The 139,130-nt window shown below is 42.6% G+C and overlaps 7 protein-coding genes across 9 annotated transcripts in view; 1 reads left to right on the forward strand and 6 right to left on the reverse strand.

The window, feature by feature from the left end:
- Nucleotides 1-9,658: 9,658 nt before the first annotated feature.
- On the reverse strand, nt 9,659-11,266 carry LOC142891340 (ADP-ribosylation factor-like protein 4C). Its single transcript, XM_076030799.1, has one exon. It carries the CDS (start codon nt 10,877-10,879, stop codon nt 10,247-10,249), a length of 633 nt encoding a protein of 210 aa, XP_075886914.1. The 5' UTR covers nt 10,880-11,266; the 3' UTR covers nt 9,659-10,246.
- A 6,064-nt stretch (nt 11,267-17,330) lies between these two features.
- LOC142891341 (SH3 domain-binding protein 4) lies at nt 17,331-39,208 on the reverse strand. Its single transcript, XM_076030800.1, has 5 exons — nt 39,068-39,208; nt 30,483-30,710; nt 27,439-29,804; nt 19,647-19,835; nt 17,331-19,153 (listed from the first exon to the last, which is right to left on the reverse strand). The coding sequence occupies exons 2-5, from the start codon at nt 30,607-30,609 to the stop codon at nt 18,932-18,934; spliced, it is 2,904 nt and encodes a 967-aa protein (XP_075886915.1). The 5' UTR covers nt 30,610-30,710; nt 39,068-39,208; the 3' UTR covers nt 17,331-18,931.
- A 3,540-nt stretch (nt 39,209-42,748) lies between these two features.
- cd28 (CD28 molecule) lies at nt 42,749-46,560 on the reverse strand. Its single transcript, XM_076030693.1, has 5 exons — nt 46,377-46,560; nt 45,607-45,812; nt 43,978-44,128; nt 43,736-43,884; nt 42,749-43,482 (listed from the first exon to the last, which is right to left on the reverse strand). Exons 1-5 carry the CDS (start codon nt 46,441-46,443, stop codon nt 43,396-43,398), a joined length of 660 nt encoding a protein of 219 aa, XP_075886808.1. The 5' UTR covers nt 46,444-46,560; the 3' UTR covers nt 42,749-43,395.
- Nucleotides 46,561-52,067: 5,507 nt separating this feature from the next.
- Nucleotides 52,068-92,139, forward strand: raph1a (Ras association (RalGDS/AF-6) and pleckstrin homology domains 1a). Of its 3 annotated transcripts, XM_076030809.1 has the most exons (20): nt 52,069-52,258; nt 64,606-64,669; nt 70,603-70,737; nt 71,519-71,627; nt 71,826-71,965; nt 72,729-72,950; nt 73,667-73,819; nt 74,012-74,188; nt 74,412-74,486; nt 78,608-78,685; nt 80,755-80,829; nt 81,201-81,285; nt 82,771-82,892; nt 83,025-83,090; nt 83,792-83,935; nt 84,041-84,151; nt 84,458-84,556; nt 86,702-86,822; nt 86,930-87,060; nt 88,823-92,139. In XM_076030809.1, the coding sequence occupies exons 3-20, from the start codon at nt 70,603-70,605 to the stop codon at nt 91,190-91,192; spliced, it is 4,413 nt and encodes a 1,470-aa protein (XP_075886924.1). In that variant the 5' UTR covers nt 52,069-52,258; nt 64,606-64,669; the 3' UTR covers nt 91,193-92,139. The 3 variants fall into 3 exon arrangements, with proteins under 3 accessions (XP_075886926.1, XP_075886924.1, XP_075886925.1); XM_076030811.1 differs by lacking the exon at nt 73,667-73,819 and having other exon boundaries at nt 52,068-52,258; XM_076030810.1 differs by lacking the exon at nt 74,412-74,486.
- Nucleotides 92,140-93,546: 1,407 nt separating this feature from the next.
- rif1 (replication timing regulatory factor 1) lies at nt 93,547-112,645 on the reverse strand. The gene is made up of 34 exons (XM_076030813.1): nt 112,501-112,645; nt 111,920-111,998; nt 111,728-111,824; nt 111,490-111,620; nt 111,282-111,376; nt 110,160-110,349; nt 108,721-108,813; nt 108,462-108,600; nt 108,222-108,373; nt 107,827-107,926; nt 107,055-107,231; nt 106,689-106,799; nt 106,229-106,291; nt 105,708-105,811; nt 104,650-104,736; nt 104,476-104,549; nt 103,630-103,810; nt 102,706-102,813; nt 102,474-102,623; nt 101,990-102,089; nt 101,609-101,898; nt 101,290-101,492; nt 100,959-101,052; nt 100,759-100,887; nt 100,078-100,220; nt 99,893-99,979; nt 99,755-99,806; nt 95,945-99,280; nt 95,723-95,851; nt 95,554-95,640; nt 95,080-95,195; nt 94,831-94,981; nt 94,450-94,570; nt 93,547-94,349 (listed from the first exon to the last, which is right to left on the reverse strand). The coding sequence occupies exons 1-34, from the start codon at nt 112,614-112,616 to the stop codon at nt 94,087-94,089; spliced, it is 7,548 nt and encodes a 2,515-aa protein (XP_075886928.1). The 5' UTR covers nt 112,617-112,645; the 3' UTR covers nt 93,547-94,086.
- A 2,328-nt stretch (nt 112,646-114,973) lies between these two features.
- Nucleotides 114,974-120,543, reverse strand: tnfaip6 (tumor necrosis factor, alpha-induced protein 6). Its single transcript, XM_076030694.1, has 7 exons — nt 120,329-120,543; nt 118,803-118,940; nt 117,655-117,816; nt 116,191-116,419; nt 115,350-115,390; nt 115,077-115,258; nt 114,974-115,043 (listed from the first exon to the last, which is right to left on the reverse strand). The coding sequence occupies exons 1-6, from the start codon at nt 120,426-120,428 to the stop codon at nt 115,137-115,139; spliced, it is 792 nt and encodes a 263-aa protein (XP_075886809.1). The 5' UTR covers nt 120,429-120,543; the 3' UTR covers nt 114,974-115,043; nt 115,077-115,136.
- An 11,480-nt stretch (nt 120,544-132,023) lies between these two features.
- The window catches only part of itgb5 (integrin, beta 5), a 29,146-nt gene continuing 22,039 nt past the window's right edge, over nt 132,024-139,130 (reverse strand). The window contains exons 13-17 of the mRNA XM_076030812.1: nt 138,727-138,827; nt 135,013-135,132; nt 134,670-134,839; nt 132,690-132,860; nt 132,024-132,640 (exon numbers count right to left, since the gene is read on the reverse strand). Of these exons, the coding sequence (XP_075886927.1) occupies nt 132,765-132,860; nt 134,670-134,839; nt 135,013-135,132; nt 138,727-138,827 (487 nt within the window). The 3' untranslated portion in view covers nt 132,024-132,640; nt 132,690-132,764. The remainder of the gene's footprint in view (nt 132,641-132,689; nt 132,861-134,669; nt 134,840-135,012; nt 135,133-138,726; nt 138,828-139,130) is intronic.

A 139,130-nucleotide genomic window follows, 5' to 3' on the forward strand; every position in this document is an offset into this window, starting at 1 on the left:
CCTGAACTCTGCGCTAATTTTATAGCACTGTAATGATTTCCTTACACACAAAATGTTTAAAATAAAGAGTTTGTATTGCTTGCATTGTTATTCATGAGGGTGGATTAATGGTTAACGCCTCTGGCTTTGTGTCCGTGTGTCTGAAGTCGTGGGGTTGCTGCGTGGAGAACGGGGGTTGAATCGGCTTGATAGACGGTGTGGCGGCAAATCCTGTGCCTCTGGCTCCCAGAAACACCCTTGTCCCTAGGTAAGCCCCTCAATTAAAGAGGAAGAAAAAAGAGGGAAGTGGGGGAAATATGCCGTGTACACCTGGAGTGGCAGTTGCTTCACAGAAGAACGTGTAGGAACATGCTGGGCCTCTGAGAGAGCCAGGTGTTTGTGCCTGCAGAACACCTTCAAAGGTCTGACCGAAACCTCTGCATGCACGTGTGCACAGAGACGCTTAACTGTTTGTTTGCTCTGTTCTGGGAGCGGGGAACGCACTTCTTCTCCAGAAAATATCTTGAGTTTGTTGAGACATAATCCAGCAGCTTGCACATTCATTCATTCATTTTCCATACCCGCTTAGTCCCAAGCTCAGGGTCACGGGGGTCTGCTGGAGCCTATCCCAGCTGTCTTAGGGCGAAGGCAGGGGACACCCTGGACAAGTCGCCAGTTCATCGCAGGGCCACATAGAGACAGACAACCATTCACACTCACACCTAAGGACAATTTAGAATGTTCAATTGACCTAACATGCATGTTTTTGGAGTGTGGGAGGAAGCCGGAGTACCCGGAGAGAACCCACGCAGACACAGGGAGAACATGCAAACTCCACACAGTAAGGTCCCAGGTCCGGGCCCCGGAATCGAACCCACGACCTTCTTGCTGTGAGGCGGCAGCGCTAACCACGTCGCCACCGTGTCGCCCCAGCTTGCACATCAAAAGTAGAATTTCATGTTGAAATGAAAAACCTTTTTAATGCTGTTCAAGCGCTGAGGGAACGTTTTGCCTGTTGCTTGAGCCGAACGCCGTGCAAATATATACTTCAGTAATTTCAGATGAATTTATGAACTAGCTGAACGGAGATTACCAAGTATTTGGGTGAGGATGTCGTGGATTTGCGACATGGCAGAAATCTGTGCAGCTCCTGGTGTTGAACATGTGCCACCACCAGCCAAGTTGAGGGAATTTGCAACCCACTTCCAGCTCGGAAATCCTCCTCGCCCCCTCCAATTTCCTCGTGTCCCACCAGGCATGTCAATCGTATAATCCAAAGCGCTCACAAATATATCTGTTTACTTTGCGGCACCCACTGCACAACTGAGGCCCGTCTTCCAGCTTCAGGAAGGAGGTTGACCCTCTGTAGACACGCCAAGACTAACAGATACCTTTAACTGTTGGGTTATAGGTCATTTAGTCATTGACGTGCATATGCATGAGCTGCTATCCTTCGACCAGACTTCTGTCTCTCTACTTCCTGTCAATCTGTCTTGAAGGTGGAGCCATCCATACCCAAAGTGTGCTCTGACGTTGGTGGCGGTATCTCAGGATTGCATCTACTCACCACACTAGATCTGCTTTGTCATGGATGAAGGAGCAGGCATAGAATGCTGGTACGATGGCGGCATGATGATGGAAGAGGCCAAGATTTAACTTACCCCAGACTTATAAGGACGGACGCCATTATTTGTGTTTTGGCACCCCCTCATTCTGGTCTTGACACAACTTATTGAAATCATTGAAAACCTTTTATTGATTAAAATAAGTTTTGCAGTCTTTCCACATGACATTTTGAGAAGGCAAACGTGTGCTATTTTAGATAAACAGCTGAGGTGCATTGAGAAGAGATGTACAGCTATAAAGACATTTTATTTGGAAGCCATTAATGACCCTCAAAAGGTATAAAAGTATTGAATACATACATACATACTAAGCCTTGACTAAGTAAAAAAGTAAGTGAATTTTAGTTACAGAGCACTTTTCATAGATAAAATCACAAAGTGCTTTACAGCAGTGATAAAATACAACAAAATACAAAACTATTTACAATTTAGTATTCTTTGCTAAATTATTTTTATTTAGATTGTGGTTGTTGTTGTGAAACAAACTCCTTGCTCCAAGTGTCCTGGTGCCGCATTCTCGAAGACTCTACTTATGGCTTTAATCCTCCAAATGATTCTGAGGAACCAGGGCAGGTTAGTCCTGGATCTCGAATTGAATACCCGCCATTGTCCAGTTTGGGCTGGGCAGCGTTTCATCACAGCGAAGCCTGCCTGTGAAGCTGAGCAGGCCATTCAACGGAACAAGAAAATCCAACTGAGTCCGGGGCAAACTAATGAAAACTTGCTGCAGCATAAATAAACAGGAAGGATTGCCTTATAAAGTAGAGTTTCACTCTTAGCTTGTGGGTAGATCTTCCAGTAAACGGTGCAAACCGATGGCAGGAAATGATGAGCTGTACGTGTAGGCAGCAGAATTTTGCTTGCCAGGATCTAATCAGACATTACACCGAAGTATCTGACTCAGGCCTTTTTCCTTTTTTCTTTTTTCCTTTTTTTTTTTTTTTAAATAAAGATATTCAGAATAGCACATGTCCAAATTAGGGGGAGAAAAGTTCAGGCCAACTGGTGCGTCTACCTCCACAGTGACGTGACGGAACAAGCCAGGACTCGTGTGCGATTACACAAACGCGTGCATTGAGGTCCCAGCCGCGTCATTTCTGTGACGCGGCTGGGACCTCAGGTATCTCGTCCGTCCTTCGTCGGTTATTAGTGTTGTACAGCAGCCATACGTGTCACAACGGAACCTTCGCGTGGGTAAAACAACATGCGGGAAGGAAGGAGGGCAAATCCTGAGCTGTGTCTTGTCTGTTGTGCAAATTGCACTTCATCACGTGATGCACGTTTGAAGTGCTTTGAAGGTTTCGTGAATTCACAACAGATGTTGGATTCCATGAACTCGTGCTTTGTTACTATCCCATCTTCTATCATTCAGTCATTGCAAGCCTTCTTGGGTTGAAACAAACAAAAAAATACGTATGAAGTAAAGATTTCGATGAGTAGGTTGTCATGTTGTCTTTTAGCTCTTTGTCGTCATCCTATGTGTCTGTTGATCGACTGAAATACAAACTTCTTTGCTTTGACGCTCTGCAGCTACATGTTGGAGGAGCAGATTTACGTCCTCCAGCTGGAGACACGTCCCTTTAACTCCCCACCCACCACCTCTTGCTTTTCCTTCCCCCGCGCTCCTCTGACCTCCCCACTGACACACCACAATGACGGGGGCACTTTCTCATCTCAGACCTGAGCCTGCATAGTAATGTGTTCCTGGGAAACCTTCAGTGCTGTGTGAAAAGACAATAGATCCTTTGTGGAACTGCTTTATCCCCATTTAGTGCACTGACCACACCTCCTCCTTCTCGTGGTCCAGTCTTAAAATGATTTCATCCTCCACCGGTAGTAGGAACAGATCCGATAATTGATGGTATTGGTTAGAGGTTTGGGAGGGGTAAAAACACAACTTTTCATCTTGCCAAAGTGTTTATTTTTCATTCATTCATCCATCCATCTTCTATACCCGCTTCCTCCTGCACTCTGGGTCGCGGGGGTCTGCTGGAGCCTATCCCAGCTGTCATAGGGCGAAGGCAGGGTTCCACCCAGAACAAGTCGCCAGTTCATCGCAGCGCCACATGGAAAGGCAAACAAACATACGCCCAGTCATATGTTAATGTTTACTCTGTATACTAATTCAAAATGTCAATAAACATATGTTTAAAAAAAAAAAAAAACGTACGCCCAGTCACATTCTCACAGACATCTACGGAGAATTTAGAGTTCCCAATTTGCCTCGCATGCATGTTGGGAAGCTGGAGTACCCAGAGTGAACCCACGCAGATACAAGGAGAACAAATAAATATACCTAATAAAATAAAATAAAATAAAATGAGTTCTGAATTGGGATTCATTATCAGAATTTTGTTGTGTCACTAAGCTACTCTCCATCTCTTGTTCTTCAATCAAACAGAAACTAAGCTTTTGGTTAAATACAGGTACAAAGCACAAGTAAGTCCCCTTGCTTTGTGCAGGCTGCAGGGTCATCAGTTGAGAGCCACCCTTTTCAAATGCTTCACCCCATTATTCCTGGAACATCTCTGGGTTGGTGGGGCAGGGACGTCTCCCAACCACTCCCTGCGGCCTGCCGAGGATTCCCCCCCCGCAACACCTTATCCTTCCTCCGTAGCCAGAGCCAGTTGCCTTAACCAGGCCAGGCCCTGCATAGCCCTACTTCCCTTTGAGATCAATTACTTCAAGAGTTTCCAGGAGTCGCAGAGTGGATGCCCCAGTGAAACCCCTGCTCCCAACTTGTCAATTCGCCAAGTACCTGCCCTGGGACAATATCCAACTTGCGTCCCTTCAGGGTTGGATTTGGGATGTTGCTGAGCTGGCAGGGTTCCTCTGGGCCATACTAGATGGAAAGATTGCAGAGACAAGACAGTACATTTGTAATACATAAGTGGCCCTGATCCAGAACCTCAGTCTTACCTGGGTTGCCCTACACATATCAGCCCAAGTTATGGGCCTGTTGCTCACGGCCTCCCAAGTGGTCCACCAACCTTGATGGTTCTGGCTTTCGGCATGCAAACTCATAGCCTTCATCCATCCTGACAGCTGCAGCGATGACAACATCCTTCCTCTTCGTCTAGGTGGCATTGGACCATCCATTTGGCACTGCTCCCAATCCAGGACAAGCTATGCCCTGGTGTGTAAAACCAACAACTTCCTGATGTTTTAGCTGGTCGATGGCCTGGCTTGGGTTGCAATCGACACAGCTGTCGTGTTCAATCTTCTGGTGAGTCTCAAAGCTCAAATGACAGCCTTACGTTTTTCTTTTTGTGCCTCATGCTGATTGACTGCACTGGAAGCTGTAAGAGTGCTGTGGTGGAGAAGCGTCAAGCTAGGCCGAGCCATTTACAGATGAAGCTTATGGCTTTTTATCTCCAGCTTCAGGATGGTTGTCCATGTGATGTCCCTCAGGCCCTGTTTGCACTTGGTCATTTCAAGCGTTTTTCGTATTCCGATCGGCAAAACGGGGAGGTGGTTTCGACGCTTCGCTTCGCATAGCATTGCATTCGTCACGGACGTGTGAACAGAATGCGATCTCAGTCCACATTAACGACCGCCTACTCCACTCACCTCTCCCGTGTACGTACTTGGTCGGCGCCCCACCTCCCGGCGTCATTATAAAGTTACACACAAGAAGCGAAAACAAATCATTTTTGTTGGACTCTTTTATTAGGATGCTAATAAATTTCATTCCGGTCGCAGTTTCCCACATATGATTGTGCAACAGATTCAAGATGCGTACTTCGTGATACGATCCCCAAAAACAGTTGCAAGTGACCAAGTGTGCAAACAGGGCCTCAGTTTCAGAGGCCACTTGAGGCTTTGATACAGTGCAAACTGGTAACACCAGACTTTGAATTTCCCTGGCAGGACAGACTGGTTGATCGTACACTGGCTGCCTTGGAGTTGGGTCATGACAATTGGAGCTATGCTCTTGCCCGAGGGGTCAGTCGTCCCCTTCCAGATCTCAAGCTTGATCTTCACACGGGCCCTGCTAGAAGCTCCTCCAGTCGTTTGAGGGGTCTGGATGTACACGCTTTTGTTTGAAAGTAGATCATATCATCCACATAGACCCTGTAGGTCAAGAGCGAACCAGAAAAGCAGGCAATGCATTTAGAACATAGACTACTTCAGTTTCACTTCTGAAATGAACCTACAAATTATCTTTGTAGGTAGTAGTACTAGTACAGTAGTAGTACTTTATTATCAAGTAACAAGACATTCATTCGTTCAGGTTTTTTGATTGTTACTTTGTCCATAGACTTTCCACCCATTTCCACTGAGAGGCAGTCGCTGCAGTCTTCTAAAGGTTGAATGGTAGTGCTGCATGCATGCACTCAGCTGAGTCAAAGTGCAAAGGTTAAAAAGCACATATAGCAATTCACAAGTCGCGAGCAGCTGATTCAATTCTGTCTTTGCGGGAGAAGATATTTTTCAGCAGATTATTAAATTAATTCTTCTAGTTTTCTTACCGCTCAATAATTATCTTTAAAAATAAAAAGTTGAAAAGATGGACAACAGAGAAATGAAATGCGGAAGATGTGAGATCATTCATTTCTGAGGGATTTACTCATGTACTGTGTATATGTCAAAAGGTTTTATCTGGAATTGTTAATGGCATCAGGAATAGAATCACATCAGAAACCACACTTGCTTCTTCACCCTGTTCGGTATAAAACTGTAAAGTTGGCACAGGCTTAATGCATTGACAACTAGGGCTATTCTATTCTATTCTACCCTAAGGTTTGTGGTGTTGTGCAGAGAGCTGTCTGGGAGTGTGTTGTTTTGTGTAAACTATGTCTGAAAGAGCTTTTTTGACATGTGACCGTGATTGGGGGAGGGGAGGAGTGGCAAGCTGCCAAGCAGCCACTCTGTGGGGGTTGGGTTTGTTTGGAAAGGGTTAGGGGCCACCATGACATTCCAAAACAGCCCAACAGACAGCTGGATGGGAACCAGCTGACCAGTTGCTATGAGAAAGTGCTTCTCTGCTTTTATCCCCAAACAATTGACGGTGGCTGACCGGGTGGCCTTTTAATCCACTTTGCCTCTCGCTCACACAGCAGAGGCAGAGTTAAAGTCTTCACGCATGGCTCAGCCAAAGCTTGTTTCCCATCAGAGTTCTATCTGGTGCCAATCCATTAATCAATCATCTAACTTTCAGGTCCCCCCCCCCCCTTTCATATCCTAGATGCTGAACAGAGAGACATACAGGATGATGCGATAGAACGGCACAAAGGTTGTGTACTGGCCGTTAACGGACTGAGCTCACAAGTGGCACATGACACAGACTTTTACAAACAGCAAACTATACTTACAATTGATTCTTTTATAAGGATCAAAACATAGTCATATGAAAAAAGACACAAAGGGAAGATTGTTTTTTTATTTTTTTTATTTTATGGTAAGCGCCTGCTTACTGCTGATATTTCATTGAGCCAGTTTCAAGAAGTTTGAAGTTTTCTTAGAGGACTAATGAAAAACCACAAAACTAACTAAAAACTAGAGTATGAAAAAGGACTTGTCTGGTGTAGTAAAGTTCTTTGTGTGACCGCACTGTATACTGGGAACGCATCAAGACCTCCTAAAAACGCAAGTGGATGTGATAGTTGGCAGCTACACTGCATGTGTTTTACTCACGTTGCTGCTGTTTCTTTCAGATCCAGCCCATCCACCTGGCAGCTGGGTAGTCTGCAGGCTCTCACGGAAGCCTTAACAAAGGCCGACTTTGGAGCAGTTGGGTGGCGGCAGGACGGAGGAAGTGTGTGACAGAGATGTATCTTTCTTCCTTCTCTGTTCTAACAACACCAAAGTAGTTGAGTCGTCAGATAAAAGAGCTTCTTAAACACACCGCAAGCACTTGTGGTGAACCTGAGCACAGCTACCTTTCGAGTTGCTCTTTGTGTTCCAAAAACATTAAAGGGAAGACAACTAACCTCAAAGGCATGAGCCAGTCACCCTGCTTTTTAAAGGGAAGTTGGATGTAATTTTATTTTGCACTGCTATTTAGGAGGCTTTGAAACCGATTCTGGCGATTCTGTTTGTTTTGGTTTCAGACTGCAGAGACGTGCGGCATACAGCAATTCTAAAGAAACTAGATTGATTCCCCTCTTGTTCCGAGCAGCATCAAAGAGAAGAAGGAAACAGCTCAGCTCAGCAACCCAGTCAAGGATGAGTAACACTGGTTCCACTTCCACTCATCTCTCGTTACCTTGGAATTAGTCACATACAGAACACGAACAACTGTATGTTAGTGGAAGAGGTTCAACGCTTTCCTCTTGAGTCGTCTGTTTGATCAATATGATTGATGATGATTAATGTGGAAAGAGAGATAGAGAGGAGAGAAACAGTGCATCATGCTGAACTTGCTGTGGACAGTAGATCTATCATCGGTCTATTCATGGAGTTTAAAGCGTGTTACCACAGTTAGACACATTTTCACGTGCCTCAACCTTTTCAGAGCAACACAAACACACACAATACAACCATTATCACGGCTGAAGTCACACTGCAAAAGATGTGACACTGCATGTGTTTTTGCGGGTGGACATCAGCTGGTGGTCCTTCTTCTGTTTGATTGTTTGAAATGTGCCAGGCATCTTTCGGTAACTAAATTAAAAAAAAAAAAAAAAATGGTTCAAATCTATGCCAAAAACTAGTGAATCAATTCTATGTGATTGGCTGTGGCGACCCCTGAAGGGAGCAGCTGAATAGATGGGGAGGAATACTAAACTGTAACCACTATTTGAATCAACAGCAACCACCAGAGGCTCACTGGAGAACATTCACACTCTGTTCAGCTGGCCTCACAAACTTGCACCAGACAAATTTTCACTGAACTAATTTAACCGTAAACCAGTTTTGAGCCTTTATTGTGAATTAAACGCTGTTTCTTCTCAAATTCTTGGATGTTAGAAGTACTCAAAAATGATTTTCACACTGATGTACTTAACAGTAAATTACTTTATCATTATTATTGTTTTGTTTTTTTTGTAATAGCTAAAATCAAGGCCTCAAATAATTGAATAAAACAAACATCCATCCATCCATTTTCCATCACTGCTAATCTTGCATTCAGAGTAGTGGAGTTTGCCGCAGCCAATCCCAGCAGTCTTGAGGTGAAGGTGGTGTACAGCCTGCCCTGGATGCGCCACCAACCACCCACATTCCCACCCACCGCCCATTTAGACTTGCCAATTATTCTGATGTGCAATGTCTTTGAAATGTGTGTGTGTGTGTGTGTGTGTATGTGTGTGTGTGGGGGGGGGGGGGGCGAAGTACCTGAAGAAGAGCCGCAGGCAGAGGACACAAACTCCACACAGAAAGGCCCCAGGCGTCGAAGCTGCAACAGCGCTGACCTCAAATGATTCACCAGTGGGTTGAAAATTAATCTATACATGTTGAACTATCAAATAAATGAATCAGTCAAAACAACAAACCTTTGTTTAAAGCCAGTGAAGTATAAAACTGCTCTCGCTTGTTTACCCTCTCATGCTCAGTTGCACTCCGGAGTTTAGATCTGGGAAGGTATTTAAAATTAGTACAAGGTATTTATTTTCATTTTACTGCCAAATCATCAACTTAATTTGAATCATCTCTTGAATACAAATAATTAAATGATGCATAGACACGGAAACTAAATTAAGTTTACAAAACAAGCGTCACATTTAACGGTAAACGCAAAACAGACACCTTCCTTCGGCGTCCGGCATACTGAGTGCCTCGGAGTTGCTGCTGCAAACAGTTTTGGCGAGGCAGAACACAGAGCACCGCAATGCAGATCCATAAATTTCACAAACAAGACCCAGCCTGGTTTTGAAAAGGTTTGCTTTAGCGCGACACGAAAAGCCTTTGCCGGAGGCCTTTTGAACGTCGAAGGCTGAACAAAAGCCTCTTGTGACACTTGTGTTACCTTCTTTTTGTCTTTTTGCTTGAGTTAGTATATTGCAGTTTACAGCTCCTCACTGTGTCGCCCCACTGAGTGCCCCCCTGCGCTCAGTAAAACCTTCACATCACCGACGTTGCCGCATGGCAATGAAGAACAGGCTCGAAAATCATTTTATGGTTTCTCTGTTGTTGTTGTTTTTTTTTTTAACATTTTAATATTGAAAAAATACATCAACTTTTACTTTTAGGTACATAATCCACCCGAATCTACTTCCTCATCAGTACAGTGTTGTTCTGTTAGGAAAATAAAAGTGCTTGAAAGTGGACTATCTGCCCTCTGTCCACCCTGCGGACAAAAGGCTACTTCATCGTCCCATGAAACAGTAAGCAAGTCATCCATCATGAAAAAAAAACCAAAACTGGTGCTAAAGCTGTCCAAAAACAGGTGACTTGAGTCACGTGCAAAATCATACCAGTTTCTAGAAGATCTCACGTAATTATCGGTGTTACATTAATTTATCTCTTTATTCATTTCTTTTCTTTATCGTTTTGATTCGTCCTTTGGGTAAACCGCGTCTTGAACAGGCCACTCCGAGCCGAGGAGGCCTCCAGTGTGCAAAAGGCATCACTCACACCCTTCGATCCAGGCGGGATGAGAAAGCAAATCGCTTTCGGGGGGGTGGAGGGGGGGGTCGACCGACACCGGACCGACCTGGACTCATCCATCCGTCCGTCCGTTTCAACACGATCCACGGTTATTACCGCTGCTGCTGCTGCTGCTGCTGCTGCTGTTGATGATGCTGCTGCTGCTGCTGCTGCTTCTTCTTCTGCTTGAGGGATTTCCTCCTCCTCAGTATCATTTCGTACAGCTTGTCCATGCCCTCGTGGAGCCCCTCGCCGATGATCGCGCACGCCGGCTGGACGTGGTAGGAGGTGGACGGGCTGAGCTCGTGCAGCGCCAGCTGCTTCTCGATGTCCGCCACCGGCAGCGACCTGGGCAGGTCCTGCTTGTTGGCGATGACCAGCAGCGGCGTGCCCTGGTTCTCCGCGAACTTGGTGACTTTGTGCAGCTCCGTCTTGGCCTCCTCCAGCCGGTCCACGTCGACCGAGTCCACCACGTAGATGATGCCGTCGGTGCAGCGGCTGTACGACTTCCACAGGGGCCGCAGCTTCTCCTGGCCTCCGACGTCCCAGAAGTGGCAGCTGATGCCCTTGGCCGTGCCGTTGCTCAGCTTGATCTTCTCGGTGTTGAAGCCGATGGTGGGCACCGTGTTGACGAACTCGTTGAATTTCAGCCTGTAGAGCACCGTGGTCTTGCCGGCGGAGTCCAAGCCCAGCATGACGATGTGCAGAGACTGGAAGGCGGAGATGTTGGACAGACCGTTGCCCATGTTTCAGCGTCCTAAAAAAAAATAAAATAAAGAAACTGGTCGAGGGGCTGCGGTCACCCCCCCTCGGGTGAGGGTGGGAACAAAAAGCGACCCTCGAGTCCGCTGGATGTGTCCGTAATAAGCGGCGACTCCTCAGGTGGAGGAAGTTGGAGGCTGACCTCCCCCCCACACACACACACACCCGCCCCCTAAGGTGCGCGCCGGAGGATGAACTCGGCTGGACCGAGCGAGCAACGTGCGAGCTTCGTTAATATTCCCCTCGTGCTCCTGCGTCCATGTGGCGACTAGGGAGCCCCGTGCGCAACGGCCGCAGCGGCGGAAGGAGGCAACAACCTCGGCGAGTGCGGGGCTCTCAGTCGATCGCTCTGAAGAGCGCGCACGCAGAAACGAAAGCAAACGCCAAAAACAGCACAAGGACCCGTGTCATCCTCCGTTGCCGCGCGATCTCGCTTCCCTCGCATGCGCTCCGCCAGGCGCGCGGCCACCGACTGACTGCGTGCGTCGACGTCGTTCAAGCGAGCCACCCCCACCGTCCCCTCCCTCTCGGGCCGCCGACAAAAACAAGACCGCAAAACAAGGAGGCGTCGCTCCACCCCGCCGGGACATGTGCCAATGAGGCGGCGAGAAGCACCCGACTCGCAAGGTGAAACCCGCGCAGCCTATCTGGCGGTGGATGTTTGCCTGCAATTCAGACAACGTGCATCCGTGCAAGACTTTTTGCACGACGATTTCACCCGCACACAAAGGCTCACAAAGCCGCAGAGACGAGGCGCGTCAAAGAAATGCGTTTGTCGCTGTGCAGGAGCATCGTACGACGCGTTTTCCTGTCGCTGCAGGAAAGAAACAGAAACAAAAGCCCCCCCCGGTCGGCGTTTACGAAACGTGAACAGCGCCACCTGCCGTTTGCAAAGCGACTGGACAAGACACTTTTTTTTTTTTTTTTTTTTTTGCGCCATAATACAGAGACGATACATAGAATAGATAATGTATGTACAGAAAGTGCTGCAGAGGTAAAAAAAAAAAAAAAAGAAAGAAAGAAAAAAACAAAACAACAAAAATGGGCTCATTCAAGGAAACAACCCCAAAAATAAAGATAAAAAAATAACAAATAAAATAGAATACTCAACATCGAAACAACAACAACAATACAAATACCACATTATAAGACAAAAAAAATAAAATAAAAAATAAGAGTAAAAGTGAAAGTGAAATAATTAGGTTGAAGCTTTAGAGTCTATTGGATGACAGCAGCAAAAATAAGTATTTGGAAATAAATGCACAAAGCAGGGGGTTGAAAATCTACGACAGATACGTTTATTGTAATCCAGCCTGAAACCTCCCACAGACAACATATTAACCTTTCCTTACGCTGTATAAAATAAAGTATATATGATGGATCTACTTTATAGGAATGAAATTGGTCAGGCGAATAAGTGCTATTTTTATTACATGACGACGGTTTAACAAAGTAGTTTTACAGTCCTGAAAGTGTAGTTTAAAAAGTCCTTATTATAGACAAACAGACAAACAAATCTGTTAAAGAACAACAAAATTACATGAATAAATTAGATGCATTTTTACGGATATATATTTGTGAAAGGAAAAACAACCAGTTGTGCCGTTGATACAAACAAATGAGTTCGGCGTCACTTAAATGCAGTACCACTTAAGTCCACTAGATAGAAGAATTGTACAAAAGAACGACATCCGTTTAGCTTGCGTGGAAGAAGAAGAAAAAAAAAAAACAGAAGCAGAAGCAAGATGATGCTGTGACATGAATAGAAATAGACATTATACCTGGAGCTCAACCGCCCCATGAAGGGGGAACCTGGCCGGACTCGTTTCGAGGGACGCCATTTACCCGAGGTGCAGTGGAGGGTGTCCGTAAATAAGCTCCATTTAACCCCCTCCCACAAGCAGAAATAGCACGAGTTCCCCATCTTCTCTGCGGTGAACACAGAGGAGCTAGCAGAATACCAATGACACACACACACACACACACACACACACACACACACACACACACACACACGCACACACACACACACACGCACGCACGCCATCATATTATCATATACGTGATTGTGTGCTCGTTTAATTCAATGTTCCTATTAATAGGTAAATAACTGTTGTATCAATATAAGTTGTGCATTACAGCATGAACCATACTATTTATTATTATTATTATTATTATTATTATTATTATTATTATTATTATTATTATTATTATTATCATTATTATTATTATTATTATTATTATTATTATGACGATGGATGACAGTTCTTCACCCAGAACCTTGTTCTTATCAACACTTCAGCAATGCACTGATTGTCTGAAAAATAATTTAGTGTGTTGATTTTTGATGTTTGAAATGTACCCCTAAATCCATATCAATGCTACATGAAACTCAGGGTGATGCCTCTGCAGTCATGAGAGCGTTCCCAGCAGTCGGTAACAGAAAAACATGGATAATGCATCAGGAGATGGCGACTGAAACAGGAAGTCAGGGAGGAATGGTGATACGCACAGTTGGACATTTTTTTTCATTAAAACCAGCTACAAGGAAAATAGAGTGTATTCCTAAAGGGTTGCTTGATAGAAAAGGGGCAAGATGAGTCATGGAAGTTATTACAGCTGGTGCATTGTCATGCTTCAGTGCGTTTGAGCTAAAAACATGTTCAAAAACTTGGATATAAATTCCATTTAAAAGGAGACATCAACCAGTTTATGTCCAGAGATTTTGGAAAGTCTGGAAATCAACTCCAACGAGATTCTCATTTTGTTTTAGCAAGTCGTGCATTAGAGTTGACCCAATATATCGTAACGTGAACGTGCTTGAAAGTAGGCCACATCGGGACAAATGCCATTACAAATGGAACAATGTTTCTCACCTGCGGTGAAGTTCTGTTGTGTCGAGAGGAGCTCGGACAACACATTGTGATTCTAAATGTTCTGGAAAACAGAAAATACAGAAGGTCTACAGAATCCTATGATGCTAATATTTCATCCAGAAACTCCTCACAGCGATACTTAAAAGCTTACACACACTCGCTTGAATGTGGTGCTTTTACTCATGGGCCCTGTTTGCACTTGGTCACTTGCAACTGTTTTGGGGGATTGGATCATGAGAACGGATCTCGAAGCATCTGTTCGCACTTAGCATTAACATGCGTCTCGAGCGTGCCATTTGTGATCGCATTACCCCCCCTCCGCAGAACCTATGCAAATGCTACATGCGTCATTTCCGTTTGAAGAGGTAAGTGCTAGGTTTTTTTTTAACCACTTGGGGCAGTAAAGCGCAAAACCACGGCAAGTTTTGCCTGAAAGCGAATAAGAATCAACTTCCTGTTTGCGGACTATATCAAGTCACTCGTTTTAATTCTACCGCAGCTCGTGCGTATGGATCCGAACGAGGAGTAACGACTGGTGGGACAGAGTGGTGATGACTTGCCGATCGCAATACGAAAAACGCATGAAATGACCAAGTGCAAACAGGGCCGTGAAAAGACAGACTGTAAGACTCTCAACTACAGCAATTGGAAGACGCGAGGTGGTGATGCAACACGGGTCTTTGAATTGAAATAAGCCAAACACTGTGTGGTTTTGCATCTCGACGCACGGCTCCAAACCCCGATTTGGCAAGGCATACTCGAAAAAGATCAAGAAAACGATAATTTCATTCCGAAATTCATTCCGGAGCTCAAACAACAAAGACAAAAAGTCTAATATTTTTATATTTTGACTCAATTAATGCATTAATTGCTTCAGCGAGGTTCACTGAGGTAAGTAACACATTGGCTCGTGCTGCCAGTTTTAATTTCACTGTCTTCCCCCACGTCTCTCAACATAAGGTTGCTATGCTTTGCTCTCGAGGTCACCATGGCAACAACTGTCTCCTCTAGAGCAGAGTGCTCTGTTTTGATTGCTGCCCTGCCGACAACAGCGTTACGATTTTATTAAACATCTGACAGTTGCAAAGCCAAGAGCTGAAATGTTACCGACAGGTGTAATCATGCATCATAAGGACGGAGGAGATTTCGGACCAGGATGTGGGTGATAGTGGCACCGGGTGCCATCATTCAGTTAACAATTCAGTTTATTGTCACTTACATTGCACACCATCATCATGTAGAGGCCAAATCATGACGCTCCAGAGAGAAAATGCACAAAATATAAAATGTTAAAATACTTGTATGCATGAACCCTCTTATATATGAGACAATTCCTTTTTTGTTCTTATTCTGAATGTTTTCATTCCTGAAAAGTTTGGAACCGGTGCTGCAAATCTGGTGCCCCACTGCATAGATCTAGAAAAAGAGGAGACCTCAGAGAGTCCCACAGCAGGGGGCTTCTTCTCTCGAAGACAGGAAGGTAGCAGTGGGTGTAGATCACAACAGCAAGACAGAGATGAGTAATCAATACAATAAATGATATTGATATTAAGGAAGTGGTTTAATGATGAAAAGGCTGGCACTAAGTAGCTTGGTAGGCACCAGGGATGAAAAAAAAAAAATAATTACAAAACAAGCATCAAGCATGTGCTTTTTTCTCATCTCTTATTTTTTTTGGCACCAAATTAACATAAAATCCCCTCATTAGAAGACATTTCCTTCTGTGAAAAAACTTCAAATGCTATGTCTTCCTTTCCTCATTCTCTCTTTTTTAAACACTTTTCTTATTCCTATTCTGCCTCTTCTCATTCTTTTTATGAAGCAGATGGCCTTAATTAATTAAATAGATTAAAAGAGGATAAAAAAAAAAAGGAGCCAAAAGAAGTAGAATTAATTACAGCTGGAGCAGGCGAACAGAATCAAATTCCAGCTTCATGTGAGAGCTCAAGGACGACGGCGCCCACAGAACAACACACAACTCTACTTTGCAATACATCCAGGCACAATATATCCAAAGAGATGTCTTTGGTGCTTGTCATTAACCATGTTGATTTACCACGTCCACGTTTGCCTTCTGTGGCTCTTCCTCAAATGAAGGGAAAAAAACAACCTGCTAAATGAATTGAGAAATTCTTGTCATCTGTACCATTTTCTGCTCTTGCTCAGAATTGCTTTACTTAGCCCAACCATTGCTGCACAGCAGCTACAATTGTTGCTGACTTCCCACTCTTCAATTGAGACGCATGGTCTGCTCAAGTTTTGGGCCTTTTTAATAAGACAATTTCTGCTAATGTCGCCTCAATGCTTGCTCTCATTGGGAGCAGTAGGCTACAAGTGTTTGTGCTGGACCTCATCATCGTGGAAAGTGCCTTGAGTGTCTTGTCTCAGTGCCATCTGAGTATAAGGACATAAAAAAAAAAAAAGTGGATTGCACCTAAATAAATAATAAAAAAAAATAATAAAGATTGATTAAAAAAATAAAATAGGAAATAGGAGCTAAGACAAAAACGAAAAATGGAGGTATGTCAAACTCATTTGGTAAGGTGAAAGACATGACGAAAACCCGTTAACTTCCATTATTTGCCAAAGACAAGACCGCCTCCTTCTCTGTTGAAATGAGATGCTTGTCCGTCTCTTCCGACAACTCACGGACGACGGACTGCCCCTCACAGCAAGCTGGCTCAGAAGCGGCAGAGCGCACCGTGAGCAAAGAGCCCAATGGCGGACTGAGGTAGAAATAATACGAGCGGGAACGTTTAACTGTCTTGTCGTAACAAGACTTGATTCACTCAAGAGTACAAACTCTGGATGATGACGTCTTCACACTGTGTGTGAAATTGAAGCTAATCTCAATAGCAGGCATTCACAGATCCTAACGACCTAGAGGCCCTGGCCTCAAGCCTAAAGACACTTGAAGATATTCCGGAGAACCTGCTTATTCAAGGACATTGAAAATGAACTCTTGACACATTTGTAACGAAAAAAAATCTGAGAAGATCTAAAACGGTTTCTTTCTTTCATTTCTTCTGCAAGTATTTTTTGCATTGGACGCCGTGTGCTGCGATTGTTATTTTGTAATTATTATAGTGTAATAATTAGGGGCCGAAATGTAGTAGCAAGAATGTGTTTTCTCCTCTTGTCATTGTGTAGTTGGTGTCTGTGCGTAGGTGTGTCTCTGTGTGTGCGTGTGTGTGGGTGTGTCACTGCTCCAGAGTGCTTGACTGATTGATATCATCTGCACCTGCATGGGGATCTGTTTGTGCACTCTCCCTCTCAGTGTGACTAATTACAGGTTGATAGTCACGAGACAGTGATGACCATGTGTTCCCTACATTTACAGTGCTTGAAGTGAATTACGCTTCAAATGGTGGTGGAAATAATTCTGTGTTACATACTAAGTTGTGTTTGCAGCATACAGAAGCCCTGCATGTTTCTACAGCATTCCATCTTTATTTGATTAGACAGTCTTGGTAATTTAGGTTTAGAATGAATGACTTGGTTGGCTTGATTTGAAAAAAACAAACAAACATCACAATGCACTGCAGAAAGAGCAGCCACATTCTCAAGTATATACAGTATATACATTTTTTTTTATTCGCTTTTAGCAAAATGATGCATTCACAAGAAAATGTTAAGACACCACTTGGTGTGTTACTACACTTGAACAAACAAAACAGCACTGAGACATAACCCAACATAAAGCTTTGACAGCCAGTTTAAACAACAGTGGTCTCAACAGGGATTGGGTCATCACACCAGGGGTGATGAATAAGGTAATTAAGTAAATAACAACAAATGCTACGAAGACAATAACAGACAAATGGTTGTAAAAATAGTTATTTGTGGCAAGGGTATGGAAATTTCAATTGAAACACAAGTAGGACCGAGAAATGCATCGCAGCCACACAAATCACACTCTGGTGGTAACTGTCAAATATATAATATACAAGACTGACAGCAGTCATGCTAAGACGGAGGCGTCGTATGCACAGGAGCACATGCATTGGAGCAGAGTTTTCCTTTTTGAAATCAAAGAAACGGAAATTCTACAAAGGCACAAGTTGCCCGGATCATAACACAACCGACCGCACCCATATTCCTATCAAATGATCCAAAGGGGCGCAAATTGCAGCCAGGTTACCAGAATGTAATTTGTGCTCCTGGCTTTTCAGGTGCCGTATTTCTGGGCGTGCTTGCATATCATTATGGCAAAACCCTCTGTGGATAGGACGCTTAAGTGTCGCCGATCAGGGAGCCAAAGCATAATTGACCACTGCGCTCCATTCTTTGTGGATCTGGCCCACAGTCATTGCTTAGTGAACCATAGCATCAGCTTTAAGTATGCTTACTAAACTTTTCTACACCATCTACTCATATCACATGGTCACATTTGCACCTGCTTTAAGACTATATGGATAAAAAGGCGTCCTCAGACAGTCTGAAATCAACAAATTCAATAGACCAAACAACTCAATTTGAGAATTTTTTTGGGGGCTGGAATTGTAACTTATCTGTGATAAACTTTTATTTTTTTTTTTTTCCTGAATTCAGCAAACTAATAATATATTTTGGCACATACAGCTAAATTAAAGCCTCATAAATTAGATCATTCTTCAGTTACATGTCTTAAAAAAATAAACAAACTGACAAAAGAAATTTGGTGTGTCTGGTGGGGACCTGTAGAAGGAAAACACTTTTTTTTTTTTTAATGCGGGAATAAATAGAACAGCTTTGACACACATTTAAAAAGGCTAAGATAACAAGAGGGTCCTACTCTTAAAAAAAAAGTGTCTTATAGTGTTCATACCACAGTTTCTAACCAAAGGATTTTTAAGTGTTGTGTTACAAAATGCTGTGGCATAATAAGAGTACAAAAATACATAACTATGCAAGACAGGATCTATTTAAAGAGTCCTTGAGAATACTTTGTGCGCCAGAGAACAATATGCGATTTGGCTTGTAGTCACGCTGTTGGAGGGGCAGTTTTGCTGCTGAAGGCAGAGTTGCGCAAACAAAACACAAACTTAAAAAACGGCAGCTGAGAGGGAGTAAACAGCTCATATGCAGTATTTTAAGCGGACAGCTTGTGCTTTGGAAGAGCGACTTGAACTAACGCAGGGCTATTCTGGCAGGAGTAACAGCAAAAACATGGGGGAGAGTCTAGATAACACAGTCATCCTGAGCGGGGCTGAAGGCAGAGCTCCGCAGGGCGTCCAAGCAGTTCACCAGGATCAGGGTACCAGTCAGGTGCTTCCATCGTTTGGTTATTGGGTTCTTCATCTTGTCCAAACCCAAATGTAGCTCCTGGATCACATCTCTGTAACTGTCCCCAATCTGAGCCGCCCACGTCACCAGAAAGTCGTACGCCGGCTTCCACATGGCCTGTGGGCAGATAGAGACACGGACAATTAACATCCCACAATGCTCAACGGCAATTATCCACCTCGACGCTGACCAGCAGACTTTGTCTCTGGCCCATGAGCAATCCCCAACAGCGCAGCAGGTTAATTCTTCTTCTGATTTGACACCATAAACCGGTGAATCAGTATTTTTATGGTTAAGACAGACAATGGTATTGTGATGCGAGAAGCGAAATTCTTGAAACAAGCGACGATGACAGCTGAAGGTTCAAAGACAATCAAACACCGTCCTAGTTCCAACCATAAACATTGTCAAACCACCTGGGTAATGTCTATGAAACCAAAGACTTGAGGGTCTTGGCTCCGTATATATGAACATGTAGCCAAGAGTCCCAAGTCTTTGTTTTACTTGAAATGGTATGAGTCAGTAATTTGGGACGACTGAGTTGAAAAAATTTTTTTACGCCTCTCTTTGACTTCTCTCATACCGATACATATCGGAGAGCAGCACTTACCTCACTATCCACCATGCCATTCTTGTCGCGATGTGGCGCCTCATAAGCGTCCATCTGCAAGCGTGAAACCTTGGTGAGCCTCTCAGCGAGTTCCCTCCATCGTCCCGCAACTTCCACAGCCGTAGTCAGAAGAACAAAGTCCATGACCAGTCTGGCCACGAGACCCTGACAATCCATCTTCAACAGAGCCTGCAAAAGAGGACGCAAGGGCAACTTAGACTACAGAGAGTGCTGACGGTAGGTAGCAGCCTTGTAAATTCTACTTTGAGGTCCAGATACGTCTTTTTATGCTCATTTGACACACTTGCATCACCACTCTTCCCTTCTTCCGCTGTTGAGCTTGAATTCTGGAGGAACTCGACGAGGTGATTCAAACATGCTGCCACAGTTCAGCAGGTGCAAGTGTCACTGCTTCCCTATCACGTACGTATGCAATCTCTCTCTCAAGCTGCCAATTGTCCATCCAGGCTGGAAATCCGCGCTGATAAATCCCTCTCTTAAGGGTGACACCAGTTCTGACCCCAATTTCCCTTTTGCTCCTTCTTGGCCGAAATCCTGAGTGATTGTTCCACTTCCTTGTTTCAAACAATGTCCTCTCTGGTATCCAATCTGGGTTTCAAAAAGGCCTGAGCTGCGTCACACAGCCACCCTTGACAACAATGCTGTTGTGTTACACAATGAGTAGTTTTATTTTACTGCCTTTTTAGATTTGACTTTGGCTCAGTGGTATTAACCTCCAAGTGCACATGCTCATCGACGTAGGCCCAAATCATACCTTAAGCAAGGTATGATTTGGCCGCGCGCTTCAACTCAGTACGGTTCATGCATGAGCACAAGCACGTTCATGGACACAACACCTGAAGCAGAGTGCAGCACAACTATTTTGACAAATAATGCAAAGAACCCAACATAGTGATTAGAGTATGCCATGTTTTCTGAGTTGTACTCCATCTCACTCCTGCATCCACGTATGAACTGCTTCAGCAGCGCGTTGATTTTACTTTGACTGTGAAAGCACTTTGAAGCGCTGTCTATCTAAAAATAATGGTTTATTGATTGACTGGGAACGCCTCGGGGTCCCGCCGGATGAGCTTGAGGAGGTGACTGGGGCCAGGGAAGTCTGGACATCTCTGCTGAGATTGTTGCCCCCTGCAACCCAACTCCGGGTAAAGCGGTAGAAGATTGATGGATGGGTGGGTATGCCAGCATTAAACGTGATGCTTTACGTAGTGCAGGCTAACGCGCTTCTTCAGCACGGTTGGGTTGGGATAGCGTGAGTGCAGCAGGGGAGAAGAGAGGGAGACATTCGTCCTTCAGCGTGGTATGGAACGACTGGCCCCAGTGTGAGTGCAACCTGACGGGATCCAGCAAGTGAAGACAAACACGTCTCGCCTGATGAGCTTACTATTAGCCCTCCGGTCGTGTTCACCTCCCGCCCCTTACTTTAGTGTTCCTGGTCAAAATTGACCGGTCTGTTTTAACTGCTCTTAAATTAGCACAAAAACCATTTTTCACCACCAAATTTTTATCCAACATTCTTTAGCTGTGAACAATGTCTCAAAGTAGTGTTTAACATGAATTTATAGAATTATACATAAAATAACTGCAGTAAAAATACATACAGGCACTGAAAATGTATTACAAAATGAACATGTAATGTAACATAAATGGAAAACCAAAGACCATAAAGTTGTGCGTGTGTGTGTGTGTGTGTGTGTACATGAGTGGCATGTGACACTCAGGTCAGAGTGGGCCTTGCAAACATAGGCGTCACATTTGCAGCATCTCAGTCTTGTTTTGTTGTCTCTAGTGGCACAGAGCTCACAGCGCTTCCTTCTCTGCCCATGTCCTTGTTGGGGGAGAGCAGCCGGGGCAGCGGCTGGGGCTTGCACACTCCTAACCAGACTGGCAGAGGCTGATGTGCGGGGAATGTGCGGGCGACATTGAAGAAGAGGAGTCACCAAAGCAAGGCTGTCAGTCGCTTGCGGGTGTATGGTGGATGGGTTCACATAACAGACACTTGTCTAGTCTGTGTGAAGATATGATAAGAAGATTTGATGATAAGATACGACACGGTGGCACAGTGGTTAGCTCCGGCCTGGGGCCTTTCTGTGTGGAGTTTGCATGTTCTCCCTGTGTCTGCGTGGGTTCTCTCCAGGTTCTCTTGCTTCCTCCCACACTCCAAAAACATGCATGTGAGGTCAATTGAACACTCTAAATTGTCCGTAGGTCTGCATGTGAGTGTGAATGGTTGTTTGTCTCTATGTGGCCCTGCGATGAACTGGCGACTTGTCCAGGGTGTCACCCTGCCCTCGCCCTAAGACAGCTGGGAAAGGCTCCAGCAGACCCCCGTGACCCCAAGCTTGGGAAGAAGCAGGTACGGATGTTGAATGAACGATAAGATATGATTCATTGTCTCATCTGGAATTTGGTTCACGTGGGAGGGTCGGCACATAAGCGCGGGAAAGAGATGTGTTCAGTCTGAAATGTGTGTGTGAGTGAGTGAGTTGGGGTGGTGTGTATGGGGATGTTTTCTGTCTGATGGATGAATATAATCTGGATTCCCATTCATTTCCTATGGCGGTCTCTTATTACCGGGAACACCACAGGTGTAACAAGGTCGATTAAAACACTCAAAATTCAATGAAAGAGGTCATAATCAATTTTATATGTTCAAGTGCATAGTGTGGAGGATACCATTAGGCCTTGAGGCAATCAGATGTACAACACAATATTTATGAGTGTTTTAAGTTGTAAATCGGTCAGATTTGACCCGAACACGACAGGAAGGTTAGCAAGGGAGTTCCTCAAAGCTCCATCTTGGGCATAATGCTGTTCAAATCTCATTTACATTCACCTCAGCACTGTAGTCAAAGATCACTCTTTTTCTTACCAGCTCATGCTTTGATGGGATAGAATCACAATTTGTCACCATTCACAAATACCTTGAATGTGATTTGATTCACCCCCCTGTTTCACGACTCATTTCTGTCTTCCTTCAGAATAGTCAAAGCCATACCCTAATCACAATAGCCTTCCTACGCATATCTGGCTGCAGCAATATCATCTCAAGAATCACGTGTGCAAACTCAGCGATCCCAGTGCGCTTGCAGATTGTGCCACTGGCGCTCCCTTCAGAACTCACCACCAGACTTCATACTAGATGCTTGCACAACTGAATTCAGTTCCTCTACAAGTGCATACTTGTAAAGTGTCGTTATACCTCTCCTCCGTACTGCGCCCTGTAAACAGTGATTACAGCTTGCAGTCTGCCAAAGTTCTCCATCTTAACCCAAAGTCCACATTTATTTTTGGACCCGCTGCAGTGAAGCTGCAGCGCATGATCAGAACACTCTGCAAACTGTCAGATCTGAAGCCTATTGTTGATTGAAAGTCAACCGCTGCACATGTTATTGTTATATGTATTATTATTACCCCCCATTCACATTACATACATATATATATATATATATATATATATATATATACATATACTCTGTTCTCTAATTTTGGTCTTGTCTGCGTCTCTGTCCTATCTTATTTATTATTTGCTTCATTATTAATATTGGTAATGTTAACATAGTTGATTCAGTGACTGTTTCAAATCAATTGTACGTAGCTTGTTTATTTAGCACCTGACTGGCTGGTAAAATACAAGATAAATAAATAAATAAAAATGCGAAAGAAATCTTTAACAAGACCTGTGTGATGTGTTTTTTCTGGTTGTTTTTAAGAAAAAAAAAAAAAAAAAAAAAAAAAAAAAAGCTATCTCGCTGTCTCGTCGACTGAAACCACACGCTACAGGGTGACCAATAAAAGTGTAATGTTGCGCTACACTGCGCTGTTTAAACTCTAACTTGATCCTGTTATTTTCCACAGCCTACCGCCCAATCCCCTGCAAATCTCGGCTTTGAGCATTTTTTAGATGCTTTCTCATGAATATGGAAAGGAGACCCTCACGTTGCTTCAACGGCAGCGCTAAGGACTTCACACTTGAAAAGAGCGTGCGTGCCAACGACCTCCTAACCAATGCAGAGCGGTATGGAGCACCTCGTTGTTCAAGTGTTGCAGCTTGCAGATCTAAAGCAGATCACCCTTCTCTAGCACAATACTGATGAGCAGAAGTGATTCCGAAGCCCTTTATTTTGTATTGTACCAGACAGTTGTTTAGTGTCCAGTTATATTCCAGACAGCTTATTGCAACTTATTACAGTTTTCTTTTAAAGAGCCACCATTGCATAACTGTCCCAGGGTCATCCCAAATGTACACGCTGTGCGCTTTATCCTACCTTTAGGCCAGTTGTTCGGCCTAACAGTAGGATTTCACTGGTTACCTAAACTCTTCCCTTAGCTGCTTTGGCCGACATGATCCCTTCTGACACTCTTGTCTGCGGCACTTTTGCTGCTCTTCCCATTTGCCTTGTAATTACGGGTATCTACCACGGCTTCAGACTTCACTGACGGCTGTCTGACATGGTTTAAAGTATTAGCCCACACGTAAAAAAAAAAAAAATAGCAGTCTCACGCTAGCTGCTGTCAATTTGACAATAGCCGAATGTTTTCAAATAAATAGTGATTTGAATGATTAATAATTCCTTTGTCTGATTTCTATTTACCTTTTTACCTAAAAGAATGTGGAATGGAAATTTGGAAATCCTGTGCCCATTGTTAGCTTATCTAAAGCAGAGTAAAGTCTGTGTGTGTGTGTGTGTGTGTGTGTGTGTGTGTGTGCGCGCGCGTGCCTTGAAATTACGTTGATGTCGGTTAATGACATTAAAGATGCAGCAGCATAGGTGTTTGTTTTTCTCAATGCTGATTGATAATGGTTGCATGTGCAACGCGGGTGCGGGTCACAGACCATAGCGGGTAGGACATGGAAGTTGTATTGGCTGTAGGCGCCTACAAGTCCATAAATGGAGTATCTGTTTAATTTGTGAACAATGAGGCAGGAAACAGCTGCAGCCCTGAGATCCGAGACAGACAGCGTTTCCAGCGTCCACTGACAATACAGCCGTGCTACAAACAAGCAAGATGCGTGTTCTCACTCAGTTTGCGTTATCCAAACCAACTGAAGCGAACCTGCTTTCACGACTACATTGTCCAATCGCACTCAGCAGTCCCGTGTACTGGCGATTGATGATTTTATATTATGCAGCTAAAGCAAAAAGCAACGACAAAATGTTTGCTCTTTATTTCTCGTTTCCCGTTGCGACATGCATACACAGAATTTATACCGCTCTCCCACGTTGAATGGGGAGGACACACATCACAACGCTGCCCTGACAGGTAGGCTTGTGTTAATGAATGAATGTAGTGCAACATGGTAAAGCTCTACATAGGCCAGCAGGTGGAAAAGCTAACTGCTAGCAAAGATTGGCCTCACAAGCTGGTTTTAAATACACCGACTGCCACTTAAAAGATGATCATCAGTTTTAATGCTGTAAAAGTAAACTATTATTTAGCATGTGTTTTTTTTCCCATTACCAAAATGGTCAGTCAGCACAAGTAAAGCATGCAGAAAGACATGAAAAAAAAAAAGAAAATCAAAGGATGAAACTAAGTCATGAGCAAAACTGAAACCGCAGCTGCCTGTGTTCACACAGCCTTGCAGCCTGGCTTATGTTTAACAGCGTCTGAAAGACACGGCTTTGCAATCTCTGGAATACCGCGTTATCAATGTTGTCTTTTGAGCGCAATATTTCCGCAATAGTTTAAAAATAAAGACGTGCTCCTTTTGGCTTTGAGGCTCCGGATTAGGAGCCTGAGCGGCATGCCAAACTGCATCCGTTTTGGAATGTTCCAAGATCCACGTAGATCTAAAGTCTAAAGTCGGAACACAGCGGACATATTAGTCCACGCCGTTATCTACTTGGCAGTGGGACTCGCAGCACAATGCACAGCTGTACACAGCCCCATTGAGAAGAGTTGCTGACAGAAGATCGTTGAACAGAGTTGGAAGAGATAAGGCCTTCAAGGCTGTTTGGACCCTTCAGATTTGACAGCAACACTATACATTGTACACGTTTGAAGACATGTACACGTACATATTTGTTAATTTACTTGGCCATCAATCATCAAAGTCAAACGTCCCGGGGTGGTGAAGTTTAGTCCGTAAGCAAATCACAAAGCAGACGGACTACCAAAAATAATTCCGTGCTTTTGATTTGGTTCTCTCTCTCATTTAAACTGGTGTATGTCTCGACCCACAAGCAAATAACAGCTTTTCCTTTGTGGAAAAAGAGTGACGGATGCTGACTTAGTCTAATCCGCTTCATGCTTGCTTTTACGTTGAGGGAAAAAATAAAATACTTTTCATACGTTCACAAAATTGAACTTCAGGGACACAAATTGTTTATGATTTCTTTGTTTGTCTTTGTTCAGTTATTTCAATTGTCCCCACAATGTTAGTTTTATCCTGAGTGAAAAAACACAAAAACAGGCCCTTCTTTATAAATGTCCAGCACAATACACCATCAAAGGGTTTATTTTCAGCCACCACCTTTTATTATGTTCTTTTCCATACGGCAGCGTCTCCGTCTATAAATGGCTTTAACTAGTATTTACATCCTTGCTTAAATTACAGTGGCCCGGCTCTGTGTTACTTTGGTGGTAATATGTCTGTGACCTCTGACTACAAGTAAGAGAATGTGCAAACACGGTTGCACAGTCTAAAAGGAGTGTGTATTTATTGGGCTTTGAACATACTTGAATTGCTTAAATAAAATACTAAAATGTTGAACATTCAAATGGAGCATTATTCTGAAAGGGTTTGCCAAAATCCATCCATCCACCTTCTACACCTGCGTTCTCCTGCGAAAGCAGCACGTGCGAGTCAATCGCAGGACCACATTGAAAGACCAACAACCATTCACATGCGCGCACACACTCACACACATACACACACAACTACACCAGAACAAACTGCACACAGGCCTGGCCACTGAACCAATGTGTTGCCCTAGTTTGTCTTTTTTTTTTTTTTTCTTCCAATAACGCAACTTTTTTTTTTGAGAAACTCAAAGAGACTGAAGGAGAAACGGATTTAAAGCTGTGGAACTATGGATTGAAAAATCTTTCCCAAATGTACATTATGGATGTGTTTACACTACATATACTCAAAGGTACATTATCAATTCTTTATTTTAAACATTACAGTGTTCAGTACATTTTCATTCTCTTTGTAAATCCTTTGGGATTTCACAGTCTTAGGTTTTGCTAAAATAATTGTCCGTAAAATATCTTTTTGCAACACGATGTGATTTTATTTTATTTGATGTCCCTACATCTCATTTAATTTCAAATCGAAAATCAGCATGTATCCCCGATGTACACAAAAACTTAAACCAAAGCCTGGCAGATCATCCAACATCTCCAAAGACTCTACAGCCCAATAGGCAACAACAGCACTCCCAAAACATTGCGGTTCACACACACACACACACACGCACACACACACACACAAACACACACACACGCAATCATGAAATATGATTGGTCTGAGGTTGGTCGAAGTGTCGTCATGCTTATGCAATTTAAAGAGGAAGAACAGAAGGGGAATGAATAAAGAAGAAACCATGCAGCACAAGTACAAAACAACTTCCACCTTCCACTCCACTGGAAACGATGCTACTAATGGCATCGGGGCTAGGCAACATACATAACGATAATAAAAGAAATAGTAAGCAAACAATACGGCCTATGAAGACCTGCCTCTCTGGCCACTCTCTTCTTGTTACAGCCGTCTCGCTGGAAAGAAAATAGTAGCGTAATGTTGCAGAAGATTGTAACATACCATGAGGAGTTCTTTTTGAAAGGACTTCCGCTCTTTGCTCTCCGCGTTGTTGCAGTCCTCCTTCAACTTCTCCAGCACGGATGCAACTCGCTCCGGTTCGCTGTCCAACTCCGTGCGGCAAAAATGGGTGAGGGGCAGGTTGACGTATCCCAGGGCGTCGGAAAACGCTCGCCAGTTGCCAATGTTCTCCATCAGTATAGTTCTTACGGAGGCATAGATGTACGTGAGGAATTTGCTGGGCTTCAGGATCTGTTCCAGCAACGATGAAGTCATAAGGTCGGGCCCGGTGAAGTAAATAGGCTTCACTTTGCCAACCACCAGCACATTCTTGACATGAACGAATCCCATTTTGCCCTGGTAATATCCAATGTACCACTCTTTAGTCCATAGCTGGCCCTTCAGCCTGATCTTCTCTTCACTCAACAGAGCGACAAAGTCTCCTTTTTTGTACTCCAGCAAGTACTGATTTTTTGTTTGTCGGATGACAGTTTTGATTAATTTTCCAAACTTCAAATTTTTTATTTGCCTGTCCTGAAAAATAGGGTACTTGGTGACAATGGCGAGAGGCGAGAGGACGATCTTCCCCACTTCCTTCTTTTTTAGGAAGCGTCTCTGCATGGATGTCTTGGGGCCCGCTTTGGGTGGCGGAGTTGGTGTTTGGACACAAAATTGAGCCAGTATGCAGTCTTGGTCATCCTTGACCTGGATCCGAAGGGTAAAATCAGACAGATCTTCGGAGTTGCGTAAGGCGATGACATACAGGATCCTGCTGACCTTTCCGAGTTTTATCTGGAAACCCCGGATAACTTCAGCCTGTTCGCTGGACTTCACCTCATAGTTGGCCATGTTGGAGTACACTCCAACGCGGAGATCCTGGGGTTTGGATAGAACAAAATGGTGTTTACCCCAGAGTTGCAGCACTACTGATGGTGCAGCATGCACCTGTTTGCCAAACTCATTTACCAGTAATGTCTTGGGGACACAATCGTGGCCAAACATGGCAACGACTGTCTTGAAGGATGGGTGAATATGTTTGGGGCCATACACTCCTAAGGTAATCTTTTTGACGATATGTTCCCAAACTGTTGAACCGGTCAATAAAGACTGAGACTGAGCCACAATACACACGTACATACAAGGCTCTAGATTATCCAGGCACACTTGAACTGTGTCCCCATACAGGTAAGCATGAGGGATGGGAGTGTAAGGTCCTTCTTTACAGTCGCTTCTGACACACAATATCTTTGTGCTTTTTCTGCTCTCCATTTTTACCACAACAGACACTTTCATCTCCAGCGTTATCGTTGTTTTTGTCTCCATGTTGCTGAGTTTAATCTCAACCACAGGGCTAACGGTTGTGCAGCGGTCATTGTTAAGCTCCAGTGGAGGATCAAGCAGCGCTTTAATGGAAATCTGTTGGGTGTCCCCTGCCGCCACGTGGCCTTCCGGTATATGAATGCTTATGCTGGTATCTGGAAGCTGGACAGCCCCTCCAGAGCCGTCCAATCGACAGACAATACTAGTTTCCACTGGCTGCGTTTGGCCCCAACCTGGATTCTGACCCAGTGAGTCTAGGTCATGGCAGGATCTGGTTAGCTTGCGATGGTTCAGCCACGCTGTCCGGAAATCTTCCCTGCTTTGAAACTGTTCTGGCACCGGCGCTTTGAGGCCCCTGAAGAAATTGGCGGAAGATGGTGTGGCGTCATTCTGAGCCTGCAGGGTGGACAGCTCAGACAAACTGTAGGACCGTTTGCTTCTTAAAAACGGATTGTCCCGGCAAAACGTTTGTCCAATTCCTTCGGTGGGAGTGGTAGTGTCCAAGTTAAAAAATCCACTGCCATGACTGCCATTCATGTTGGTGGTGTTCTTGGCGGACCGGGCCTCTGATGGAGCCAATGTATCAAACAAAAGGAGGTCAACTGGTTTCTCATTACTGTTCTGATCCAGTGGGCCCTGAGAACTCCCGTTTAGGAAAGGGTTTGTTGACGTTCGTGTTCCCACAAAAGGATTTCCATTCTGGCAAGTGGTTGTTTTGAGAATTACTCCAGTCCACTCTTCAAGAAGATCAATTTCCTTCGCCGCCTCCTCACTCGCTTCTTCCACAGTATCTATCATCCCACTGTCACTGAAGGATGAGTCCCTGTAATTGACGGGCTGTACATAGGCTGCAGGTATGTAACCCATCTCTGTGTTGTTGTGGGCATACCACCACTCTCCTCCTGACGAGTCCAACACATAGAGGAGATCTCCTTTTGAGAACTTTAAGGTCCTGAAGCTAGATGGACAGTAGTCTTTAATGGCAATGACTTCCCTGGCAGTACCAAAGGAGGCAGTGGCATCTAGCCGCAAGGCACTAGGAGAAGGCACTGTAAAAAGCACAAGTGGAAAAAAAAAAACGGCTTAGCATCATTCCATTTCTCAGTAGTAGCTTTTGTATCAGATTTACTGTATGCTTTGGAATTATCCAATAAATGTATGCTGTGATCAAAAAGTGGACTGCACTTACAGCGCTTTTCTACACCTTCACAGAGCGCTGCACATTCCCCCACTGACACGCATATTAAAACACCAGTGGGTGTCAGCAATGCAACGCACTGCCAGGCCCATTGGGAACAATTCAAAATCAGTGTCTTGTGGACATGCAGACATCTTCACCCAGTATTCGAAAAAGCCGACCCTTCAGTCATTGGACGACTTGCTTTAATGCTCTACTCCTTGTTTGTATTTCCAATTTCAACTGGACATTTCTTAAAGTTGAATTCCCACCTTTCTTAAAATATGTAGATGACCAATGGTAGATGTGCAGGTGTAAGAGTTAGAAATGGCACAAAGCAGCCGGTCTTGGAAACGTTTTGCTCCTGCAACATTTATTCCAAGAACAATTTTAAGTCCTTCCTTACAACAAGGGATTCTCTCAACATAAAAGGAACTTTCATGTTGAATAAACTTTACAAAACCAACAATGTGGTCAGCTTGTTATAGAGGTAAGAAGTTGAATTGGTGAATACCATAAAACAACATGTCCAGGTTCTATTGAACCATACCTTTTACATCAGTGAGGCTTGCTTCTGAAACTGATTCACTCAGATCAATGAGCGTTCCCTCTGATTTGCAGCGTGGAAGAGAGGAGTTGTTGGTGGTGATGCTGGCTCTGATTCGATGGGACGCCATGTTCGGACTCGCTTGCTGTGCACCCGCTAGTGCATTCAGACTCCTCCGATGGGTGACTCTTGATCGTGGCTTCACCTGATGTCAACAGCCCCCCATTATTTCTGAAAGGCAAACATATATAAATATTATACATTATACATTATACATTACTATTACAACATATGTCAATAGGAACATTTCATCTCACTACTTCATTCTAAAGCAGATGTTCACATAAGCTCACGTTCTAAATAATACAAGCTGGATTTATAGCCTTATGTTGAAGTTCAGAACGCTGCGATTTCCACCTCATGTTAACTTCTGTGTTTGCTTGATCTAATAACTGTTATCTGCGGATGCATCATCTGGCTGAGTAACGCAAATTCAAGCCTTGACTTTGTTGGCCCACAATTTTCAGGAACAGAGTTGGGCGTCAGGTACAACTCAGGGCAAGTTACAGATGAAGGAAGAGACTAAGACACACTAAATAACTCTGCTACTCTGTTGCATGACCAAAGCAGGAGAGGGGAGCTGGCCAGACTCAAGAAGTTAAAATAAGACAGATCTGTTATACATGATCACCGTCATTATATGTTGTTTGGGCCCAAAGAGGAGCTACAACCTATCTCTGCTAGTTTATTATAAAAGATCGTATGAAGGAGACAGTTGACTCCAAGCAACTTCTCCTGTTGAAGGTCAGAGGAGAAGCCGTGGTAGCGAAGCAGAGAGATTTTCAGACATCTTCTGTTCTTGCTGACCAGCCAGTTAGCCCACGCACTTTTATTTTGCAGTTAGCAGAATAGCATAGCGTTGCACTTTTATTTCATTGTCATGAGTATTGACATTGCAGTTTCTCACCGAAGGCATCAAAACTATGCATCAACACATTATCAGAATTATGTCGGAAACGTAAAAGTGTAAAACAACTCAAACACGTTTTATATTTCAATTTTTCAAAATAGCCACCTTTCATAAAAAGCATATAGTTATTTAACTTATTTTTCTGTACTGCATAATCACATATATCTTGCTCAAATATTTGATGTCTCGGGTGTCTATCGACAGTGTAAAATGTTGCAAAGAAAAACAAAAAGCATGAGAAGGTGAGTCCAAACTTTTGACTGGTAGTGTATGTGCCCTTCTAAGCTGCTTGACACCTAAAATAAAAATGAAAAAAAAAATAAATAGAATTATAGCTGTGCAACAATATTTGAGGTCGGGAAAAGTTGGACGATTCTGAGCAACAAATGACGAGAGACATGGATCAGGTGAAAGTGGAGCTTAGGAGAAATTACAGTTTCCATTTTTAGTCCTGTGATTTTAAATTGTAAAAAAAAATGTCTAAGCCTTCTCTGAAGGCCTAGAACGCCCTGAGGGTTCGCCACAGATTGAATTGAATTACAGGAAGTAACCGATGGAGTAATCGATTACGAAAATAACGGAGAGCTGCGGCTCGACTACCGCTACCGCTAACTCGTCTGCTTGCAGCCTATCTCAGCTGTCACGGGGCGGAGGCAGGGGGCACGCTGGACCAGTCGCCAGTTCATGGCAGGGCCGCGTAGAAAGACAAACAAACATACGCCCATTCACATTCTCCCACGCATCTACAGACAATTTAGAGTTCGCAGTTCACCTCACATGTATGTTTTTGCACTGCGGGAGGAAGTCGGAGTACAAAGAGAACCCACGCAGACACGGGGAGAACATGCAAACTCCGCGCAGTAACGCACCAGCTCACCACCTTTCTGTGAGGCGGCAGCGCTAACCGCTGCACCAGCCTGTCCACCCGCTCATATGTACTTCACTATTGCCACCACTGGCGAGAAGAGCATTCTGATTGCCAAGCAATAAACTTAATCCAGCTCCTTGCTGCCGGCTCGGTCCCTGCCGTGGGTCTAAGGATGAGTGCTCCTGAGCAGGAAGTGGTTGAGGAGGAAATGCCTTTGTGATGAGAGGCAGCCAGATCTCGGCAGACTCTCCCCGCCTGCTACACTTCCTTCAAAGCACAGCTAGCTCCCACTTCATTGTTCCCGTCTGTTACAGCCCTCAAGAACCCGGAGCCTGAGAGCGCGATGTAACAACTTGTCGGATGGTGTGGAGTGAAAACAAATGTTTTTTTTATGCTATCGCGCTGCAGTACAAAGTCCCTCACACTTGAATTTGTTAGTTGTGTGTACAGTAAATGTTTTGGTAAACAGGGAGGTGGGTTTATCGGAATTAACAAAACAGCTAAATTACATTTGACGATCTGGTTATTTAAAAAGATTTAATTCGATTAGAAAACAGTGTGTTGTGTCGGACACACAATCGAATTTTTAGGTGACAACATTAAAGGGTTGTTTTCTGTATGAGACAAATATCAATGTCAATGTCTTGTGTTTAATACTTGTCCACTATTTGGCACTACCTATCAATATCAACTCTTATCAATGACCAGTAATAATTTCATCATGTTAAGAGCAGTCTTCTAAGTCTTGTAGCTCAGCGCGTTAGCAGAGATAGGCGTCGACAATGGGAAAGGCGCAATATAAATATTATGCAAAGCGTTACTCAAATCTAAGCAAATAGTGAAAAGCAGCCCCTAATGCACCTTGTCAAAGGTCACCTCCACAAAGAGGTTCTGTATTAGACACATAACAACAAAAAGCTCGCCCAATAATAGAAGGTCTATCGCCACGCCAGGTCATTACTCACGGCAAAGCGACAATCTGGGTTCAACATTTTTTCAGACGTGCGACGGCGAAGGCATCGACCTCTCCGAGAGACGTCTGCTCTTCCATCAACTTTTACCGTCCCTGGAAATGACCGGTTGACGTTATCCTCGACTGGCGTGGGAGGGGACAGGGGTGGGGGGGGGCTCTTTAATCTCGCCGTCTCCCCAGATCACCGTGATTTCTCCCTTCGCTTGCAGCCGAGAAGCTGCCATCTCCTCTTTCCAGGTTTAAATCCCACGCAGTTCGGTTTCAGAGGCCTCGCACGTTTGCTCCGAGTCCAGTAATGTGGTTTACTTTCCATAAAGTCTGCATTATTCATCGGGATCAAGGCTTTTAGATTGAGTCTTGATTGTGTTGTGATGGCTTCTAAACCATCCCTTGGATAACTGATAACTGTCAAGACACCACTCAGATGGAAGTTCATGCTGAGCAGTTCGAGCAAAATCATTTTGTGAAATCTTGAGACATCATGGAGAAAAGGTAAACATCAAGAATACATTAGTAAAAAAAAAAAATACTACTACAAATAGTGATATACATTATTACACTTACTATAGGATTGGTAAAAATACAGTGTTCAGCACCATAAGTGCATACACACTAACTAATCCCAGTAATCTCAATTAAAATCTAAGTAATCTAAGTAATCTCAATCGCTGATGGAGGGTTTTTTTTGTCTTATTGTTTGTGATGGCCAAAATGCATGGGCAATGTTGTGCGATTATGTTTACACAAAACATGAAAAGCGCCACGTAATCGCAAACGAGATACTGTAGATACTGTAGATAGATACTCGTACTGGGAACGCTCCAGTCAGCCAGAATGTTTGTGGCCCATTTAACATCTTGTAACAATTACAAGAAATAATAAATATGATTTTTTTTTTTTTTTTTTTTTTTGGTTTACAAAAAGATGCCAGATGCCTGTAATTGGAGTTTAGTTTGTTATACTTTCTTAATCTGTCTTTGAATGCGAACTAATTGTTTTAATCATCTCTGGTTCAAAGACAGCTAAAACAGTCAAATTACTCGGCCAATGCAGTTTATTCTGGTTCGAAAGAGGAAAACGACAATAAAAGTCACTTTTAGGAAGCAACGTCAACAGGAGGTTCAGTTCCTTGTATGTTTCGCATAACTGGCAATCCATGAAAACAGACAACGTTCAACTCAATTCATTTACGTGAGCCATTTCCTTGAATATCACTGCCAAGACATCTCGGGTGCTATTTCCAAAACCAAACAGCATCTATAGAAACAAAAATATATTTAGGTATTCGCACTTGTTCGCACAATACCAGAGGCACAATATGCAGATTAACAGTTCACTTTCTTTGTCAGGGTTTTCATAACTGGTTTCATAATAGTTCCCAAACTAAGTTCAAAAGAGAGAAGCACTCTCAAGCTCCTCCTCATTGTGGTGTGACCGTTGACTCTGCCCAGTCTCTGTGTACCTCCAGCCTCATGCTGTTTGCTAATATCGCCCCATCATGCTCCACCTTAAGCCTACTATTCTAGATGCCTTTTTTTTCCCCCACTTTCAATCAAAATGAATTTTACCAGGAAAGGCAGAACAGCTCTGACTTTAAAAATCCCCGAGCTGCGTGCTGCACATTTATAAGACTGCGACCTGAAAATGCTGATTGTGTACAAGTAGTCTGGTTCATTTTTTTTAAAGGGCCCATACTGAGTGACTACTGCTGAGGGCTGCAGGAACAAAGCTTCACTATTTACTGTCCTTGAACCAGGCAGAGCCACATTGCAGACTGCGCGTGCTGTGTTGCAGCGTGTCACGTGCACAACATCTCTGTATCAAGACAATAGAGTCTCAGCTCATCTTTTAGTGAGCAGTCATCATGCATAAAATAAGATAAGACAATAACAATAAGATCTTTCAATAAGACCTAATACATTTACGGAAACAGCAGAATTCGAAGCAACTTCAGCAGCAGTAAAGTTTGTACGCAGCCTCGTGTCTTTCTTAATCTGCTTGAATGTACGACATGTTTAATGGAAATGAAGCCACAATTCGCTGCTGTTTTCACAGATTTCTGTACTAACAAGTCTAATCCAAAAAAACAGCTAGTCCAGCTTCCACGGTGTCTCCGGGCAAAGGCAAGGGTGGAGCGCCGAGCTATTTCTGCTGTTAAAGCTAAGGGCAGCGACAGCGTTCATCATGGCGGCTGATCGCTGACCTTCAAGAGTTACAACTTAATGAATCAACTCCTCTCTGCAATGTCTGTGGTGATTGTGTTTACCTCGACTTCTCCTGGTAGTTGCCAACTGACTTCAGGAGGCCTTATTAATTCACATCAAATCACTGTGTCACTTTGCAGACAGGTAATAATAAGAATTTTATAAATAATGAATGTACAACATATACAACAAGCGTAACCACAATATTGAGCTAACGACACTATAAGAAGAAAAACTATAAAAAACAATTGGAAAATTATAATTTAACATCCAATAATAATTATTCTGTGATCATTTAAGCTTTAGTTTACAGGTTGGAGATCTGCGTGCAGAACTATGCCGAGAGTTTTCCTGCACTGAGTTTGTTATTCATCTCTCTACTGTATCAAATCAAATTTCAGAGATGAAGCAATGGAAGTCAGTCATACGCAAGATGTTCTGCTAGACAAGTGAATATTGCACAGGGAGGGAGGGTTATGAAATAGAAAATTACCAGTTAATTGCCCAACATTACAGAAGTCGAAACTATTCAAATGCTTTTCCACTAAGTAGGAACCCAAACAAACATGCCGAGACTGCTCCGTGAACCTAGCAGACGGCAAAAAAAAAGAAAAAAAAAAAGCTGTCAACAGTCCTGAGCCGCTTCGGATGAAATGAGATTAAGCAAACATCTGATCTGCAACAAATATGCAAAGCCGTATTTTTAAAACTAAGAGAGAGAGATTCCTTTGATGCATTGTTGTGAAAGTCCCCAAGTCTTCAAGAGTGAGAGACTTGTTTTTTTCCTCCAGGAAATGCACACGTTCGCACATCCTGAGTAGAGTCAGAGACCAGTTGCGTTAGATTTCGTTTTGGAGAATCCGATATAGACACGTGAGATTTCTTTTCTTTCATGGTGCACCGACATCGCAGCCGTCATTCATTCCTTTACTTCGCTATATAAACATTCCATCGTGAAATGGCTGCAGGGATAACATGGGAAGGAATGTGAGGAATGTCGAGTTCAAAATTAAACGCGTTATTCAAGAGAGGAAGTCGGAGGAGGAGACACGACTTCTCCTTTCGGAACAAAAACCAGCCAAAGGTCCTCCTCACCTGTCATTTGAAGCCTTTATGAGGAAGTGCAGGTGGTTGCTGCTTCCCTTCTTTACACCGTCTGAAAACAATCCCATTTCATTCACAGCCATCACCCTTTAAATGGTGCCAAGCCTGGCCTCTGGTCTATATCCACTAAGACTGGGTTCTTATTCAAACCTAAACCAGATGTAAAAATATTCATTTCTATGTCTGACCACGTGGGGAAACAACTTCCCTGCAAGTGAAGACAAGATATGTGCACAGTATAGCAGTGGATGTGGGGAGGAGGGGTCGCGTCAAACTCAGTGCAAAGATGACTCAAGCATGATGGGATCATCGCCGGCTTCTGTCCCTGACAAAGACGGCTGACAATGGCAGAGCCTCAGCTGCAGGCTGGAGCCGCGGGGACGGGGAGTACCAGCTACCTGCTGCCAGATACCAGCTGCAAGTGATGCCATCGTGCAGCAGCCACTGTGGTCAGTGCACGTTGACCCGGAGGTCAAGGCTGAGTGGTGGTTTTCTACATTACGGTCACTCGTTGCAGCAAGCGCACTTGCAAATACACGGCAATTTGCAGCAGAGACGAGATGGAGCGCAAGCTATATTGCATATTCACAATATATGGATGCATTGGAAGCTTACAGTTTAATAAGTTCCTCACAGCAGGTTACTACGGGCAGACTGAAAGCTGTTGTGTACACTGGAGAGACATTTGTCTTGGACCTTTCTGTTGGACCTTATGCCAAGATGAACAACAAACAGTAATCTTGTGACAAGGCTCAGTGCTGACGTGGCAATTACTTCCCTTTATAAAAGTACATAAAAGTGTACTTGCTTTTATATGTTGAAAATATGAAAATAAATAAATCATGGGCAACATACACTCAATTAAGCTTCATGGATATTTGCTCACTGCTAATGTCTGACAACTTTCAACGTAAAAAACTGTAAACGTATTACGTCACTCAAAAACTGCATTGGACATAAATGAAGGATTGTGGTTGTAAAAACAAAATCAAGTGAATTGGAATCTGTAAATAACTTGAGAGTTGTTGTTTATCATGGAGTTAAAATCTCTTTCAGGTCAGTGCAACAGCACTGTATTCTTCTTCACTGATTTTACGCTTGTGCAAAATAATTACATGGTACTAAATGCCTGGACAATCTATGTAACGTGAACAAATAACTAAGTATTATACTTAAGTATGTGTTAAGATAAGCGAGACATAAAAAATTTAAGCACTGCTTAAGATTAAGATCAAATCTGATTTTGAATGTAACAATTGATGATTGTGAAGACACACACATACACACACACATACTTCATTGGTCATGTGACACTGATGCAGGAAGATTGTAATACTTTTTGCCCTTGTTGCATCTTTTCAAACTTGAACATTTCTAGATTAAACTTTCAAGACCTAGAGTTTGGATTTTGTAGCTGTGGAAATAGGAAGTTGAAGATAAAATGTTTCCAACACAATAACTGTCTTTTTTTATATTTAAAATAAGATAGATAAGTACTTCTATGCCTGAATAGCAGCACAAAGATAGAAACAATTGGAAAAAAAAGATGTTAGTCTAAAAATTCAAAAAGACTTTGGTTTTGTTAAAACGTCTTTAAAAAAAAAAAGTTAATTAACAATATCATGAAAACTCAGATTCCATGGGAGACGCCTTTCTGAGAGCACAAAACAGTGCGAGGTCGATCAAATCGCCAAACTTTTTTTTATTTTTTTTTAACACGTTGGTTTTTGCCTTGATTTATTCCCTCCTCGCCTCCATTATGCAGTGAATAATCCAGCAGCGTGGAGACGTGTCGTGTGCTTCACTGGCGTGGAGATGATAAGGTGATCGTGTCAAAGTGAAATCAGTGAAGTTGTGTTTTTATCGCCATGGCAACCACTGTTCCCCTGCCGTCGCCACTTGGTTCGAGGCTCCCGGTTCATTAACATGACTGTCTGTGCCACTGCACGGACCTGTGGGTTACGGCCTGTAACGCTGCCGTTATTTCAGCGTTAGCGTTACATGGCAGCGTGTCTCCTTCCGAATAAAGCTTCAAAACTTAAGACTGACACTCGCCGTTCCCAGCAGCCGGAGCAACGAGCTCCAGCGCGGTTTAAAAACGCTGCTGTGGTGTTTCTGAAGAGTTAAAACGCTGCATAAACGAAGAGACGACACGACATAAAACACAAAAAATATCGCGTAACCGTTCAGTGTCTGTGTATGTATGTAAAGGGTGGCCGGGAATCCAAATTGGCGAAGCTTCACAGTCGTTGTTTCTTCTTCTATGGTAGGATAAGATTTTTTTGCTTCTTAAACCCGATTTCCTGACATGGAAAGTTGGGAATTCTGGATTTTTTTCTCTCTCTCTCTCCCCCCCCAGGTGGAGCGAAACATTTTCTCCAGCCGAAAGACTTTTTCTACGGCGTAGGATAACGCGTTTTTCATCACCGAGAGGCTAAAAACAAACGCCGCAACGTAACGGTAGCTTACCTTGCGCGAAGTAAGGCTTTTTTTTCGTTCTAGCGAAAGAAGTGGAGGAAAGAATAGGCGAGGAGAAGCGGTAGTTTCCGTCCACTTGTGCAGCTGGCGCTACGTGCGGGGATCACCGCGGTATCCTGGAGGAAAGCAGCAGCAGCTCCGGCTGTTGTCACGGGGACAGGGCGGGGCCTCGGTGGGATACATGATGTCACTTCACTACTCACGCGTACCATGCACCCCGTTACTGAGGTTCAGAATGAAATTGGCCAATTAGATGAAAAGGTAATAACCGCACAATTAAGGAAATGCCTGCCCATACGTGATTTATTTTGTTTTTGTTTTTTGTAGAAAACCCTAAAGGAAGGTTGCAAATTGAAGGAGGATGGGAAAGGTCTCAGTGTTCGCAAGTAATCGATTACTAAGTAATCCACTACTGTAATTAAACTACTTTTTTTTAGTAACGGAGTAATGTAACTGGCTTACAGTGACAAAACTGTTAATTATATCATAATTACTTTAACAAGTAACGATTCTACTACTTTTCTGAAGTATTTTGCCAGCTAAAAAATATCTTGTATATATATTTTGTGGATAAATATATTAGAAAAGAAAAAAACAGCGATTGCGTTCGTAGCTGGAAATACAAACATTATTTTGAGTTCATCACATCTAAATCAAAGAATATTGTGGTTCATTGTACATTATGTGCAGTAAACAAGACATTCTCAACTGTTACTTTATCTTTTTTTTTAACCTAAGTAATTAGTAGTTAGTAATTGATTACTTATGAAACAAAGTACAGTTGAAGAAGTAATTAGATTACTTTTTAAAGGAGTAATCCCAACAACACTGCTCAGACTACGTATGTTTAGAGAAACTTTCTTTGAAATACAATAGTCTCGTCTGTTTGCAGTTTCTTACTAAGACAAAGAAAATGTATGCAAGTTATGCTGTGATAGAGACTGCTGGTCTAACACAGACAATGTATGTGCCAAATTATCTGTGGTAAGTACACAAGTCAAATATAGAAATAAACACTGATTTGACAAAGGACAGGAAGTACTTGCTGGGTCTCTTGCATTTCGGTCCATGCAAACTGGCGCACAGCAAAGGGAAATGCAGACTACAGTAAACACACAAGCTAAAGGGGAACAGGAGAAACACACAAGCGCTGTCACCTCACTGCAGGAAGGTTGCAGGCTCAATCACCAGGCCTCAGTCACAATCACAAGAGGCACCTTGGAAACTCCGTATTGGCCAAAGGTGTGAGAACAAATCATTCTGCATGGCCCTGCAATGACCTGGCAACTTGTCCTGGGTTCAACCCGGCCTGGCTCCACGGACAGCTGGAATAGGCTCCCGCAACACCTGCGACGCCCAGTGATGGAAAATGGATGGATGGTTTATAGGCAAATTAATAAAAACCTAACGCGATCTCCTTGGCGCGACGAGTCTCAGCCGCCTCAAGATCTAATCACGCCAGTGAACAAACAGCCTGGTGCAGGCTGGGGCCTGTGCGCTCGAGTAACGTGACGAACCTGTGAACCTTTTGGACTGAGGGAGAAACAGTGTGTGTCGTTGTGCTCTCGACTTCCTCCCGGCAATCCACTGAACCAGAGTAAATGCCACTGTTGGCTCAAAACCTGAGCACCACCGCCGACCCCGCCACCCCTCCACCTGTCCCCGCAGACACCCATTCGACTTCACTCTTCTCTTAGACCCACTTCTAAAAGACGTCAATTCATCGCCTGGTAGAAAATTAATCGGTACAAAAATGTCAATGCAGCTTATCTGTGGATACACTGTAGCCATTGGCTGCTAAAGGAGACTTTGTCGCTTATCAGTGAAACTAAACAAGTCATTCATCACCTGGACAAAACCTTAATCTGGCTGGTGTGTGTTCAGCTAAATCCTGGAACACAGGTTTGCCAGAGCTTCTTTTTTATTCACTTCCACATTACAGTCTTTGTTTTCAGTGGTTAGGTCCACTAAGGTGGTTTATTTTGAGTGCACAGACATTTATATCCATCATGTACTGTGTTTAGTATCCTGTCTTTTATTATGTTTATTTTGCTGTACAAACACTTTGGTAACCTTTGTGTTTATTTAAATTGTGCTTTACAAATAAAGTGGATTGGATTGGATTGGTTTTAAACCAGATACCAGTCAGTTTTCCCTAATGTAAGCACCAGCCCTCTGTCAGCAGTGACCTTGAAAATTACGACAGGTCGAAGAGTGGTTATATTCTTCACCCTTCTTTCTCTCCCCCATATCAACTTCGATCTGATTGCTTTCTGTGAACCTAATCCTGTCTGACTATAAAATCCATCAGGATTTTTATATACAAAATATGATCATAAGACCTTGACGTATAACAGGAGTAGTGAGTTTGCTTGTATTTCATTTTTACACATGACAAATTATTACAACAACTATCTGCACTGTCAGAAATTATTCTATAATTAAAAAAAAAAAAAAAACCTCAGCAAATAAGTCAGTAAAGGTTCTTGGCCCTTGTCTCAGTCTTCAAGCCTCAGCAAATAAGAACTTCAAATATCTATCAAAAAAGCCATTAGTAGACAGTCACATGGTTAAGTAAGTGATCATAAGTCAAGCAGTTTTGAAGAACAAATATGTAAGAATCACGTTAAAATCCTGGAGGGCTAATGATCCTGAACATCTACAATAAAGAAGCATTTCAAAAGTGGTTTAGGGATTCAAACACACTTTTCTCACATGTAATACCTTGTGACAAAGGTGTAAATTATCAACATTTTAAGCCTTTTTTGTTTAGTTTTTCTCATCAAAATCAGCAGGTTTTTACTTCATTGAATCCATGCTGAAATGCTAATATAATATTTGTGTATTTAGAGGGACATTTCCCTGATCTGTACAATTACACACAACTTAAAAATGACTACAGCACCCTTTTGACATCAGTTATATCCATAGACACCCAGCATTTAACCCTCAGACGAGCACTTTGTGACAAAGATGTACAACAGATGTGCTAAACCATAAAGCAGGCCCTGCTTCCAAGTGTTAGTGTATAAATGCTCGCATTGTTTAGTTTCCACTGGGCTCTGGAAAGCAGCTTTTATTATTCCTGGCCTTGTGGTTTAGGAAGTGCAGCAGGACATCATATGATTCGCCAGACACACCCAACAAAAATGCGTGGAGCCGAGACAAAAGGCTTTCATCAAAACTGTAACTTAACGTAAGTAGTTAAAGTTTGTTCACTAACTGTTTTTTTTTTGTTTTTTGTTTTTTCTCAACTCTTCTTTTTATCACATTAACTCCAAATTTCTATCCGGCTGCACTTCACTCTGCTGAAAATAAGAATTTGGTGACGCAAGAAGATGACGTATTATATGATATTTGTCTCCATCTGCTGTTCGTTTTAAGTAATTTTTCAGTTCTCCGCCACAGTCACCTACATCAAAAAAGAAAAGAAATTAAGAAAATAAAATGAGGATCATATCCGAGGCATTAAAAAAACATTTATGAATCTCTGTAGGTCATCCATTGGAGCTATATTAGGTAATAAGGTAATAAGGTGCACTCTTATATTCATATGCAAGCACTGGTGAGAGAATATGAAACCAGCCGACACAGGAAATTCTTCCACACACAGAAACTTGAGTCATTCAGATACCGTCAAATAAAGAACCACGCGACAAAAACACAGCAACCGACTTGTGACAAGGTGCTTTATTGGTATCTGGTGTGTGTGTGTGTGTGTGTGTGTGTGTGTGTGTGTGTGTGTGTGTGTTGAACACTGTAAAAAGCTTTCATTTACACTGAAGAATAATGACAAAATTTACCAGCATCTTAAAATAAAAATAAAAACAAGTTCTGCTGCTAAATGGCTGTTGCCATATGAGAACATATACATTCAGATTAACTGAGGGGTGAGCTGTACTTTCACAGCGCTATGAAATAATAAGGTGACGTCATGAGGCAGAGTTGTTTTCATGGCAAACAAACGGACAAGCAAAATAAACTTTAAACTGCTGCGATGACGACAAAAGAGGAATTTGCCGAAATGTTGTGCTAGCCTTTTAAGCAAAGCTAGCCACAGGAAGCCATAGACGTTTTCACAAAAACTATACAAGAATTCTGAGCTGCAGTAAAGATGGGCAGCATCTTAAAAGTGCCCCATTATTAGGAGAACTAAAACAACGCATTTTCAATCGTAATCATTCAACTCTTAAAAAAAAAAAAAAAACTCTTTGTGACTCAGCAATCATGAAACAGGAATGTAGCAAGGTGTTGACATAACCTTGGATGATATGAGACACAAAAGTTCATTTGGATGTTCTCGGTTGCTTTGGAGTTTTTCATGCAACATCACATGAAACGGCAGAAATTCGCTTCTGGGCCATAGCAGACAGTACATGGACTGTCTCACGCCTCCCTTTTCTGACCTGCAAATGGAAAGCAGTCAGTGAGAAAGAGAGCTGAACTTGTATGGAAGGAAGTGCCTGAAGGCGTAATGATGCTTGTTGCAGATAAAGGATAAAGTCATTAAAACACGACTTTTACTCACTAGACTATATGATTTTCAATTTGATGGCCTGTTGTAATAACGCCATTGATGTGTAATAGCATAGAAATAACATAATAATAATGATGATGATAATATATAATAAAATACAAGTGATAAAATAAAGCTCTGACCTGCAAAATGATGATTGTGAAGAGAACCAGTAGGACCAGGACCGCCAGTATGCCCACGGGAGCACTGATTGCTGGCGTATTTTCTTTTTCTTGATCATCTGACTGTGCCATCTGCACGTGAGGCGGCTCGACAAAACACTCGGACTTCTCTGTGGGGAAAGTGGAAGGCCGCGGATTATAGAACTTGGCGGCAGCGGCACACATGCAAATGCGCATATCGTGACGTTTGTTTTTTTTTTTACCTATGACATGAACGAGTGTGGCATTGGCACGGAAGCGAAGGTAGGGCGGTGGGAAGAGGATCTCGGCCACACAGCGGTAGACGTCCGTGTCTGCGGCTGCCAGTCCAGACATGGTGACTTCCAGAACGTCCACGTTCACCTGAGCTGTGCACTGCAGCGCAAACACAAGTAACGGCGGAATTTGTTGAACGCGTGCAGCCGTGTCTAAAGTGTTTTTGCAACAGTCTGGGAAAGAGTTATTCACATTTATCCACATCAGTATAAAAGAAACGAATGCCTTTCGTTCAAACAGAAAACAAAAATGATTTTCTTGTTGTTTGAGCCTCTTTGCAAAACATTAAATTCATTCATTTTCCATACCCGCTTCTTCCCGAGCTCAGGGTCACGGGGGTCTGCTGGAGCCTATCCCAGCTGTTTTAGGGCGAAGGCAGGGTGACACCCCGGACAAGCCGCCAGTTCATCACAGGGCCACATAGACACAAACAACCATTCACACTCACATGCAAACCTACGGGCAATTTAGAGTCTTCAATTGACCTCACATGCATGTTTTTGGGGTGTGGGAGGAAGCCGGAGAACCTGGAGAGAACCCACGCAGACACAGGGAGAACATGCAAACTCCACACAGAAAGGTCCCAGGCCCGGAATGGAACCGACGACCTTCTTGCTGTGAAACTTCCAAGTATTTTCATTCAAGGCGTTGCAAAGGGCAGATTTGAATCCACTTTCACTAATATATGTGCATCATGTATCATGTCCACCTGATGAACTTAATAAGTATCCATTATATATCTATACTGTATATATGGAGACATAACTATACGTTCTACATACATATATATATACACATACATACATATGTATATATATATATATATACATATATATGTATATGTATATATATATATATATATATATATATATATATATATATATATACGTATATATATATATATATATATATACATATATGTATATATATATATATATATATATATATATATATATATATATATATATATATATACATATATATATATATATATATATATATATATATATATATTAGCCTTAAAAAGATGAATATATTTGAGGCCAGGGGTAGGACTAGATAAGTTTGTACTTCTTCCTACCCCCCCCCCCCTTTCTAACATGAGAAGGGTGGCTGTTTCTTTCGTTGCATGCTTGACTTTGTTTTTGTTTTTAACTATTATTGTTTACATGTTCAAAATAAATAAATAAATGTCACTGTCCAATGTTACTCTGTGAGTATTCTCTATTCCAGGGCTGGCCAAAGCAGGAGTAGACGGATGGGATATTTTGGTGACCCACCTCATAGGACAGGCCCCACCATATTTAGCTCTTTATTGAAATGACTCTTAAAACACTTAAAAACTGTATCAGTGCTGCTATATTATGACTTACTTACATATAATTTCTTCATGTTCTGAGGGCCGCGTACGGCCCCAGGGCCGTAGTTTACCCACGCCTGCTCTTTAGTCAGTGCTATCATGCTTGTTTGGCAACAATTTGAGCAATTGTCTTTTATGTCAAGTGAATACAAAACTAAACGTCCTGTTCTTGCAGCAACCACAAGAACAGGACGTGGAAACATTTCAAACGGCTTACATTTCCACCTTCCGGATTGATGACGCTTTTCTCTTTTTTCTCGGTGAGGTTGAGGATGGACGAGCAGATCTTCTGGGGGGAGTGGAAGCCCTTCAGCACAGTCACACGGATCTCCTCTGGGAAAGGGGAGGACGCCGTGATGTGGCACGGGACTGTCGCCGTGCCATCCATGCTCAGCACTTTATAGGAGTGACTTGGTGTCACAGCTGTGAGAGGGAGAAGAACAGCTTGAGTTGACAAAGCTTGTTTAGAGGGAAGGAGAAAGAAGATTTTTTTAAAATCTATTTTATTTTCTAATTGGGATGCTGTACTGTGTCTGTACTATAAATTAGAATAGGAGCAATACAAAATAAATCAATTAATAAATCCATTAATTAATTAATTGATTGATTGATTATATTTATATGAGCATACATTTCCCCCAAATGTTTGAGTATGTGGGTATATTTGAGTATAACGGGTTCCAACATGTAATCTTCAACTATCACTTTTAACTATCAGTTACAAGTTCACTGCAAGTGATAAGGCATCTCTGTGTGATTTGATCAGATGGACAGATGATGGACAGAGGAAGCTCCGAACAAATGAGACCGAGGTTCAGTTCAGCAATTATCCACATTAAGTTGAAAGGCAATTTGACAGGGTACCCTAATTCTTTTTATTTATTTATTTTTTTACAAAAGCCATCAAAGGTTTAAGGCACTTGTCACCGGTTTGCCAATATGGACCCTTGTCTTGTAAATTCCTTGGCATAAAGGAGCCTTGCTTACCATTGCATACGGGCAGGAGGACAAGTGTCAGGATAATCCATCTCGTCATACAGTCAGCCAGGGGCATCTTGAAAAGTCTTTTGGTGCAACAAAAACAGGAGAGACGCACAAGGCTTCAAATTCAGCAGCAACCAGTGAAGATCCACACACACAGAGAATCCCTTTTTCGGTTAAAAAACGCACCAAAGCGGCAGAACTCACCTTTATAGTGGTGTTTCCTCCACGGCTGTCATGGAAACTTGACAGGAAATGATGCAGTGGATGTGTCTACTGTTTGCCAGTAAAGAGTAAGTGCGGGTTAAAGTGGCTCGGAGAAAATAGAGGAGGGGAAAATATACGGTTCAAAATCTGCTTTTCTCGGCCTTTGGATTGCTGCTAGATTTGATTTGTCCTGATTTTGACTGTTGTGTGTGATAGTTGTGGATGCGTGACCTGTCTTAGTCCCTTTTCACGAGAATTTCCTACTACTCATTTCTAACAAGGCGATTGCGTTTAATTTTGTTGCGCACTTCTTGAATGACACAGTGATGGAAGTTGATACAATTTAATTTGTTCTAAATGAGTGCACAAAATTCTACCGTCTTGTCTGTCGCTACTGAAAAAGCTGACACAGTGAAATTAAGTGACATCCTGACGTCAACTCTGTTTTGCATGGAAACATCTTGTCGGGTATAACCCCTTTGTTCTTGCAGCGCTGGCTCTCTGAGGCTGCTGAGAACACCTTCTTTCAGTGGTTTCTACAAACTGCTGTCAGTGTTTCCGTATGTTCGGAAGCTGCAGTGCGAAACAGCATCACAGAAACTCAAGTCAATTCAACAGAACGATTAAGAAACAAAACCGCGAAAAGAAAGAATTCAAAGTCGTACAAGAAATTAAATCATGCTTGTAAAAAAATAAAGGTCAAAAATGTCATTGGTTGATGTTGATAGTTCATCGTTCTACCTTAATTGGGGCAAAATCACATTTCTAAAGGTAAGCACAAAAATCCAAATCAATCAAAGTTTCTTTCTTTTTCTTTTTTTTTCTTTTTTTTTTTTTACAAAAGCACAAGGTAAGCACAAGCGGCTTTCAGCATTTCAAATCTTAAACCAGGAACTACACCAGGTGTTTTCTTGCTCACGCTTACATGAGGAGAATTAATTCCCTTCGCTAACCTGGCTCCATGCAGCGACTTCCTGAAGTTGTTTGTGCCCTGTATAATTTACTGTTTGACTCAAGAGAAGTTACTCATAATGAATGTTCCAGGGTGCAAAATGAAAAAAAGAAAAATTCTTAAAATTTGATTTTTAGAATTTTGTCATCTTATCATCTATTTAGAAGAGAAAAAACTCTTAGATGGGAGAGGAGCTGTGAATGGAAACTCTCATTTAGCCTGAGTGAACAATTTCTAAAAATCACTGATTAAAAAAAAAAAAAATCTTCTTTTAATTCCTACTAACACTGTAGAAGTTATATTTTAGTGTATGTGATTGTTTTATTGAGGTTAGAGGGTTAATGGCAAATATGTGAGTAGTCACTCTTCTGACTAAATGTGTGTTCTTATGTCTAAATGGGATATTTATTTATTTCAGTTTTTTCCAGGACTGGAAAAAAAAATATGACCACATTTTTAGTCTGCACTGTTTTCCAATTTCTTATATTATGTAATTTGGAAGGTTTATCTGCTGTCTGACATGACGACAATGTGACAATGACGAATGCAGTAGATTGTGGTCCTGAATCAACTTGTTTTTATTTATTTATTTTTTTTTAACCCTTTTTGTATCTGATGGCAGTTAAAATAGCATGAACAACAACCCTTTGTTGTTGCCGTTCGTTTGTTTATTATGGTGTCTTGGTGATTTTACTGTTTTGTTCGAGACCAAATGAGTAGCTGTAATAAACAGTGATATCTGGCATGTTGCTCGGTCACTTGATCATCTTCAGAGGCAGAAGAACAAGTTGACTTCTGCTTTAAGCAGAATTTGTTGCACACCATGGCTATTATTATTTTTGCTTGTATGACTTCTTCTTGTCAAAGGTCAGGGAGGCTTTGAACAAGGTTCTATTGAGAGTTTATGCTTAAAGTATTCTTTGTTTGAAGATAAGCCAGCTTTGTAGATCATTTTTCCATTTAGCTATGCAAATTTGCCAATTTTTAGTATTTTATTTTATTTATTTTATTAATATTATTATTATTATTATTATTTTTACTAAATACAACATACATTGCACAAAGAAAACCTTACAAAGTGTAGAGCAGTCTGGTTTTGGGGGGGGGGGCTTAGCACCATCAACCCACTGCAATATAGTTACAGGTTGCCCCAAAACCCTTTCCCAAAATTTTGTTGAGGCAGCACTAACACCCCTCTGGGACAAAGGCCAATCGTCCAACCTACCTGGATGATCGGAGCCTGGTGATGAGCACGACGGAACAAGCAGAAACACACCCATCACACGTTCGAGCAGCGGTGTGACTTTTTACGCAAATTCACCGAAAGGCCAAGCTCGTCTTTTAACACATATTGTCAGCATTTCGCTGGCACTTTGCTACTTTTTGTGGTTGTTAGACATGACGGTATCTGTAATTGCTGTGTGAAAATCATCTTTTGTACTGGAAGTTTGTGGTAAGCACATGTCAGCATTTCTACTATGAGTCACCAACGGTGCGCCACTACATAACCCTCTGCCAGTCGTGCAAGGCTCTCCGTCTCTGATTCTACTTGTCCCGCCGCTGGAATACACTTGGGTACCGACCCCGTCTGAACCTCATCTCGAACCTGTCTTGCCCTTTGGTGGCGGAAGACCAGGATTTGATCGTATGCAACCGGAACGGTTTGCTCTCAGTCAGCCAGAATTCCTGTGTCCAAGAAAAACCTCTGGAACAAATTGTTTATCTTCAATTGATTGATTGATTGATTCTTTAGTAACCACCCAGACAAGCTGGTGGAATTTGTTGACAGTACAGCTGGTAGGGGTTCCAATTTTTAAACACAAAACGGAGATAGACAAACACATTCAGTGTTTAGAATATTATTAGCAACTGGGATGAACCTGTTTTTGAAGGCTGTAGTTTTGGGGGCATTTGACCTGTAGCGCCTCCCAGTGGGCAGTAGCTGAAAGGCACACTGTTGGAGAAGCCCCAGTTGCTTTTGGGTCTTCCCCCCTGCGGCAGATCAAGACACGCCAAGCCCCTGTTCGAGCTGTGGCAGCTGCTTGGCCCTGTTTGATTTCCAAGGGTCTACCCTGAAGTGTTGTGGTAACGGTCCAAAGTGCAAGAGTATCATCTACCAATTAAAATTTGACGATCGTTTGCGCAATGGTGTAAGGTTTGGAAAGTACCAAATCGTATAATTTCCCAATTGTGGATATTTTTGCATTCCTTCGGGGAGGGAGGCAGGGAAACTGGTAGATGCCAAAGAAGACTTGGCAACGGAATCTGCCTGTCGTGTTGGCTTGGGTTACAGTATGTGGCCTCGGGAGATCACTCTCTGCCATTTGTTTCCCAAAGGCTTTAACATCAATCCGTTTTTTATTTGTATTGCAGAAGTTTGCAAAAACAAATGGCCTCAAATGGTTTTACTTTCTTACAGATGCAACTTGCTCGACCCTTAGATCCTCAAACTGGGTGAGGAACAACTTATAATAGAACAAAGAAACTTCAGAGAGGCGCAGAGGATGGCTAGCAGTGCAGTGGGTGTCACTTATAAAGGTTCTGCAGGTTAGAAACCAGTGGTTAACCCAATAGGATCTTCTTCTTTTTTTGAGCCAATTGAGTTTAAGCTTCATTCATACAAAATTACAAATTTCCTCCATTCTGCAAAGCAGGTGAGCGGACCTCCAAGCTCTATCTGTGCATCCCTCTTGCACCCAGTTTGCTTTTGCGCTTTTCTAGCACTGTTATATTGCATCCTCATGCTCTTATTTGTAAATAAGTACATCTTAATGTCTTCTCTTTATCATTTGAATGCTTGAGCTTCTGCTATGCTCCTTACAGTTCGTTAATCCAGGCAGTGGAACCACTCTTGTCTGGGCAGATTTTGGATTTTGGAGGAAGGCTCATCCTGGTTCTGGTTATCTACAGCAGATGTCTTCATTCAACTGAAGGCAAAAAAAAAATACATTAAACCAGGGGCAAGCCAACCTCATAAGATTGCGTCAGTTAGTAATATCTGTGCTGCAGCCAGTGAGCCTTCACTGCACACTTGCCTTTTGGCATTTCCATTGGTCAGATCTGACAGGCATTTTGATACCTCTCAGCTTGGTCTTTCAAGACTGCTTCAATGGTTTTAGATGTACAAGCAGGATGTTCATCAAGATTGCTTTTAGATTTGACACGTCATTTGTTCAGGGATCGTGTATACCTTGGGTGTAGCCAGTGGTCATTTGAGTTACTTTTCCCTTCCTATGGTCTCCACCCAGTCTTCCCTTTTGTCCTCTGACTAAATCTATTGAGCTGTTGACAAATAATTGACTGATTAACTATTTGTTAACAAGTAATTAATCTGCTAAAATGAATAACTAATAAACTAAAAACTAAACTAAAACTAAACTTTAAACTTAAAACTTAAACTGCTGAAATGACTGATGCATTTATGTATGGATGTATATATTCACCTCCCAGCTTGTGGTATGGTGATTGATGTTGGGTACTTGTATGTGTGGGTTGGCCACACACACAAATACCTGATGGGAGAGGGAGTCGGCCTTAATAACCATTGATTACATGTGTTTATCAAACTCATGGATATGTACATTTATATATTGTGCTATAAAAGGTCATCTGCAGGTCATCTGCTTTGTGCTTTGACTTTAATACTAATTGTATAACTAGAGATTATATAAAAACTGTAGTTTCTATCTGCTAAATTAAAGAATAGTAAAATAATTGAGGATATAGGGACTCATTACTAGATAATACTTAATATACTTAACCAATGATATTTAAAAAAAAAAAAGAAAAAAGAAAAAAAAAAGGATTCTTATCATGCCTGTTTCCTGTTTTTGCAGTGTTAGAGGGGAACTGAAACAGTCAATATTAAGAAAAAAGAAGGGGGCAACTCCTAGTTAGAGCAAAAATAGCAGGTAGTATTTAGCTCGTATAAATGACCTTATAAATGAAGACTGACAGGGTACAAACTAACACAAGCGCTTCAAAATGTATACACAGCCATTGCACGCAAACAAACAGAGAGACAAACAGACGGCACCCGGGATGTTGTCCGTCTGTTTGTTTGCGTCCGCGTTTCAGTGAATGACAGGCAGTGAGAATTACCTAGAATTACCGGAAAATTTTCTGTTTCAGAATAAACATTTTACAACAACATACATCAAGTTTCTATTATCACCACTTTTCCTGCATGGTCATCACGGTGCAAAGTCACATCACCAGTTTAACGCAGGCCACAGATGACAAACAAATATCCACATTCACACCTGTGAGTAATTCAGATCTATGATAATTTTTGAAAATCAAAAATAAAATAAAATAATAATAATAATAAATACAAGCTCGGAGTTCAATCAAACTGTGGAGTGCTTGTCACATACATTTGTGTGTCACGGTTTCCGGTATAAATATTTAAAATTTCCTTTTTCCTGGTCGGTTTTCCCGACGCAACTCGGCGGTCTTATTGTGAAAGTCATTCCCGGATGCCTGCTGCCCCCCCTCCCTACTCTTTACTTGACGTCGTTGGTAGCGGTGCTGGGATCCAGTGCGGCAGGAAGGGAAATAGGGGGAAATTTTCGAGAACTGGCGAAGGGGAGTCGGCGAGAAGCGGGACCTGACGGGCTCGAACCCGAAGACGCTCCGAACCGTTGCAGGGGGACCGGGACACACCTTGCCTCCGTCTCCCGGCTCTTTTATTGCGGCTCCTCTCCACCAATCTCCCCGGATTCAAATAGTAAGTCGCCCATTCTCCTTCCCATAAATGCGTCTCTGTGTGGTCATTTTTCTCCCCTTCTCTTTCCTCTCTCATATTGTGCGCGAGCCTCTCCCCCTGCTTTTAAAATACCGTCTTCGGACCTCGCTTAGTGCGTTTAAGCGTGTCACCGTGTTTATAACATCCGCTGGAATGAAGCCAATTAATCCCGGCAGCGGATTCATGTGTATGCAGATAAAGGCGAGAAGGGGTGGGGGGTGGCCCAGAACACGACCAGCTTCACAGGGGAGACGAGGAGGAGGAGGAGGAGGAGGAGGAGAGGAGGGGGTGCCTGATTCATTTTTTTAGGGCTGCTTAAATGTACAATGTGCAATGATGAGGCGACACACGTAGGAACACGTGCGGATGATGGGTGTCCCCCGCCCGAGACGCACACACAACGCCATACGTGCCGTTTGACCGCTGCGTTGAAGCGTCGCAGGGGCCTTGCGGGAGCGCAGACTGCCGAGCGAGCGAGCGAGCGACCGGCTGGCCTCGATTCGCAGCTCCGGCGGCGGCGGGGTGGTGGTGTTGGTGTTGGTGGTGGTGGTGGGGGATCTCGCGTCGGATCCTGCAGCCGGCTGACAGCGCCTCCCCAGCCCTTGGATACTGCAGCTTCGCTAGGGCTAGGCATGGTTAGCTGACACAAGCAAGGCGTGGCATTCATATAGCATTACACAGCCATGGGCGTGTTCCCCCCGCAGCTGCCGCACATCTGACTTCTGAAATGTTCACTTGACTTTATTAGCGCCGTTTGATGCGGCCTGACCGTCCTGATGCGTCACTGCGCGCTGCTGCGACTACGATTGTTGTTGTTGTTGTTGTTTTTTTGTTGTTCGTATTTTATTTTTATTTTATTGTTTGGATCGATAATTCAGATATTTTGCAGCCATAATTGGCCCCCCTCCCCATTTCCACCACCAATTCACCCCCATTTGATAGTCAGACTGTATTTATGAAGAAATCGATCATGATATTTGAAAATAGTGCTTCAAAACTGTTTAAAAATATATATATATATATATTCCAGTGAGCCTATTATTTAGAGGATAAACCCATCGGACAACCCGTCTCAAACTGAACTTGGGGTGAATCTAGTCATGCAGACAGTAGGGTTAACAATAAAACTACAGGTCACAGAACACGGTATCTATTTGTCATAGATATTTAGAATTTACTCATGAAACGACACATCTGTCTTTTTTTTCTTTCTTTTTTTTTTAAATCAGTATGGGCTTAAACCTTGAAATTGAGTTTATATATTTGTGTCACGGAGTACAGAAGTCCCTGTGTGAGCGCAGTCAGCAGAGAAGCTCTCTGTCTGGGAGCAGCGTTGCATGTGCTGAGACATGACAAACCCAGAAGTGCCATTTCAAGTTTGTCTTCATGTTTTATAGAAACACAAAGTCAAGAGTGCTTTTCGCTGTCTGAGGCTCATTACAGTGATGTTTGTTGTTTTTTTAAATCTGGTCCAACTTAATGCAAAATTTGCATTAGTATGACACATGCAATATATTCTTAATTGTCTTAAAATACAAAAACTCTCTTTAAAACTGTACTTTATATCATATTGTACATATCAGTCACATGTACCTCCTGTGACAGACATGTTTATTTGAGAGTGCATAGACTTGGCATCTCGCCATCAGTTGTTACTATAAGCTGATGCTTAGTTTAGTGGTTCGTTGGTTTAACTAACCAGCTTTCATCAGACATGATTTTATTTCAAAATGTAACTCCGTTCTCTTCGGTCGTTGTTGTGCAAAGAAAAGAAAAGTTTAAATGTGGCGCCCAAAATATGATTCTTGTTGTCGCTCTGTGTTTTCGATGGGATCGTCTGCTCACAACTGTATATTTAAACAGACTTGAAAATAGCAAAAATATAGCACCGAGTTTTCTTATTCGAGGACAACGGTTGAGTTTTTAGAATTGCAACGAATCAAAACGAAAATTTGAATAATGAAAAAATAAAACAGTGCCCTCATTGATTATCCCCACAGTCCAATTCTTGTCAATGTCCCGCGTCCAGGTGCTTGAACAATAAAAAGGGCTATGTTCCAATAGCCATACTGCCGTACTATTTAGTATGCCAGAGCCACAATCCTCTGCAGTGGTGACCATGTGACATGGGCTTACATCACAGTTTACCTTCCTTCTGAATCACATACCTTTGTTTCGTACTGCATGTTGTGCCTGCCACAACTATAAAAACGTTCAAGGTGCAACATCATGGACAGGAGAAGTGCGTCCAAATCGTCTGAGTGCTGCGAGCATTAAGTGTGCACTTATAAGTGCGTGATTTGGACGTGCTGTCAAAGTAGTTGGGAGTGACTTGTTCATCATTGAGAGACGACTAGATTGTGCTGTGGACACGGAGCGCCTGCAAAAGCCTTCTCTCATCCACGCAGAATAAAATGGAAGGACTTGTTATCAGGATTGATGAAAATAAAAGCAAATGATGTCATACTGGTGAGAAGTGGCTCTCAACACCCATCCAATATTAAAAAAAAAAAAGAAAAAAAAAAAGAGAAAATCACAAGGTGTAGGTGGACTACATTATTTTGAACGTGCCTTTTTTTTTTTGCGTTACAACAGTGTGAATATTCTAACTGCCGTTTCAGTCACAGTTTCGAAGCTTCTCCAGATATCTCCTCCAGCTTTGGTACCACAATCCCAAGTGCTGGGACGCACTGCCTCTGGACTGCCGTCTGAAACGAGGCCCGTCAGAGTCGAAACATAATTATCCAGTCAGCTGTGAGACGTCCTACCTTTCTGACACTCTCGCGTGTAGCAAAGTAGGCCACAACTTGGTCTCCCCGGGTATGTCGAGGGTTAACTGGAGTATAAAAATCCCTGCTGCCCTACTTCAACTCGTTGCTGCACTTGCTGGCTTGAAGCAGCCAGTCAGCCCGGGTCATGCATCCGCACAGGATCCTTACTCCTCTTATCTTGCATAGTATCTGCTACTGCTGGGTCGCCTCATGATGTCTTGCTATGATTATGATGTCTTATTGTTTCCTGCATCCAGAGACTCATCTGCCGTCACTCAAAGCTGCGTCGTGGACTAAATCCCCTCCTCGCGAGGTGGTGATTATAAGACGGGAAAGGGAATCCGCTGGGAAACACGATGCACACTTTTAAATGCATTGCCTCAAAATATAATAATGTGGCAACGAGACGATGAACTTAATACAATTTGATTTCAGCACCAATAATTTCATGACTTTCTAATCGAATTCCAATGAAAACGACTGAAGGCCACCAATCAAAGTCATGCTCTCTGGCTTTGCTAACTAATAACTGAGGCGCTGCTGTGAACACAACATCCCATGATAAACTGTTATCTCCAAAGTTGACTTGTTTCATAAAAAAAAAAATCCTGTTAAAGATAGGAATGGGAACTACTTTGGATGAAGAAGAGCGTTCAAAGAGAGCGTCACTGATGCATGAGATGTATCAAACTAGCTCAATGCTTGGTCTCCATTTGTGCACAGGGGTATCGTTGGTATCTGCAGTTATTGGTAGTTTTCAGCGGGTAGTCATTCTGCATTTCCTGTTTACCAGGGGAGAAATAGAAACTTGAAGACAGACAAACAGACAATACAATACATCTAAATATTATTATTGCTATTTTTAAGACCAATTTCTTTATGTCAACATACGAAAATTGACAGCATGCAACCAAAGAATTTTCATTTGATTATGGCATCTAATGTTATCCATGTTTATCCAATAAGTTATTTTTTTTCACGTTTTTGCAATTAGACTCAAAAACAAACAAAAAAAAAAGCAAAATGCACAAAAGTTCCTGTCTTGGTTATTATACTGAACACCTGTCATGTTCAATTTCTCCCTCCCCCCCAAAAAAAAACTCCAAATCTTGTTGTGCTTCCTCTGGAAGCCGTGTGGGACACAGTGCATCGCTTACATCTGTATCAGCAGCCCGACTGCAGATTGTAAAAACATTCTCGGCTGGTGGCTGCAGGAGGTCGACCCCGGATCAGCTGCAGAAGCTTGCTGAATCCCCTCCTCCTCCTACTCCTCCGCCCCCAAAGAAGAGAAGAAAAAAAAATCTGCGATGTTTTAACGCCAAGTTTATGGAAAAGTCATTGCTGCTCTTCTCAGGAAATGCTTCCTGTCTCAGAGGAGAGGCTGACAGCATCAGGGCAGATCGGCTGCAGCGAGCACTGCTGGCGTGAGTAGTTCACAGTCTTGGGGCGCTTATTTTGGCACTGTGGAAACGTGCAGTACCTCTTGATTTAGTTTACTTCACTTGCGGGCTAGCGTCATGCTAGTTCTGTGTAGATGAAATGTGTCGGTAGCTTGGCTGCGCGCATTGTTTGCAGTCATAACAGTGAGGTTTTTTTTCCTGCTGTTTGTTATCGAAACAGGCAGCTGAATGCTGTGACCGTCACACACACACACACACACACACACACACACACTCTAGCTCCCATATGTGGCAACAAATGTATTTGTAATGGAGTATCGGAATTATGTAATCATACTTAACTGTCGCAATTCAAATGTCCAGGACACAGCGGAAAGTTTGTTGAAGGAGCACTTTCAAATTAAAAGTCTTGCTGGCTGTGAGTGATGATGATGATGATGATGCTGCTGCTGATTCAGAAAAAAAAAAGGAAAGAAAAGTATTCTGCAAATGTGCGAGGAGAGTGAGTAGGACATATTTCTAAAAGAACTTTAACCAAAACCATGAAGCATCTCATCCAATATTTAAAATGAGTGCCTCTAAAGTTACAGCTTTTGGACTCATACTGTTTTGCTATTTTTCAGCTGGACCTGACTTGAGGTGTACGTGTGGGCTCATGTAATAATAATACTGTAATAATAATGTAATAATAGTTAAATTAGTAATAATGTAGTAATAAATTAATAATAACAAGATCATTTTATATAATGCTGAATATCTTAGTGTTGTGGCTATTGTGTTACATGCATTTGTGGAGACCCCTTCATCTGCAGCTTTCTTCCAAAGGTTCAGTCTGAGTGTTTGACCAGCAGCAGAAGTCTGTGTTTTTAATTCTCCACAGATGGAGAGTTGTCCTGGCTGCCACTGCTACTGCCGTGGCAGCTCACAGCCCTCCTTGGAAAATCCAGCCTCACTTCTTCTCCGCTGTTTTTATTTCTCTTCTTTTATTTTTTTTTCCACTTGTGTGTTTTTCTCCGGCTACGCTACTCTCACTGAATATTTTCCCCATTCCTCCTTTTATTGGACTCTGTCTGTACTCTGCCTCTTGATATTCAGTCTGGGGTGAGCTGCGCAGCGCGAAATCACCATTGATTTCCCTCTTTTTAACTGTTCATTAAATTGAGTCCATATACAGAGTCGTAGATGAAGCATAAATTTCCTGTGCGATTAAATGGGAGAGAGCTTTGTCCATGAGATTGTGGTTCAGCTATTTATTTAGTAGCTTTCTCAGGTTCTTATGAAAAGTTGAAAGCTTTTGCTCTCTGACTTTGCATCTTGCATAAAGTCAGCTGTTTGACTACGTGCATACTATCGTATGACTACGATGCATTGGGCTGAAATAACTAATGCATCTCCAAATAACACTACCTGTCAACAGCTAAATCAAAGCCACTCAGCATTTTTTTTTTTTTGATAAAGCAAAAATAACAACAGGGCAATAACTTTTCTCTGGTCTTGCAATTGATTGGCTTCAGGTTGTCATATTGCAACCATTTTTGTAGATCATTTTGAAGTAAAACAAACTTCCTTAAACGGCGACCAATCGGCTTTGATTTTATCACAAAAGTTTCCATCTGGTGTGGACACAGACTCTCAAACAAGGGCGACGCCAGTGTGAAAATGAGTTTGAATTTGTTTGAAATTGCTATGACCTGGTCCTGTTTGAACACGCACCAGTTTAATACCGAGTTAATAATTACACGGCGCTGATCCGAAAAAGGAAAGGAAGCACAACCAGCAGTCAGCAAAGTGCGGATGATTTCATAATATGACATGACAGTTTTATCCACTCATTTTTTCTGTGCTTAAAAGGGAAGTTTCGAAGGCTTCAGGAAGTATATGTTGCTCCATATGCCTTCTAGAGTTGGAAATGATGTCTCACATCCTCCGTGCGTGTCCCTCTCCAGCTTCTTGTTTACTGGCCTGGCCTGGGTGGCTTCATATTCAAGAATGTGAATCTTCTGAATCCCCTCAAAATTGTCACGCATCAGTAAACGTCACAGACAGGACTAATGAAGAAATGATTACATAGCCTATTAAAAATGGCAACCAAAACAATTTATAAACAAAAATTGCATAGAGACGCATCCTCTTGCTCAGAATAGAATAGAATAGAATAGAATAGAAGAGAATATAGGCCGATGGTTGGTGAGAGTGAGTGACAGACCAGGAACCAGTTTGTGCGGTGCGCATCCAGTGCAAACTGCAAAGCGATGACATCTAGTGGTAACCTCATTTTTTATACGGCTCCTTTAAAGTGTAGTTCATATCCACCGGTGACTCCCATAGTGTTGCACACTGTTAAATAATACAAAATACTCTTTGTTAGTCTGTTCGTTTGGTATTCTGCAAGAACAAGGAGAGGTACAGACATCGAGCCCTCACGTCTGCGTGAGTTTGTGAAGAAAAGGCTCTGCTTCTCCGTCAGTATTTTTTTTTTTTTTTTTTTTGCTGACTCTTTCAACTAAAACATACTCCGTACTCCATCCAAAACCACAACCATCCTCTGTATGGAAGCGCGCTAGGCCCGAGCGAAGGAAAGAATGCAAGTCCTCATTCTGTCTGCCGGCTTCTGTATCAGCGCAAACCATAATGATGGAGATGTGGATGGCTTCTTGTGAGACGCTCCTCTTTCCGTGAACGGGGGAATAATTTATGACTTTCCCAATTCCCCACTGGAACACTTGGAAAACAATAACTGCAACAAAATGTGTGAATCGTCAGCTTTTTTTAAAACTATCAATTTCAAATGAAAAAAAAAACCAAACAAACAGAAAAACGTACCAGAATGTGTGGGTGAATCCCACTCTGCTATTTTCTCCATGAGATACATTCTCATTTCTGCTGGAGATGAATTATTCAAAAAGTCGGGGCAACGTAGTGTTTGCTACCCGTTACATGTTCATGTGAGAAGAGCAGTGAATGAAAAAGCAGCAGTAAAGTCCAAGTTACGTCCTCTGTGATAAAATTAAAGGACCATCTTATTTTGTTTTTTTAGGTAAACTTCTCCTCATTGATAGTCTTCCTGTATTTTGCTCTTTTTCGAATAGTCCACTAAACTAAAAGATGATTTAGCGCTGTACAAATAAAAGTTGATTGATTGACGTGATTTCAATTTTATGAGCAGTGTGCAAGAACAACATGCTGTCATGAAATTGCGTGCGCCAGTCAGTGAGAAATACTGCAACAGACCTCAAAACCAGGAGCCAAATTTTGAAGGTGAATTAGACTGAAATTCTCTATGAGAACTTTAATTGTAAGTAAGATGTAGTAATAATAATAATAATGATAATACTAATAATGATAATATGATGTAACACAGTGGTAAAAATGTCCTGTTATTTTTGTTATAACTTTGGGATTCCAATTAATCTAAAAAAATTCCTAAACAATGGTTGAATTAGAGATATTATATGTTTGACTATACTAAACTATATTTATTATTTAAAAAGAAAATCCACTATATTTATATATTTAATTTTGTGTTGTACTCACTGCACCACCAAGTGTCTTCATTTGCAATTGGAAAGTTGTGGAAAGGTGTGGTTGGCTTGCGCCTCGGAAAAAAAGTGTTCATAGAAAAATGGAGAATATAAGCACCCTTTTGACCGTTTTGACTTCCCAGGTGGGACTTGGAAAGCAACAGTCTGTCCACAAACCTCTTTACCATTAACAAAACCTATATAAATAGTCCACCTTCTGTGTAAAGTTGAACCTCCAAGTGTCAACATGAAAGAACTAGCAAAGATTTTTGTTGAGTCAGCCTCATTACTGTATCCGTCATCCCGCGGTAAGCTCCTGCCCTCCACATAAGTGTGTTGTGGATCTGTGTATGTGTCAGAGCAGGTTTTAATGTAGCCCAGGGCTATTGTTTGTTCAACTTTGTCCTCCTTTACGCAGCAGAGAGTTCCAAGGCAACCCTTGACATTCAGCCATCACATTGAAAACACACTGACGGCACACTCTGCACCCCCCGACCGCCCTCCCTTGTGTTCAAAATGTTGTAATTTGTTCCCTCCACAAATGTTTCTGGTCAGAGCCATTGCAAGCAGTCAGAAAAAGTGGAAAGTTTGGCACGTTTCGGAACCATGAGAGGCTTTTAGTTTCAGTGTTTCTATGTCCGTAGTGAAGGAAAACCCTTGAAATAAGTCGGTTTGAAAGTGGGCTTTCAGCGAATCTATTTATTTATTTTTCTGTCTAGCCATTTCGCTGGCTATACTGGCAGCGCCTCTCTGTGAATTGTAGGTTATAATGTACAGCAAAACTGCCATTATGAAGGGGGAAAAAAACTGCCATTGCTTATTTTGTAGTATTTTATAGTGTCGTAAAGTTAAGTCAAGAGACAATTGCAGGTGCATACTGTACGGTCTTCATGTTTCACAATTCCTGGACCTTTTGATTCATGTAGTTTGGGAAGGAAATACTGGCTTAGACATTTTTATTTTCATTATAGCTCAGAAACCAACACAACTTTTGTGGGTTTTTGGAAAGAGCTTAAAATAAAACGAAAGCACATAATCAAAACTTGCACGATTAAATGACGGAGAAATAAATTTGACGGATGCCATATCATTTGATGCAAAATAAAGTGATCATCCTGTGCAAGGGTGAAATCAAAGACACCCCCCCCCCCCCAAAAAAAAAATAGAAGCGTAAAAAAAATGATGCAGCAGACTTGTTCATTTTGTCAAATTTTCATTGTAGCAACTCAAACTGATATTCCGTGGGTTTGCCCCCGCATGCTTGTATTTCTGCATGACAACATCAGGGCATGCTCCTAATGAGAGGACAGATGGTGTTCTGGGTTATCTCCTCCCAGATCTGGACCAGGACATCACTGCAGCTTTTGGACAGTCTGACATAATGTCCCAGAGGATCTCTATTGGGTTTAGGTCGGGTGAATGTGAGGGCCAGTCAGTGGTATCAGTTCCTTCATCCTCCAGGAACTGCCCGCATGCTCGAGCCACGTCAGGTCGGGTATTGTTGTGCAACCCAGAACCCAGATCTCCCTGCATCACCACAAGTGTTTTCATCTTTGAAGAGCTCAAGGCCCCAGTGGCACTCTTGCCAATTGTGGTGGTCTTTGGCAAATGCAAATCGAGTTCATGGTGCCACCCTTGTGGAGTCTGTTTCCGATTGTTTGGTCGGAAACCTTCACACCAACTGGCCGACTGGAGGTACAAGGCCTTGCACAAAAGAGCAGATACCGATTCTTCCCATACGCCTGCGATTCCGGCGGCGGCATTTTCATCCATAAATCCTTTTTGGCTTTTGTGAATATACACGTTGCATCCTCACAGGAAGCTCAGACACTCGGCCAAAAAATCACTGATCTAGTTGTGAGCGATGTCCCAAAAAAACAAAACAAAACCTCGCTTTCTAAAATCACAACCAGAATTTTTTTTTTGTTAGCCTGTTGATCGTGTGCAGAACCTTTATCCCCCGCCAATATGAACGCTACGATCATAGGACGTCACCTCCCATTATGCGTTTGGAACAATGCCGTTTTCCTGCGACCACGTTGAGGGGGATTTCGGGGGATTTAACTGGGAGAAGGTGGCTTGTTTGTCAATCTGCGCTATGTGTGCTGTTCTCCTCTTGGATTACTATTGGGGTTTTCAATATAATTACAGTCACATAAGCTTGATTCCACGAACTTTGACCCTTACAGAGACGTATGGGTCAAATTGACCCACATTAAACGGAGCTCTCGTCCTGCGTTCAGGGGGAAATGTTGACTTATAAAAACAGTATTAGACCCGAGAGGAGGCTTTGGCAATGAATATGGAGGACAATGGGGTTGGTGTTATGTGATGTTAAATAGATCTCAAATACCTCTGCTGGCATACAGCATTGGGTAGCATTATGGTCTAGTTGGCACCATGGATGGTCTCCGCACTGATACAAGAACGGCAGTGGCTCAGCAAAGTGACCAATGTAGCGTCTAGGTTGAGCACCAAGCTATCCATAGAGATGTTGACCCAAGCCAAATGAAAAATCACAGCCGTAAAAAGTCAGCCAAAAGAGATGAATAAAGGTTAAAGCCCCAGTGATTGTCATATCCCGAAGGATGTGAAATTTGAGTGTCGAGGAGTGAGGCGATGGGTACCATTTTTACAGTGTTTGGTTTGAGGGATTAAATCCACAACCTACCAGTCTCGGGGCAGACACTCTACCACTAGACCACTGAGCTGGTAATAAGGGAAACAAACGTCTGTGGTCCCAACCGGAACAACTTTTCCTGTTTTGCTGGCTTGCACCTGTTGTTTATTTCATGAACAAGAAAGCAGTTGAAACTGATAAACAACTCCCTCCGCTACTTAACTGACCAGATCAATATCCCACAAGTTTGACTCGTAGGTTGCTACACTCTGATCAAAAAGTGTTCCTCTATTTTTATTTTTTTTAGCAGTGTATAATATTTGTAGTTGACTTTTGCATTGTGTATTGTGCTCACAACATTCTATTCTCATCAACCACTCTTGGGTTGCATGTATTTAGGGTTTGCTTTAACCATCTGTGAAGGGAACAAGCTCTGGTGGAGCTTCAGTCGGTCTTCTTTATTGTTTTGATTTTTCAAATAAATCCTTTGGACTTGTTAAAAGCAAAAGTAAAGTTTATAGTAGCCTAAGTCTGTCAACCCCATGCACCATCTCTGAAAATATAATTTGTCACTGAAAAAGTTGACATTAAGAAAGTTTCCTACCAGAGCAAAATATCCAAAACACTAAGCGGATGTGGATGTGCATTGCTTCAGAGTTATGCAGAGAAAGCCTCTGCTTGACCCGTGAGTTATTTTGGAACAATACTACGAGCTAATTCCTCCTAATACTTTCCTGTTAAGTAATCAGTTGAAACTGAATGGGGAACTTTTTTTCATGGAACAAAAAAATGATATATATATATATATATATAGACACATAAAGCTGTATGTCACAATCGTTAACGTCTTGTTGACTTTAAAAAGCAAATCTAGCATATTTAGCAAATGTAAGTGTATAGCAAGTAGTGTATAATGGAGAAGATATGTTAGGTAGGTATGTTAGAGGCTAATGGTCTCCTGCTAGTTTTATTTCTGCTTCAACAATTATTGCCATTATTAGGCTTTTTAAAGAAACTTTGGACAACTTTGTTGCTGGAGCATAGATAAAAACATCAAGACATCAAGACAAGACTTGTCATTCGTCCGTCTATTTGTTATTTATTTTTACAATTACCGCTCTATATCTCACTGCTGCTTGGGTGCAAAAGTTGTTGTGGTGAAGGCGAGGTGTACCCTGGACAAGTAGACTCTAAATAGAAACACCTGCAAACCAAGTGGGCACGGGTGTGAATCAAAATTTGTCAGACATGATGAGTAGCCTGGTGCAGCCAGAGTAATTAACAATTCTTAGAACTTAGAATTAGCCTGGTGTCTTTGAGTAGTAACAGGCATTTTATTTCTGGAACTCATGCCAAACAGCATCAGCCAAAACTCCTCTGAATGCACTTGGATAAACATGCAACCAATCAGGAACGAAGGTGCGCTCGTTGGTTTTCCGTGGTTGCTGCTGCTCAATGAGGTGTCGACTAAAGCCTGTGTATCCGTCTGTGGGATGTCGTTTTCGTCTGATTCGGTGTATTCGGTCTGCTCCTGGCCAACACGACGTACAGCTGCTGCACAGAACGTCTGTGAAGAACAGCAGTGGGTGGAAGGAGACGGAGACAAAACAGTATTTAAAAAATTATGGCCTGTCAGTTTCTTTTAGGTCACACGCGTTCGACTCAGCATTGTGAACAGCCTCACTCACAGCACCACCTGCTGACGCTACATTTTGCATATAGACAGCTGTTAGGTTGCACCAGTCTGCGTGTGTTGTGATTTTTCCACCATGATTTATTGTCTCCAGGCTCTACTTTCAGTGCTGTAACGCACCCGTGAACATTTAGTTTACATGTGAACCTATTTGAACCAGTTTGAATCTCTACATACAAATATATATATAAATATATAAATTCCAAAGTGGTTTCTTAGAGTGCCCCCTAACCCTAAACCTAAAATGGGAAGAAGAAAAATGTGTCTGTCATCCAAAGCAAGGATGCTGATGTGTCATATTTTCCTTTTCTGTGTCTCCTCAAGGACATTGAATTGATTTGCTGTGTGCTGTTTGGAGGAGGAACCAATCAGCGTCAATATACCAAAGGTAAAGAGCTTAAAGGCACCGTTACTGCTCCAAGATATCATGGTTGCATGGAAAATGCATTACAGTCAATCCAAAAGTAATCTCAGTGGGTTTTCTGTGCATGTCAAACAGCGTGTGGACACTCCACTCTGGTCTGAGGGAGTCTTAACGGGACACATTTCAACCTAAGAGTGTTGGTAATTAACGCTTTTAGTATCGGCGGATATTTACCTGCTAGTCGGTTATCTATCGAACCTATCTAATAATATTTTTAGGTCTAGAAATGAAAGTTTATATACGTAGCAAAACCTCAACGTGATAATGAGCTTTACCTTGTTGCACAGTCATTGTGGATTCTTGTGGATCATTATATAATATAATATAATAAAAAATATTATAATATAAGAAAGCTGTTAGCAACAATTTCAACCACTCAGGTTTTTCGGAGGTTATAAAAAGATACTGGCTTTTTAGAGCTTGGTGAGTTAACTGTTGTGCAGTCTTTTGGCATGCAGCCCTCCCAGAACATCTGAGATGAACTATTAAATACACGGCTTTGTCAAACTGTTTTCTCCAAGCCGAGTAAACAATTTCCCTGACATACAGCTTCCCCCTTAACAACTTGTTTTTGAATCTGCCGTGGAGAAAAAAATACATACATCCATTCGGAGTTCCAAACACCATAAAAAAAATCCACTTCCTGCTGCCTTCATTTCCACTCGAAGCGAAAATAGAACTCATTTGTTCCGTCGCTAAATCTAAACTACACCATTGTGTGTGTGTGTGTGTGTGTGTGTGTGTGTGTGTGCGTGTGTGTGTGCGTGTGTGTGTGCGTGTGTGTGTGTGTGTGTGTGTGTGTGTGTCATCTGACACCGTGACAGCTGAATCCCCCTGGGGTTTGCCGGGTTCACCCGTAAAGATCAGACCGGCAATGGAGGTGCAGCAGGTAGCAGCAGCAGATTAAAGCTCCACGCAGCAGTCGCGCGGGGGGGAAAAGTGAGGCGCGGAGTCGCTCTCTGCCTGCCCGCCCGCCTCCCACACTCGCTCTGTGTTTGTCTTCCTCGCCGTTATTTGGAGGCCTGGACAGATGTTGACGGGAGGCAGGAAGCCGAAAAGAAAGTGACGTAATGCTCTGGGGAAGTGACATTGTTGCTGGATCAGCAGGCAGCTTCTCCCTGGTCCCAAGCTTCCTCCACCTCGCTCTTCTCCCCTTCCTGTGTGCCGGAGCTGAAACATTTTGTTCCGTTAGCTGGAACAAGAACATTAACCAGTTGGCCGTCCCACGGCTCTTTTTTTTTCGTTTTGTTTTTCGATTCCCTAGTGTTTGGTGAAATGGGATTCGTCCAAATTGTTTTCAGTCACTCAATTAAGATTCTAGTAAACGGTAAATCCTGTGGCACACCACCAAACCACAATGTTGCAAGATGACGCTCCGTCGCCCAGTTCAGTCTATTTAATGACAATGCAGTATCTCCATTTATTTATACTCACTCAGAGTGAAACGTGGTCCTGTTGGGATGAACTGAAGCCAACATCCTGGTGCTAACTGAAGAAAGGACAAGTTTAACCTGTTTATTCTGTCATGTTCGTAAGATCACATGTACATAGACCCTGAGCCGCCTTGGTTGACTGGATCACCTCTTCACCTATAATTATATTTCACTGTTGCACCATATGTTCAACACTCACAGACAAATTATGTGGAAGATAAATGAAACTACTGCACAATTCGCAGTCTGTCTCCCTGCAAGGATGCGCTGTTATGAATTTTGGTGACAATGACCTTTCAGCCTTCGGAACAAAAGAAGAATTCTAGGGCAGGTCTTTTTGCCAGGAGTTAAACAAGAAGCAGGTCTTCTGTAGCATCTTGCAACTGTTTTCAATTCTTAGAGCAGCGAGGCATATTTGAAGGCATCATGAAGAGAGATTGAGGTAACTTGCTTGTTGAAAAATGTTTGTAATGTGGATGTCCTTCCAAAAAGTTGCTTAAAGGAGAATGGATGAGCTTCATGTCTGTCATTCAAAGCAGGTTAGTCAGATGTCTCCTCAGTAAGAGGTTTTGGGCAGTTGTTAACATCTCTCATTGTTGAAACGGACCACCTCTGACTCGCAACACCATCTGGTGGCCAGATGAAATGTGTGAGGAAAGACTTTGCCTTTCGACGCTGGTCCTGTAATGCGGTTACAAGTGAAACTGCTGCCATTACAGTGTCCTTGTTGCCGTTGTTTTCAAGCTTGTGGTCACTGTGGCGCAGTTAGCAGAGCTGGGCGGAACAATGATGGAAGAGTCCGAGTGGTTCGAGTCCTGACTCTGACTGTCCCAAGTGTCTTTGGGCAAGTCCCCGTACCTCTACATTGCTCCCATTGGTCCTGGCAGCACCTGGGCATGGCAAGTTTGGCAACCGCTGCCCATCAGTATGTGTATGAGAGGGTTATCGAGAGACTTTGGTCTTTATGCTAAAAACCCAACCCTGGTCGTGTGCTTCTCACAGAATCATGATGGTAGGATTGAAATGATTCAGATTCCAAATACATTATTCCATTTTTTTTGTTTGTTTGTTTTAAAGGGGCCCTCTTATGGCCATTTCCAGGTTTAAGAAATTCATTTTTCGTGGATCTAACCATGAATCATGTTTGTTTGGTAAAAAAACAAAAAAAATAAAAAATAAAAATCTTAATTTGAGCCGTCAGGCCTTACAAAACAAGCATGTCTCTTGCCCAGCCCCGCTGCCAAATGATGCCTTGCCCACATTAAACATTTTTAAAGAAAAAGGAGTCTGTAGAGGTGTTACTATCAGCTACCAGCTCAACGCGTAGGTGTAGATGTTGATGTAGGAAGTTGTGCAAAAAATGGCTAATTTCAGCACAGTAACACAGATAAAGCCTTCCCAGCTAGAAATGCGCAAGTACTGGTAGTTATTTTTTGTGCTTGGTGTTTTATTTGGCATGTCAGTAACGCAAAAAGGCTTGAAAACGTTTTTCATAATAAAAAATCTTTTCAGCGGACAAAATAATTCTCCAGATTTATGTTTTCCGATTGTACAAAGGCCTCAAAGAATTTGTTCTTTCTGCGCTATATGAACTGCACTGCATTCAGAGATGGTAAGGAGCGTAATGCGGGGAACACAAGACAAAATGTGGTGCTACTCGAAAATGTAGGAAGAATGAGTGACGGGAGGATGATTACATGGTTCCAGCCCAACAGATGGGAGGAGTGTGGCTGCAGCGTAATTACTGTTTACTTTGGGCACACATTCATCTTTACGTCTTACGTTTCGACTCTGTCTGAGACTGCAGCTTTGCAAGTTTAAGTTCCATGGGGTCATGCAAAAACAGCGCAGCGTATATTAAACCATTCCCGTGCATGCACGAACCTTCAAAAACCTCACGGGAGTCCCGTTTCTGTAGCCTCTGTCAGTTTTTGTAATTATCTGTACTCCCAATCTTTGTTGTCCTGTTTTGGACTCTCTGTTTACAGTGTGCCGGTTGGAATGAAAAATCAGATGTTCCTTCAAAGCTTGTTCGTTTTCAGATTATTTTTTTTGTTGTTGTCATTTTCGAATACTAAAACATCCTCTAGTTAAAGAGATAATTCAGGGTAAATCATGCTATGAAATGATAGTTGTTGTTTTGTTTTGTTCTCAAGGAAAATGCATAGCTGGAACTACATTTCACACAGACCATGGTCAACTTTGTAGTGGATAGCAATGATATATATATATATATATGTGTATATATTTTTTTACTACCCATGACCCAGAACCTTATTTATGTAAAGATTAAGTGTGTAATATTTGGAGATTAAGGAAGAAACAGCGACATCAAGTGGTGACATCTTAGATTGCTGCGTCTTTCATTCTCTCTCCCCCTCCTGACCTTGCCAGCGAGCTACGGTGGCCTGTGCCCACAAACCTGGATATCTTGCACATCTTCTTCTTCGCTGGTTTATTTGAGGACTCCAGCGTTCACCCTGATTATAAAACGCGCTGCCATGCAGCTGGATTGTCCACACCAGGCTTCCTTAGAAATATGGTGGTGCAAGATGGCAGCTAACTGAGAGCAAGACTCTTCTTCTATGTATATCCTTCTATATATATATGTATATATATATATATTTATATATATATATATACATATATGTATATATATATATATATATATGTATATATATATATATATATATATGTATATATATATATATATATATATATATATATATATATGAGAGCCGTCCTTAGAGTAGGAAAACCAAATTACTTTTATTGTACTGTGATTATACACTTTTATTAATGTATCTACGGCCAGTATATTAGGTTTCTACCAATATTAAAATCATAAATTAGGCCAAATATTACACACTGGACTACTGTAAGCCTGCACCCCATTGGTTTCCTCAAGAAAGTAGTTTTCAGTATTTGCTTCATGTGGTGTAATGTTACATGATTATTGAGCTAAACAAATGTTTGCCTTTAGACATGAGCCTTTATTTCAATTAAAAAAAATGCATGATGCATGATCTCATCCCCCCCACACTCAATTATATATGCGCACGTCGCTGTCGACTTGTTTGAAGATTCAGTACATTTAGTTTAGGTCGTTTGGATGGATCCTTCATTTGCCGATAGATTGTTGTAGTCCAGTGCAGCTGTGTTGTTTTTAGACCAGTCCTCTGGTCCCTTTGCAGTCCGACAACACACAAACACACACGCACGCACACACACACACACACACACACACACACACACACACAATCCTACAATTAGATCTCAGTGGTTAGCAATGTCTATCATTTAGAAGAGTGAGCGTGTATGTGTGTGTGTGTGTGTGAGAGAGAGAGAGAGAGAGAGAGAGAGAGAGAGAGAGAGAGAGAGAGAGAGAGAGAGAGAGAGAGTTTCCAACGTGTTTGAATGTAGGCATGTGGCGCGCTGCTCTCTAATCTTTCTTGGATGTCGGCTGGCTGTTTCTCCCCAGAGATTTGCCAAAGGGCTTGGCAACAAAACAGCCAAAACCCAGGAATAGCACTCTGCACCCTGGACAAATGTCTTTGATCAATGTTTGAGAGGAAGAAAGTTAACGCAGATAAAACAAGCCACCAAAATAGTGCTGGAGTAAAAAGGGGAGGCCAGGGTTCCCTCTGGGAGGATTATTGATATTTTACTATTTTCAGATTATCAATGAGATTATTTTCACTTGGAAGTTGTTTATCATGTGTGTATTGCTTACGCGCGAGTGTGCGTGCGTGTGTGTGATGCGATGTGTTCCTATTATAGCCATTTCAAAGTGTAATTAATCCATTAATAGTGGTTTACTTCCAACAACAAACAAGGTTTGTCCTAGTTTGAGATGTACAGGCCTCACAAAACAAGTGTTTCTCTCAGCCAGCCTGAAGAGGCTGTTTTGGCTCCTCTCCCCCTCTCCTACCTGCTCTGCCTTGGAACAGCTCACTCCCTTGTGACTGGCCTGCCATTCATTGCTGGTGCTAGCTAGCAGGAAAGATGGCTACTAGCGCTCATTCAGCGTCTATTTGTCTGGTTTTCTCACTCTGTTCTGATCTCCTAAAATGTCTCAAACTGATTTTTATTTTGTATGTTGACCTTTTGAAAGGAAAAAAATGACTCGAGATGAAAGTGTGACGCAGGCTGCTTCACTGCTAGTGCTAGCTAGCTGGAAAGATGGCTACTTGCTCTCATGCAGTGTCTATTTATCTGTTTTTTATTGCGTCCTTATCTCCTAAATTGTCTCAAACTGATCTTTTTTGTATGTTGACCTTTTAAAAGGAAAAATGACTGGAGATGAAGGTGTGACGCAGGCTTTTGGTCACTTGCTAGAACTGTGAAATCACTCCTTGCTCCTAAACCGCGAGGTGTGAAGTCATATTTCTGTCTGTGTCTCTCTTTGTGTGTCTCACTTTCAATTTTACTCTTCTCTCCTTTTTCCTCCTGGGTATCCTTCAGATGGAACAGCTTTCAGATGAAGAGGTGGAAGTCAGGGAGGAAGAGGAGGAGGAAGAGGATGACAGTGATAAGGAGGACCAAGACCTGGATAAAATGTTTGGAGCGTGGTTGGGAGAACTGGACAAACTCACACAGGTACACAGAGCAGTGAAGCTCATTATCTGTATAGATACTGAAGACATGCATGCTTTTATCAAATAAAAAAATAAAAAAATAATAAATCTCTAAATGTGTTGAACGTTACATTAAAAGTTAAGTGTGTAATATTTGCATATTTTTAATAAGAAACGGCGACATCAAGTGGTTATATTTTAGATTGCTGCATCTTTCACTCTCCCTCCCTCTCCTGAGTTTGCCAGTGAACTACGGTGGCCTGTGCACCCAAACTTGGATACCTCGTCCGCCTTCTCCTTTGCTGATTTATTTGAAGTCGCGAGTGTTCACCCTAACGACCAAACACACTGTCAGGCAGCTGGATTGTCCACATTGGGCTTCCTTAGAAATATGGCAATGTGTAATGGCAGCTAACTGGGAGCAAGGCTCTTGATCTATGTACATTATATATAAATTTGAGAAATATTCTAAGGTTAGCAAATCCAAATTACCCATATTGTACTGTGAATATACACTTTTATTAATGTATTTATGCGCAGTATATTAAGCTTTCACCAATATGAAAATCATAAATCAGTCCAAATTTTACACACTGGACCTTTAATGTAATCTACAAACTCTCAGATGTTGCATATTGATGGGGTTTTCCAATAGAGCCCGTTACTTTTCAGCAGCAAATATGACATCTATGACATGCTCAGTGTAAAACCACGCTCTTTCTGCTCATCTTCACTGTTCTTACAAGGAAAGGTTTAGCACCAATTAAAAACGAACCTGTTCTTCTTTCTGCTTACACATACAGAGTCTAGATGATGGACGTCCAGCACAGCCGCCTCAGCAGAAAGCTCCGCTCAGACAGGATACAAACATGGCCAACTTCTCCTACAGATTTTCCATCTACAACATCAACGGTCAGACACCAAGTCAAAGTTTGGCTTTGTTTCGATAGTTTTTTTTTTTTTTTTTTTTCATAGTGAGCAACAAGATGTCCTTTTTGATATTCCTTCTGTATTTTATTATTTTTTTTCTGTAAACTGCTGTTTTAGGCCAATATTTTATCAGGCCATGTTCAGGGTCAGCATCTCATGCTGATGTCTGTGTTTGTACAGAGGCACTGAACCAGGGGGAGAACGTGGACCTCGATGCTCTCATGGCCGACCTCTGCTCCATTGAACAGGAACTTGGCAGCGTTAACGCCAAACCCAACAGCGCCGGCTGCATGGCCCGACTGGGGCTGACTGACACCAAGGTGCACACTTGCATACTAAACACAGTTTGTCACCTTTTATTTCCCCCTTCTGTCAACACCTGACATTGTGAATGGCAATTGATGAAAAGAGTGAAGAATTTTGCAAGAGATCGGAGAAGCTCAGGTGGCTTATTTGATCCATTACAGCCATGATTTATATGTAAGAGGGTAAACCACAAAATTCATGTGGACTGGAAAAAATAGGAATTATGAATAAATAGCATAAATAGAAAATAAACAATTTGAAGACTAGACATTAATAAGATGCGTAGTATTTATCAGGGATGTAACAATAATCTGTATTGTTTATTAAAACGTTCAGTTCGCCTTGTTCGGTTCAATACACAGTTTGAACAACAGTATTTCTGGTACGTTTCAATTTGCATGTGCAAGTTTAAATTATTTTTACAAGACAATTTTGTTAGTCAGAGTAGTTTTATATTGAGATATCGAAACCGTACCGTTACCATGGCCCAAAAATTGTGATGCATACCGAACTGTGAGAAAACTGTACTGTTGCAATTGAATTGTTTCAATAGTGTTTGATACATGAAAAGAAAAAAAAATAAAATAAAAGTAAGTTTTATCTCAGATACTCATGTTTGAGTGGAAATTGATGTTACGTCTTCAATGAGATATTACATTGATATATCAAACTTTGAGGTGTAATGTCACCGTTATTCTGTCATGACCCTACCTAACAGTTTTTTCCACTCTTCCTCACATCACGCAGACTTACTTCTTTTTTTCTGTTAATTTCCAGGTCCGCCAGAAGCCTCCGGCAGGCCGCAGTAGCAGGCAGCAGCCAGCAGGGAGCAGCAGTGGTGCTGCTGCCGGTGGTGGTGGCAGTAGCGGCGCAAGCAGCAACAGCAGCAGCGCCAGAGCGTCACCGGCCGGCACTATGAGAGCCCCCTCTGGCCAACACGGGAGACCACCGCTGGCCTCCAACTTCAGTCTTGATGACATCACTGCCCAGATGGAGAAGGTGAAATATTTGATTGAAATAAAAAAAAAAAGTCAGTGGTTATAATGAGACGTTACATGTGGCTCTGTTCATGTGCTTGCAAAAAAGTTTTTGAAACAAAGCGTGTGAAATTCAGCCTTTCATATTATATATTGAATACTCACATTAAAATTAAGGTTGAGTCTTACTTTAGGATTTCCATCGTTAGTTACTGTAAACATGTACTCAAAGACGCTCAAAGTTATTTTTTTCCTCATTTCAATACATGCGTCTTCTATGTGGAAGATGCTCTTACTGATATTGTGACTGTGAAGCAACCTGTAAAGCTAAATTATGACCCTCTGTCCTCTCTGCCAGTAAAGCTGATTCATAGCAGATCACATATGGCTGCCATTTCTTTTCTCTCGCACCGTTGCAATGTCAATATGACTGCAGACTTGCAGGATGTGACCCAGCTAGCGATTTACCCCCACAGACTTAATATAAGACACTGTAGTATCGTCTCATCAGCCCCTGAAGAATGAGGAGGGATCAATTTGCGAGAACCTTCACAGTCTTCATTGAAATGCCCTCAGTCTGTGGTGAACACAGAGTCCCTCCACCGCACCTTTCAACACACAGTTCACCGTGTGCACATCTGCTGCGTCGCTTGCTCAACCGTGATCCTTTTGTCTTTCGACCGGTCGCCTCACCTGATCACCTCCTGCTGCCGCGCGCTCCCCTCCTCTCTCGCAAAGGCCTCGCTCAGTATGGACGAAGCTGCGCGCCAGACCTCCTCCCACTCTCTCTGCTCCGCCGCCTCGTCCTCTTCGGCCGCAGTTCGCCGACCCGGCTCGTCCCAGCGTCAGCACCGGCGTACCGGATCGGTGGGCACCGTCAGTGAGCACGAGGTAACAGAAGCTCTCGGGCTGGCTCAGAGTACGTGTGACTTGTGCAGCTCGTTAAGTGTTGCATATTATTGTCTGCATTTTCTGTTCGCTGCGATTGTGAGCCGAAAGCTTTGGAGCCACAATGCGTCTTACAGTTTTTATTAAAGCCCACGTATTTTCTGAGCTTTGTTTTTTGTTTCTTTCCCACGTCAGGTGCGCTCGGTCGTTCACTCCTCTCGCTCCTCCATCACGTCCGCTTCTGGGATTTCTGTCAACTCTGCTTCCTCCATGGACTCGCTGGACAGTGTCTCCAACCCAAGTGAATCAGATGCTCCGCAGCCCTCAGCCATCCAATCAGCTGGAGCCAGTCACTCTCATCACAGCACAGAGGTACGTGGAATGAATTCCAAGCTGGATGCGTCTTTTTAGTCCGTCTTGTTTATCCAGTCGCTGCTTCACAGGTTTGTTTCTCTGCCACTGGGCCCTGCATCACCGCACAGCTTCCTGCTGAAAAACAAAACAAAAAAACTGCCACTTTCACCTAATCAAAAGCAGAAGATTCACCAGACTTGCTGTTTCTCTCTATCTTTCTCTCTCTTCGCCGTCTGTGAAGCACTCCTACCTGGACAGAGAAACCTCTCTGATTCTGAAAAACATAGCAGGGAAACCCGTCCACCTGCTGACCAAGGTGACACACTGTTTATTCTCTCCTCCTTTCTCCTGCCTCTTCTCCCTGCATGAAATTCTCCTTTTTTTTCTCCATTGAATCGCAAAGCATGATTATTAAGTGGTTATTTTAGTAGTTCTTTTTTTTTTTCCGTTTGCGCTGCGCTTCATATAAATTCTTCTCAGGAGTGACTGAGTTTCCATGTGTGACAGTGAAGTGGAGCTCGTGTGCTACATACAGAAGAGCCTGTGTCGGGACTCAAAGCTATCTTTGAATCTTAGCTCTGCAGTTTAAAATCAATTCAGCTACGTTGTTTTGACACTGGGGTTGTGATGATATGGTAGTAAATTGGAAAAGCTCTGCAGGGCATTGCAGAAGTTTTTAATAATGATGCGATGTGACCGTGCCTGAGCTCGGCCCTGCCCACTTATTGCATGAAGTGCACCACCGAGGATGCTGCTCTCTACGAATGCATCCTCATGTAGTGACGCAACTCTGTTTTTCTGCTGCACTCTACCATGCAAGCGGGCTTTGAACTTGATATTTGCTCAAACACAATTGACGTTGTTTTTCAAAATTTGCAACGCGCGGCGTCTGAAAGCACGGTAACCAAAGAGTGCCAAACAACTTCCAAAGAGATTAGAGGTGAACTCCGAGGCACCTCAGGATCAGATTGCACCAGCCGCCGCTGCTTGAGCTAAAGTGGACTTAATAAAATAGAACACCACAGTTGAAAGCAAATTGGAAAAACATGAGACTGGGATTTACCAGATTGACAAGCCGCAAGGCTTCTGGGAGGATGTCCTTTGGACAGATGAGAAAACACTGGAGCGTTTTGGAAATCAGCTCAAATCAGCTCTGTGTTCACAGGTGCAAAAAATTAAGCATGTGTTCACTGTACACACTGTGAAACATGAAGGATTTATAATGCACAGGGTGTCTGGAATCTGTGCTGGGTACCATGAAATTTCAAAACCATCAAGGCATTCTGCAGCGAAATGTGCTGCCCAGTGTCAGGAAGCTTGGTCTCAGTCACAGGTCATTGGTCCTCCAACTGTGATAATGAGCCAAAACACTCAGGAAAGGCTAAGAGCAAAACATTGGACAACTTATGGTGCCATGATCTAAATCCTATTGAACATTTGGAAGGAGCTGAAGTATGCGGTGTGGAGAAGACGTCCTTCAAACCTGAGGCACCAGGAGCAGTTTGCTCATGAGGAGGACTGGGCCAAAATGGCTGTGGACAGGTGTAGAAATGGCCTGATTGCAGCAATTGCCTCAAAAGGTTGTGCAGCAAAATATTAAGTTAAAAGTACCGTCAATTTTTGTCCAAGCCAGTTTCATTATAATTACATTATTATCATTATTATATTTTTTTATGATTCTGTTGAACCACAATTCAAAAGCCATGTTCGATTTCAATAGGGTTAATTAATTGTAATTCATATATATATATGTATATATATGTATATGTATATGTATATATACGTGTGTGTGTATACATATGTATGTACAGTATATATGTGTATATATAATATTATATATTTACATATATATACATATATAATAGAAATATATATTTAGATATTTACTTATAGAAAGATATATATGTATGTATGTATATGTGTGTATATATATATATATATATATATATATATATGTATATATATATATATATATATATATATATACATATATATATATATATATATATATATATATATATATATATATATATATACGTGTGTGTGTATATATATGTATATATATACACTGAATACATACTCATACTCATACACACGCGCGCGCGCACACACACACATACACACACACACACACACATATGTCCCATCCATTGGCTGTCAGTGCAGTGTTGTCTGTTGGCGGTGCACGTGACATGCCTCTCAGTATGTTAGTGTGACACTGGCTCAGCAGTAACCGCATTCCGCCGCCCTCACGCTTCACTTTACACACTGCTGGCCTACTTCTGCTGCCTCTCTCTTCATTTATGGCTCGGCTCTGCTTTGAGCCCGCGCTCATCAGGGACGCGCCGGTTAAGAACTTCAAAGGCAGCGCAGTCTCTTCATTGACAGAAACTAATTTTAGTGGCTTTAGAATGTGGGTCATCTGGAAATCTGTGCAATAAGGAGAGTGCGTTGCGCTGCAAGCTTAAACGCACGGTGCCCGTAGCGAAAGGATGGGGGGGGGGGGCACAACCTGCTCCCTGTGCTTAATGCTGCATTCGAGTCGTGTTCAACAGGGGCAAATTTAGAATGAACAGATCAGAGAATTTTACAGGTTCTCAACTGCAATACAAGTGTCATGTGACCTGAGCCCTATTGCTGTTCATTTTTTCCTTCTAGTATTTAGTCCAACTAGTGTGGGATGTCAATGGAATTTTTCTGATCCAGCTTTACTGTAGACAGTTTCCCTTTTCCTTTGTTACTGGGATTGCTAGCCAGTATAGCCGGGCTAAAACTATGTCCAGGTGTCCTCATCCTTTCTGTTCTTGTTCGATTTGTGCATTGTGGTTGGCATCAGCGAATAGCAAAATGATAGCTTGGCCACGGGTCGTGCTTTATACGTTGACATTAATGCCCACACGCGTAATGAAGTGGTATCTCCTCAGTGCGCGACCAAAAATAAAGGCTCGTCTCACCTTATTTTACCTCATTCACAGTTTTGCCCACCAACATTTTCATATGCTATCGAGTACCAACAAGCTCACTATCCCTTGAGGACGGTGTCTCTTGAGTTTTTGACCAGATTCAACGTCAGAGGGACGTGAAAGAGTCCCTAAACATATGAGTCGTTGTAATAACAGGTGAGAGATGTGTAGCATTGATCGTAAAAAGGGGGAAAAAAAAGAGGGAGAGTGTGGAGGAGACATTAGTGCCTGGATAAAGAGATCAGCGCTCTGAAAAAAAAAAAAAAAAAAAAGGCACAGCAGCAGCAGCAGCGATGCCCCTCCCCCACACTGTCCATTTGTGCCTCCCTGGCTTTCGCTCTTACTCCCTCTGCTTGGCTCAGCCAGGAAGGATGTGAAGAGACAAGGTAGTGTTTTTCTCTGATGTTTTTGCCAGCTCGCAGGGCTTCCTCTGGGGGTGCTTTATGGGAGGTAGCCTCTTTTTTTCTGAATTGTCACGAGATAACGCACTGTTAAAATTGGTCGGCGAGTATCGCTGCCTGGCAGTGGCTTTGGAACGAGATTAATGAGAGCTCAGCCGGCGGGTTGGACTATCAGTGATGCACAATTTTGCACTGCAGGTTTTCCTTTCATTTCATTTCATGCTTGTGTCCTGTTCCTCCCTTTATTTTTTTGCTTGCAGATTTTGTGCTTGGCTATTCCGCCGCGTTCCCCTCTGCTGGAATTTAACCTGACCCAACTCAGGCAGCTTCTTCTTCTTCTTCTTCACCCGGCGTCTCATCCATTTGCTCTGCATAATTTGCTCAGTTTGGGTCCTGCGGGGATTATGTTGGAGGATACACTGGACCCTTGTGCTTTTTCGCATCCTGTTTTGTCCTTATATTTTTATTTCCAGTGTTGCTCAGCTGACTGTCTGTTTCCTGCGAAATAATCCCCCCCCCCCTCTGGAGAGACAATAACTACTATCCACTTCCATGTAGCATTTCAGCATCGGTGCAATCTCACCCACCATCTGTCACAGAGATTGATGGTCATGACGATAATGAAAAGACGGAAGAAGGGAAGTCAGCACAGCGAGGCGCATAGATCCCCGCTGTAACCGTGTGGTTTTGGACAAAGCTCCTTTCCGACTGCATCGATGAAATCATCAGTCTGCAGGGAATATTTGCATGATAAAACCCATGTGAACGAAGCGGAGAGAGGGGGAGGAATCTTTAAGGACAACGGCTGAACAGTCAGCTGGCAAAATCGAGAGCTCAGGGACGTTTTGCATCTTCGGAATTCTGTTGTTTTTCCTCGTGTGCGGAGCAGACAGCAGGGCTGCGCGTTGTTTTCCTTTAAAGAGGCTTCAGCTGAAAATAAACAATGAATTTGTGTTGGAGGAATCAGGTAGGTGACTGCTCATTGGGAACTTCAGCGGAGTCAGTCAGTGCTGTATTGATGTGTGCTGACAGTGTGTGTATGTGTGCGTGTGCGTGTGTGTTCTCGTGTGCAGGAGGAGCAGGCTGCTAAGCTGAAGGCAGACAATATCCGAGTTGCCCTGGAGAAGATCAAGGAGGCTCAGGTTAAAAAGGTGAGTGATGAAATGAAGAAGGAAGCTGCACAAACATTTGCTCTCCGTGAGGGCTGTCAGTCGATTCAAATTTTTAATCGCGATTAATCGCATACTGTCCCGAGATTAACTTGCGATTAGTCGCAAAATAACTGCTTTTTTTTTTTTTAAACCCTGCTCTATATGTAACTCAACAAGATGTTTATTGTGTTTCTTATACTCGAGGAAAAACTGGAGAGAACAATAATAATTCCTTTGTGGAAATTTTTTTTCATTGGAACATTCCAAAATGATTACATTGTTATACCATCCGAATACTCTCCAAAAAGAAATCTCAAACCTTGAAGTATTCTCAAGCCATGATCGCATTCGTCAACCGCGATATTTTATTTTGTAAATTAACCGGCTTTTCTCGTGTTTCTTTGAGTGACTTCCTGTCCAGCTTGACGCGGATCGCTCGCGGATCGCGCACAGAGTAGACCAGGCGCCGAAACGATCGCTGCACGGCGCGAGCCGGCCGCGGAGGCGCACGCTGCTTTGAGTTTGGCGTGAACGACGCCACAACAACAACAACAACAAGGTTAACACGGGCGCCAAAAGGAAGCGGGCTCCGTCCCGCGGCTATTCGCTGCGCTTCCGCGGCCGGTGTGAACCCGGCCTGAACAGGAGGGCTGCGGCTCGCGCTCCATCTTCGCGGTGCTTCCGTGTACGGTGTGAACCAGGCGTTAATCGCGCGTTAAAAATAAATTAGTGCCGTTTAAAGGAGTTTAGTTAACGCGTTAATAACGCGTTAACTAAACTCCTTAACTTTGACAGCCCTACTCTGCACACAGTATATCTTCACTTTTCAAGTATTATGATTTTATTTTATTTATTTTTTTCACTATGTGCACTTACTATTTCACGTGGCTGTCTGTGTGTCACGTTTCCGCCAGACTTAGTTTTCTGGGTCAGGTCAGTGTAACTCCACATTGAAAGCTCTGGTCAATAACAGCTGGGGTCATCATTATCACCGAGCACTCAACATAATGACCACTGCAAGTTAAATCCCTATTCCGCACAGGGACTGGATTAGCGGCCTGGATTTATCAAACACACACACACACACACACACACACACACACACACACACAGGGCACACACAGGGCACACGGGGCACACAGAGAGACGGACGGTACTCTAGCTACCTGCTTGCCCCTGGTCTAATCTCATTGTTAAGCCTGAGATTATAGACATTAGACCTAAACTGGTGTTCCCAATTGTTTCCTTGGCTACAGTCACTTGTTGACTGCAGCACGCACAGTAGTGCAGATGAGCTCTACAGGAACCAGGGGGCCAGGTCACACAGCAACTGACTAGCCATCAGGACCAACATAAGACTCTGGAACATGCGGAGGCAGGAAACAGCCGGGCCACGTTCCAGCTAGTGGCTGGTTTTAAAGCATTGTTCATTAGATTAGTGAAAGTGAAAAGCACTTTTATTTTAAAATTTGAAGAATGAAAAGGCCATAATTATCACTAGCATGTGGTTCCCTGGGCATGTTCCTGGATAAACTGAATACTCTTTCTGGTCTGCTCCTGGACTTAAGGACTAATGGACTCCTGCAGCATCAGCCATTTTCATCAGTCCTTGTCTGTATATGTAACACTTATTGCATGTCTACCGATTATTATATTGTTTTTCCACACCTAGCACACCTAGTTTGACTTGTGTGTATATGTGTGTGTGTGTGTGTGTGTGTGTGTGTGTGTGTGTGTGTGTGTGTGTGTGTGTGTGTGTATGTGTGTGTGTATGCGTATGTATATACTGTATGTGTACGTACATAAAAATATATACATTATATATACACACATTTTATGCTGGTCTGTTGCTCAGTCAGAAATTTCAAATTCAGGTCAGGTGAACTCCGTAATGTAATCCATGTTGCTCCAGTTGTTCTTCAGTAGTTCTTCTTTTGTGGTGCACATGGTTTTTTGCATTTCCACGGAAATACATAAACCATAGTGGTCTCAAGGTGACTCAGGAAAAGAGGCTACATTATAAATGGTCATTACCTCGTAATCATAATCCCGACTCTTTCTCCTCCTAGCTGGTGATTCGCGTCCATTTGTCAGATGAGAGCTCCAAAACCATGATGGTGGATGAGAGGCAGACTGTCAGACAGGTAGGTGAAATGTACATGTTATTCATAGAACGTAGAACATTACTTTTAGGAGCAGCAGTGGTAGGAATTTAAATAATGAAGCTAGCAGCTGTGTGACATAATTACCTGGAATCACTTTTACTGTCTATAGCTGGTCCATTAGACTGGGGAAACGCAATATATTATGCAATTGTTTTTCATCAGAATTTATCTGCAATTAATAGTTGGACCTAGTCTGCTCTAGTTAGTGTAAAAGAAAAGACACAGTAGCTCTAGCTGTACTACTGTCACAGCTAATCAAACATGTTGACATGCTAGCTATTGAAGCAGTCGGGTTTGTGTGTAACGCTCACCGGCTGATGTTGTGCTAACGGCATTTCCTGTTCTGCCAGGTCCTGGACAGCCTACTGGAAAAATCCCACAGTGGTTACTGCCCAGACTGGTCGCTGGTCGAAACCATCAGTGAGCTGCAGATGGGTGAGCAGAAAACACACACATAGACATACACACTGAGAATGAAGCTTTCATTAGCTGATACCCTGTGTTTGGTGGCCGATTAAGGGGAACTGGTATGTTCAGCTCAGCAGAGCGCTTACATTAAAACTGCTTAAGTTGAAAAATATTAATGCTTTGGCAATCATTTGGAACATCAGACAAAACTCATCTTGCTGAAAAATCTGGAGAAAAAAAAAAAATCACTTAATAATATCCGCTACCATAAAACCTGCGACAAATGACCGAAAATCAGAGAAACCTCAACAGAAGGTGGATTCACGGACAATTCAAGTTCCCCACTAGAAAGCCCCCATCTTGATTTTTTTTTTTATGTAGACGCTGGTTTGCTTTGGAGTCGGCATAACATGGTGCCCAGCAGCAGCTAACGCACACACGCAGACAATCAGCCACAAAGAGGTCACGCACAAATACACCTGCCTTGGGGATGAAAATATGTGTACCGGCAACCGCTGGACGAGCTTCATCTCCCCATAACAGTCTTTGACAACAGTGTGTGCGCACGCACACACACACACACACACACACACACACACACACACACACACTGTGTTTATGTAGGTCTAGTGCACTGATGCGTGTGATATAACCTACATCTTCAGGCCCCCTCTTGGAAACTGTGGTTATAAAAGAGGGGGAAGGAGGGGGAGGAGGGGAAGTGAGGCTTGCTGAACTGCTCAGGCATTTATTTAATTCAGAAAACCGAACCTTTATAAAAAGGATCGAGTTTAATTAGCCTGCGTTTTGAAGGCGATGCGTTGTTTTCCGTTTTTTTTATTACAATATAAATATGCTAATATTTAATGAGTATATGTTATATGTTGTGATTAGGTCGCTAATATAATTGTCTTCATCAAGAGCAAATGCATCATGGCCAACCCAGAACTCAGACTCAGTAAAGAACCTTATTAAAAATGGTTTCTTTCTTTGAGTGGAAGAATCAGGTTGTTTAATTATAGAAGTTGTTGATTGCGCTACGTACTACTTATACACTTTCAGACACTTTTTACAATACATATATATGTGTATATATGTATGTATGTATATACTGTATATATTTGTATATACTATATATATACACATACATACATATATATGTGTATATATGTATGTATGTGTATATATGTCTACATATATGTGTATATATGTGTGTGTGTATATGTATGTATGTATATGTGTATATATGTCTACATATATGTGTATATATGTGTGTGTGTGTATATGTATGTATGTATGTATGTATATGTGTATATATGTATGTATATATGAACATATATATACATATGTATTCATATATGTATGTACACACGCACATATGATGTGTATAATTGATTATACAGGAATGTATTTATATGCTGGCCAGGATGGCCTTGCTGACTTGCATACAATTTAAAAGTAACAAACAGGGCTTATCGCCAAAACACTGAAGAGAATATTGTCTGTGGACAGAGCGCATCTTTGAGGACCACGAGAACCTGGTGGAGAACCTGCTCAACTGGACGAGGGACAGTCAGAACCGCCTGATGTTCACAGAACGCATTGAAAAGTACGCGCTGTTCAAAAATCCACAGGTGAGACGAACGCGCTCGCACTTTGAGAGGCTCGGCAGGGGCACGGCTTGAACGTGTCACACAGTGTAGTCGACGTATCCAAGTTGCTGACCAAATGTCTGTCTTTGACTCGCGGCCTGCACGCCGAGACAGAACTACTTGCTGGGGCGAAAGGAGACATCGGAGATGAACGAAAGAAACAAAGAGGCTCTGTTGGAGGTGAGTTTGCTTCTCTCGCACAGCTGCTGCCTTCAATACAAGTCTGTGACATTCTGAAAGGTGTCGACAGCATCAGCGTCTCTGTGGTCCGGACACTGCTGGCTGTCTTTGCAGCGTCTGTGTGTTCACTTTCTCCTCTTTAAACGTTCAGTGCGTAAAATTGGGCACAGTTTATTGGCGAAGGCTTAATTCACTACCTGCAAATGTGTTTGTGTAAGTGTGAAATAAAATGACGGTAAAATAATAGCAGTGGGTACAGATAATGCAGTCTGAGACATTGTAGCAACCAGTGCTATAACAAATTATGATTCGTTGTCACTGAAATGTTTTTTTTTGTACAAATTGGCCATAACACTGTATTGACTAAAAATAATAAATATACTGTATATCAGACAGTCATATCAGAGATATGGTTCAGTTTAACTCAACTATACAAGGCTGGTGTGAACCCTGAAGCTCACTCTGCTTACTGTCATCGGGGAAAAATACAGTCAGGCTTAGCCTCTTTCAACTACTTTACAACGTCTGTGACATTTCAGCGCACATCAGCACTTATATTAGTCATTTCAATTAGACCAAGGCACTTTCAGACATTTAAAATATGAAAAAAGAATATATATAATATATATATATATAATAAAAAAATATTTGTTTGTTTGTGATTTTGTATCGAATTTTGTTTGTGTTTCCGTCTGTGGCAGGAATGTTTCGGCGGCAACTCGGTGTCTGTCCCGGAGATGGAGGGAGTGCTGTGGCTGAAAGAGGATGGGAAGAAGTCTTGGAAGAAACGCTACTTTCTGTTAAGGGCCTCTGGCATCTACTATGTCCCTAAAGGAAAGGCCAAGGTGTGTGTTCGAAAAGGGAATCCAGTGAGACAAATTTAATTGGCTATGAGACCTAAATGTTATTTAAAAAAAAAAAAAAAAAAATCCCTTTTTGTGTTTGTTCAGGCATCCAGAGACCTGGTGTGTTTTCTCCAGTTGGATCATGCTAATGTCTACTATGGTCAGGACTACAAAAGCAAGTACAAGGCTCCGACTGACTACTGCATGGTGCTGAAGGTACATTCATATACATACACTATTTACCTGTACATTTAGGCTGCAATGTTCATTTATTTTTACTTTTACGTGCGTGCCAATGAGTTATAATGAGTTGAAACTGCTGTGTCGTTTGGTTCGACGTACTGAACTCATAACGTCTGACAGTGGTGAAGAAAGGGAAGGCCTGTTAAAATTAAGACCAATAATCTATCAAATATTCTCAAATTGCCATCATTTTGAAGACTGCTGTCAAAATTGAGCGGTAGTGTCGAGAATTTCATTGTCATTGACTGTGTGTGTGTGTGTGTGTGTGTGTCTTTGTAGCATCCTCAGATCCAGAAAAAGTCCCAGTACATCAAGTATCTTTGCTGTGACGATATCAGAACCCTCCAACGATGGGTCAACAGTATTCGCATCGCCAAGGTAGTGTCTTATCCTGCGCTTCAGACAGCCAAACTCTTGCTATTACGCTATTATTAATGTTTATTATTCATTTTCTCCGTTTGCAGCTTTGACTCCCAATGTGACCCTCTTAACATGCTCCAAAACGCACCACATTTTCCACAAACGTCAACACAGCTAAAAGTAGAAATCTGGTGAAAAAAAAAAAAAAATCATCCCTCTGCTCTGTAGCGCCCCTAGAAACACAGAAACGCTGAACAGCTCTCGTGGCCACTAGGAGGCTCGTGGAGACGGACGTGTGTAGTTTGAACAATAGGCATAATCATCCTCTCCTAGTACACACTTGACCCACCAAACTTGCTCCAAATCTTACCAAATTTGACACACATGAATTCAGGTTCTTAACTTCCTTTGCGATTATGAAAAATGAACTCGATAGGCCCAACAGTGCCACCTATCGAAATAAAAGCAAACTGCTGTGTGCAAACCTTTTTCAGAGCAATGTTTTAATCCCTCTCACTCCAAAGCTCTTTACTCAATCTCAGTCAACTAACTTGCAGTGTATGACAGAAAACTCTTAGATCAGGGGTGGCCAAAACTTTATTTGCAATGGGCCAGATGACAGAACGACAGAACTGCATTGTGTCGGTGGGCCACAACAGTTTTGTTGGGGGGTGTTGGTTGGAAGTAGCGCGAACATCCTGGCATTTTTTTTATCATTGACGGGGGGGGGGGGTTCTGACTGCCTTCACGCGGGCCGGACAGAGACACGCCGCGGGCCGGATGTGGCCTGTGGGCCGTAGATTGGACATGCCTGTCTGAGATGAACAAAACTCGCATGTGGGTCATTTCCTGAAAAAACTCACCGTTTTCATTTTACACCTCTTCAGAGACCGGAAAGACAAATCTGAGGCCTTTTAAAAGAAAGATCTCTGCATTACTAGCTGCGTTTCCATTGCCCCTAGAATGGCGCAAAAACTAAATATCGCAATAAAAGAAACGGTGAAGGAAACACCTAAACTTCGAAAAAACTTCTAAAATATGGCTGAAAGGTTTTTACGCTCTCGTGAGGTGGATTTTCAAGCGTATCGATGTAGAGATACAGCGCAAAAGTGTCATGGCAACACTTTCGCATTGACACGTCGCCAGACGTATGGGCTGTATGGGGTCACGTGACCCGTTCGCTTCAAGTGAAAATGGAGCGTTCTGTTTGGACAGAGGAGGAGACGGAATATATATTTTTTTTTACGAGTAATCAAAGAGAAAAATAGAACAACCATCTTGACAGCAAATAAACATAAACAAGCAAAAGCAAAGGTAATTCTCTTTATTTACGAGAATTAGGTCCCGCAGGACGGGTTTTCACGAGAATTATGGCTGATGCGCTTCACACCAATCAATGGAAACACCATTGATTGTATTGTATACACCAAACACAATTGTATTCTGTGGAAATTTTAGAAATATCGCTTTTATTTTGTGGAAAAACCGTCATGGAAACGCAGCAAGAGTCCCTTGATTTGTGCACCCGCCGTGCCTACACCATTATTCTGTGAAAATGTTACATCGTTCGATTCCCCCGCAACCTCAAATAAGAGACAATGTCGATATGATTCGTTTTGACCCAGAAATGGCCGTGTTAGAAGCGTTTGTTTCCCAGGTTTCAAAACGAAACCGGAAAGCCGCAGCTATTGATCCGGGGGCGGGGGGGGGGGCGGCAAAGCAGCTGCAGGTCCTGCCTGCAGCATGCACATTAAACGGCTGGTATTTTCCATGAGGAAGGTCCGAGAGCGGGGGTGGGCAGACTTTTTGACTGGTGAGGCCACAATGGGTTGTAGAATGTGACGGAGGGGCTGGAGCAGCAGCAGATGGATGAAGTGCTTTGGTGACCCACCTCATAGGAGGAAAAAACACATCATGGGATGTGCAGAAAACATGTGCTCTATTGTCAATTGAAAATGAGAAAAGTGTGACAACTAAATATGTGTCTTTGAAGCCCCACGGGATTTAGCTCTTTATTGAAAAAACACTGAAAAAAATGGATGAAATACAGCCATTTTATTACCTTTTATTAATAGATTTTTTTTTTTGATGTATTATTTACTGGACTTGATTACTTAAATTCAATTTCTTTCATGTCATTTTCCTGTTTTGTCTGTTTCTCAGTATGGCAAGCAGCTGTACATCAACTTTCAGGAGGCGATGAGAAGAACAGAGGCTTCGTATGATTGGTCTTCGCTCTCTTCTTCCTCCATGAAGTCAGGGTCCAGTTCCTCCAGCCTTCCAGGTCTGTCCAGCTACTTTTACGTATTTTTGTAAAATAAATAAATAAATAAATAGAAAACAACAAAGGAAAAATGAATGCTTTTTGGGCCTTGTTTAACCATCACCCAGAGTCGCAGTCCAATCACTCCAGCCAATCAGACAGTGGCGTCTCGGAAATGGCCACGTCAGGCCACGCCCGCTCCCAGAGCATCGTCAGCTCCGTCTTCTCTGATGCCTGGAGGAGAGGGACACAAGGAGAGGTGCAACCAACCACACTCTTGACACGCTTGACACTCAATTTAAAGTTGTGGACAGCATCTGCCATAATGCCACCTGATTTTTCTGACAGAGGTCAAAGGTAAAGCGGCGCGTGCCCGTTCCTCTCTGTGCGGGAGGAGGAGGAGGTAGTGAAGGTCACACAGAGTGCAGTGGAATGGGCATGATTACAGTGCAAGAGTATTAACCAGTTTGTGTTCACTCGCTGTTTAAGACGTTTGCCTGACATGGCAGTAACTGAGTGATGAATATGGGCACAAAAAAAACTGTTCAATTGATCGTTCATAATTACACGTCTACAGGCATAAATACAGGTAAACACATTTTTACAACTTATTTTTACCACAGACTTGCATCCAATAGAGACAACTTTTGTAATTACAATAGCTCATTATTCCTACAATTATGCCAAATTTTACATTCATGGGTGTACAGGAGGTTAATCTAGTTAGCAGACATTGGAATTATTTATGTTTTCCTTCAATACAACATTACACTGTATTTAAGCCATAGCCTTGTATATCAAGTCTATAAAATGTGAATATATGTTTCATTCAATTTATTTTATTTTATTATTTTCAAACTTCATAATACAGATTGATTATTTGTAATTACTTTAACCTGAAATTAATACAATGAAGGCGGCAAAATGTTGAATTAGCTTAGCGTAGCAATTTGGAGAAAAGAAAACCAGAACTTTTTATTTATTTTCTTCCAGATGGTAATCAGCTGAGCTATTGATTGACTTGACTTGAGTGATGAGCTGATAAGAGTCATCCAGTATTTTCTTTTTGAATCAATCAATCAATCGGCTTTTATTTGTACAGCGCTAAATCGCATCCAAAGTCGTCTAAAAGCGCTTTGCACGATCAGAGAGAAAAAAACAACTGGGCCCCCAGGGCAAGCAAAGTGCGACAGTGGCCAGGAAAAAAACTTACCTGTGGGAAGAAACCTAGAGCAGATCCAACCTCCAGGGTGCCGTCATCTGCCTATGACCAGTTGGGGTGTAAAGGAAATATAAAAAATGGAGGGAGGGAGGGAGAGAGAGACAGAGAGACAGAGAAGTATAGAAGAATGTGTCCCGCTAAGACATATTCTTAGCGGGAAAGATAACAACAAAGTCTCCATGTTTGAGGTTTCTGCTAACTCTGTGTTTTGTTCTAACCTCAGGGTGTGGTGGTGATGAAGTGTTTTGTCTTTACCCAATACAAAATAATATAAACTCAATTGTGCATCTTTTATATGGCCGATTTGCAACCCTATTACAACCTGATTAAAGCTGGCAAACACCTGGTTTTAAAGGTCTTATATGAAATGATTGCCATATTTTTTTGTATTCATGTTGCATAACGTGGGAATCTTGAACATTTTTGGTTAGAGGTCGGAGAGTTTAGTAATAATTGTGTCACCGGGGCTGTTGTATTGGAACTTCGGTCAAAGTAACCCACCATACTTTCTTGTTCCACAGCCAACAGATCCGTTTTTTTTTTTGTTCACAAGCAGAGTGTTTGAATTGATTCTCGTGAGTGAGCAGAATACTGTCAGGTTTTATCAGGTTGGGAAAAGGGTTCGGATTGCTATTGAAAGTGTATGTCGATGATCATAATGGCCCCCAGACACATGGACGGGATGAAGCTGTTTTTCAGCTCACCTGCTCCTGGTTCTCTCCCTAATTCTATACTCTTCTGTCTTTCTCTTCCTCATTCTCCTCCTTTCCTCCATCTCGTCGTGTCTCCGCCCCCTCAGATGATGAAGATCGACCCTATCAGTAGGCCTATACCCCTCCAGATCCCCTCTGTCCCCTCCCAAGCCATCCATCTGTCTCAGTCCCACAACAACCCGCCCTCCCGCAACAGCTACACCGACGGCCTGGTCCCGTCCGAGGAGCTCTGCCACCCGCTGCCTTCCCCTCCTCTGTCTCCCTCTTCGGCGAGCGTGGCCCACCAGACAGCACCTACCTCCTCATACATCAAGTACAGCACGCTGGCACGCCTGCAGAGCCAGAACCAGTCCAGGCCGCCGCTGGGAGCAGCCCTCGCGCCCGCGCCTCCCGCGGCCCAGACGAACAAGTCCAACTACAACACCCTTCCGGCTTCCTACTGCACCTCGGATCTCTTACCGCCGTCTCCGCCGCCGCCGCCTCCGCCCGCCGAGCCGGCCCCCGGCTCCGCGATGGCCGCGCTAAAATTTGGCGCGCTGAGCCCCTCGGCTCTCCTGCCGCCGCCGCCCCCCCCAGCAGAGGAGGACACGCAGGAGTCCTACTACCCGCCTCCCCCTCCCCCAGAGAACTTAGAGTCCAACGGCTTGCCCCTGCCCCCACCGCCCGAACCCTCGTCCAACTCTTGCTCTCAGCTCTCCAACGCCAGCCTCCATCAGTTCCTCACGCAGAAGTTCCCCAATATGGTTTATGACTTTGGCCACCACGCGGACGAGGACGGCTCCCCGCCGCCGCCGCCGCCTCCAGCCGATGTTTCTCCTCCTGCCTCCCTTCAGTCTCTTCAACCCGTGTCTCCCAACGCTCCCCCACCCGCGCCTCCCAAGACCTTCACTGGTGGTTTCCCTCCCCAGACCGCCCCCAAACCTTCAGGTCCTTCCTCGCTCCCGATTGCGCTCTCCCCTGTGTCCCCAACGCAGCCCACTGGCGGCCACATGCCGGTGAAGAAGCAGCAGAGTTTCTCGACGGGACACTCCCCCAACCAGCCGCCGCCGACCTTGCCAAAGCAGCACAGTCTCTCGTCCAGGAGTCTCGCCCTGTCGCCCTCTCCTTCCTCCTCTTCAAGTTCTCTCGCAGCAGCTACCTCCTCTCTGGTCAAACAAATTGTGAATCAGTTCCCGGGAAATGCTACGCCACCTTCTCTGCCCACCTCCAGCTCCATGGAAGGATCTAAATTCAGCACCCCTCAGTCGCCTCCGGCGGTCAAAGCCAAGCCCAAGTGGCAGCCGGGAGTCGCAGTGGCCCCACAGTCGCCCGAATTTCCGCCGCCTCCTCCGGACGGCTCCGAGGGAGACTTCCCTCCCCCGCCCTCGTCGTCCTCGGCCAAGCCGGGTTCCCCCATCAAGAAATCGCCCTCCACCTCGTCCACTGGATCCAACAAGCGGGGGCCTCCGCCGGCCCCGCAGAGAGCCTCGTCCATCCGCAGCGGCTCGTCCACTGAGTCGGACGAGAAGCCCAAGAAGGTGGAGAGCTTGGTCAGCAAGTTTGGCCAAGTTCCGCCAACCTCCTCCAGCTCCTCGTCGGTGACCGGCTCTCCATCCAAGGATTCGTCCGCGCTTCCTGCTCCACTGCCCAAGCCAGGGAAGCTGAACCTGGCAAACCTCCCGCTGGCACTCCAGGGGCTGCAAACAGGCCAACAGCATCAGCCTGAGTTCCCCTCCCCTCCCCCACCACCGCCCTCCCAGCAGTCTCACCTCGACTCCTTGCCAGACTACTTCCCTCCTCCGCCCAGCGACTTGGAACTGTTTCCCCCTCCCCCGCACATGTCGGAGTTCCATCATCCTCCAAAGGTTGCAGTGGTGAACCCCCAGCCGCAGTTGCAACAGTCGCACCCGTCGTCCGTGTCCTCGTCATGGAAGCAAGGTTCAATGAAGAAGGGGGCCGTCCCTCCTCCGGCACTGAACCGACGGAGTAGCAACACAGCCAAGTACGACAACACGACTTCCAAGCCCCTCTCGCCTCCGCCACTGTCGCAGACCCCGCCTCCCTCGCTGTCCTCCTACTCCTCCTCCTCCTCCTCCTCCTCTCCTGTGCCGCCCACCTCCCCAAAAGCAGTTGGGGCGGGCTCGCTGGCACTGAAGCCTCTCTTCCTGGAAGATCTCAACCGCACCCTGAAGAGGAAGTCGGTGTCGCGCCACGGTTCGCTCATCTCGTCCCACCTCATTCCCACCTCCAAAATGGAACCGGTGGGCACCATGGACGACATGGCCATCCTCCCGCCTCCTCCCCCTGAACTCCTGCAGCAGGGCGTTCGAGGACACTCCCAAACTTTGTCGCGCCACCACGGACACTCCCAGTCTACCAAACACGCCAACATCTCAGGCTATGCAACGCTGCGCCGGGGGCCACCTCCCGCTCCCCCAAAGAGGGACCAAAGCACCAAACTGACGAGCGAGTGGTAGAGCCAATACCACAAGGTGGAACCTATAAACTGTAAAGACTTCTTTAGGTTTATCATTCTTAATCAAAAGCCTACTCCGTGTCCAGTTTGACTTTGACCGTCTTTCCTCATCCTTTACCGCCAGTCCTTGGATTCCGAGCTAATAGCAAGCCATCTTTAATGATTGTTCCTATTATTCTCATATTATCATTATCCTAATCCTGATCATTACCAAGTCATGTTTAATCCAATGAAATGAGTAAAGTGTGTGTGTATGCATGTGTGTGTGTGTGTACACGCATTTTATATGTTACATATATATGTCACATATATATGTATATATATGTGTGTGTATAAATATACAGTACATATACAAGTATAAATATACACATACATATATATATGATCTGTATACAAGCAAGCCAGAAAAAAAAAATGCTCTCTGTCCACCTTGTATTTTAAAATTGTCTGCGCAATTCTTGTCTTTTTCAAACAAGACAAGAATTGAGTGACAACAGCAACAGGTGAAGGTTGCTGCAAAACAACAGGTACTGCACGGAGCCGTGGCGATGCGAGAGGTGGGGTACTGACGGAGGCAAAGGAGATCAGTGGAAGGAACAAGACACACAACAGTCGAATGAGAACCATGGGTTGGCGCAATACCAATTACTTCAATTAACATTGTGTGTGTGTGTGTGTGTGTGTGTGTACGCGTGTGTGTGTGCGTGTGTGTGTATGCGTGCGAGCCTGCGTGTGTTTTTTATAGGATTATTTAATACTGGAAAGATATTATTATAATAATTTTATGTTTTAATATGTCAAAAAAAAGAATTAGAAGTTTGACTGAACATGTGACTGTAATGTCAATATATGTCAAAGTGTTGATCCCAGTAACTGAACTACAGCTTACAGCTCATTTTTGGTTGGTCTGAGATTATCATTTCATTAAATTAAGAGTTTCATGGCTGATTTGTTGGCGACTCCCAGTGAATATTTACTGAAACGCAACACGATCACAAATCATGTCTGGTATGTTGTGGTTTTAGCTTTTCTTAAGATTCTTAATGTGAAAAATGACCGTCTCATATCCGCCCATACGTTCTAGCTTTATTTAACAGAAACCTGCTACAAGTGTCAACCCCACAAGGCTGACTGTAATTTCACATCACTGGTCGTGCGGTAATGTGAAGACGTTGACCTCGAGGGAAGTCGCGGTTAGTGGTTTAAAGGTTCCATATGATGCCAAATTTACCAGTGTTAACTTTTTCAATCAGTAATCTGTCTCTGGCATTTGAACGAGCTTCGCAAAAATCAGAGAAATATCGATGGTGAGTAAGATTTGCTACAATATTAAGGAATTTAAAATCAGTTTCTCCACCTGCTCCTTTTTAGAGAAACAGTATATGGAGAAATATACGGATCCAATTCCATCACAGTTGGAAATCAGAACGTTCATATGTTCAGTCATGACATGGCACGATATGAGAAACGTATCATTGAAGTTGCTGCAGTTATGGCGTCTTTTTTTTTTTTTTTTAATTCAGCAATCCCAGCGCCATCTCAGCATAGGATTTTGTCGACATTGAAATCTCTAAAATTAAAAGCACTTATTTTAAAAAAAAAAAAAATGGTCATAAGTGATTTTGTGTTTAAATATCATTGTTTTAAAAAAATGCGTTACAACCCGCTCATCTCGAAGACATGTTGGCACCGAATGAGCTACTTTTCGCAGAATTTCAAAGCCGCGTTCAACAGTTTTTCATCGCATTGAAACGGTCGACGGACATTGAATAGATGCCGCGGCGCCAAGGGTCTCTGCGAATCAATTAAAAAAAGGCTGAATCCTTTTTTTTTTGATTACCATAGATGTTTACACAGTAGCAGCATTTTGATTTCCAAGTCATCACGGTTTTTTTTGTGTGTAAAAAGACAAACTGAAACCAATTTTGCAATTTGCACGGCCAAATTGCGAACAAATTCGATTTGTACATTTAAAGAAATAAAACCTATTATTTCTGTGGTTCAGTTAAAAGAAAAAGCAGTGATGTTGCTATGTGCGAGTCATGCGTCAATTCTTTCTTTTTTTTTTTACAATCAACCAGAGTGCATCAAGAGGACATGGCAAGTTCACTGCAACTCCTAAAATAAACTTCTTTTTGCATTAAATGTGTGTTTTATTGAAGAGTAAAAAGTTTTGAGATTTATAAACAAAACCAAAAATGTAATTGTTAATGTTACTAAGTTTTAAGTTTTTGTACACCAACATACTTTAATGAATGGTAATCTAAAAGCGAAAGCAGACCCTAAAATATTTTTTACACTTTTACCTATTAGAATAAGCGTAATGGCTCAACAACTAGTGGACAGATCCATGAGTGAAAGAAAGTTTGGTTGGTTTTTATTTTGTAAAACCACAAAAGTGCCATCTACTTTCTACCTAAAAGGGACTCCGAGCTGAGAAAAGCTGTTAAAAAGGGTTTGCAGGAACTACTACAAAAACAAAAGAAAAGAAGTAATGTGTGGTCTAATAAAAAAAAAAAAAAAAAAAAAGGCACGTCGGACAAAACATGACAATAAAGGAGAGCATTCACATGCTGAAGAAATCACGTTTTCTTACAACATCTTTTGAAATTGAAGAAGTCGGAATAAACCTTAAATAAAATATGTTGGGATGTTCACCTTTGAAAATGCTTTGTCTCTCAAGGGCCCAGTTTTATATAAGTGACTGTACTTTTCTAAGAGTCTCCTTAAGTTCGGAGAAATTTCAAAAAAAATATTGTAAACTTTTTTTTTTTTAATATTAAAAACAAAAATTGAAACAAGATGATAAAAGGTAAAACCACAAAATCGTCCTTTGTTCTACACTCACACTTTTGAGTACAACAGTCTTTGTGGCCAGTCTAATGGCTTGCGCTTTTAGGGTTCGGGGTCTGACTGACAGACGCGCGAGTGCAGTTGGGTCACCACCTGCCTCATCATGTCCCCCAGCTTGTGGTGCAACTGCACGAGCTGCTGCCCGGAGCAGCGGCCGAGTTCCGACGGCGTCATCCTGCAGCCCAGCCCCTCCAACTCCGTCAAAAGTCCTCCGGCGGCGTCTTGTCCGGCCGGTTGCGTCGCTGCTTCCTCCTTCTCCGGCTCCCCTTCGGCAAGGCGAGCAGGTTCGTCCACCAGCTGTGCAGCTTTGGAAGAAACAAAAGACGTGGTTTCAGGGAAAAAAAAAATGAAAGTTTGAAAACATTACGACATTTTATTGATTTGCAGTGACTGGAGAAGACGTACCAAGTGTTTCGCCTGAAGTCTTTTCCTCCTCCTGGTTTCGAGGACACGTCTCCTCCGGCTCAGACGTCATCATTTCCGTTTCGGCAAAACTCTTCAACTCGTCCCCACCTCGTCCTTTGCGCTGGAGACAATTTTTTATATTATGTATAAATATGTATATATCTATCTATATATATCTATATATCTATATCTATCTATCTATATATATATACATACATACACACACACGCACATATATAGTTACACATATATATATACATATGTGTATATATAAACACACATATATATATATATACAGTATATAGGTTCATCTTAACTTGTGTTCACAGTGTAATTTCAGTATTTCAGTGCGGACGCAGCAATCTCAATCCTGCGGCTTACCTGTTGCTCGTAGACTCTAAGTGCCTTTTTCACATTGGAGACTTTTGGAGAGCGAATTGGGAGAGTCTTGATCTCGCTGGGGGTCAGAGCGCTGAGGTCGCCCACCGTTTTCACGTTTCTTGCTCTAATAAGTTGCCCAAAACCACGGGACCTATGGAGACAGATTTTTAGCAAAAGTTCATCCTCAAAAGGTTTAATTTGTGAAAGAGAAAGTAGCGACAACAAACAAATATATTTCCCTCGACTCACCACATGTTGGAAGAAATCTGAGGCAGCACGACTTCGACGGGCGCGGAGCAGCCAACCAGGGCGGGGTAGATGCAGTCCTTGGAGACCGGCCGTGGCTCTTGGCTCATTTCAGAAATCTGGGAGGAGAAGTTACAACAACCATTGGCCCCGGTATATCTGAAGTATCTCCCACCGGGTGAAAAATGATATTAATTATATGTGTATCGAGTTAAAGGCTCCACGTGTCTACTAAAAATATAAATCCAAAGCCAAAACAGATTGTTATATTTTGGGGATAAACATAATGCAAAAGTTGCACCTGCCCCTCATCAAAAACACAAGCGTTATCCAAGTCAATGTGACAACCAGGACTTCAAAACAAGCCAAGATTATCAGGAACCCATTTACCGCAATTCCTTCGGCAACATTCCTCATGAGTTTACTTCCACCAAACACTTTCAACAACGTCCTCAGAGAGAAGAGAGAGGTTCATACCAGACATTTCTTGGAGCTTCTGTGTCCTGGACTGTGCAAACTCTTTGGACTCATGAACACATGGCCCTTGGTTGGAGTTGTAATGTACTGGAAGAAGCAGGGAATCAACGTTGGAGTCAAACGAGGAGGATTTTAAGCAGATTTTAAATGGGCCGGGTCAGAGTAGTACCTTAGGCAGAGGGATACTGCAGTTTTTGGTTCTTCTGGGAGAACTGGTTCTGACAGCAGGGCTACGACGGTCAATGTCATCTGCAGTTTCCTGTTGCTGGATTGGATCAGCAAAAGACACGCGCCTGGACTAAAGAGTCAAAAGCCAAACGAAAAAATAAGGTTACTTTCATGAAAGTGTACGAGTTTAAATATAATGCCAAAATTGTCGTCCTTTATTTACTTTGACAAGAGGAGAGGGTGTTTGATCTTCAAGCGGTCTCTTCTGGCCCTTTTTGAGAATACTGGTGGATGGCGAGGCAGAGGGCGACCAGGTCCCTCTGATCCTGCTGCTGGGGCTTTGGCCAAGATCCTGTCCCATCAAACCATCAATGTCCTTTTGCTTCAGGGGAGAGTCGAGGAAGACGTCTTCGCCCGCCGTTCCCGACGCGAGCGCCGATGCAGCGCGCGCTTCTCCAGATGCTACGTCGCAATCTTTCTCGGTGTCGTCGGTCTTCGTTTCCTCCTCGTCCCGGCACTCCGACGTCTCGGTTCCGACGTCCCGGTTGACTTGAGATGCGACGTCTGTGGCATCCGCGTTCCGGCTTGGGGACGTACCTTCTGCGACGCAGGCAAGTTGCTCTTCTTCCTTCGAGTCGCTGTTCATGACACTGGAGCCATCCATTAGGTTCCCTTCGTAAGCAGGGCAGGGAGGGACTCCAGTCAGGTCTGTGGCTTTAAGTTCCTGGTCCTCCGGGCGGTGGACTGGTTTCTGTTCCACGGCATCACACGGGGAAGAACTTTCTTTGGTTTCTTCCACCGACTCCTCTGCGTCCGGCATCATCTCGACACCAGGTGACAGTTTGTCTTTGTCAGATGACAGAGATACCGCACGCGACACCTCTTCCTGGCCGGCATCCGTTTCGTGTCTTTCTGGAGTCTGAAGGCCTGTGGCGTCATTATCTTGTGAAATCGCAATGCCACTGTTGGAGTCATTCGGTGTCTGCTTGTCCATGTGGGGTGATACACTTGGTGATTCACAGTCCATCTCCGTCTGTGATTCTCCATTGTCTGTCATTGTTGCACGTGTCTCCTCGAGCGAGTCAGAACCTTGAAAATCCTGCTTTGTCTGTAGATCATCCAAATTAGATTCCGGAACCGGATTACCCTCCACTGACTTTAAATCATCCAAATAAGATTCCAGAACCGGATTACCCTCCACTGACTTTAGATCATCCAAATTAGATTCCAGAACTGGATTACCCTCCACTGACTTTAAATCATCCAAATTAGATTCCAGAACCGGATTACCCTCCACTGACTTTAAATCATCCAAATTAGATTCTGGAACTGGATTCCCCTCCACTGATTTTAAATCATCCAAATGAGATTCCAGAACCGGATTACCCTCCACTGATTTTAAATCATCCAAATTAGATTCTGGAACCGGATTATTCTGCGTCAACCGTGGATCTTCCGTACTAGATTCTGGGAGAGGATTATCCTGCTTTGACTGTGAATCATCTAAATTCGACTCTGGAGTCTGATAATCCTGCATTGACTCGGAATTATTTAAACTAGATTGATCGATGTCTTGCATACTCAGATTGGATTCAGGGCTGAGAGGATTCTGCGTGCAAACTTTGGGTTTCCGCCCTCTCTTTTTCGGCACTGGGAGGTTCGCTCTTGGCTCTGAAGATTCCACCACAGAAGAGTTTATTTTAGATTGGGATGCCTGAGAGGATCTTCTGCTTGAGTATCGGCCCGTTTCATTGGAGGACTCTGCTGATCCTGCAACGTTTGCTGACTGAGAGTTCTCCGGAGTTGACAAAGGGCTCGATTTTGTCTGCAGCTGAAGCTGAGTGCTCCTCCTGCCCCGGCCTTCAGCTGTAGTCTTAGTTTGACTGTTAGCTGGTGAGGATACCTGGGAACAGGACCTACTTGGTCTTGTAGATTTATTATTTTTCCTTTTCTCTTCCGACTCCTCGGTCTCAGAAGATACCTTGCTTCTTCTTGACCTACGCAAGGACTGACCATCTTGAGATAAAAGTACATTCCCTTTTGAATCCTCTTGGCTCAGGATTTCATCTGAGCTTTCCATCGTGTTGGGTATGTCTGTTGGAGAGACTGGAATGGTTGGAGAATCTCTTTTTGCTTCAATTGTTCCACTGGACACAAGCTCTTGCGACTGGGTGCCTGGTTTAGTTGTAGTGTTTTGCGAGTCTTCCTTTGCATCTTCATCCTTTTTAGACAATTCTCCAACCTTACCCTCTTGTGTAATGTCACTTTTTTCAAGCGCGGGAGTAATTGTTTGAGAAGCTCCCTTTGGTTCATCCTCTTTTTGAAGGTTTTCAGCCAGTTGTAGTGATTCTGTTTGGGTGGACTCCTTACCGTCTTGCGAAACCTTTGTCTCAGTTTCATTCTCTTCTTTAGTTGGCAGTGATGTTTTGCTCTTTCGACCGCTTCTACCCTGTGATTGACTTTTACCATCCACGGGCATTTCTGGCTGCAGGTCACTCTGACTAGACTCTCTGGTGCTTCTTCTTTTGGGTTCCACTGCATCAAGGAAATCTTGGGAGCTGCTGTACAGTTTTACCCTCTTGGGAGTTCTGCCTTGCGAGTTGGTTTGGCTCGACTCTGTCTGCCCAGTCTGAGCCCTTGTTCTTAACCTTTCTTTGCCATTGTCCTCCTCACTGGTTGGCCTTTTTCTCGTGTTTGGTTTACTTTGTGCCAAGCTTAGCTTTTGAGAACCACCTTTAAGTGCTTCCTGAGAACGGGTTCTTTTCGGGAGCACAGGTTTCTCCTCTGGCTCCTTGGGATCTTCGCCAGGCCGAGAGGGTCTGACTCTGTGACGTCCGGAACGCCTGGGTTCGCCTGATGAAGTGTTGGTCACAGATGATTGAGAATCATCCAGCTTTTCTTCCTGGCTCAATGATTCGTCCTCCAATGTGGAGGCCATTTCTTCATTTTCCTTTTCCTCAGTTTCAATCTGGGTATCAGGCTCAACATCATCATGATCATCATCTTTAGCTTTGCTGGACAATCTCTCAATCAGTCTTGTCGGCTCACATGTGGTTCCACATTCTCGGGGTCTGACAGGGGACTCGGATGCATCATTTCTAAAAGACTGGTTGGCATTCCTTTTTTTCGGTGTGGCCGAGGAATCCTGAGAATCTGGACCAGTTGATGCGTGGGTGGCCAAAGGCGACACAGCACCGGAGGTGTTACACCTCTCTTGGCTATCAGTGGCTTTAATGAGGGGACCTGAGAATGTGGTCGCAATGTCTGGACAGGGGGACTTTCCTCCAGAGTATTTCTCGAGGGTTATAAAGGGTTGCCGGCGACTGTTGGTTTTTTGGGGAGTGCCACAGAACAAATCGGAAGAGGTGTTAGGACTTGTGCTGTCTTTCGACTGCGATTCTAAATCCTTCGATTCGTCGTCACTTTTGGCATTGTCCTCCCCATCTGATTCAGGGACCACTACATTTTGATGTTCCTGAGCGTTCGGACTGAAATAGTCCTGGGTGTCTTTTGTAAGAACGCTGGTGGGGTCTTCCTCATTTTCCGCATCCTGAGGAACCTACAAGAAATGAATGGAACAGCCTTTATGTACAACTTTCACTTTCTCAACTTTTAACAGCATAGAAATGTTAGTGATGGTACTTTTGGTCATTTAAGTGATCTGAGAAGGCAACATTGAACTACAAACTAGGAGAGTGACACTGTATTTTCTTCATTGCATTTCATCTGAGCACCACCTGATGATATTCGTCAGACATAACGGCGCCAAAAAAGCACAACTCTAACTTTTTCTTTAATTTTCTTTTTCCTTTAATTTGTTTAGTCTATAAATGAGGAATTACATTAAAATGGCAGATTTCAACATCAAAGAAAAAACATGTACAATTCAAATGATGGGGTGCTATTTGTTAGTGAATACAATATCATTTTAGATGAAATAAAACTCTGATGAGGTTCTTCGTTTCACCAACTTTTTTTTTTTTTAAACGTTTCCCTCATTATTAGCACGTAGTTTAAATGCATGGTTCATTACCTCGTCATCAGCACCAATGGCAGCCTGGGACGGCTCCGTTTCCATTGTGTCCCTAAAAACACAGATTTTTGTTGTGTGTGAATCAAAACATCTAATAAAAACACAGACATTCATTGTTTGCAGATGTTAAAAACTTACGTTTCTTCTTGACTCTGTGTGTACTGAGTAAAAACTGTTGTATCCAAAGAAGCATCCAGGTTGTTGTACATTGCAGGAATGTCAACTCTGTGCAAAATTGGGGGAAAAATAAATAAATCCGATAAGACTGTTCATCGTGGGCTAAAAAAAAAAAAAAAAAAAGAGTTGTGGAGAGACGATCTAACCTTTTAGTCCTTTTCACCTCCTTCTGGTGCTCTGTTAGAACTCGCTCCTTCGTCTCAGGAGGAATAAAGACAAAATCAATGGAGGCTTCTTCCTCCAATATTTCCCTGCGGGAAGGCTTTGGGGAACCGAAGTCTAACTTGGCCTAATGAGGAAAGTCACATTGTGTTATTGAAAGTGTCATGTGGTATTGAAAGTGTCATGGAAACGAGTTGGAAACAGGGGTAAAAGACAACTAAAAAAAAAAAAAAAGAACAAGAACAAGATGTAGAACGAGGACAAATTACATGCAATAAAAATACCATATGCTTGATTTATTATCAAATTCCTGTGAACCCACATCATAATAACAGTCAAGCAAGACGTGTAAACGACCATCTTTAGGCCAGCCAGTATTATCATGCTATCTTTTGTGCAACCACTGTGTAATAGATGCAAGTTGAAGCTTAAAGCTGTTGAAATCCCAGCGTAATTTTGCTTATTTTATGCAATGCTAATCAAAAACGTCCATAGCAGTGTTTTTCTAACCCTCACTACACCACTCACTGATAGGTCTGCATTAGGGCACCGTCCTATCAGACTTCATAAAAGAGCTTAATATTGCACCACCTGCTGATCAACAGAGGTACCATTTCCAAATCATCAGGAATTTTGAAAGTAAAGCGTGAACAAAACTAACTTACAGAAACAGTTTTGGATGATTTCGAGGCGCTATTGTCCTTCAGCTCAGCGGCGTTCCCAAACAACGAGTCTTTCTTCCCCGTCGACAGTGGAATCCCACTGATCCTGGTCTCCAATTGGGAACTTTCGCTCTAAACATAACGAGATGAGCCATAAGTACAAAGAGCAGCAGGTAGCGAGCGGCGCTTGATCGCCAACTTACTGAATACTGTGCACTGAGCTCATCAGACACACTGACGGACTCGAAGCCGGGGAGAATAATTGGAGTCTTCTGCTTTACGAGGCTTAAAACTGGCCTGTTAAAAAAGACAAAGGAAGAAATAGCTGACTTTCATTTATACATACATACTACTACGACTACTAACAATGACAATAATAATAAAGTCAAAGAAGAAGAATGTTTTTAATGATTCATTTATCAACATTTATTGTATGGAAGAATTGTATTGGAAGTGTCAATTATCTCTGTGAAAAACACAAATTTAGCAAGAAATCGAAATAAATTTAGAAAATGACTTTTTTTTTTTTTTTACCTGATTTCATCGGGGTAAGTCAGGCTGACAGAATTTGCAAACGTGGAGTTCCAGAACTGAGCGACTGAGGTGCGAAGCTGCTTGCTCTTGTGAGGAAACAACACGCAAAGAAGAGGCGAGAGCAGATCCAGCAGTTCACTGTCGAAGGCCAAAGCCGAACAGCTCTGCAGGCAGCCAAGCACCTCAGCGGCAAGCTTTTCCAGCTGCAATGGAAATGAAAGGAAATTCACCACATTTTTTGTTAAAAATAGTCGAAATAATGACAACAATAATAATAATTGGAACGTTTAGAAAAGGTCTGCGTCAGACAGAAGCACACCTTTCCAAGAAGCTGCTGGCTGAACATCGGTGCTTCACTGGCTGCGTGTTTGAAGAGCCGGCTGACGGGTTGAACCAGCAAAGTCAGGGCTGCCTTGCCAGTGTTCGTGAGAGCCGGGTTGGTGAACACCACATTCAGGATGGCCACCAGGGCCAGTCCCGTAGCTTCTGCAGCGGCATCGCCGGCCTCCAGGTAAACCTCCAGACACTTCACCACCAGGGACAGGAAGGTCGACAGGTTTCCCAGAACCTTGTTCCTCTTCTTGGTCCAGTTGACCGGGGTGTGAGGAGCTGAAAGCAACACGCGAGGACAGCGTTAGGGCGCCCTCTAGCGCTTAAAATGAGGGCCGACGCTGAACTGTTTGAGGGGAGGTCGTCTTACACTTGAGCCTCTGCTGGAACTGGGCAGTGTACGGCGAGAAGTCGAAACATTCCAACATGACTTGGAGGATGCTGGTAACGCTATTTAACGTTGAGGGGACCTGGAACACATACGGGCAACATTAATTCATCGTTATTAAGCGTTTTCACAGGAACAACTTTGTCATTTCACATTTAAACTCACAGGGAGCATGGGAAAAAAAAAAAAAAAGACAGATATGCAACGGATGCAGGTCGTAAAATCACTTTTCTTTACAATGCGCTGTAGCAGACTCCATCAACCCGTCATCACTTTTAAGATTGAAGACTGGCCTTTATTAAATTCATTGAAAATTCATAATTGAATCAATCAATTCATTAATCAACTGACAATATTCAAGATAAAACTTGGGTCAACAATGTCAGAGCCTTTTTTTTCCATTATGCAATAATGGAAAAAAAAAAGGACCAACAAATGTACGGCAGATGTCATTTCGTCCACTCACCTTCAGGTCCATTCTGTCCACCGCGGGCGTCATCTTGACGCACAGCTCCTCGCAGCAGATGTTCTCCTCGGCTGTGATCACCAGCGCGGAGCAGCGGGCAAACACCTTGTACAATTTGGACCAGGTGCAAAGCATCGACTTCTGGGTCGCCTGGACGGGACGGAGGTCGGGAGTCAGATCGGAGCGCTCCCCTTTCAACCGGAACAACGCTCCGGGCGGGAACACCACTGACCTGCTGAAGGGGCGTGCCGTGCAACAGGTGGGTGACGGGCAACAGCAAGGCGGCGTGGATGGCGCTGAAGTTGTGCTCCAGAGCATCGCCCTGGTTCACTTCATTCGTCTGGGAAAGGTAGAAATGAGAGAATTTAGTGTTCGTGTGTGGAATTTAAAGAATTCCTACCACAAAGTCGCCAGGTCCACAATCTTTGGTGGCCTTATTGCAATTTTGACAACACAAAATATACCCTGTCGTATTCCTATACTCTATGACAGGGGTGTCAAATACATACACACCAAAATTTAAAATTTGGACAAAGTCCAAAGGGCCAACATTGATATTTATTGGACACCTGTGCTCTATGGCCTAAAATATGAATAGCTTTATCGACACATGGACATGAGTCCATGTGAAAAACCCTGGCTCTCTAGATCTAATATCACTACAGAAAGAGTCAACATGAGAGCAACAGTAAAACTTTGAGTCAGTGGCAGTGCATCAGTACCAACTTGTGGACATTTCATACTGCAGTACCTCAGTAGAACCACAGACTAAATAGCCAAGTTCAAACAAAAGAAATTCAAAAGCCACACTTTGCATTTGACTATTAACAAAATCAAAGAGCAAAACCATGTATCAGCTCATCATCATGTTATATAATTGCACTGTTTATATTATCGTTTATATTACCACAACATAACTGCAATAAGCTGGTGCAGTTCAATACATATATACATACTACCGTGTGATTTGCATTGGAAATTAATTGAATCAACATTTTTAAGGTGCTAAAAAAAAAAAAAAAACACGAAAACTACCTGCAACGAGAAGCCTTGACGAGAAACTAGAAGTGATGTTCCAGAACTTTATTTATTAATTTTTTTTAATGAGTGACAAACAGCGACAGCATTTGCCATACAGTAGAGCTCCTGTTCTTACCTGCGTGATGGTGTCCGTCAGCGGACTGACCACTGCGCTCCACACCATCCACAGTTGCTCCTTGTTCTGCAGGGACTCGGCGTTGTGGCTGATCGCCCCGAGCACTGCCTCCCCGAACGCCAGCGGAGAGGTCGGGCCGGACAAACCGCAGCCCACCAGAGTCTGAAGGCACGGCAAGAACCTGTCGACAAGCATCAGCAACCTTAGGATTATATAGGAAATGTGTAACGTCAAAAGACTGACAAATAAAGATAGCTTTTTTTTACCCCATTGACATGTTGGGAAATAAAGATGCGGCTGGTTAAAGATTTACTTAATGTTCAGATGCTCATTTGTTAATTTCAGTCTTGTGCAGGCCTGCTTCAATCAAAAGTAGGGATGTTAACAATGAATCGATGAATTGTCGATTAAGAATTTAATCGATCAAATTAAATTAGTCGCAATTAATTGGACATTTTTTTTAGAAATTTAAAATGACTGTTGGCACTTTGGAGATCTCAGTGATCTGGATAGTAACTATTTACTACATAACAATGTAGTGAAAGTAATGTAATGGCAATTCAATCATCAGGAGAACACTGGCGCGCACAAAAAATGGTGAAACCCTGCACTGCAAATTGAAGGAAATTTTTCAAACATCTTGGTGTATGTGGCTCTTATCCCTACACCTTAGGATGCAGTATTAGTATAATGTTATCATTCATTAAAAGCAGTCAGCTGTTAAACCAACATACTGTCGATGCATCGTTGGGTCACAAGATGCTTTTGCACTTTGTTCTAGACAATCAGTGAAATCAGATTCCATCTCTGAGCTGGACATAGACTGGACTCAAACGTTCAACAGACCTCTTGTCCTCAACGTAGGCCACGAGCATGCCGTCGTTTAAGAGCAGGAGAATGAGGAACAGGGCAGGAGTTCCCTGGGGAGAGAATATACACAAGTTCACAACTTCCAGGACGCTCTGAGCAAAAGCCAACACGCATGCAGGGATGTGTTCATCGAAAAAGACGAGTACTCACATTTAGGACATCCAACTTGCCGACTTGGTAAGAGGCCGAGCCCAGAACTCGTGGGGAAATCCCTTTCACTGTTGCCTCAAACAGAATCTGAGTTGGAACAAAAAAAAAAAAAACTGTTTATAGAAGGACACTGTTATCGGGATTTTGTGATCAATAATGAATGATACGGCTTTTGAAGCAACAGCAGTAACACACAAAGGACCTGGAGCCTGGGAGGCTGTGTGGTTGCACCACACGTCTGATTTTTTTGTTTTTTTCAATCTACTTCAATTAGCAGCACAAAAAAATTAAAAAAAAAAAAAACCTATGGAAGCGCATCGCTGCCATCCTAGGAAAAAAAAAACAGGGTTCAGTATCGCATTATAACGTGATAATTTTCACGTTATAACGTGATACTGAGGGAGTATTTAAAAACATTAAAAAAAAAGAAGCTTAACGTAGCTTAATGTCTGAAAACAGCGGTCAACTATCACCAAATTTCACCAAATTTCACATGGGCATCTACACGAAATGTCGATGCTTGACCGCCGTTTTCAGTCATTAAGCTATTTTTAAGCATTTTTGAATGCATCCCCTCAGTATCACGTTAGAAAGTGAAAATCCTCACGCAAAAACAATATAGCTTCACGGTATTTTGTGATAATTTCACGTTATAATGTGAAAATCATCATGTAAAAATGGGACAGCTTCACATTATAACGTGAAACTGAGCCCTGTTTTTTTTTTTCTAGGGTGGCAGCAATGCGCTCCTGTATTCCACAACACAGTATTGCCAGGACCTTATACCCAAATGTTTTTCCTCTCCCTGTCGACAAAACACACGTTCATCTCAGATCTCTGGTCTTTAACAGCAGTGAAAACCAAATGAGCTTTAGCAAACCTGCAGGGGTTATTTGTGCTTATTTAGCTGTCGCAGTCATCACCCAAACCACCACCACACGACGGCATGTGTACATCACGTTTGCAGACATTTGACATGAAACTGTCGAGCGGTCTTGCTCATGAATATGCTCCGAGTGTGAGGCAAGAGACGGCGCAGGTTTCACAAGGCAACTTACCAGAATTTTGTCCGCAGGCAGAGCCTCCGAGGCCACGATGCTCTGCAGCGCTTGAAGCATCAGCGTCAGGACTTCACAGCCGTGACGATCCTTCTTACTGCCGACTGCCGACGAGGGACAACAGTGGTCTCAAAAATAGATCTCCTTATAATTTTTATATACATCCATATGTGTATTTTTTTGTTTATGCATCAAATATACATATATATATATATAAAAGAAAATAGTCATCATTGGGGCCCCATTTGGCCCCTCAGTGTTGGTTCTCATCACAGCGGTCCAAACACATGCAAGGGTCTGGACACTCAGTCTTAAACTGATGACAGTGTGATTGAGTCAAACAGGAGGCGAAGGAGGAGACTCAACGTTTCCTTCGCCCATGTGATAGTCACAACCCAATCAGAGTGCTCTATGTGGCGCTGCAAGGCGGGAACCACAACTTAAAGAAGCCGCCATGCTGAGCAGCAACCACAACGGTACTGTGTCACTTTATTACGACTTGAAACACACACGTCACTCACCGGACTCAATAGTCGAGTTAACAAAGTGCACAAGTCTCGTCCATATGGCAGCCAAAAGTGACTCTGGAAGAGAAAGCGAGAAAACAGGTTATATGTAAATTGCTTAAACTAGGGCCGTCAACGCATTAATCAACGCATTAATCGCGATTAATTCAATGCGATTCATAAAGTGTTAATTTATTTTTAAATCGCATTTCAAATGTTAGGCTGGGTTCACACCGGAAGCGGAAGTGCTACAAATTAGTCATTGCCAACTTGGTGCTGTAACATAAGATACTTTTTCAGGTGTTTTCAAGTGTTTCAGAAACTTTCCATTTTGGTAGTGCTGTCCCTCCGACAGCCAATTTTAAGCGCTTTAAAAATCCCCTCTAAATGAAACACAGGACTACTACTTTGAAACCCGTCGCAACCCGTCCTTTCATCTCTTTCTATATCCACCATCTGTCTCTTCAGCGATTACCTGGGGCATGTCGGCCAATGTTGATGAAGCCATCTCGAACACTGGCAGTGAGCACAGCAGCGAGTTTGGTGAAAGAGGAGGCACTGGAAAGGAGGGCGTGGCTCAGCGGTTCTAAGGAGGAAGGAATATGAATTGGTTACATCGATTCAAGAGAAGATGCTGCATGAGAGTCATCGACTGTATGTTAAAATTAAGTTTTGTTTTAAACAATGCATTTTTTTTTTTTTTTATGTTTCCTCCTAAAATGACAAACACACTAAGCAACACCAAGTGAGATACATCAGCATTGAAGCATTGAAGTTGATCAGGCCCCGTCCATGTTACTGGATTAGGGATCGACTGTTTTTATGTTGCTCAGTCTCTTACCAAGACTCAGAATGAGTTTGTTCTTGGCCACCATGGTGACAACTTCTGGTCCTTGGAAATAGTGAAGCAACATTTCCAGGCCGAGCAGTTGGATGGAGGGGAAGGAGGTTGGCACCTGGACGCTGGAGTTCAGACTCACCCGAGACGTACTGGCCGGGCTGCTAAATCCTGGGGTGCCTGGAGATGCCAGACACGACACGTGAGCTCATTTGTGCTGATGTGTGTAAATGCAGATCTGGCATCCAGATCAAGAAGTCAAGAGACGCATTTGAAATTTTGAAAATCCAAAATGCTTTTGCTCTCATTTTATCACTGTATCCGTTACATTACGGCACTACATGGCACGCCAACATTAGATAAATGCACTGCATGATCAAATACCTTGAAAGACCTAAAACAGTAATAAGTGCCTTAATGCAGTGAAATGCAGTGTTAATCTCGTTAGCAACCTTTTTTTCTGTCTAAAACGAGACAATAAGTAAATAAAAATTCATTCACAAGGACGAAGACGATGACGAGGTGTATTGACATTTTCGTCAACGAATAAAAACGAGACGAAAATGTCTAAATCTACTGTCATTTTAGTCGACTAAAATGATTATGACATTTCGTCAACTAAAACTAGACTGAAACAAATTAGTCGATTAAATTATGACTAAAATTAAATAACATTTTCGTCCAAAGACTATGACTAAAACTAAATCGAATTTTTGCCGTCAAAATGCGGATAAAAAGCCATCCGGTCAATGCTCTCAGAGGCAGGTAGGCGTACCAGGTGCCATGGTGCCGTTTTGACTGACAGCCCTCGAAGGGGTCCCTGAAACGGACGAGGAATCAGATCCGATGGCGCTCTGGAGCAGGGGAACGGCCACCTGAGGAGAGACAACACTGTTCATTCATGTCCTTGGATATCGTAGTCATCATCAAGTTCAAAAATATCAAACTACATATGAAGGTTGATGCTATTGAGAAATTGATTTGTTCGCTCAAACATATTTTTAAGAACTCAATACATGTAATTTACACAGGGATTTAGAGACGTTGAGCAGAATGAGACATTTTTTCAATGACTGCACAGGTGCCTCTTTGAGTTTTTGAAAGAAATATGACAAAAAGAAAAAAAAACAATCCTAATTGAGAGGTCAAAGAAACAGAGGAGGGTTTTACCTGATCAAAGTTACAAGACAGATTTGGGCCGAGTTTGACCACGAGGTACCACCAGACCTCCACCTTTGTAAGAAGCAAGGCCTCAGTCCTGACATGGATCGATGTGAGGGGCTGCATGAGGAGTTTTATGCGTTTGCCGCTGCAGAGAATGTCTAAAAGGAGAGGAGATATTCAACCTCAGAAAGTTAGACAACGGGGTTCATTTCATGGAGGACTATTCACACAGGGTCGGTGGACAACCTGGATTAAGGGCAAAGTTGTCTATGAGGCTCTTCCAGGCAATGAAGGCGATTTTCTTGATGGTGGGAGACGAACTGCGGAAACCCAGTTCCTCCAGGTGCAGGAGGGAATTTATAAACGGGCCGCCTTTGTGCAGCAACTGTTGGGATAACGCACATACATCATGAGCGCGACTGAAAATAGGATGGATTATGTCTAAAGCAAATTTGGAAGCCACAGTCGACTTTAAGGTCAGATATTCGTAAACATAAAGGTTTACCTTCCCAAGCAGTTTCACGAATAAAGGCCACAGCTTCAAAACATTAGTTTCATTCTTGGAGACAAAAAGTTTCTGGAGTTCTGGAATCAGCTTCTTTAAAAAGGTAGAAAAGAGAGAAAAGAGCAGGTTGAGCTGATGTCAGTCAGGCAAAGACCAGGGTTAAAATCTAAATGTATAAAAGCACCCAACAATATCCCCAAAAAACAAATATATATATATGACCATGTATGAAGTTTATGCTCAGGAAAATATGAAAGAAATTAATATTTCAACCTCCCTCACCCACCTACATTTCAGGGGGAAATGTTGGATTGTTAAATATTCAATGTTCAAACTTTCATTTTGAAAGCGCAACACAGCGGCGTCACTGTCCCTGCCTTTGAAATGATGTGGAACGACTGATGTCACAGGGATAACATTACATGCTGACATCAGTGAGTTACAGATGGTGGAGAAAGAAGTAGTCAGACGCTTTCATTGAAGCGAAACAACACAGTGAACAAATTGAAAAGTCCTGAACCCGAACACTTTGAGTTGCGATTTTTGCTGTTAACCTTGTTAGCTTAGCTTAGCGAAGGTCAAAATAAATTCACTTCTAAAAGGTTTTGATAGGGATGTTAACAATTAATAGATTTTTGACTAATTGTCGATTAAGAATTTAATCATTTAAATTAAATTAGCAATCAATTGAACATTTTTTTTACACGGATAGTTCATATCATTATAGCAATGTAGTGGCAGGAAAGAGCAATTCACCTGTAGATACTGTGATGGTCATAATATACCTAGAATAAGTTACTTTTAAACAACTTTTTTTTGTTTTAAAGAAAGATCTTTAAATGTGACCCATTAGAAGTCCACTTAGAGTCAGAGGATAAATGTTTAGGGTGTTTTTACTGTTCTCTAAAGTAAGAATAGGTCACATTGGACCCTCAACACTATTTAAGGGTTAAATAATGGGTTCCTTACACATTTTTCATTGTGAAATTTAGGTTCTCAGGAAAAATAGCCAATTATCAATTAATCGTAAACCGATCGATGAGGTCAGTCAACTAACGATTAATGAATTAATCAATAATTTGCATCCCTAGTTATGACGCATTTTAGCTGCATTCTACACCTTCATCTTAGAGCCAAATATTGCTTTAATATAGCTTTGTTGATGAGTATATGAATTCAAAATAATGTTTCTGTGTACCGCACAGAACCTGCAGGACCGCTGCTCTCTCTAGGATCATTCTGTTCTCGTTGTGAAACAGACTTTTTCCAACTGTGGTCTAAAGTCTAAAAGCAGTCAAAGACCCAGGACTTGTGCTCGGTACAGGGATCGCCTTCCTAGATGAGCTTTGTCTACCATTTGTCCGACTATTCTGCATTGTTGGTAAATCACTTTACGGAGGAAAATTAAAAGTTAATGAAAAAAATATGGAGACACTCACCGTGGACATCATTGGCTCAATGATGGCAGCCACGTCTGCCTGCTTTTCCAGGAGCAGCAGCATGCCCAGTTCCATGGCGGCGGCAGCGCGGAGGCGAACCTTGGAGGCCGAGTGCACCACCAGAGGGATGATCAGCTTTGCCCAGCGCACGGCTGCATCGCCCATCCTGGCTGGCACCTGCTCCAGCATCCTGCAAAACAGAATGAAGTGAGAGGACATGTGGAGTGGGTCGTTTTAGTGATAGGTAGTATTGTTTGTGGTGTTCCTAGCCAGTTTGTAGTCTATTAAAAAATAAAATAAAATTACACTTACATTTTAGCAATGCAACTCAATGAATTCGATCAACATTCTTTGCTATTCAGATTTCAGGTCCAGTTTGTAATATTTGGTCTGATTCATGATTTTGACATTGGTAAAAGCTGAACATACTTCATGCATTAAATGCATTAATGAAAGTGTATGCTCACAGTAAAATAAAAGTAATTTGGTTTTCCCACCCTTAGAACGGTTCTTCTATATTTATTAGAATATACATAGATCAAGAAGAGTCTTGCTCCCAGTTAGCTGCCATCTTGAACCACCATATTTCTAAGGAAGCCTGGTGTGGACAATCCAGCTGCCTGACAGCACGTTTCATATTTAGGGTGAACGCTCACATCCTTAATATGAACCAACAAAGAAGAAAGTGGACAAGGTATCCAGGTTTGGGTGTGCAGGCCACTGTAGCCCATTGGCAAACTCAGGAGGGGGAGGGAGTGTAAAAGAGCGCTGCAAACTACTATGTAACCACTTGATGTCACTTCATATTTAGGGTGAACGCTCACATCCTCAAATGAACCAACAAAGAAGAAGGTGGACAAGGTATCCAGGTTTGGGTGTGCAGGCCACTGTAGCCCACTGGCAAACTCAGGAGGGGGAGGGAGTGTAAAAGAGCACCACAAACTAAAATATAACCACTTGATGTCGCCGTTTCTTCTCAAAATCTCCACATTGGACCTTTAGAGTCGTCACAGAGAGGCTTGCAACACTATTTTATAGAGCGATGCCTCTCAAAACACTGCATGTAAGCGAAAGACCACTAATACTCCTGTGCGTGTGGACAAGGGCCAAACCCTCCTTTACCTGATGACAACATTCAGGGCCTCGTGTTCCATGACGACTGACTGGATGTCCTCTCGACGCCACACACTCTCCAGCGTGTCCAGCACAGTCGACACCTGAGCGGGTGGAGCAACACAGATAAACACACCGGCACCGCGACGCCTTTCAGCCAACCACAACCGCAGTCGCTCTCAGATTTGACCGCTCAAACATCGAACCCGATGCCTACTTTTTTGGCGACGACATCTTGTGGAAAGCTCTGCTTGGAGATGACCCACAGCGCTCTGGTGCAGGTGTTCTTATCTGCCGAGTTCACCACAAGGGAGCAAAGCGACGACAGGATCTCTGATGCAAAGCTTTCTAAAAGACAAAACAGAGACCATGATTTAAAGACAAACAAACAAACACATTTGTCCCACAGAATTCACTACAAAATAAAATAAAGTGCGAGTGTCATTTAAACATACCAGGTATTCCTGAGACAACACGAGAATAGTACACGCAGAACCCTAAAGACTGAAGAGCAGCTTGGCTGAGCTCCACGTGTGGACTGGTGATGTGGGCCTGGAGTCAAAATAGCACAAGTTTTGTGTTGTTAGGGTTAATGAATGAATGAATGACAGTATTGACCTATAATAAAGTGGGTTCTTCACACTCACCAAAGTGACTTTACCCAAACGAGAAAAGTTCTGTTCGACTGCAGGGATGAACTGTCGGCCTTCCTCTCCACTCAGACGACTGCAAAACAAGCAAGTGCATATTCAGGCAGGGGATTACTCTGCAAGTGTTGGCAAGTAATCTATTACTAAGGAATACACTACCATAAGTAACTATGTTACTTTTCCGAAATTATTTTAGCAATATGGGCTGTGCAAATGGCACCAGTGCTGTACATGAGCTTGTTCCGTGAAACGTGCAGTATGTGTTCAGACAACATTCATTTATTCATTCATGTTAAGAGGACAGAGGCAATATTTGGAATTGCAAAATTTGCACTTTAATAAAATTCATTCCAAGGCACTGAGAAACTGTTTGTTTTTTACTAAAGTAATTAGTAATTGATTACTTATGGAACAAAGTAGTTAAAGAAAGTAATTAGATTACTTTATTAAGGCATAATCAGTAATGAGCAGTTGCATTACTCTTATGGAGTAATCCCAACAACACTGCTCTGGAATACAGTTGCTTTTCACATGTTTTTTTTTTTTTTGTCTTTTTCAAGGAGACCCTAGGACCGTACTTGGCGATGGTTAGGTAGGCGTCCGTCTGCTCGGATGGCCCGGCAGCGCTGTCCTCCAGTGACTCGAGCAGGGGGAGGAAGCTGGAGCCGCTCGGCGGAGCTGCAGTCGCCATCATTGTTGCTTACCTCCTTTCCCACCTTTAAAACAAACAAACAAACAAATAAACACCCAAAGGGGATAAAATATACTGTGACACATAACACTGACTCAAAAAAAAATAAAAAATGACACTTGCCCAACATGTAGTTGTTACTAGGAGTTTTTTCTCTCACTGAGCACTTTCTAAAAGTTCTACAATACTTTTACAAGTTGACTGCAGACACGGACAATGGTGTCAGAACACTGTTCTAATCTGGTTTCAGCAGGTCATGGCTGTGATATGTCACATCAATGTAACGGTTTAATGCAGCACATCATAAAGATGGGTTAAAATACGAAGGCGTAGTAATTTAAGAGAAGAAGAAGAAGTAATTGGTATAGCGCCACACGATATATAGCATTAGCATAGCCAACTTGGACGGACCAGTAGAGGAGAAAATTGAGGATACCATTGATTGCTTTTTGACTCGGTGCACTGACTATGCGCTATATATGCAAAATCCAGCTTCCACCCGCCACTCTTCACGGGCTGTGAAAACGGTGGGAAAACACAGTTTGCTCGGTTTAGCCTTAGCGGCTACTGAAAACAAGCGTCTTCGCGACAACCCCGAGCAAACTGAGCTGTTGGTGTTCTATACTGCTTTTTATGAGGCCATCGGGTTTATTGAATACCCATGACAATTTTTATTTTTTATTTTTAAATGCTTCGAACACCAATCCGCCCTGCTGTCATTATGTAGTGTTAGGTAGCAGTTGCGCTAGCAGGCTGACTAGTTTAAAGTCTGAGTTTTCGTGTTCATACGAGGGGGGGGGGGGGGGTCGGCTTTAAACACCACCAACTGCTCCGTTAATGATAATGTACTTAACACGTGTAGGCAGGTAAATCAAGTTGACGGTGAATTAATATCACCTCTTGGCTCAACAAAACACGCACGCACAAGCTTGCAAGTGCTGGGCACACTGTTGCTCACCTCAAGGACCAGGACGATATGCAACAATACGTTGAGATGACAGCATTGAGAGCGGCGATTCTTCGGTTTTCTGCCGTCGGAACGCCACGGACTTCTTAAAACAAAAGGTGGATATTTTGAGGCCGACCTTCCTCCTGTCACACTGTGCTTTCTGCCTGTGAAGCTGATGCCCCGCGAATTTGCTGGCGCCAAACAACCACGCATACGTACAGATTTACCTTTGACCCTAAACGTCACTATTGGAACCTCCCATTTGACCGTATAAGGAAAACTGTCACGCGGTTGTTCTTCCGGCTTACACAATAAGACGGGATACGGAATAATAATAATAATAATAATAATAATAATAATAATAATAATAATAATAATAATAAGAAGAAGAAGAAGAAGAAGAAGAAGAAGAAGAAGAAGAAGAAGAAGAAGAGAAATGTTAGAAATCATACTTTGATGATATTTAAAGGGAGTGGCCCTGTTTATAATCAGCGTGATTGATTCAGGGTGAATTGTTTCTTGCTCTTCAGTTTGCATGTTATTTCAAAACCGACTCCTCCGTAGACAGCTGGAAAATTTGGTCTTTGTCTTGGTCTAGTCTCGGTCTCGAGGCTCTCAAGTCTTGATGATGTCATGGTCTAGGCTGGTGTGGTCTTTGCTACAACACATCAATCAATATCAATCACTAAGACCTCAAAAATTCCAAAAACTGTGCAACACTTCAAACCATTTTGTAAGGCTTCCTGTATGGAACAAAAAAGGAACTCCTCTTAGTGTAGTGGCTCATTTGTAGATAAAAAATTAAACAATGTGTTCACATTACATTTGCTATCATAGTAAGTAAATACACCCCTGTGTCTAATTAAAAAAGAAAACATACATCATATGCTGCATCATGCTCTCTTTCCAGTGTAACTCTACAGCTAATCAATTTCATGTTGTTTTTGTTGCAATGCGGACAATAACGCATGAGATTAAATTCAGGGCTTAATTCTCCTCTGACATGAAATATATTGCTTAATGCCTGATAACCCTGTATACAGGGAAATGGCCTAGGATGGATGGGTGATCGGAAGGTGCTTTTACAATCAATTAATATGAATATTTTGCAAAGTAGTGTCAATTAGCTGTTGAATGACTTACTCTACACTTTTTTGTCATCCAATAGGTGTCGCTACATCCATGCAATTACAAGTGACATATTACATCCGTTATGTTTGGGTATGCACTTGTGTCCATAGGGCACACTCCAAATTCCTTGACCAACATTCCAGACCATATCTGTGTAAAGCAGGCTGCACAAATATATCACTTTCCAGTAACATCTTAATTAAGGATTAATTGTTTTTATTTAAATTAAATTCAACAAACAACAACAAAAGCTCACACAACACAGAAATGCATTTTTCTTAATATTTATGTGAGCTCAACTGTGAAAAAAAAATTACAATGATTAAAAATGTACAATAATGCTAATACATTTTGTTACTTTTTTTTAAGCTTTGTGAATAAGCTTAAAAATGCAAACAAATATGCAATACACATCAAGAATGCTTTGGTGTGCTCGAATGAGCTCAGTTAAAATAGCGGGTGTGATTCTGTGGGACTTCTGATGCATCAATTGCGCTATACTTTAGCTGGAAGCCTCCAGCTGTGACCGAGGCATCCGAGAGGAACTTGAGCGTCATCACGTTTCCTGCGAGACAATGAAAATACACATTTCCATTAACGATAAAACCTGCTTCCTTGTTGTGACGTCATCAGAGAATGGCAGAACAACTTTTCACCTGTGCTGACGATGTCATCTGGTAAATAATCACCGCAGTATCTGTGAACAAATATCACAGTTTTGGATTTCAGAATGATTGAATGCACTGATATATCACCTATTCACATACACATTCAATTACTACTCCACAGTGTCCTTAAAAGCATATTCACTTAGGCACTGTTGTCTAGTTGGAGTTGGAGCAGTTTTGTTTTGTGACACCATCCCTTATTAGTATATAAATACGTTAATAATCACGTTTGAGAATTGCTTACATGGCCAAACAAATGTTATGCACTGATTCTATTCATCGGGGGAATTTGGGGCACATAATGTCATTGCTGCACCTGGTCAAAAGTGATGACTGATGCATCTAAAGAGTAATAAAGGATCGTGTACGAAAACAAAATGATTCCACTCCAAGTTGAAGCATTTGAGGCCAACTTGGTGATGCATTGTTTTACAACAAGAGGGTTGCATTTTGGGCCGTGTTTAATGTGTGAGCGCGAGAGCGGGTGCAAATGATTGCTGTTTGCCTCTATGTGGCTCTTCGCTGAACTAGCAATTATCCCGGGCTTTGCCCAAGACAGCTGGCTATAGATTCTGACAACTCCAGCGACCCTGGGTGCAGAAAAAGCGTTGGATAGAAAATATACTGGTGGAAAAACATTTGTTAAATCCAATCCGTGAACAGACTGTAACAGATGGATGGAGTATGTTGGGGAAAAAGCTGCTGGGCTTCACGACACCACTCAAATCAATCATTACTTGTACTGTATATGTGTCTAATTGTGTTGTATGTCTGTTGTCGTTGCCACAGTTTTGGGAAATGTCCGTGTTTTTTCCTGAGTGATTCTCACCTCCCTGCAAAGCCTGAGACGTCATCATAGCTGTCGTACACTTCCAGATAATCTGCGAGGCACGACGTGTCATCTTCGACGTCAAACTCCAGAAACTGAAGGCGGATCTTCTGGCCCAGGCGCACGCGGATGTGCCAGGTGCAGATCTGTTCGTCCTGATACTCTTCAGGGAACCCAGGAGACTGAATGATCTTTTCTTTATCTGTCAGAACCCCACCGCATTCTTTGGCTGAAAAAAAAAAAAACAATGGGAAAAAAATACAATAAATGTCGGGAATAAATAGATGTTAAAGTTACAGAAAACTTTTCAATTGTAATAAAACACTTTACCAATCTAATGATGTATTATATTATTCATTATGTTAGTTATAACTGCAGATAAGAGCCAAACCGAGTGAATCAAGTATTGAAATATTGTGTTTTTATGAAATAAATACTAAAGCATTGGAAATTATTGGACAGTTTCTGCAACTATAGCACCACCTCTGGACAAAAGTAGTAATGCCATCAGCGCCACAGTGTAGGTTTGAAACTGTGTAAGACCCCTACAGCAATACAGAGATGTTAAGTACTTTCTGTAGAGAAATCTCTCTTGTCATTGCAGTGAAATGTTTAATTAGCATCCTCTAATTAAAAATGCACTTGTGGCCGCGGGGCGCAGCCACTATCAACGTTGTAGCTGAAACGTAAATATCCTCAGCTTGTTATCAATGTAAGCAGATTTAAAGTCCATTTAAAGCCCATGAGGAGTCCAAGATAGGAGACTGGCACAACTAGGGATCCTTGTCAACATGTGGCTCTGCTGTGTGTCGGTTGACACGTCAGTTAGTTGGTCAGCATCTTATCCACACTGATATGATCCTCTTCCCGATGTTGTGACTTAAAGCCAAGGCCATACAAGGGTCTCACGTCACCATTATGATCCCATCCTGCACTCGTCATTTTCTATTGCACATTACTGGGAGTAGTTAAAATGATGCCATGGCGAGTAACTAAGTCTCAGACTGAAGTCTGTGTGTGATTTTTGCCTCATTAGACACCTCAAAATGATTCTTCTCAATTCATATTTCTGTTAGTGAATTTACTTGGAGGCCTTCTGGACAACTACTGTCAATTACTCTTGGTGTGTCGCTGTATAATAAGACATTGCAATCAATGATTAAGAATATACACATTTTCTCTCTAAAACTGCAGAGCGTAATGTCTGTAGATAATCCTATTAAACATAGTAAATGAAAAAAATCAATTGTGAATCTGAGAGCAACTTTTAGTGGACAAGGTAAAATGGCATTCAATTGAAATAAATTAGTGGAAGCCAGACATTATCTCAAATCAATCTCTATGCATTTCTATAATATAGCCCCATAAATATGGGGGCACAATTTTCCTGTATTTTCAGTATTTTATTGACACTGCACAAAACAAATCAGTTTCCTCCTCAGAAAAAGAAAAATCCACACTCACAGTTTGGGTTGTAGCAGTACGAGTCCCATCGCTCACTTTTGTTCAGCCGATATCCATAGTCAATGATGCCAACCTTTCCAAAACCACAATGAACACCAGCTTTGACGATGGGGTAGCCGACGCGGCCGTTGAAAAGCCATCCGGCTGCACAAACATGAAAACCTGAGCAGAGCAGGAGAAGTTTCAGCACTTGGAGCCTGGTAGCAGTTCTTCTAAGTCCTGCTTCTAAGTCCTTCTAAGTCCTGCTTAGAAGCAGGACTTAGAAGAACTGCTCCCCCCCAGTCAAAGAGAAGAAGAGTCCACAGAAGACGAGCAGGGCAGCCGCGTGGCTTTGAGCTATCTCTGCTGAATTTGAAGACCCCTCGTGAAAGATTGTACTCTACATGAATTCATGCTGTTTTAACGATGGCCTGACCTTTTAAAGGGAAACAGCTGGTAGCTGCAGTCAAAGTTTACCAGCAACAACAAAAAAAGGAGCCGTAGCAGCCTTGTAGACTATCACAGCCAAAGAGTTTCCGGTGTAGTGGCAGCATGACAAGTTAGGGCTAACCTCCAAAAAATGAAAAACAAATACTCTGTTAATTAAAAAGGAGAAAAGAGTTGTTTGTGATAATTTTCCCCTGTGGACAGGAACGTGAGTTTTTCCTCAGAGTTCCAATCAGTAGATGTTTCTCAGTTGAACGCAGATAAAAGCCGAGCACCACAGGTTAGGGTTTTGCATTCTGTCACGTGATGTTCATCAGAAATGACAAAGCACACGAAAATGAAAATGCGTCTTTTTCTTAACATTCAGAAATCCATAAGCGTAAGTGACCCGGTCGAAATGTGCTTCTCATTGCTTCCTAAAACCTTCAAACGTGTACAACACAGCCCTACTGTGCATTCAGAGAGGGGAAGAGTCAATCCTGTACCAAAGTACTATAAAACAAAATCTATTATCCGAAATGAGAGAACAGATGTTTGGCGCAAACGCTGAATGAAAAGCAAACAGTGGCTTAAGATGGTGAAAGAAAGTGGAATTGAGCCAAAGTATGGAAAGGCCAATGCGCTCCATGAGAGCTGTAATTTGGAAAAGCAGATAAATTATGTCGTGGGAAAGACCTTTGGCAGGAGGTCCGCATGACGAGTTTGTGTTGCGAGCCACAGACCTATTTGACGCGCTGCCTCCAGCTGCTTATAAGAGGCCAGCTTTCCACCCTCAAATTTGCAAAGCTCCTTGGCCTCTTTATACGTCAGCTGGTATCTCCCTTTGCGAGACTCCCGATGGTAGACTCCAGCTGCTTGCTCTGTAGGAAGAAGAAGGAGAAGAAGGAGTGAAAAAAAAAGGGAGCGTCACTGGCAGAGCGCAGCTCCGGGAAGGCCACCGACAATTATTCAGAGCCAGAAAGACGGAACTTCGGCCAGGCGACAGCGTTTGAGTGGATAAGGTGACTTAAGTTGAACAGAAAGACAACAGAGTGATTATCCTCACTCTTGGCAGTTCACCAACAATTAGCTCACTTGCTCCCTGCTTGGTTCTCCTGCGAGGGAGTCCTGTGCTGAGGCTGTTTGGATTTAACGCATGCATAACCACATCATCCGGCAGAATATTGCAAAATTATCCATTTTCGGGTGGATATTTACAAGTTTTCAAAAGTTTGCGTGAACGGGACCATGTTGTCGTAGGTAGCAGTTTTGAATCCTCATAATCGTTCAAGAGAAATGCTGACAAATCCGATCTATAAAGTATGAAACCTGTATTTAAAATAAAGGAGAATGTTGTGTGTCCAAACTAAAGAAGAAAAACTCAATATGTTTTCTTACTTTGCATGAATACACATGGGCCGAGCTCTGAAGGTAAGACTCTGACTGGGACTCTGAATGAGGGACCGGGCTACAAAACTGCATGAAAGTTGATTATTTCGAAATGTAAAGAAATAGTTGAAGAAGTTGGTTCCTCCTGAACTCCGACTCCGACCTGTTTGCATTCTGGAACGCGCACGGACGGATGAGGTCATTTTCCTGTGGCTAAAACTCCACCAGACTGTAAACACGCAGACTGGCTGCAGTGTGGTCTGTTACACTTCACTGCTCCGTTCAACATGCTTCTCTTTTAGATTTTTTTTTTTTTTCCAAAGCAGTCTCATATGAAATAAGTGATTGAACTGTCGTTGGTTTAAAAAAAAAAAAAAATAATAAATATATATATGTCACCACAACAACAAACCTCGGACAGTTTTGAATATTATAAATCAAAATGTTTGACATGGAGAACAATTTCTTATTTTATTTGTCTACAAGGTCAGGGTGAAATCCTGCATTAGCATATGTAGCAATATAGCACATGTAAGCAGTAATTACAGCGATATTGTTTGGATTTTATTTATTTATTTGTTTATTTATTTTATTTATTTTTTAAAACCATTTTTACCCTAACCCTTGCTAGAAAGTTCTCACATTTTTTTAAAAAAAAAAAAATTCACTTTGTTAGTCTTTTGACGTCATCTGCAGACATAGTTCAGTTTCCCGAGTGCTTTTGTAAACTAGAATTAGGCGAAATTCGAGCTGGGCGGAGCTACGCGAACAGAACCTTGGGTCCGAGATCCGGACGTTGCTCCTTCACGTAAAAGAAAACTGCGACAAAAAGCAAAAAAAAATTAAAATAAAAAATAAATAAAAGCAAAATAAGATTTACCGAGCCATATGGAATTATGAAATATTCCGTTTTTGAAGCCCCACGCCTGCGCCTCTTTCAGCAGAAACCCGAAGGTCCAGAGGAGGATCGAGACGCGCATCTTGCCGCCGCCGGTGCGCCTCTGACGTCCGCCCAAGTTTCCAGGAGCTGAGCGCTCTGCCGGAGGGAGATGTTGCTGCTGCGCTGCCACCTTTTTATAAGCCAACTCCTGGAGAGCAACGATTGCTCAGGCCAGCAAACATACTCGCGCGCGCGCGCGTGCGCGCGCTGTCGGAGGGGGGTTTACCTCACGATGACTCAGGGTGCTTGACTCCGCTATGATTGATGCGTTCGAGCTTTACGATCCTTCGTACGAATGAATGAATGAAATACATACATACATACATACATACATACATACATGGAGCAAATGCTGTATGTAGATTCGCATGACAAAAAAGAGCTTCAATTCCTCACCATGATAAAAGTTAAACTTCACACACGATGGAAAACAAAGTTGGATATACACGTTTCATACTTGTTCTCCTTTTTTTCTTTTTTCTTTTTTTTTTTTAAATTATAAACTAATGCAAGAGTCTTAATGTGAAAGCGTACACATGAGGCGTGGTAGACCATTGTTACTCACACTTGTTCGTCATCAGAAAAATAAATCATTGGGTTTGTCTATACTGCGGTTAATAGGGGCTCACAGCACTCTTGAAATGAGCATTTGCAATAAACGATTCACCCTTACGGCATATTCACAGGCAGAATTACTGGTTTAACATGGATGAAGTCGGTTGTTTTTTTTTTTTCCAAGGATGAAATTATTTTCAATATTTTTTTATTTCCTTTCTAGAAGTATAAAACAAGATTAAAAACAAACAAACAAACAAACAAACAAACAAAACCTTTTTAGATTTCCATGATTTTTTAGATAAATTGTATATTATGTGGGCTGTTGTCCATTGTCTGTCTGGTCTGTTTCACGTCTTGACACATTTAGTCGACAAAAGCAGTCGAGCCAGCAGACTCTCGCTTTTTCATGGCTCCGTGTACACCAGGTATTACGGTAATCCCAGAGCACTATGGGGGAACTACATAGAATGGCCTTTCTCTGTACTTGGTTTCAGATTAATCATTTTGTAAAAATTCTTTGTCGTCAGTTCACTCTTGCATGTCTGCCTGCTAGTACACCATCCAAAGAAACCCCCCCTACTGAATTTCAGAAAATTCCGATGTAGCATTTCAAGATAAAGCTCCTCCAAAAATTAAGATGCATCTGTTTTAATATTCTAGATTGCAGATTAAAGTTTTGGGGAAATTCCTGATTGTCAGTCCATCGATCCACTTCAGGCGGGAGGTGCATCGCCCTTGCAGATGCTGGTGATCTTCTTCAGGTCCACGTATCGAGGCTTCTGCTCCATCGAGTTCCATATCTTCTAGGCTTGTAGATATTCACCTGGAAAAGGCCATCATGCATGAGGCCATGATGGCTCGCGGGTCTCTGACCAGGTGGATGATCTTCAGGTCCATTCGTGGATCCTCCATCAGGGACCTCAAATCTTTGACCTGGGGGATCCGTACCGTTTTTATCGCAACGTGTCCCTTCGACAGACATGACATGGAGGGGCACGCACTTTTCAGGCCACCAGGTTCCATCGGGCGACTCGGGTCCCACTTTGTCTCCACCTTTTGAGCACACTGGAGGGGAACAGATGGCATGGGTGGACCACCAGCAGAAGCAGGAGCTGGTGATGTGGTCCCGGGGCTCTGGGCTGATGTTTCGCTCCACGACGGAGTTCATCTCAAATTTTTTGAAGAGTTTTTAAATATCTAGAAACCATGCACAGTACAACAACAAAGTGTACATTTTTGGATGAACTTTATTTTGAAATGCTACGTCAGAATTTTCTGAAAATTAGTGTGGAGCATCCTGGGGTGGTCCACTACCAGCCTGCAGTGGAATCATGGAGTGACAATTAGGAATTTCTCAGGAATATCAATCAGAAATCCAGTACAGAGACGCGCTTCTCTCTTACTCGCTCTCCTTTTGCCACTGTGCGAGGCAGTTACCGTAATACTCAGTGTACACAGAGCAAGCAGAAATCGAGTGCCTGCCGGCTCGACCGCTTTTGTCAATTTGCTGGTTGGCTTGACCGCAGTCACATTTACTCCTTTAACATATGGCAAAAAAAGTTAACACACACTCTTTCCTCAATACCGTAAAACTCAATTTGGAACTTAACTGTGTCAACTTCTCAGTGGGGATGACAAGCTCTTTGAAAATGTTCCATGCTCACAGGGTGTGTATTGGGTAATTGTGTTCCAAGCCCAACTTATTAAAATATTATTGTTATCCCCTGGAGGTCTCTTTCTGTGTGTAGGTCCCTGTCAAAAACGTCCCATTGTCAAAAAGAACTAGCCTACTGTGTTACTCTCATAGCAAATTGATTTCCTAGAAAACAATGGGTTTTTTTTTTTCTTTCTTTCTCACTCTACCCTCTTCCTTTTGACTCCGGCTCTTTTGCAACAGCTGCTGGGGACCCCACACCCCACCTCTGCTTGCTGCTTTATTCCAGATGTTTTAAATCTGAAACCTGGTCCTTCAAGAGCGCCAGCCTCCTCCATGGCCTCACGTCTGTGGCCTTTCCAGACGTGTGTTTATTGTGTGTTTTACTTTACAAGTCGGCTGGCTTGCTGAGATTTGAAGCCTGACATCTCAGTGATCAAGTGAGCCATGTCCCAATAAAGGTGGGACACTTATTAAACGCCCTGCTTTTTGTGTTTACTGGGTCTTTTACAATGACCTCGATTGCAGCAGAATCTCAGCTTCTGTGACCGAGGTTCTATTTAAAAAAGTAAAAGAAAAAGAAGAAGAAGAAGAAGAAGAAAAAAGCAACCCTGCAAATCTTTAAATGGTTTCATTGTTGTTTTTTTTTTTTTTTTTTTGTTTCTTTGGTGGAACTGAGGAAACTGAGGCAGCTGGGGGCCTTCTGAGAATCTCCCTCACGGATTCCTTTCAGCATTCAGCACTGTTGCGCAGCCGGGTCATAAATACACGCAAGCTGCTCAGAAAACAGATGCAGATTTAGTTGAGGCAAGATACCTCGTATTGTGCTTCATTGTTAGGAAAATCCTCGATTGCTTTTACACGGGATGGCCTTGTTGACGCAACCCTTTGCATTTATCAGCGTGGCACCGGCATTACGAGGACCCAGACATTGAGTAATATGGCATTTGATACTTAGTCCTTGAAAATAATATGTTCAAAATTACAGACGAGATGTTTAGAGCTGTTACAGTAGATTTTAAACGCCCCAATCTTGGCGAACTACTGCGTTAACTAGGTGAAGAATATACATGCACATGATTTCATCAATGGTTGCCAGGTCAAATTGTCCTGAGTTGCTTCCAGATGTGTATGGAAATAATCTGGAACTGCTTAAACCTCCGTTTCAAAGGCAGGTCTGGAAAGTCCATCTCAGATGCATGCGGTAATGAGCAATGACCTGACTCACTGTACCTTAACGGGCGAATCATCATGACTCCCAGATCCGTCATCATGACCAGTCTGTGGCTTTGTGACACTTAAATCAACACTTGGTACAAATCTTGAAAAAAAAAAAAGAGGAAGAAAATTCATACAATCTAACCAAAAGATATTGCAACAGAAAAGTACATATGTTAGACTTCAGAAGAATTTGTTTTGTTGTTGTTGTTGTGTTTCAGTGTTTAAGTACATCAAATTATTATATTATGGTACACTGGCACTTGTAACTTTTAAAATATTGCCAAGGTGTAGGTTTGTTCAAGTGGTCTTGCTGACTTTCAAGGAGGAGAAACATGAACGCTTCTATGGGCCCAGCAGTCATGGATGTCCCAGAGGATACCGTCATTAATATGGAACCCTCAGGGACTTCTACACCTTCAGATGACGCCTACAAAGGTTATCGACCCCAAAAAAATGGAAATCATTAATCTCATTTAATATATTTTCTCTCCTCTACTTGAGCCCATGGTGAAGCTCATGGTTCGCCACTGTTAACACACTGCGTATGGACGGGTCATAGGGCCCTAAATGAGCAAACTTTTGTTCATCACATTAGAATGGATTCACAGTGGCACAGGCATAGCACCAGAAAGAAAAGTATCTATTCAAACTACAGTCAAAACATTATTTAGCAAAACCCAAAAGAAATTGTACTGTAATTGCCTGTAATTGTACACAGATGAGTTATTTGATCTGCTTGTATGTCTTTTTCTTTTTTTTTTTTTTTTTGAAAGAAGTAACTGGAACACTTTAGTTGCAGTAACAGGAACTGAAAGTAATAACCGCTGTTCACACCCAGAGTCTTCATGACAAATATACTTATGGAGCAGGCTAGTGCGAACGTTGAGGCTAAACATTAAGTAAATCCGATTGCAACCCAACTTCCATGAGTGCAGTTAGCGTGAAGTAATTAAGATAAACATCCCCGAAAAAAAATTGGTTCATTGTTTTACAGGCATTTAATATAATTTAACTTCCACAGCTGTGTTGCCCAACTGAGGTGATGTAACTTCTTGGCAGCAGAGTAAGTAAGTCAGAGTGAAGGGGAGTTGGGATTTTCCTCACTCTGGTGGTCTATGACACATGCAATTAAATTACACCCATTCCATAAAACTCACTTTACTCGCCCTCCCCCCACCACCCACCAAACGCTCCTTGACTGTGCATGATGCTTCCAAATCTCTTCTGTTGATCTCTCCAAGTTGAGCAGGGGCCCATTTCAGAAAGTGTTTTGGCGAAAACTACATTTAATATTAAATGTCCATTTTGTCATATTTGGCTTAAATAATGATTTTTAGATATATATTGCCCATAAATACATTAATAAAAGTGTATACTCGGAGTACAATAAAAGTAATTTGGTTTTTCCGAACCGTAGAACCAGTTCTTATACAGTACATATAAGAATACACACACAGATCAAGGGTCTTGCTCCCATTTAGCTGCCGTCTTGCGCTACCATATTTCTAAGGAAGCCCGGTGTGGACAATCCTGCCCATCTGACAGTGCGTTTCATTATTAGGGTGACTGGTTGCGTCTCCGAATGAAGAAGAAAGAACGTGGATTCGTTATCCAGGTTTTGGAGAGTGAAAGACGCAGCAATCTGAAATGGAAGCACTCGATGTCGCTGTTTCTTCTTCAAAGTCTCCAAATATTACACACTTAACCTTCGAACTATGGCCACTTTTAGTGCCAAACATTGTGTTGCACAATCAGACAAGAAACACGAAAACCAAAGCGCTTGTCGTAGATTCCGGGACGACAAAAGTGGATCACCGGCCTCCAATTATTTCAATCAATCACAACCAAAGGCGTCTTAAAGAGCCTTGAACAATCCACAGAAAACCAACTGAAACTGAGATTTAAGGGGCGAGGTGGGGAGAGGGTGTCAACACCTATCTCAGAGGACATTGCAGCTCTCTAGACTAGAAGGTAAAGGAAGCTATCACAAAATGCCTGTTTTTCTATTGCATCTCCTTTGCGAGAGCCCTGCTATAGCGGCGCAGCAGCGAAACCGCACAGAACACACACTTACAGCTGTGTTGGAAGACATGTTCACCTTCCACTGGTGATCCTCAAACTGACCCCCCCCCCGCATGTCCTTTTCATCCTCTATCTCTCTCCACAGCCAACCATCTCTCCCTCTTTACAGTCCAACCTAGCATACAAATGATTATGCACATTTATTTTGGCCTTCACCACCGCCCACCTTAACCTCATGATGCATCTCAGTGGTCTCCTGCCTGCTCCCTGCAGTCTTTTCATTGGCCCACATCTTCTTAGCTAACCCGTTTCCCTGTATACACTCCTGTACTTCCTCATTCAATCACCAAGTGTCCGTATCTGCTTTCCACTTCACCATCTGGAAGTACCTCCTGACCACCCAGAACTTGTCTGAACTCCTCCTTGAAAAGCACATGGCACACTTCCTTTTTCAGCTTTCACCTCCTTTAGCTTGTCCTCTTCATCTTCCTCACCACCCGCCATCCCACACAACACCTTCCTATGTTGTCTGGCTCGCCTCTCGCAAACCTTGCACTCCCTGATCTTTCTTTCATGCAGGAATGACATGAATTTTTTTACGACAAATAGCAAAGTAAAAAAAAAGTGCCTTGGATCTTGAATCTTGCTCTCTTTTAGATTGCATTGCTTGTGGTCCACCTGTATTCTCCTACCTGCACTCTTATGAAATCAATAAATCAATCAATCAATCAATCAATCAACTTTTAATTTGTTGCAGCCCTAAATCACATCCAAAGGCATCTCAAAGCACTTTGCACACCCAGGAAAAAAACAACACACACACACACATATGGAAATAATCTGGAACTGCTTAAACCTCCGTTTCAAAGGCAGGTCTGGAAAGTCCATCTCAGATGCATGCGGTAATGAGCAATGACCTGACACACACATATATATATATATATATATATATATATATATATATATATATATATATATATATATATATATATATATATACATACGTATGTACATATATATATATATATATATATATATATATATACATACATACGTATGTACATATATACGTATGTATATATGCACATATATACATACGTATATATATGTATACATATATATATATATATATATATATATATATATATATATATATATATATACATATACATATATATATATATATATATATATATATATATATATATATATACATGTGTGTGTGTGTGGGTGTGTATGTATGAAATCATCCCAAGAATTATTTAACATTTAAATAGACTTAAAAGTATAATTGTGGACTTTTTTTTTTTTTTGCTGCTGTCCATATAGAAATTAATAGTCCAGTCCTTTTAAAAGCCCTATCAATTTCGGCTCATCTAATACTCGATGTCTGTCTTTGAAGTAAGACTTCACTCCAAAAGTAACATTGCAATTAGGTTGCTAAAAGTTACAGCTGCAGTGGCTGCATCCATCGTCCAAGCACAGGAAGATGCATATTCCTAACGCTGATATTCTGGCGCCACCCAATGTGAGTAAACTGAAGCACAAACCTCGGTATCGCAATTGAATGATCGATGCAACAACAAAGGGGGTGCTGTTGGGTTCTTTGGGGCATAGTAAACAAGAACAAACACGATAAGCATGCAAATTGAGTAGTGAAAACAAACTTTCTGTCCATCCATTTTCTATGCCCGACTTCTGCTGTTGTAAAATCTAAAACAGTAGGTCGGAGGAAATGTTAACATTATTAGAAAGATCAGTGTAGACAGACAAAATGTACGTCTTACTTTTGTTCACTGGGTGATTTTAAACACTGCTGATGTCAAAGTCAAACAACCCATTGCAGCATTTTCCTGCTTTTTACGCTTTTACCAAGAATATGCCCTGGGGTGCGTGAAAGCGGTGCACGCCATTTGCTGCCACTAGATGGCAGCAGAAAACAGCTGTTGAAATATCGCGGAAAAACCTTGGCGGCAATAATTTGCACTTCTTAACGGTGTGCCGTGCTCTGCTGTTGTCTCACAGATGAGAGCTGTTGGACTCAGCGAGAAACTGGGCGAAATGCACTGAAAATGACAACAGGAAAAAGACACGGCAGGAAGCAATACCTGCCAGTTAAATATATAATGCAGCAGACACAGGCGGGGAGGGGAACTACAATGCAAAGGCATGTTTGTAATTGCCTTTCAGACCCTAACCTGTCCCTTCAAGAATGTGTGTCAAAAAGATCAAGTGTAAGTAGGTTCTTGTACATACAAGTCTGTCTCCATGCACAATACTAACTGTAAACTAGGTCCATTCACTCAATCCATCACTGATAATCAGTTATCACGCACAAGGTCATTGTGCGGTTAAGAGTATTACGACTTAAAAAAAAATAAAAATCCAACAACAACCTCAAGGTGAAGGAGAACCTCAGGCTTACCCCTTATTAATAACAGTTTTATGGCGTCTTCCTAAATTATGATCAATTCCCCATAAACACAGACGACCTTTGGGAAAATCCTTTTGGCCTTGAGGCCTGTGTACTTCAAACATGTCAGACTTTCACCCTATTCATCATGAGACTGTGGACCCACTGGGGAAATTTCTCCATCAAAGGATATGAACGAAAAGCATTCGAACAGAACATCCCGGTGTCATCACCGAAAGGGCGCCGTCATGTTGTCACATGCGGCCAATTGGCGCATGGCATGTTTACAGTGGCCAGCGACCCCTCCCATAATAAAATGACGACAGCCATTCAATTTGTGTTTGCCTGCGCTGTCTGCACAACGCCAGAACTGACTGGCAGCTAGCAAGAAGAAAGACGCAAAATGCAGGTTTTAGAAATGATGTGAAGAACTCCATGTTCGTCGGCCAATACCTTCTAAACGTTTCATAAATCATTATAAACTTCAAAATTAAAGCCTCTGTGTAAAAAAAAACAAAACAATTAAAACAGCAAAGATCGTTGCACTCATCAATCTGCTTAAAACTCACAGAGTTCTGAATGTAGCATGGGCTTTGCACTTGCACAGCTTAACACCCAACACCTTTACTTTGGGATTGAAGATTCTCCAGTAATATGAAATCACACCTTGCCAATAGTGAAAAGTAGTCTGGCCAACTTTATCCACAATTGTGAGCATTATACCGTGTTTGACACATTGAAAAGCACAGAACAAAGTCAAAACCTTGTTTGGAGTTACCCAACTTTCTATCACACTCAGTATGAATTGTTAAGATATGTTACAAACAGCCATTTATTTTTTTACTACTTAAAAGGTGAGGGCATTTATCTTTGCATGTGGTATTATAACATCGACACAACTTCAGTCTGAAAGTCTGCGCAAACACGGCACAAAAAAAAAAAAATGTTTGTCCTCAGAATTTTGGCTTTCATCTCTTTTTTCCTCAGAAGTTGGGATAATTGTCCCCACCTTCTCTTCTGTTGTCTGCCAGAAGGAGGAGGTGGACCACAGCGCACCGAACGGTGAGCCATGGGAATATGTGACAGCTGCATGTTATTATTGCTCCATTACACACCCATGCACACGTCATATGACTAAATGATCAATGTAATAGGGCCTATATCCAATACTTTGCGTACACTCATTTTGCAGTAGGCTGCCACTGTAGCTGTAAATGCTAGAAACAAAATCAAACACTTGGCCTGTGTACTTTCAAAAGGCTATTTTTCATGCATACATATACAGGTGGCGACACGGTGGCGCAGTGGTTAGCGCTGCCGCCTCACGGCAACAAGGTCGTGGGTTCAATTCCGGGCCTGGGACCTTTCTGTGTGGAGTTTGCATGTTCTCCCTGTGTCTGCGTGGGTTCTCTCCGGGTTCTCCGGCTTCCTCCAACAGTCCAAAAACATGCACGTGAGGTCAATTGAACACTCTAAATTGTCCTGAGGTGTGCTTGTGAGTGTGAATGGTTGTCTGTGTCTATGTGGCCCTGCGATGAACTGGCGGCTTGTCCAGGGTGTCACCCTGCCTTCGCCCTAAGACAGCTGGGAGAGGCTCCAGCAGACCCCTGTGACCCTGAGCTCGGGACTAAGTGCGGGTATGGAAAATGAATGAATGAATGAACATATACAGGTGAGCTTGAGAGATATATGGCCTTTGACTGACTTGTTAGCGTCTCATGGCGAGTGGGTCTCAGGGTTTTACCGTTTAATTCCATCATGTCTTTTTCTTCTTATTGTAGTGAACCTCCCGTGCACAAGTTTTTCACATGCACGCACCTCAACGGTGCATCTAAGTGGCAAATCAAAAGTGAATCTGAAGATCTGACCTCTCAGTCTCAGTGTCAGTGTGGTGGAGAAGGATCGCTTGGCTACCGTATTGGATGAAAAAATGAATCTGCTCAATCACTTTGACCACACAAAATATTTAGAACCTTGATGTGAAATGAACGCATAATGCACAAAACAGGCTGTGTCACTGCATGCAGGTCCTCAGTTATTACATATTTGGGAGAAGGTCTCACTTGGATGCAAATGACCTGCAGCCTTATTGCAAATATAAGATCAGTGTTGGAGAATTTCAACTGTGTACACACCCACACTTAAGACACACACTCACACAATAAAGAAGGAATACGCGACAAAGCCAAAGTCAACTCACCCGGCGCCTTTGACACAAGCATATTTATAAAGTTTGCACTAAGTGCAGGATGACAGATACAGAGCAGCGTGAGTCCATGTGTGAGTAATTCACCAATGTAAAAAATATCCACAACTTGCTTTTAGATGACACTTTGATAGAAAAAAAACGTGTGAGTTTCTTTAAAATTGCAGCAAAACCTGCAGCCGAAGAGTCAAAACAGCCTCGGGTCTTTTCGCACCGTATGTAGAACTCGAGTCATATTGTTTACATGCACAACACCACCCCGGAGTTCAAAGCACTGACACCATCATTGTTACGAAAAAAAAAAAAGGCCACAAACACACAGAGACCATCACAGTTTTCAGCGGAACGTATCACAACTGATAAGAATACCGGATAAACTACTGCAATGACTGGATGAACTAAGGTGTCTTAGAATGTCAAGCGATTCAATTCTCACGGTTGGTTGGTAGACCAACCGTCAGAATTGAATTGCTCGAAAATAAACTATGAAGTAAAAAAAAAAAAAAAAAAACAGGAAATCTCCAGACCATTGTTTGCAATTTAAAAAAAGTTGAGTTTTTGGGGGGCAGAAAGATCAAACATTAACTTCAGCAAACCACCTCCCATAAGTATGATTGAATGAGGGGAGACAACAGACAGTTACTCCACCTCGGCACAGAGTCAAACTTAAAGCCGTGTTTTTTTTTCAGTTTCGTATGTTGCTGTCAATTACGTTCCACAAAAAAAAAAAAAAACTGAACGAATGTCAAAGGTATCTTTTAAATAGAGCTTGGCGACAAAACTATTTATAATTTGGCACATCGAGAAGTCGTCCGCTTGTGTAATTCAACCCAACTATAAATAAGATGATGGTGACGTAAAATTGAACTGGGGTGTATTTCAGTCATCTATGAGAGGTACACACTTTTTGATACGTCGCTGAAGTTTGAAGGTTGATGAACACAGCAAATAATCATTTCAATCAGACAAAGCAATATCATTGATTGTTATTATTATTATTGTTAAAAAAAAAAAAAAAGAAAAAAAAAAAGAAAATGATGAGCACTACAATCGGCAACGTTAACAATGAACGTCTGCCACTCCTCCTAGAATCCCTTACTTCGGTCCCTGACGTCCTTTTCCTCAGACAAGCTTTCATTAAAATGGAATCAAGTGAAAAATCAGTTGATTTAATAGTCATTAACAGATTTAATAATCATTGAAATAACACAGCCCGGGATTGCACTCTGCCTTATATGACTCGTGGAGTGCTCGGATGAATAATGCCAGCAAACAATCGATCCTGCGCACAAATTTGGAGTTGAACAAGTTGCGGTTTCTCTCGGAAAGTGCTTCCAAACAGTTCACACAAATGGCACAGATTCACTGAACAATGTTTTTGTTTGTATATTCATTTCTACAAGGATGCGTGGGAGCACGTGTGACTGAATCACTTGACCCTGTGAAAAAAAAAAAAAAAATTATTGCTCCAACCGCTTTGTACTGTAAAATCTCGGTCTGTTATCATACCTCCTTTTGAAATCAACCACAATCTCCATTGCGCTGCTGATGACGTTATTACATTATTATCATTATTATTATTATTGTTTGTGCGCACGCATATAAAAAAAAAGAAGTCAGGATTGAAGTTATAAATGTACCTCTCGAACTAGCACCTCAAAAAGTCTGGTTATAAATTCTGCGAATTCCAAAACCGGGCTCAAAGTTTGAATGCGCTTCTTGATTGCAGTACCACAAAACGCTTTATTAGAAATTCTGTAAATTCCCCCCCAAAAAAATGACTATTTGTCAACACTTCTCCTGTGTGCAGTGACATAAAAAAAAAAAGGTCAGGCAGTTTTAAGTGTTTATAAAAAATATACAAATATAGGCTACAAATCTGCCTGTGCAAAAAGGAACGCGCTGGAAATGTTTTCTTATGAAAGTGTTTTTTTTTGTGTGCAGATAACTCACTCCTAACTCTACGCTAACCATCTAATCAAGACCAGGAAGTCCATGCTTTGCTGACCGTCACCGCTTACACCGAACCAAAAGGAAAGAAAGACAACAACAACAACAACAAAATACTAAACAGATCAGGCGTGGGGGCGTCACCGGCAGACTGGAAACTCCTGCGTTAAGCGATAAAGGTCAAGGATTCTCTCCTGAGACGCGGTCTGCCGTAGACTCGCGTCCGTTCTGTTCTTCAGTGCCCCCCCCCCACACACACACACACACCCCCCCACACCCCCGCGCTGCTCTCGCCCTCGTGGGATGCGACGTGCTAGCTGGACCGGTCCCGCCGTGTCCGGTTGCGGTGGGATCAGTGCAACCCCCCGTTGTAGGACTTCCCGAACATGTCGAAATCTGTCTCCGAGTCGTGGGTGGAGACGGGCTGCTTGTACAGGGGGTTGGAGGCCTGCGGGCGACGTGAAGGGGAGGAGAGAAAAAGGGCACAGGAGGATTAGTGACTAATTCAGTTCTTCCATCCATCAATTTGACTCATCGTTAATGAACTGGCTTGTCAAAAAGCTGACAAAAAAAACAAAACAATGAGCAGTAATAAAAATCTAATTGAAAAACGTTCATCATGAGTCAGCATTTTACCATTTAAACCTTTGCAACGACGCTCCCAAAACCACCTGAGACCAGTGGTTCTCTACTGGTGGGGTCTCAGGAAACACATTTTTTTTTTTCCCTTATAATGAAGTCGCGACCCAAATTTATTCCACAAAAATTAAAACACTTTCTGTCATGTCTAGTGAATCAATAATTGAAATTATTGAATTGAAGGGAAGGGAAGTCGGTGGGAACTCTCGCGTGTCAGTGAAGTGCTCCGAAATGAGTAAAAACCCATGCTTTACTTGCTTGACTCAGTGGGAAATTAGCCCTTTGTGATGTCATAAAGCAAACTGATACTTCCATCTTAGCGGCGACACCCCTGCCAGGTGTTCAGTTCCGCCCTCTGGGGCAGTGGAGGACTGGGGGGGGGGGGCGAGGAGACCGCGTTATTGAACCCTTTGAAACAAATACGAGGTCCAGCAAAACACCTGTTCTTGGAGATAAACTTAGGACTTTTCGCAGTTGGCCCTAAACAGAGGGCTAGAAATGCTTACTGGAGATACACAGAGTTTACTGGACGATGAATTTCTCCAGTGAAAAAAGATGTGAAAAACATGACATGGGTACGGATCCCTTAAAGCTGACTGAAGATTTTGATTTCTTGGCATTTGAGTGTGGTTTTTGGGTTGGAAGTCAACAATGTTTGGATCAGAGGAATTGGACTTGCACGTATTAGAAATGTGTAAACCTGTGAACATGGTGTGGATTGTGCTAAATAGAGGAAATACTTAACACAGTACCAGTAACTTTACTCTTTGGGTTTGCTGCTGATGTAGAGCCCACAGAGGGCTTAGTGGAATTATGCAGACATTAAAAAACACTCAAAAAGCTGTTTCCCCTGAAGCCCACTTCAAAACAGCTGATAGGCCGACAGCAAACTCAACTGCTAACTTAACATAACTTAACACTGTTATAAAATTCAATAGCACACATCTACTGCATACGTGAGCGAAAAGCATCTTTCGTTTCATTCAACCATCATTGACTTTCTACTTTGTTCATCCGATGGCACCTCAGCCATAAAAGTTAGCTTTTCAAAGTAAAGGTAAACCCCCTGCTCATCTTCGCACGATGTCTGAATAAATTTAGTGTTTAAGATATTTACATTGTAAATGTAATATATGTAATATAGTATCGTTTACTTAAAAAACGCTAACACTATCATTTTGTTGCAGTTATGTGCTAAGGGGACAAAAAAAAACATTGAGTTGGAGATTCAGCAATTCTCGCTACTCAGCTGAACATGTTCATATTTTAAATTTTAAATTGCATATATTTTCTGTTGTACTTTTGCTATTTAACAACTCACACATACTTTATATACAGTATTACTTGTTTGCGGTCCACTTTTTGCTGCTGTAATGCTGGAAATTTCCCCCCTGTGGGACTAATAAAGGATTATCTTATCTTATCTCATCAAATCAACTGCACTCTTCTTGGCCATGCCACTTTGAATTAAAAAAAAAATAAAAATAAAAAATAAAAAATATATGTATATATATATATATATATATATATATATGTATATATATATATATATATATATATATATATATATATATATATATATATATATATATACACACACATTTCTTGCTGGACTTACCATCTCATATCGAGCTCGTGTGCGTGCACTCTGGAAGCGTGCAAACTCCCGCCGGTCATGAACGGTGATGACCATCTTCCAGACAGCGAGCAACACGACGCCAATGAGCAGGATGCTGCCAACCACTGCCAGCAGCACCGTGCGAGTGTCGGGCCCACCGCCTCCGCACTCTGGAACGTTGGAGAGGGCAAGAACGCTCAGTTAGAAATGCTGGTTTGGACAGGGCGTCTTCGTAGTAAAAAATAGCAGCCAAGATGAGGAAGTGGGGGGGGGGGGGGGGGCAAAAAAAACTTCAGTTGAGAACAATATGGGTGCAACATGAAAAGGTTGGTTGCCCACTGACCTGGTTCTTTAAGAGCGGTGAGGACTGATTTTCCGCTGGCGTGCTCGGAGTACGTGAACTTCATGAAACAATCATTGTCCGTCTTATAGAGACAAAGCACGGCACCGGGGACATCGGTTTCTGAGAGTAAATTGGCGGAATTGGGGAAAAAAAAAAGAGAGGAACAGAAAGAAAGAGAGAGCGAGCGCATCAAGAATTCAGTCGGAGAAACAGGAACATCCCAAATAAGGCATCGCAATGCTTTGGCTTTTTAACCAGACGCTGGTATGATTAGAATTATCACGGGCAATGTGCCGCAGGAACATCATCATCTTCATCATCATCATCATCGTCCACATAATCCATTAAGTAACTAAATCACAGTCCAAATAAAGGGGCGGCCACCAAGGACAAAGCAAAAAACAAACATATTTACGATAAAGACATAAATGAAGACTTTTTTTTTATTAATTTTTTTTTACTTTCATCACCTAAATATGTTAAAAATTTAACGAGGGTTAGAATGAGGTCACAAGCCACACTCATCCGCCCCCTCTTCTTCTGCTTCCTGCACAAATGACCTGGAATGCACATGTGGTCTCCATTACGGCCAGTCAGATGGTGCTACTATTAGGCAACGCTATGAAACATGTAATGTCTGGGGCGGCAGCCATGTGGGTCAGGACTCGACGCTCCTGACAGTCCGTCAGGCCAACTGTCACTTTTGTCCGAGCAATAAAGACGTCCACCGACTCTCCAGACTTCCAGTCATTCTCCAGTCCAACCAACGTTCACCTCTTCAACTGAACTGCGAGACCTTTTACTGTGATGCCTCCGACGTCCAAAGGTGGAATGAAGGTTGCCGCTTTGCTAATGTTGTCGAGATCTGAATAGAAAGACTAATCAGATCTTAGTTACCCTAGAAATGAACAATGCAGAACTGTGACCAAGACACAGAGTTTTACAGCGAGTGTCTGCAATATAGAGTGGATATGTTATTCCAATCAGATTTGGCACATGGGGAAAAAGTAACTACATCACAACAGCAATTTGCCAAACCAACATTGGCGCACGGAGGGAGCTTAAGAAGTACTATTCTCACCTTATTTCCTGATCATTTTCACCTTATAACTCGAAACTATCACGTTTTTTTTTTTACGTGATAATGTGGTGTCTGCAGCTTTGGCCCCACTCCTACAGGCCTCTTGCCTGACGAGGCAAACAGACCCCTCTCGTTAGCGCAGTTTCCGTATCAGGCTACTTTCATCTCAACTCCCGAGGAAGAGCGTTTAGACAACAATCCCAACTCTGTTCTCTAACTTTGCCGTCCCTTCGCCTCCCGTTTCACGTTTATCTCTTTGTCCTCCTTACATGGAAAATGTGCTCTACGTAAAAAAGCTTAACTCAGCTTAATGACTGAAAAACAGCCATCGATCTTTGCCAAATTTCGTGCCGACGTCTCTATTCATGCCCACTTCCACCACTCCGAAATCCACTTCCTGTCTTAAGGATACTGTCCATGTTGAGCCTTTCCCTCTCCATAGGCGCTCATTATGAAGAAAAGACTTGGTAAGCTTAATGTGGGAAAACAGCGATCAACGATCACCAAATTTCACGTGGACATCTGTAGCCGTGCCCAGCTTGAATCTTAAATTCCTCTACTGCCCACGTGAAATGCTGCCACGCTAGATAAAAACAGGGCTTAGTATCACGGTAGAAGGTGAAAATGATCACGAAATAACGGGATAGTTTAATGTTATAACAGGAAAACGATCACGTTATAATGTGATACCGAGCCCTGTTCTTTTTCTAGGGTGGCAGCAATGCGCTTCCTTACTGTCCGCATTACCTCTCCTATGTCCCCTTTCCTCTCTTCTATTGCTTCCTGTCCCTCCGTCTGGTCCACCCACCCAAAGATCCTGTGTCATTAATTTAAAAAAAAAAAAAAACATTCGCTCAACATCCTAAACTGAGCTGTCTGGTCTCAAGCTCTGCCTTGCCAAAGATATTCAGAGGTTTCACATTGTTATTAAGTCTCCCTAACGAGCAGCGGGAGCAACAGTGGGCTCCTTGACGGCCCCGAGCCTCCTTGGCTGCAGCCAAAGGAGGAAACATTCACACCTCCGTGTGCAGACTGCAAATGAATTACATAAGCGTGAATGCAAATGAGTTGCGCTCAAAACCACTGCTGGCTGATGCACAAAAAAAAACCCCGAAAAGAAACCCCCACAAGCTTAGGAAAAATAAACTGAAATAATGAAAAAAAACAAACTATCTAACTCTTCCAATAACAGTTAATTACAAGTAAATGAACTCTGCGTGCATATACATAATATACATAAGACCAATTATACAAGTTAAAGAATGACAATTTATCGACGTCTAGACTTTAAGGACAACCAATAGTCGGACGCCAAGCTTTGGTTGGAGTCTGACAGGCATTACAACTTCACCAATAAAGGACAAGTGGTCAATTCATCGATGATAAAAACCAACGGGGACTCCTAACTGTGAGGCTGCCCTAGACTGGAAAGACTATCAGCCGATCCAGGATTCTGCTGCTGATGTTCTGACTGAAACAAGAAGAAGAGACCATATTTCTCCTGTCCTAGTTTTGCTACACTGGCTCTCAGGGAAAGACGAGTACCTTATCCTACTCACCGCTGCGCATTATCACTCAAATGCAGGCTTGCTGGTGGCAGTCCCGAGAGTTGCTAAGGGCAGTTTGGGAGCCAGTGCCTTCCCTCTGTTGTGGGAGCAGCTACCAATTCTCATCCACGGGGAAAACACCCTCCTCCGCACTGAAGAGGAGATTTAAAACCTTCACTTCTGATAACAGCTTCCAGTCATTGCTAGCACAGGCTGGCCCACAGTTGAGTTAAACTGCTAGGTCTAAGCTGCTGCGGCCACACCAGGCTTCATTAGAAATATGGCGGTGTGAGATGGCAGCGAACTGGGAGCAAAAACCCTTGTCTATGTATATTCTAATATATAAATAAGAACCGTTCTAAGTGTACGAAAACCAAATTACTTTAATTGTATTGTGATTCCACACTTTTATCAATGTTTTTACGGGCAGTATGTCCAGCTTTTACCAACATAAAAATCAGAAATCAACTCATATGTTTCACACTGGACCTTTAGCTCCGACTCTTCTTGCTACTTGGACAGCGACTGCACTCTGAGGGGTCCTCCTCCCTCCCTCCTCCCAGGAGTGTCTATGCTCTCCTTCTTTTTCGTACCTTCAGACAGCGGTGGAAATTCAGTGGAGCTTGAAGCAATCTCATCATCATTGTTCCTGAACCACGCTTGTAATACCGAGTCTACCTGCTGCGATGGAACCTCGTAATCAGCGTCTGCTTCCCTACACCTGTCTTGATAATTGGAGGACACTGGCTCTTTATGAGCCTGCACCTCGACTCGTAGCTCGCATGCCTCTGAACTTCAAGACTCAAACGTGGTTTGAGATCTACTCCTGCAGCATGACCACGACTTGTTCTGGTCTCTATGTGTGCGACACCTATTGAACGTCTACCTGCTTTGTCCTCAGCCAGTTCAAGGATCAGAGGGCAGCAGGTGTGACAGAATGCATTGCCCTTTGAGGCAAATTTATTGTCTTTTGGGAACTTCGGCTGTACAAAAATCTGAGGAAAAATGTGTTTTCCCGGTTCTGGGATGGATCTTCTAGCATGCAGCTAGTCAGTCTGTGACGCGTGCACTCGGTTGTTAACTTACTGAGGACCTCCAAAGTGATGATTTCATCCTTGCACAGCCGCTGGCAGGTCTCATTGTCCGCAAGCCGCCCGGAGTTGAACAGCCGACACTCGATACATTCCCTGAAGCACAGAGGGATGACATTAGCTGGGGTGACCTTTAGTTGCATGACTTGGGGACTTTTGAAGAGAAATACACACAAAGTATTCAGAATCTCAGATATATATTCCACTACTTTTAACAATCAAAAAGCTCTATAGAAATGACTGCCACTAGTTGAATGAGTAAGTGATGAATGCATTCTTTAGCAATGGATGATGTTGAAAATGTGTGCTGCAGACATCTAATGCGCGCGTGTGTGTGTGTGTGGCTAAGCATATCTTAAATAACATGTATAAGGTATTCAAAAATGCAAATTTCTCCAA

Source organism: Nelusetta ayraudi, unplaced genomic scaffold (assembly GCF_046127955.1).
Source record: "Nelusetta ayraudi isolate G7.1 ecotype Tasmania unplaced genomic scaffold, CSIRO-AGI_Nayr_v1 ptg000031l, whole genome shotgun sequence".
NCBI classification, from domain to species: domain Eukaryota; kingdom Metazoa; phylum Chordata; class Actinopteri; order Tetraodontiformes; family Monacanthidae; genus Nelusetta; species Nelusetta ayraudi.

What these genes read in the sequence shown, in the direction of transcription:
- raph1a (XM_076030809.1), top strand. Translation starts at nt 70,603, where the DNA reads ATGGAACAGCTTTCAGATGAAGAGGTGGAAGTCAGGGAGGAAGAGGAG. An exon ending in CCGTCCACCTGCTGACCAAG is followed by an intron (nt 74,487 to 78,607) that starts GTGACACACTGT and finishes TCTCGTGTGCAG; the next exon opens with GAGGAGCAGGCTGCTAAGCT. An exon ending in GGAGAGGGACACAAGGAGAG is followed by an intron (nt 87,061 to 88,822) that starts GTGCAACCAACC and finishes CCGCCCCCTCAG; the next exon opens with ATGATGAAGATCGACCCTAT.
- tnfaip6 (XM_076030694.1), bottom strand. Translation starts at nt 120,428, where the DNA reads ATGCGCGTCTCGATCCTCCTCTGGACCTTCGGGTTTCTGCTGAAAGAG. An exon ending in GGAGGCAGCGCGTCAAATAG is followed by an intron (nt 117,817 to 118,802) that starts GTCTGTGGCTCG and finishes TGCTCTGCTCAG; the next exon opens with GTTTTCATGTTTGTGCAGCC. An exon ending in GTCTCAGGCTTTGCAGGGAG is followed by an intron (nt 115,391 to 116,190) that starts GTGAGAATCACT and finishes ATTTGTTCACAG; the next exon opens with ATACTGCGGTGATTATTTAC.
- rif1 (XM_076030813.1), bottom strand. Translation starts at nt 112,616, where the DNA reads ATGATGGCGACTGCAGCTCCGCCGAGCGGCTCCAGCTTCCTCCCCCTG. An exon ending in TGCCTGCGGACAAAATTCTG is followed by an intron (nt 104,737 to 105,707) that starts GTAAGTTGCCTT and finishes GTTCCAACTCAG; the next exon opens with ATTCTGTTTGAGGCAACAGT. An exon ending in GACTTCAGGCGAAACACTTG is followed by an intron (nt 94,350 to 94,449) that starts GTACGTCTTCTC and finishes TTTCTTCCAAAG; the next exon opens with CTGCACAGCTGGTGGACGAA.
- LOC142891340 (XM_076030799.1), bottom strand. Translation starts at nt 10,879, where the DNA reads ATGGGCAACGGTCTGTCCAACATCTCCGCCTTCCAGTCTCTGCACATC.
- cd28 (XM_076030693.1), bottom strand. Translation starts at nt 46,443, where the DNA reads ATGCCCCTGGCTGACTGTATGACGAGATGGATTATCCTGACACTTGTC. An exon ending in CCTCCTGCCCGTATGCAATG is followed by an intron (nt 45,813 to 46,376) that starts GTAAGCAAGGCT and finishes TCCCTCTCACAG; the next exon opens with CTGTGACACCAAGTCACTCC. An exon ending in CACACTCGTTCATGTCATAG is followed by an intron (nt 43,885 to 43,977) that starts GTAAAAAAAAAA and finishes CTTTCCCCACAG; the next exon opens with AGAAGTCCGAGTGTTTTGTC.
- LOC142891341 (XM_076030800.1), bottom strand. Translation starts at nt 30,609, where the DNA reads ATGGCGTCCCATCGAATCAGAGCCAGCATCACCACCAACAACTCCTCT. An exon ending in AAGCCTCACTGATGTAAAAG is followed by an intron (nt 29,805 to 30,482) that starts GTATGGTTCAAT and finishes TGCTTTTTACAG; the next exon opens with TGCCTTCTCCTAGTGCCTTG. An exon ending in TTCAAAAAGAACTCCTCATG is followed by an intron (nt 19,836 to 27,438) that starts GTATGTTACAAT and finishes CCTCTTTTGCAG; the next exon opens with GCTCTGTTGAAGATGGATTG.